The sequence below is a fragment of the Parus major genome, chromosome 3 (genome assembly GCF_001522545.3).
Source record: "Parus major isolate Abel chromosome 3, Parus_major1.1, whole genome shotgun sequence".
NCBI classification, from domain to species: domain Eukaryota; kingdom Metazoa; phylum Chordata; class Aves; order Passeriformes; family Paridae; genus Parus; species Parus major.
In genome coordinates this window covers 59,248,884-59,393,062 of record NC_031770.1, presented here as the reverse complement: position 1 = coordinate 59,393,062, position 144,179 = coordinate 59,248,884, and the positions used below count along the sequence as shown (strand labels likewise).

The 144,179-nt window shown below is 38.7% G+C and overlaps 3 protein-coding genes across 5 annotated transcripts in view; 2 read left to right on the top strand and 1 right to left on the bottom strand.

Moving 5' to 3' along the window:
* L3MBTL3 (L3MBTL histone methyl-lysine binding protein 3) overlaps positions 1-15,060 on the top strand; it is a 77,760-nt gene extending 62,700 nt beyond the window's left edge. For all 3 annotated transcript variants that reach the window (XM_019006157.2, XM_033512804.1, XM_015623018.2), the window contains 5 exons: positions 960-1,124; positions 5,347-5,438; positions 9,610-9,773; positions 10,587-10,649; positions 13,153-15,060. In XM_019006157.2, coding sequence (XP_018861702.1) covers positions 960-1,124; positions 5,347-5,438; positions 9,610-9,773; positions 10,587-10,649; positions 13,153-13,296 — 628 coding nt within the window. In that variant the 3' untranslated portion in view covers positions 13,297-15,060. The remainder of the gene's footprint in view (positions 1-959; positions 1,125-5,346; positions 5,439-9,609; positions 9,774-10,586; positions 10,650-13,152) is intronic.
* A 1,692-nt stretch (positions 15,061-16,752) lies between these two features.
* SAMD3 (sterile alpha motif domain containing 3) lies at positions 16,753-51,764 on the bottom strand. The gene is made up of 10 exons (XM_015620576.3): positions 51,668-51,764; positions 50,739-50,928; positions 46,926-47,036; positions 38,937-39,122; positions 38,545-38,629; positions 31,302-31,469; positions 19,794-19,997; positions 19,241-19,412; positions 17,511-17,593; positions 16,753-17,268 (listed from the first exon to the last, which is right to left on the bottom strand). The coding sequence occupies exons 1-10, from the start codon at positions 51,744-51,746 to the stop codon at positions 16,951-16,953; spliced, it is 1,596 nt and encodes a 531-aa protein (XP_015476062.1). The 5' UTR covers positions 51,747-51,764; the 3' UTR covers positions 16,753-16,950.
* A 32,932-nt stretch (positions 51,765-84,696) lies between these two features.
* Positions 84,697-139,872, top strand: TMEM200A (transmembrane protein 200A). The gene is made up of 2 exons (XM_015620287.3): positions 84,697-85,631; positions 136,302-139,872. The coding sequence occupies exon 2, from the start codon at positions 136,318-136,320 to the stop codon at positions 137,791-137,793; it is 1,476 nt and encodes a 491-aa protein (XP_015475773.1). The 5' UTR covers positions 84,697-85,631; positions 136,302-136,317; the 3' UTR covers positions 137,794-139,872.
* Positions 139,873-144,179: the final 4,307 nt, after the last annotated feature.

The following is a 144,179-nucleotide window of genomic DNA, read 5'->3' as shown; positions in this document are numbered from 1 at the left end:
TTTGCAAGAATAATGCTGAAGTCTGTAGCTGAAGCTTTTAAACAGGAGCACTGGGAAAAAGCAAAGGAGTGTGATACCAAGATGATTATTTTCAGATGATTATTTTAACTCAGAATTTGTGTGTACTGATTCCTGTGCTTATTTTGAACTATAGGGAAAAAATAGAGAACTTAAGTAGGAAAGGGAGGGAAGAGAGGCTTTCCCTTCTTTAGAAGGGTTACATTAATGTAAATGTGGAAGTTAAGGATGATGCAAAATGTTAAGATTTCCAGATCCCACTGTAATTGCCACATATTTTCAATAGATGGTATTTTAAATTGCCTTCTCAGAGGTGAAGTGTCAGCTTCATGCTTTAAAACCCAAAATGTTTCAGTGCCTAAGAGTTCTGCCTGATTTGATTGTCCTTATAAAGGTAGTGTTTTAGAAATCTGAAGTGACTTAATTACTCCCTGGCAGGTGGCCTGGGTTCCATTACAGTGAATCCAGTAGCACTTTGCTCAAAGTCCTCAGTGGCAGGGAGTGTGTCAAGTGCTACTTTTTTCATTGTCCCAATTAAGAGGCTGCATAGAACATTTTAAAGGCTGCACAATGACATGTTATGGGAGAGAAGGATTAGGAGGAAAATAATTCCTCGAAGTCTTCTTGTGTTGCAAATATTTGAAGTGTATAGCTTATTATCAAAAATAATATTAAACAAATTCTGTTTGTCTTGAACTGACTAATCATTTTATTATTGACTTAATGGAGAAGAGAGTTCTTTATTTTGATTTCTGAAAATGCCAGGTATACAATTTTGTTAGTGGCAAGTAAAAAACTTCTCTGTATCTCTTAAAAAAAAAAAAAAAAACAACAAACCACCTTGGATGTTTTCAGATGACTTTTTGTGCATAGAGAAAATAAATTAATCAACAGCTTAGCTTCTTCCACTTTTCAAAAGTTTGTTACTTTGTTTTAAACAGTGACAGAAAATGCCCCAGCCCTGGTCACGTAGGTATGAAATCTTCACCTCACAATCGACCATCTGGGAAAACTGTACCAGAAGCAACCAAGCTGGAAGATGCAGAAAATAAATCTCCTTGCAAGAAGCCCCTGTTATGCAATGTGAAGGAAAAGAAGGCACCTGGGTAACTCTAAGTTTCTTTCAAAGTATTGGGTGTTTGGAGTCAGTTTAAAATGCAACTTACCCGGCAAAGCAGTCCAGTGATTTGTCTGTGGAATTCTCAGAAGCAGTGGGGAAGGAGAGGGAAGCTCTTCAACTCTATTTATCTTAGAAATAGAGGGGAAGGGAATATCACAAGGTATATAAGAAATAAGAAATCCATGTCAGAGGAGAGGAAAAATACAATAAAATTATTGGAAACTGAGGTCCTTCTTCCTAGGTTTGTGTCCAAATTATTTTATATATACAAATATGTACAAACATGGAAAAATTAAAAGTATTTTTTTAACTTTCAGCATCTGGCATGCATTTTTGACAGAAAATGACATGAGAACTTTTTTATATCATAAACATAGTTTCCAAACTTGCACTGGAGAATAATCTTTGAAGCTAAAATATACAGTTCAGTGTTTTCATGGGGATATGTGAGGCTATAGGATTCCCTACATTTTTAATTAGTTATAGTATCACTACATTATTTCATTGACTATTCTCAAACAGAAATAGATGACACCCTGGAATAAGTTGTGTCATTTGTTATGAGCTGTATTGTTTTGTGTTCATAATATATGAACTGTGTTAGCAATAATAGTGTCTAGAGAGAGAGAGAGAGACAGGAGAGTTGGTAAATAGCCCACAGTAAAGCTGATGATCGAAATGGAATTTGTTAAGAATTGGACTTTGATGATCTTCATTGAGTCCCTTCCAACTCAGGATAATAAACAACATTTACGAGTCATACTCTAGTGGATTTAAATAGCAAAAAAATAATATGAGTTCAGTGTAATTTTGAAATAACACGTGTTAAAAAATAGTTGCAATTCATCATTTTAACCGCACTTACAGTAAATTCACATTCTTTTTAGAAATATACTTTGGCTTTACAGACTACCTCGTAAAATTAATTGAAGAAAAATGTGTCTTTTATTTTTATAGAGGGTATTACCTTTAGAAGACTTAAGATAACCAATACTTATGCTATCTGATCACAGTGTTGAGTCAGTTTCATTAAGAGAATAAGTCTTGTGCCAGCTTTAAACTACCCAGGGACTTTGCAGCTTGTATTTCAACTGTTTGAATACACTGATGACTGGCTACATTTTATCATCTAGCTTCCCTCATTCATTATGTATCCAGCAAAGTCATAGAGGACTTTCAGTTGAATAATCTCCCTTTGAAAAAGGCATGGAAAATAATGTTCACAACATTAGGTATATATGAACTGCTGGGGTTATAAAATATTGAGCATCTGCTTATTGCAATACCCAGTGGATCTCTTTAGATGTGTATTCAAAGTACACATGCATAATTGAAGACATAGATACACACACTTGTGTGCTCTTTAGCTGCTGAGCTCATAGTGTGGATTTAATTATGTTTGACTTCAGTTCAATTGTGTATACCTTCGTATTCAAATGTGATCATGTGTTTTGTAGAAGTCCTTCATTGAGGAACCAACCACAAATGATTCCAAACACTAGTTCTATTTTATTGTGATAAATCTAAGTGGTACTCAGCTAATCTCTGGTTCCACTTTTTTCTTTTTTCCCTCTTTTTTTTTTTTTTTTTTCTCTCTGTGCATCGAACAATTATATTAGAAAATTTTGTCTTGCAAAAATATAATTATGTACATAAATACTGCAGTGTGTCCCTCTGGAATGTTCCTGAGATTAAAAGTCATGATAAAAATTGCATGCTTATAGTATCTTTGGATTAGTAAAAGAATTTCACTGTAATAAAAATTCCATTCTGGAAATCTTTACAGTGAAGGAAGCTGAACACTCAGGCTTGGGAATCAAATTATACTAGCTCTTAAAAAAAATTCTGGTTTCTCTTCCAGCTCTTTCCCAAAACCTTCAATTCACGATACAGTCGTATTTAACTAATGAGGTGAAATTGCTGTATGTATGTTGCTGTGAAAATTGCCCTCAAGAAAATAGGGAGGTACTTGTTTCCTCACAGAATTTGGTGATCTCTCTTCCTTATGTTGAATTACAGCTTTCATTTCCTTTGCCTTTGAATTAATAGCAGTAGTTACTTTATCACGTTACTTTAGAAAGTTTTCTGTGTTCCGTGGAGTTTGGAAAACAAGTTTTAAGTGAATTAATCTTTCTGAGGATTATACTGTGGAGAAGTCCTTTGTGGCACAAGAAGTCATGCCTGTTTTAGCCATTCTACTGGTATTGGTTGTCATACCATTATTATTCTTTGTGTCCTGTCATAATAAAAAGGCTGGATTTCCTCATCTGTAGTGTCCATTTTGCACCATTAGTAGTGTGATAATTATATTTCTGTTGAAGTCAGTGAACTTGAAGCTTCTACTTGATTTAGTCACCCATGTTTTCTTGTATATAATATATAAATGGTATTTAACAGTATAAATGTAAGCAGTGGAATTAAACAGATCTGGTTCTGCTATGGATTTGTGTTTTGAAGTTAGCTAATCTTGATGCCTAACAAGGTGTTTGGTGTGCATCAGCTTTTTATCTGTGATTCTGACATTTTTTAAGATGTTCTTGTTGACTCCTGTGATAGGTAATAAAGCATCAGTTCATATAGTAGTGGGATTTCTTGTAGTCTTGACTCTAAAAATCATTCTGTCTGGTGCCTATTTTTAGAAAATGCTCATTATGTACTTGGTACCTCCGACTGCTCTGTATCTTGAGAGTTTAGTAAGAATTGCCCAAAGTGTTCTGAAATTCTTAAAAAGCAGAAGTAGGCACATAATGTCAGCAAATTCATATCACTTCACATCTGTAAGAAGCCAGAAAACAGACCTGGCGATACCTTCTGAAGGCAGAGTTTGAAAAGGAACTTCTCAGGGGCTGACTTTAAGATGGAAACATACACAGCCCACATACCCTCCCCAACTTGAGAAATTCTATTATTTCCACATGTTGTCTTGCCCAGTTTTTCTCAGTAGGGGGGAGGCATTCCCTCTCTGCAAGTTTTTGGGCTGGCAAAGCTTAGGGAGCAGCTGGATAAGAAGTAATGCAAAAGCAGATGCAAAGGAATACAAATATCTTTGGTGGGCTCATTAGCAGCTGCACAAGAGGGTGTCTGTAACTGTACTGATGAGGAGATAGATGAATGTTGGGCAGAGAAAAAGGAGTAGATGTTATTCCAGACAGCTCCTGAATATGGCCTGCACAACCAGCCAGGCTTTGTAGGACATGCAGATATATATGTGGGTTTCACACTTCCCATCTTCTGATGTGGACACATACACTGCCTCCATTTGTGTATTTTAGTTATTAAGTCAAGTGTGTTAGTATTGAATTAAGGGTCTAAATGAATCAAAGCGTTAAAAGAACTTAGAAGCTAAGAACATAGCTTGCAAGACAGAGGCAATATATTTTGGAGGGGTAGAAACTATGCAAAGGATTAATTATTAGTATTACTATTAGTAGATGGACCTAGTAGAGCTAAGGTAATGTATGATTTGCTTGACTTAGTTGCGTTTGTAGAAGGAGACAAGAAAGATGAGCCCTTGTGAGGATGAGGAAACCGTAACTGTACCTGGGCCTAGAAACCAACCAGATCCAGGATAGGGAGGCCTGGACTATGTCCAAGGGACTACAGAGCCTGCCAAGAAAACAAAGACAAAAAGTTTAACATGAGGAAGATGTCTCTGACCTCATCATAGGAGTCCACTGACCCATTTTGAAACCCACTCCATTTGAAGGAAGAAAATGCACAGGAGTGAAAGGATTTTGAACTCATTTTAATATGAAGCAGGGGTAGGCAGACTTAGGTAATGCCTATATATAGGCATAGTAAATAATTATATGAATATGTAAGACTTTTGTAGATTAAAGAAGACAAGAGCCTTGTGGACTTTTCATATGCCTGTGGGAGATTTCTCCTGGGTGTGCCCAACATCATCATAATAAACATAGCACCATCTAACTTTAATTAGTTAGAGAGTTTTTTATCCACGTATCAGTATGGTTTACATGATCCTAGTTTACACTGTTCTTGGGCCCTCTTTGCAAAATTCATGTTAGTAGTCATGCCATTCTGTGTAAGTCAGAAATAAGATCCTCTCTGTTTCTTTATTTTATAATGGTACAGCATCCTTTGTGTGGGAATCCTGGTATATTAATAGTTTTGCTAGCAAGAGATGTCATCATGCATAGTGATTTTTATGAGGTATTAATAAAAATTGAACATCTTATTTTCCTCAGTGGAGTTCTACAAACAAAGGATGCCATAAAGCACAAAGAATGTGAAGATGAGGAGACTGAAAATAAGCTGTTCATTTCAAATGAAATCAAAGGTAAGTTGGCAGTACTTCATTTGTTTCAAATTAAGATCTGCAGAAGGGAACAAGTGTGATGTCCCTTGAAATTCTCATGAAACTGTATTACAACTTATTTTCCACATTGACTGTGTCCAGAAATTTCTTGACAGCAATGCTTTTAGCACTATGTCCTTCCTGGTTTGGGACAAATTTGGAAGGGAAGTGAACTTCCAAAGGGATGTTCCCTGAAGGGCCAAATTCAGCGACCCTACCCCTCTAACTGTTTGGGAGATTATCTTGTAATCATCAAAGACTTTCCCAAGAATTTTATCTTCTTGCAAGGATGAGTGCAAAATGAATAGTAATATAAAAAAAATTCTCATTTTGATGATATTTTTTCACCAACTTTTAAAAAGGAGTTTATTAAACCAATCTGAATTGTAAAGGTAGAATATTTACTTATTGCCTTGAAAGTGTATTATTGAAAGTCAAAGCATTTACACTTTACAGAGATAATGCAAAATTAAGGTGACTTACTTAACCCAGCCTCAGTCTTGTTGAGATTGATGGACAGATTGTGGCTCCTCACTAGTGAGACAGGAAAGTTTTCATGTGGTCTCCAAAGATTTCTTCCAAGGTGGACTTTTCTTCTGTTCAGTGATTCTGTGTGGTTCTATGTACTGCTGTAGCAAAAATGTTGGCTGTTCATAGATCCAGTTGGACAGATTGAAGCAGCTGTTCATTAATAATTTTTATCCTCATTGTTTAGAAAGAACACAGCAGAAATCCAAAACATCAGAGTCTAATATTTGCTAATTTTTTCACGTGTGAAACTTAGAATATCAGCCTTGAAACTAGACAATCAGTGCAGCTGACTGATTGTTTCAGTGCAGCTTTTGCTGCAATCATTTTATCAACTGATACAAGGTCAATGCAAGTTAAGTGTCCTAATTTCCTAATCTTAATTCCTTGTATTTTTAGATTATTTTCTTCAGCAATCTTTTTGTGCAACAACAGTTTGTAAGGCTTTCATCAAAATTCATAGGACTTGAATAACTCTTTCTGTAATACCTACATGTCTTACCTTTTAAGTGAGCTCATCTCTGTAAAACCCAGGAATTTCTTTGAGGCTAACAAAGCTTGCATAAAGATAAAATAAAGGTATTGGTTTATTTTTAATTATTAACCTTTGATGCTTGTTTTTATCTTAAGACATCATTCATCTGCCAGTACTTTTCAGATAGATCTGAGGTACTCTGGTGAGTGTGTAAAATTTGAGAGATTACATCTATCGTAGGAACTGTGAAAGAGCTGTGTTAGTGTTCTGAAACATGGTGTAGTTCAGAATTCTAGAGAGAATGAAGCATGAAAAGAAGCAAGTCTCTAAAGCAAATAGAAGAGACTTTTTAGTAATTTTAAGTATTTTCTTTCAGTGGGAAGGAAAAATGCAGTTTTGATGCCAACCTTTGCATTATTTGACAAAAATAAACAAAAACATACAAATGGTTGGTAGCATTTTAAATTGTCTGGGATTGTCCTTTTAATTCTAAACTGGCCCATTTTGTGAAGTATTTTGAGTTTGACAGAATTGACTGTTTGGATAAAGTTTCACCAACAAGTTCTACTTACTAGGTTCTTGCATAGCTAGATTTAGGAAAATTGAACATTTTATTACATTATTGTCTGGAAAAGTTATCCTTTTTAAACACATAATATTGTGTTATTATTATGTGTTTGAGTAGGATGGCACATATAAGCTGTAAAATGAAAATGGATCATTAAGCTCTTTCTATCATAGTCATAGAAATCTCAAAATAATTGTGAATTTGTGAACTGTCAGTGTTGGTACCTGTGCTTGTTGCCCTGTTTTTTTGGCATGTTAGTTACCTTGTTATTCCTCAGCCTACTTTTGCCATACTCACTTGACCAGTTCCCTCCTGATAACTTCATAAAATGTGTACTGCTGTCTTCCCTTTGCTTGGGGGAAGATTATTTGGAGCTAAAGCACTGAAATGACTGCCCCTTCATAACTAGCTTTTTTTATGGACACAAATCTTGTGCTTAAAAACACTATATATGCTAAGAGCTAGACCTGTGCAGGAGGCAATGAGCAGTGTTAATAGTCTCTCATTAATGCTAGAAAGTATTTGCCGCTTGTCTTCTTTGAAATATAAGTTAATATTTTGTTCTTTGGTAACTCACTAAGAAGATAAAGATGAATTATCAGAGAGAAGGATAACAAGGTGGCATAAAGTAAGAAGAACAGTGTAAAGGCAGGTGGGCTGATGCTGAAGCAAAATGTCAGCAAAGAACACAATTTAGGTTTAAAAATGTGAACTTCGTGCATCTGGCTGCTATCTTGTGGATCTGGCAAGCAGATTTTGTTTCTTTACTTAAGTGGTGGAAGAAGCTGTTTGTGGCTCTGTGATGAAACTGGCTAACCTCTGGTGCACCTCAAGTTACTCTTCTCCTAAATGTCCCAACTGAGACATATCTTGGAATATATCTCATATTTTCTATGGCCCAGAAAGACAGATTGCCTCTCTATGGGAAGCAGGGCTTGCAGAGTGAGGAATTCTCCAGAGCTTGAGGGTAGGGGAAACTTTTAACTGTCTGGTATTAGAGACATTTGATTTGTAGCCAAAGTGGTGTGTTCTGGACTTCCTCTTACAAGGTTACCCGCACTAAATCTAAATTTGCCTTTTTTTGTTGTTGTGATTGTATCTGCTACATGGCTAAGGACTTCTAATTTTCTCCCTCTAGTTGAGTAAACTGGCACATAACGTGCTGCATTTGTGCTCTTTGCCTTACCTGTGAGGCCAAGGATGAATGGGAGTATAATGGTAGTAAAATATTAAGGAGTCTATTTTTAAAAAGATTAATGAGTGGGCAGACAGTGCTGACTAAATGGCTTAAGAATCAACTTCAGAATAATAAGCATTAATATGTAATGAGGAAAAATCTTGAAAGTAATAAAAAATTAGGCTAGAGGAGCAGAATAACACAAGCAAATGTAATAACATCATATGTTAGGTGTATTATAGGCCAGCTCCACTGTGCTGGCAAAAATCCTTAATGGGAATTTGTGCCCTAGTTGTTGGGCATAAATGTGTGAAAGCTAGAACAGTAAGGATTGGGAGAAGTTGTGGTTAATAGCAGCTTCTCAGAAATGAAAGTAAATGGAACTGCAACAGAAATGAGCAATCCAAACAAAAATAGCATAGGGATTTGTGAGTAACTTACATGAACCATGTCATTAGGCAATATCAGGCATTAAGACTGTACTTTGTTGGCTGTTCATTAAGTAGTGAATTTCAGAGGTTTTCCAGAATTTTAGTTGACAATTGGGAAGCACTCAGGCCCGAGTTCAGATGACAGGCATGTTACTTTTGCACTGCCAATGAATGCAAATGAACAGGGATGTCATATGCAGTTTGACATCATTTGAGGCATGACTCTTCACTCTTTCCTGCTGCACACATCTCCAACTGCTGCTCTTCTCCAGACAACAGCAGCATGTGTCTGAAGACACCCTCCCACCGGTACATTACCTCTGGGGGCAGTGGGATGGGAGATCATTCCTTCCATTATGGATGAATGAGATAAAAAGCAGCATGGAGGAGTTTAATGTTATTTTCCAAACAAAACATTCTATTAAAATGGAAGCCGAGAATTTGCAGACATTTGCGTTTTTTCCTCAGAAGAGCTGAAAAACATTTTGTTGTGGATGAGCCATAAATGTTGTGTGGGCTGGAACTGTATAACTGATTCACTTGGAATTTTGTAGCAGTGCAGTGCTGCTTTTGATTTTCTAACAGCTCAACCCCAAAATTAAGTTACTTCTTGTATTACTGTACTACTATTAAATGTGGGTGTGATTTATTGTACCAAAATATTTTTAATTGTTTGACCTATGGTATGTTATGCTAACAGCTCTGATGGCATGAAATTGTGTTGTGTTGAAAGAGACCTCTTCCATGTAAGAGTAGTTATATTTATAGAGAGTCTGTATAATGATAGTCATACTAGTGGAAGAACAGTCATGGCACTTCCAATTCTGGTATGGCATTCGCGGCATTTTACTGTTCAAGCAAAACTGTACAGCTTGTGTAGGGAGGCCCATGAATAGAAATGAATGTGCTTTTACTGTGACTGATCTCATCGACTGAGGGATTTATTTCTTGTTTCTTGCTTCCTGTTGCTGAAGATGTTGAAGAACCCAACACACAGAGGCTTCTCTCTCAACCAGTTATCGTGTCTTCTAAGTTGCAAATCCCTGGCCTACCCCTGCGCTGGGAACAGCAGAGCAAGCTCCTTCCAAGTGTAGCTGGGATCCCAGCCAGTAAAGTTTCTAAGTGGAGTACAGATGAGGTAGGTTCTCCTTTTGTCCTCTATCTTATTACCACTGTCCTTGAAGGTTGATTCAGAGCTTTAGGTTATCCCCATGGATTAAGAGTAATACATGAGTACTCAGAGGATTAGACTCAGCCAGACCTAATGTAACTGATCCCCAAAATGTTCATTCCACTGCCATCCAGCCCCAGAAGAAATACTAATTCATATGTGTATTGATACAGATAGATACATGTATATATAAAAATTTTTATATACATATAAAAATGTGGTTTTAATATGTATATATAAAAACCACATTCACTGGTGGTGTAAAGAGAAGTGCTAAATTTACAGCCCAGCATATCAAGTGCTCATGGTCTCCCTTACCAACATCTAGACCCCACACAAACATTCTGGAGGAATTGTGTAGGGATCTGCATGAGGCAAGAAGTCATTCCTGCTGCATAGTTTGGATGTGGCACACTGCTTTGGAGAGTGAGAATATAGTGCAGAGAGGAACTGTATGGATATGGTCAGGCCACAACACCTGATTTTAAGATTAGAGCCTCTGTTCAGGTATATTTGGATATAAGAATCCTTGGACAGACAGAATCTTGTCATTGCTTTATTTTCAGAAGTACCTGTGACTGTTCTCTGCACCTGAGGCAGCTGGATCTTTTTAATCAGAGAAAAAAAGAAGCATGACTATGCACTTACAGAAGAGGGCAGAACACCTAATAAGAAACTGTAAAAATAATAGCTAAAAAACTTTAACGATTGCTAGCCTTAAAGACCATTTTGAGAAAACATAACTCTTACTAAATCTTTTGTTGTATACTTTGGTGGCAGGTCTCTGAATTTATACGAAGTTTACCAGGATGTGAAGAACATGGCAAGGTGTTTAAAGATGAGGTGAGTGAATTTTATTTCAAAAGACAGAGACAACAAAGCGTGGTAGAAATACATATAAATTAGTAGGATGAAGTGTATGGAATAGAATCATCAGGGTTAGAAGAGATCTTTAAATTATTAGGTCTAACCCTCCAACCCAGCACTACCCCTGTAACCTCTAAACCTTATCAACCAGCACCAGCTCTAGATGCCTCTTAAACTCTTCCAGGGATGGTGACTCCACCAGCTCCCTGGGCAACCTAATTCAGTGCCACATTGTTTAAAGTCAGATGCAGAGGTATGGAAGATTAGGTTGGTTTTCAGGTCATGAAGTAGGAGGAAAGTAAAGCAAAACCTAGCCCAGTGTCAGCCAGCTGTTTTTCCAACTTTGTTCCTGCCAATTGAAATTACTTACAAACTTTGTAATTTATTACTGTTCTATCTTGATCTGGTTGGACAAAATTTATAAGCAAGTATGTTGCTTTAGTTCTCCAGGATGTTAATAAGTAAAACAAAGTGGAACAGTGCTTCAAGATAACCATCCCTTAAAACTTTTTGCATCTTGTCTGGTCACGTTTCGCTATTGATGCTCTTCCTTCTGATATAGCCGATTTATGAACGTGATTTTACTGAGCAGGGAGTGAGAAGATCTGAAGGTTCTGATGAAGTTCTAAGGAGCATATACTCACTTTGTGAGCATGCCAGGTGTGCATTTCTGTCATCTGAGAAGACTGGTTTTCCAAAGCTACCATTAGGAATGGATAGGGCTTTTAGATACATTAAGCCTTATAAACTAGGTTGTTTTAATTTTTTTCTTCTCAGAGGTTTGTTATTCCTTTAATGCTCAGCTTCAAGAAGGCAGTTTGATCACAGATGCCAGAGTGAATACTTCAGGTGCTTATCCCAGCCAGACGATCTGAATGGGCAGAGTCAGCCAGCCTTTCAAGTGAAGAATAATTGTGGTACTTAGACTTGAGAAGGCACCTCCTGAGGAAAATGCATACAGATGGCACTGCTAATATCCTGCAACAGAAGTTTCCAGGCTGTGCTGTGGAGTGTAATGACTATTACAGCTGCATATCAAAGGACTGACAGGCTGCATCTCTGTGCATTTGGCACTTGCTCAGATGCTGAGTATTTTACTATTCAAGCCTGGATTATCCCCTATGTTACTGAGAGTGTCTCATCAATGAATTTAGAAATAAAAGTTGGCTATTGCTAATCACGTCAGCAAACAGCAAGTGCCAAGGAGATGCTGAATCCTTAACACTTTCATTCTCAGAGGGGTGAGAAAATTTCCTTTCTCTAGGATTCAGCCTCTCAGGCTTTGTCTGTGACTAATAAATTAAACCTCCCCCAGTGAGGTCATTGAGGCATGGACTGGCTGATATCAGTAGGTAGAAGATGTTGGTTCAAACTTCTGCTATGGAAATGAACCCTCACCCTGCTTCTGCTAAGATGCTTCAGCTTTTTATTTGGGCAGCCTCAAGTTGACACACTACAAGTTCTGAGCCCCCCAAGTCTGGCTTTGTGTACAAAATGAGTAGAAAGTTATTGTGGGTTACCACATGATGGTGTTCTGACTGCAGTGTTCCTCGGCTTAGAGTGCTATAGGGTGTCCTTTGCAGCATGTCACATTCACAAAACTTGTTTCCAAGACCTACAGAAACTTAGACTGCTTTTATCTCAGATTAGTATCTTTAAAGCTGAGCAGTGCTCCTGATTTAACCACAGCTGAATTTTATGTATAGCTATCCAGCTTACGATATGCTGAAATTTTGCCTGTAGATACCCAAGTGATCCTAAGGTTACATAGGGAATGTTGGCCCCATTGAAGCCTCTGGAAGTTAAAACCCTGGGGGCTCTTTGTGTTGGGATTTAGTACTCCTGCTGAGAGTGATTTGCTTACAAATGCTTACAATTACAAATGTTAATTTGTAATGTTTAGTAAAATATCAACTCTACAAAGAAGAAATATTTTGTGTTTTGGAATGTTCTATTATGTATGTGTCACAGAGGCAGTTTTATTAGCCTGGTTCCTGTTTTCATCTGGGATCAAATTCATTTCATTTTGCTATTTAGTGAGCAGAGAAGTGGTGGCCTGAAGGGGATTCCAGCTCTGTAGCTGGGAGTGAAATCCAGAAGCTTTCCCTCTAGATGCCTGCATAAAAGGAATAACTAAGATGTTTTAAAACATTGCTGTGCTTTAGTATAGCTGAATTATACTTAATTTACCCACTTTAGTTTTCGATAGGTTTTATTATTGCCAGTATGAAAATAAGAACTGTTTAGCTAAAAAGTAGCCAGACAGTTGTTTTCAAGCAGGAATATCATCCTGTTCTCTTGGACTAGCTGATCTGTCTAAAGGTTGAAATCGAAGCTCTCCTGAAAGCATTTGAAAGTACTTGTATTCAGTCAGTCCTTAACTCTGTCTGAAGTTGCTGGGACTTTTCATGTTTTCTGAAACGTTTATACTGCTGCACTCTCAGACTTATTAATAGCTTTGTGTGTTTTTCTTTTAAAGCAAATTGATGGAGAAGCATTTCTGCTAATGACCCAATCAGACATTGTCAAAATAATGAGCATTAAACTGGGACCAGCTCTAAAAATCTTTAATTCCATTCTGATGTTCAAAGCTGCAGAGAAAAACTCACACAATGAGCTTTGAAGATAATGGAAAATGTGCAGGAACCAGCTTTCTCCACTGGAGCTCATGTTTTATTCAAAGCACAAAGACTCACTAGAAGTGTTGAGTAAGGACTCTCAGAAAGGAAGAAACTTAAGTTCAGCACTGGTGGACTATTTATATTCTCCTGGAGCCAGTACACATCTGAATCCTTCTGGGAAGTGTTGAAGCTTTTGAGAAGGTACTGAGCAACAACCGAGTCAGCTGGTCTTATTTACCAAACTAATGGCGCTAATTCTCCATGGATGGTTAGGATCCCTAACTCTCCCTGGACATCAAGGAAACCTTCATTAATTATTTATGCTGTATTATATAAGGGAACGTTAATATTTTCTAAGGATTCTTGAATTGTACTTCATGTACCCATTTTACTTTTCAGAAGCTTTTACTTCATTTTATCAAATAAAAACTGATCAGCCAAAAATTAGGCTACAGGTAGCCAGATGAGACTGTTATGGCTAATGTGTATTTGTGCCATAGTTTAAAAATGAAACACTTAATGTTACATATGTGACACTTTATTGCTACAGCATATTACTTTACAGATAATAAAACTGTCTGTTTGCTTGTAACAAAACAAACCTTGTTGGGGTTGAAATTATAATGCTTTTTTGATAACTGAATGTTTTTACTTTTGCACGATTACAAAAATGTTATTTGAGTTTTGCCACCAGCATCTTTAATGTATTTTATCAAAAGACCAGTATAGAGAAGGCTGCAACTGAAAAATAAAATTTGACTTCATAGAAGACTTTTTGTTTATGCTGCACAAGAGTCCCAGCCATTTACATGGAGTCTGCTACAGTCCTTCAGAACATGGAGGAAAATAAAGAGTATTTTGAGGCAAGGAGATTAGCAGAAAATAAATTACATTCAATGTAATTTCAAAGTCTCTGCATTTCCCAGTCTTCAGCGTAGTTACCACAACAATGGAGAAAAACTGCTCCAGCTAGGACTACTACCCTGGTTTCATATTCAGCGAGGTTTGTTTTCCCAGTGGTGGGAGAATTATCTTACCCACCATTTTCTAGCTGAAAACTCTGATTTGTAAATGAAGGCATAGGGGGAAAGGCTAATCACGAGGAAAAGGATACTTAAATGCTTGTGCTGCACTGCACATCTGAGGTGTAAAATACATGCAATTCACTACGTCATTAGCAGGCTGCAGATGTCACCAGCAGGTACTGAGGTGAGGCAACCTCCTTTCTTGGAGGATTATTCTAACGATTTGTCAGGGAAAGTTGTTGCACTCGGTATACACACACACACACACACACACAAGATGTAAACCAGATGCACTTTATATGGGAGAAAGCCTAGCTACCTCTATACTGAGGACTGCTCCAGAATGTTACTTTGCAAGAAGAGAGAGAGAGAAGAGTTGGATCAGGATTTTTGGCAGGCCTCTGTTTAGTGCTGCAGTGCTCAGCTGTAGAGCTGAGAACAGAGCATTTCCGTTTCACAGAGCTGGGAGAATTTTCCATCTTCCCACAGATTTTGCTAGGCTTTTCTTTGGCTGGAGTTCTTAAGTTTTCACCCTCTGTGTCCCTTCCAGATCGTGTAGGTGACTGGTATCTGCCATAATATGAGGTGAAACAGGGTCAGTATTAAGTTGCATTGCTCTGTTAATTTCCTTCCATAGCATTGCATAAATAATATTTTTACATTTTGTTCAATATGTGTACGTTCAAATTGCACTCTTATTGTACTACAATACGAATAAAACCTGAACTGGAGCCTCTGTTACCTTTGTGTGTGCCCAGGACTCTCGGATGAACCCAACTCCTCCTGATGGGTATGGTGTGCAGTAATCCTTCTCTGTAGCACAGGGTGGCCAGTAGTTTTAAAAGAGTAACTTAGCTACTTGCTGTGTGCCCTCTCCCTTAGCACTTACTCCCAAAGCTCACATCCCCCTGGCCATTGCAATCAGAATGCCATTTATAGCCCTGGACTTTGTCACCAGCAGCAGCTGAAGTTGCACAGGCAGATCAGTAAAAAGCCAAATTCTTCTGTTTTCTTTCATTCTCTCCTTCCATGTAGTTTATTTTCCTTTACCCTCTGTGTCTGTCCTGCAGTGATAGCCAACAAAGAGATTTGCAGCTCAATGGAGATTACTTGGGGATGTTAGCACCTCCCTGAATTTTTATATACAACTGCTTGCAAAGTACTGTGGTTTAAGAAATGGATTTGAATTAATACTGTTTACAAGATGTAGAATAAATCTCACTTGAGCCCAATTTTTTATTCATGCAGCTATCAGGTACAGTAATGAGAACATACATAATCCTTACTTTTGTTTCCCATGTGATGAGGTAGCTGAGCATAGCCACCTCTATTACAAAAACTACAGCCAACAAATCCACTTGGAAACAAAACCCCATCATCAGATCTAGTGGATCTCTGAACTGGCAGCTGGCATTGGTTTTTGTTTTGTATTGGTGGTAGCCCAGCCCTCACTCACACTGGTAAAGGTTGTACCCTGCATTCCATGGAACCATGTGAAAAATCCTAAGCCTATAGCAAGAGATTTTGGCCATTAAATGCAGCCATCTTCTCTCATCCTGAAGTGATCCCACTGTGATCACTGCCTTGGAGTCACCCCTGCACAGCCAAGCTTTAACAAAGCTGTGATCTTCCAAGCTGTGTGTTTGAGTGCTTAAAGAATCATTGTGACCACAAGTGCTGCTTTGCCTACACTGATATTTTTGAAACTGGGGGGAGATTGGTCTCTAATAGAAAGCAGTGTTTTAATAAAAAGCCAATTTGTATTTCTAATTAATGCAATGGATCCTGGCTCCTGTTCCTATCACCAGGCACTTGTCCAAAGCCTTGCACTGCCAAGACAGTATCCCATGGGATTTTCAGACAGGAGTTAAGAATAGAGTGTTGGGGGAAAGAGAAGGCTGTGGAAGAAGAGAGGGCTTCCACTCATGTGGGCAGACAGTCACCATGTGGAGAAAGCTGATTTGTTCCAGGGAACAAATTTGAAAAGAAAATGAGGTGTTCCCTCTGCAGCAGCAAAGCTGTGGTTACCAATGCACATGGCAGCATCCCAGCTAAGTCATTCTTCCTACTTTGAGAGCTTGTCTTGGAATCCCTATTTAGTAAATCCAGGATTAATATTAAAACAAAATGTTTCATGCAAGAAGAAAACAGTAAAAAGTCATCATCCTGCAAATTAAAAATCAGGCCCACCATTTTAAACCACAAAAATGATTACATTAGGCTCTAGGCAATCATAATATTATGAAGTAATGGTAATAAGTGTTTAATTAGTGCCATTTCAAAACTTAAACTGTATTACCACCTAAAGCAGTAAAGTGATCATGTTGGCATGCTTTTTTTTTTTAAATTCTTACAATCAAAATACCTGAATTTTTTCAAATGTTCCATATAGAAAAATAATACATAACACATGAAGTAATCAAGGAAATTTTATTATCTCCAGACTGCTCTAAAATCTACATTTAAAATAATGAAACTGCTTGAGCTTTAATGTTTGGTTTTTTTTAAAGTAGCCAGTACAATAAAAAAGGAGGGCATTTTAATAAAAAAGCAGGCACTAAACATAACTTTTAAATATACATACACTTTCACTAGAAAGAATGGCACAAAGAGATTTATTTTGACAAAATATCAAATGCTCCTGAGAGGAGCGCTGGGTGCACCATCAGATACTGGATGCTTGGGTGCCTCCAACCCTGTCTTTACTGGGGTGGGCAGGGATGCTGGCTTCCTCACCTCAAAGACCAGGGATTCCAGGAAGTTCAGGGTCCTGTGGATCCTCTTTGGGCATGGGATATCAAACACATGAAAGGCAGCCACCAGTGCCGCCACAGCCATGGTGCAATCATCGAGCTGGGCTAACTCTTCCCTTTCTATGTACAGGGCAAACTCACACGAATTCACGCTGAAGGGATTTTTCACTTCCAACACTGGTGTCACTGCCTTTACCTGAATTTTAAAAAAAGGTATTTCAAATGATGCCACAGCACTGCTACGATGAACAGGTCAGAGAATGAAGTAAGCCTGATAACACTGCTTTGAATTTAGGTAGTATTTCTATGAGTACTTCTACTCAAAAGGCAGGCTAAAATCACCTTTTCCCAGAACTAAGCTGAGGCAGGTGAACTAAAAGGCCAGGTGATGTGTGTATGCAGGTGATAAAAGGAAGAGAGACCAAGGCTGTCTCCTACCTCCTCGTTCACTGCAGCAAACAGACTGGAATCATCTCCAAAGACCTCTGGCAGGAGTAAACATGCAGCAGTCATTTTCATACCTGTCAAAGGCAAGGATTTCTACTGAATTACAAAGGAAAACATTCTGACACTGCATTATCATCTTGAAAAAACAGATTGCAGCCTGTGTAATAGCTAACAACTCAGTAGTGGAGCTGTTGTTCAGTCCACTTTGTAGAGGAGTTTGTAGCACAGTCAATATTTAGGCAACTCAGCTGGTAAAGGACATTAGTGTCCAAATGATTCATGGGACTCTGCTTCTTGGTATTACATTTCAATTTTCCTCACAAAAAGTAAGTTGGGCTTTGGGTTGCTTTTAGTCGAGTTTGTGAGCTGAGTAGTCTTCCTGCCCCCATGCCCTTCCCCAGACTCTTCTCTCCCCAGTAAAGTGGATGTCCAAGGAGTCCTGGCAACAGGAACTCTGCTTGGAAGGCTCTGGTACCAGCTGGTGCTGCAGAACCTCCTGGTACCTGGGACCTGCTATCCCTCAGCTCTTACTGACTATAACATCTCTTTTGCAGGTCAGGCTTCTGGTGTCATGTGCTTCACTGAACTTACCATGCCATGCATTTATTATCTAGGTGCCAGGTCAAGTTGTGAGAGAAAAATGAAAAAGCAAAGGCCTTGGAACTTTACTAAGGTATGAGTCAAAATCTCTGTGGACACACTGTATAAGAAAAGGGGAAATTGCTTACTATATCCATAGATTTCCTTGGCCAAGGCTATGAAAAGGAAGTCCATAAAGACTTTCTGGATTAGACTATTCCTTGAATAGTTTTAATCTATCATGAGTACTTCTGTTTTCAATCTTAGTGAAGGAAACCTCCAGAATTTTAACCTATGCTGCTTGCTTCTTTCAAAGGTGACCTGGCAATAAATGGAGTGACAGTGCTGTAGGACACACACGTGTTCATATTGTGTGACCTTGGGTGGACATCCTGGCATTATGCCTGTTTGACAGAAAGTGAGTCTAAGGAGGACTTTTCAGAGAGCTAAGCTTGGGCATAGGCAGGGGCAGCTGGGGAAGAATGGCAATTCTGAGTGGCTGCTTGAAAAGTTTTGTCCCTGCAGCATCACACTCCCCAGACTTCTCAGAATGAAGGAAGCTGAGTGTCAGCTGGTGTTTGCTCCCCACAGCCAGGGAGCCAAACATGCCGAGGTACATTGGAACTCACCAGAGGTACCAGTGCCCTGTTTCCTGCAGCGTGTCTCTGCAGAGATGAGGTGCCTGAAATGGTTAGTGGGAACTACTTCTTTAATTTTACTGGGATAAAGATTATAACCATAGAAACTTGCTCTGTAAAGGAAATTGTGTCTTTCTTTATGAGGCTATTTCTAAAGCAGAAAATTAGTTTTCTGCGGGTATTTTTAGAAAATAATAAGCACTCGTGTATCTAGAAATACGTACTTCTGCTCATCTAGCAATACTTATTTTATGGTAATTACGTACTTTATCAAACCTGCAGTCTTTTATTCAGTGAAAAGAAAGTTTTAATACTTGACTGACTTAATTTTCCTACTAATTTAGTAAGTTTTATTCTCGGTGCTTCACCATCACTATATATTTTCAAAGAAACCATAACATTTTTGAAATGTGTTTGCAGTACAATTGAAACTAGTTTAGTTATGTAAGAACAATTAGCTACAACAAAGCTCTGCTATTCAGACCATAGGAGATTTGTACTGACATTTCAGAACGTCTTCCTCTGTGTGCTGCTTCAGATTTTCTTGCAGCATAATGTTAATCGGATTATTCCTCACCACATACAAGGACAATATGTTTTCTGAATAAACCTCCAAAATCTCGACTGTTTTCTTATGAATGTCCGTGTGAGTGAGAAGCTGGAACTCCCTAAAAAGCTAAAAGAAAAACAAGTATTTGGTATTGCAAACCTCAAAACCAAAACTGTAAACAATGCATACACTTTGAAGACAGGATAAAACTAGCTCAGTTAAATAAGATTATAAACTCGAGAGGGTGATTTAATTTTTTAAAAAATTTTAAGCAGGGAAGGAATACATCAAGCAACACCAAACACTGACACTGGTAGTATGTGTGGCACCTTTAATGGAGAATTGAACTGATGAACTTTTAAAAATGAGATCAGCTGCAAAAATATGAGTTAAAGGGAACATTGCTGATGGATACTTCAGTGGAAATATCCTGTGAAATACATGCCTACAGATGTATCACATCTATAAGACAGAATTCAATGTCATTATTAAAAATAGCTCTATTACCTGGTAAGGGTATCTTAAGAAAGGAAATAGTTTAAGAATATCTTTTAGAGGTGCCTTATCACTGATCATCTTTCTCCGTATTTCTATTGTCACATTCATTCTGTTATCCACTTCTTCCCAGTTCCTCTGAGTTTTCATATATTCTTGATTAAGCCACTTTATATGTAAATCCATTGCACTGCCTTTAAGATGAGCAGGTTCTTCCTATGGAGAAATGAAGGACAGAATTGTAACAAACCCGAAAATCAGCCTTTTTATCTGATTGTTTAACTTTTTTAGCTCGTGTCATTTGATGTCACCTCTGTGATTTGAGCATGGTCAAGCTCAGCAGAAAGGGTAGTTTCAGTTCCAGCTCTCTGAATTCACCCTCATGTTTTAAGTTAGACTAAAGTCTGTTTTCATATAAAACTATACCAGTCAGCCCCAAGCTCAAATTGCATATTTGGGGCTATTCATGATATTCCTGTTCCAGTCTCTGGTTTGTCTCATTGTGGTTTATTGGAAATGAGTAGTCAGTTCTAATGATGACTCAGTATTTAGCAATATTAACTCTGTATTACCAAGAGAAATAGTATTTTCCTCTTATCCATACAGGTCCTAAAAGCAGGAAAACTTACTTTCACAGTTATGCAGGTAGAACTTTTACCCCCAAGGACTCCAGCTGAACTAAAAAAACTCTTATTGAAAACCATTATTTGAGCAGTTTGACTGTCAGTGTTTTCAAAAAGTACTTTTGTACTTGAGGATAGTTAAGAGCCTTCCTCAAAATTATTGTTATTGTCCCTGATGTAATTCCAAAGCCAGTAATTACTGACAGGAGGGGTGGCTGTCCAAAGCACTACACCAACAGGAGTAGCCTGAGTTTGTGTAGCTTATCCATGAGTGGACACACTGAATTTCCTCACTGAGTCAAGCTGAGGGACACAGCGATGCACAGTTGGTACAGTTACCATCCTCTGGCAGTACTGCCACTGGTTTTTCTTCTGCATTGTCACTGATGCAGCTGTGACTACACATATGGGTGGCCTGTGGGTCAGTGCCAGAGGGAGTTGAGACACTTTATAATGTTCCCCAGAACATTTCTGACACAGAGCTGTGAAACACGCAACATCCCAAACCACTTTGCAGTGCTCTGCATGTGCAATTAAACTTTCCATTTCAATTAACATCCTTCTCTAAAATCATGCATGTGATATTCCAAGAATGGTTGCACAAAGCACACAGTGAAAAACCTGTCTCTCTCCTAGTATATATCCATATAACCCGATAGCCCTTGGCATCACAGAAGAAAGCAAGATCTGCATGCAGGACAGATATCTAACATGACCTCTGCATGATTCTCTGGCCCTTGCTAGAGTTCTGTATTAGCACAGCCTGCACTCTTTCTAATAGAGGATTTCAGTCTTGTGTTAACATGAACGTAATGATTGTTTGTGACCAGCTTGTGTAGGCACTCCTGGCCTCTTCCTCAGTGCACAGGAGCAGAGGTGGGGGGGACAACTTGGTACCACACCCTCCCCTCCCTGCCTGGGAGGAGTGCTGGGAAGAAGTATAAATGATGAGTGTATGGTGCTACTTCCTGTGAGTTCTGTCAAAACTTCACTGCACTGGGGTTTGGGGACTCCCAAACTTTATATTTAATACCCTCAGTATTTATAGTTATATAGCCTTCAGTAGATTTTTTTTCTCCTTCAATTACTTCTCCCAGTCAATTTTCCAACTCTAATAAAATCATACCTTCCACAAAATCCTGCCTTAAATTTGGCAGTTTAACTATATGCTGTCAGAGGAAATGCATTTATTTGTTTTGCTCCTGCTACTTCTGCCTTCTAATTATCATACTGGATTCAAAACCTATTTACCATCTCCATGCCACTATAGTTTCATAGATATGTCATATTCTGCCCTCAGCCATCTCTCTTCCAGCCAAAACCATCCTAAGCTATTTAAGCATTCCACATATGAAAGCTTGCCTATACTTTCAATTATCCTTGTTACTGTCTCTGCATGTTTTCTAATTTCACTGTAGCCTTTATGAAATAGGTACAGTATAACTTACATTACTTGTTGAGATACTGGGACATCACAGGGGCATACAGTGGAATAATGCATTGCCTTTTGTTCCTTTCTTAAATAATTCTGTGTAATCAACTTTTTTTTTTTTTTTTTTGACTGCTGCTTAGCATTGTTCCAGATACTCTTTGACCTGGTATAAAAATAGCATTTTTGAATGGTATTAAGCTCAGAGCCCATCACTGTAAGTGTTGTTAGGACTGAGTTTTCTCCTTGTGCCTTATTTTCCTTGCCTTGTATTCTCCTTGTCTCCTTATTTTCCATCTATCAGAACTGAATTTTATTTGCTGGGTTTTTTTTCCCCCAGAATGGGTCCTTCTGCAATTCTTTGGTCTTTGTCTTTAGTATCCTTGGTAGCATCCCAAAATGTAATCTGCCAACTAGTCTACTTTTCCCATGTCATTTAGAAATATATTGAATATATTCATAATATTTTCTACTGTAAACCCCAACCATTTCTGCATAGCCTTGTTTGTTCTATCTTTTAACTGCTTATCCATTCAAGGACCTTCCTGTTTATCCCCTCAGATTATATCCTCTAAGAGCCTTTGAAAGGCATGTGCTAAAATCTCTTCTGAATTTAAAGTAAACTATATCAACTGGATTGCCTGTGTCCTCAGGGTTGTTGAATACTTCAAAGAACTAATGAATTTGTGAGGAATTATGTCTCTTTACCAAAACTTTGTTGATTCCTTCCTAATGTGTTCATCTCTTGGGTCTGCATTACGGTTCTTGCCAACTTGGCCAGTGAAGACAGAAGGTTTCTTAGTCCATATGTTCTCTAGCTCTCTCATCCTGACACTCTAGAAACTGACATCAAATTAGCTACCTCAAATTATCTAATATCTTGTTACATAAAAAAAAAATGTACATCACAATTAAAAATTACCTGTTTTATCCTTGGACACTGCTGAAAATTTTGCACAAGTAATTGATCCTGGAAATGCGTTACTGCTCATTTTAGTGAATTATTCTGTCCCCTTTACTGACATGCCAGTCTTGAGACAGATGCCCTGATGCTGCCCATGAAGAATGGTTGCAGTAGTGTGATCATTTGAACTGACCTACTGAGAATCATTGCAAAACCTATCTAGTTTTGCTGGTATGGCTTTATATTCTGCCAGCCATCCTGTACCTAGGGAGTGCACCTTGAGCACTCTGTCCCTAAGCACCACCAATTTCTTGCTTCTCACACGGGGTGAGAAAGCCTTTACAACCAGTGCAGAAAAGGCAGAAAGCCATGAGAAGATTTCTGTGTAAATCTCCATCAAGTCACTCAGAGTCATCAGAGTTTTGTTTTGCTGCTGGTGTGTCATCTCTGCAAGCTTCCTGCATCAGCCTGTGAGGGTTTCTGGTATGTAATTGATATTGGTTACTATTATGAATAGCATCCTAATATTCACATATTCCCAATGGGGCCATTCAGCTATTCCTTAACCTGCTAACTTGCCCTAAGATGGACAGGCTGTCCTTTGCTTTGCTGTGACCAGTGCACAGAACCAAGGTATGATCCATTCTTGCCAGTCTCAAGATACCCACGCTTTCTTACACACACAAACTTGGGCAGTTGTTGGGGCTTTTAAAATTACATTTATGGTTTTTTATGCTGTGCAAGAGCTAGTCTGAAGTCTCTGACTCCAAACAGCTCCTTCACTACTGGTTTCTCCTGTGGGTCTGTTTCAGGCCTCCGGCTCATAAAGCAGGAACTTCTTCAGCCAGCTGATGTGGAACGTGGTGGCCCATTCCCTGAGGGCCTGTCACCTTCAGTGTCTTACTTGCAGAGACAGGAAAGCAAAACAATTCAGCCCAGTGTGCTGTAACCAGACTGACCGCCTGGGTTGCTTAGAAACAAATGCCAAGAAGAAGTTGTGACCTTTATGCCAGCTTCTCTCCAGCCCCCTTGTCAAGGCAAACACTGCTTGATTTGATGGACTCTCCCTGTGGTCAGCCCTGTCCTTAAAAGCCAGTTTAGCTAATGACATTAATAATTAGCTAAAGGAAGCAATTTGACATTTTCATCAGTGGCAATGGCAAGCTACCAATAGAAATGTGGCAGTAGTATAAGGAAGAATTGCTGTCATACCTATTAATTAGGGGGGGGAAATAGCAATGGAAGGCCAGACTTGGTAGTGTAAATCATCTAGTACCAGGCAAAAGGATGTGGAAAGGAGGTTAATGAGGTAAGCAGAGGGTACCCAGTACCTGTCTGCCAGAGTAACCTAGCCCTAGACTGCAGGATGGTCCTGCCAAGGCTCCTACTTATTCTGTTGGATTCATGCTCAAAGGGTGGCAGCAGTAGGGAGCCCATCCCTTAGTGCCCATGCCTGCAAACACTTCTGACTTCTTGGCATTTCTTGGTATCTGTGACTGAAGACACCAAGTCTGGCAGCCACACTGGAAGTTGTAAGGCTCTTTGCCTACACTCCAGATGCCTTTTGACTGTGACTCCCCACCTGATATTCATGGTTCTTCTTGTAACCATATGCAAGTAGATGGTGCTAAAATGCTCACATTAAAGTGAGAAAACATACAAACAAAAAACTACTAGACTCCAAATTCCTAATTCCTCCCATCTCCTGAAGCAAGAGGATAGTCTTTTGATTGGAGGTGGATTTCTAAATAAAGACCTGATTCCTAAATGTCCTTTTGATGGATCCTTTTATCTTACCCAGGATATGGGATTGTATGAGCAACTTCTTGTAAAAAAGCCCCAGCTAGCAGGGCACTTTTATGAAACAATGTCACAGCCAAGACAGTGAAACTGCTACATCAGTTTGTGAGGAGGGAGGGAGCAACTCCTGTGCATGATGTGATCTGCAAGGTCTAATCTTGCAGTTACTTTTGAAATCATAAATTGTAAAGGACATGAATGTCAACACTAAAGTAACATGACTGCCTAATCAAAGAGTGATGAAAGAGCCTCTGGTGTGGACAGCAGACACCTCTTGCTCTTTACTTGGGTTTACACCAATTCCTGAATGGTAAATGCAGCCTAACTGTTGCTAAGGACAAATATAGAGGTCTCTTTTTTGAAAAATGCCAACAGGACCTACTGGTTCCTCAGTCTGAGAGAGTGAATTCAAATATGAGCAGTGTTGTTAAAGAGGTATAAATGAGGACACTACTGCATGCTGTCAATCTGCTCACTGCCAGCCAGTGATCCAGGTTCCTTACCTGGGATGTTCTGGGAATATTTGTTTGAGGAAATTCCTTCGGATGGAGACTAATCTGCTTGCTGGAAAGAAATGTAAAAAAACATGTGGTAGTAATGAGAACCATCTCCTGGAACAGCAGTGCTGTGCAGACAGGTTCAGTGGCATCAGCACTGAATAGAAGCTCCTTTAACACCATACCTTAGGACTGGGATGCTGATGGGTAGTAGTGTTGGTACAGCCTCCTTCATTATTATTATTGCTCTTGTAGTCATGTTCTTGCTAAGAGCATTGATGCTGCTAACACTTTTTTATTGTTGAGTCTACCTGCCTTAGTTAGCATCAGCACTCAAGGTACCTACATAAGAAAGCCTGACAGTAGTTAGGACTCTTGTTTGGAATAATCTTTTCCATTAATTGCCTTTTATAACTTTTTCAGGGTGAGAAACAGCATTCAGAGTTACTTAAGTGAGCATAATCTCTGTGTCTTGGCTTTTGAGTACTGAAAAGTGGGTCTTGCTATTTTGGAGCACATACAGACACAAGGCATCATAAAAGCACAGTGTATAGAACAATTTTTGCTACCACTATTGTAAGGGACAGCTCTTTTTTCTGTGGTGACATGACATGTACTGTGATGAATATTGGGGTGTTTTACATCAGGAGGAGTGATCAAAACAGGCAATGACAATTAGAAAGTGAAGATTTGCTCAAAAAAACCAAACAAACCCAGCCACTGGAGACTGATCTGGAACAAGTATGGATCTAAAAAGGCAAGGTGCAAACTGGACACTCCTCAAGGCCCATCTCCTCATCCTGGATGGTGGGAAAGAACTGAGGAGGCATCAAGACCGTGCCCCACCTTTCACATCCAACCACTGAACACAGAGAGGTGAAACAGCATGGACAGGCTGCTTTCGAGCAAAATGAATATGTAACCATCAGTAGGATCCACACTGACTTGTACTCCAAGGAGATGTTTCATTAAGGCAGGCTATGCTTATTTACACATAATTGCCCTTCTGAGCCAGGCAGGCAACTTCAGAGCTAGATTTACATGCCAATGGTAACTATAAACTTTTTAAGTCGGTCTATTTCTGACCACAACTGTTGATTTTATAAGCTGCATAAGCAAAATAAGATAAATCTGCTTTTCTCTACCAAGGGACAACCTGTGCTTCACAATTTAACTCACAGAACAATGAAGACACCGGCTGACACAAATAAGAAGATGAAGTGCAAGATGTATGCCAGGGATTTGTGTTTAAAGCTTTTGCTTTGACTTAAAAGCATCTTAAAATATTAACTAAGCAACTCTACACACTCAAAATTCGATGTATGCACATCAAAGTTTTAGTGGAAAAAATCACATTACAACAGTTTGGTACAGCTATTGAATGATCATTTATATATGCATGCTCACATTCTGGCTGTGCAAACATTCAAACACTTAATTTGGAGACCAATAATCTTAGTGGGAAAGGTGCCATCACCTCTGTTTCATTTGTGCATGGCATTCTCAGTATAGATGGCACCTAATGCTGTACCTTCCAATGGTGCCTTAAAATTGAGCCAAGAGAATTTCTGCATCTCCTACACAAGCTGTTCATCCTTTGAGAAATTTACAGGCAGTTAGCTCTCTTTTTCCCTTGCTCTTGCCTTATTTTTCTCACTTTCTCCCTTTTTCCTCCAACCACCATTTTCCAAATCCTATTCTTTCTAGAGTCCTTGAAATCTTGTTTTAAGATTCTCACTCTTTCAGTGGCATAAGATGATTGACAAACATGATGTCAGTTATCACCTCAAAGAAAGGCATATCCCTAGGAGTAACTTGGCCAATTTACCTAATCTGGGAGAAAAGAGACTCCATCTCACAGGGTGGACTTCACTCAGTCCTGAATCCTCTTTTCATCAGAAAAGACAATTTCCAGACAAAACCAACAGGGTAAATTTCACCATTCTTGTACTGCATGATACCACACCAAAGCAAGCACAAATGGTGTTCCTCCTGGATCAGGGGTCTTCTCTGCTTTTCATTTAGTCCTCTTGGCACTGAATTTGCAAATTCACCCATTTCAAAATTCCTGCTTATCTTCCTTGTATGGGAATATCAGTAGATGTCTGACTTTGTGAGTTAAAGTTTCTGCAGAATCCTTTTGCTTCTCCCAGTCAAAGCACTCATCAAAGTATTTTTTTGCCTCTGTCCCGCTGACACAGAAAGAAGATGGTGTGCTGGTGCCCCCTTTATAAATTGTTTTCATTTTTTTATTCCCACCTCTGCTGGGTGTGGCAAATACTCCCATTTATCTGCAAACATTTACAACTATCTTAGCTGTCATGTCAGAGCCTATTTTTCATTTTCACACCTAACTTCAAATTTATTTGTGTGACAGTTTCAGAGAAACCTTGATGACCTCACAAACAGGCTGTCATAGGATGTAAGGAATCAGAGGCTTTAGAAGAGGGACTGTACTCTCCATTTTTATTTAAGATCAAGAACTACTAGCAGTCTTCTAGCCTGTTATATTCCCTTACAGTTCAGGCAGCTTAAGATACCCTTCTGCAGTCCCTTTGCTATTTTCTTATTTAATCTCTGGGATGGATTGAAGTAGCTTAATCCACCTGCATAGATAAAGCTATTTAGTGGTATTTGAGATATCATAGGGGTATCCCAGAAACCTCTGGAAGTGGCAGAATATGGTGCAGGACCCATGGGAAACACATGCCTTTCTGAATCGGCAGGTGGAGCCATGCAGGACAGCTGTGGGCTTTTTCATTTCTGAATGAAATTTTTTTTCAACTGAATTGGCTGTGTACAGCACCGCTTGAGACTGGAAAGATTTCCAAACTTAAAGTTCTGAAAGGGACACTTTGCTGTTTGGTCACTACCCCTGGGCAGACTAAGTGTTTGAGTCATAAACTCTCAAGGTATGCAAGCCAATCATCAGCTCTAAGCCCATTTCCTTCTCCATCACCTTTTGTCTTCTGACATTCCTTTGGCCAAGGACCAGGAAGGCCCTATCTTTCTGTTCTTCTTCTTGGCTTCCCCAAGTCTAGGCCCCTTCCTATTACAACTGGCAGGACATGGTTCCTCTCAGAGCCTGAAAGACCATAAATCAAACAAGTCCTTAGGGCAGAGGAAGGGGGCTTGATGCTAAAAAAAGACTGAAAGAAAGATCAGAGAGAACAAGCCACTGAATGGTTTAGCAGTAATCCCACGCTTGCTGCAGAGGAGAGACTGGCTTGCTTTTCTTATGCATTTTCACAGTGTGATCACCCTTCTCATGGAAAGTACCTTCCATTTGCAGCAGATGAAGGTCATTATCATTACAAAACACTCTCCCCTGGATTACTGCAGCTCCAAGATATTCCCTGACTGTGGAAAATAACTGAGGAGGATTCTCACACCATAACCATAAAATTTGTTGTTTATGGAGGCTTTTCTGATAAAATTCTGAATATCCCTCAGACACAAAGGCTCCAATTAATCTCTGCCAAGCACAGTCCAAGCTTCTTTCCCTGGTGGTGCAACCTGATGGATATTTGTAGGGAGCATAATTTAAATAAAAATCTCCTTTACTGACAGACACCTCTAGCATGGGTTTATGTGCTTATTTACCACCAACCTTCTGCCCTGTGCTTGCTCAAGACCTTTCATGTAATGCTAGTCTCTAAAAAAAGAGTAGCTACTCTTCAATCTTGTTTGAATATAATGCTCTGTAACAAGGAACACATCAGCAGATGTTTTAAAGAAACTGTAGGAGAAGGACAGATGCTGCACCTGGAAGCAGTGCCCTGAGTGGGAGGCCAAGGTATGCTCGAGCTGCTTTTGAAGGAAGAATGCCTGCTTGGAAGGCAATGGGGCTTGGGCAGACCAAGGGGCAGACATCATCTGGCTCAAAACACCACAGGAAGCTTGTCCAGCAAGCAGCTGGGTTTTCACGCGAAAAGGTAAAAAGATTGGTTAAGGGTTTTATTAGTAGTAATAACTTTATTCTCATATAAAAATAAATGCCAGATATAACAGTGAGACATTTCCTATCAGTAAATACTCTTTTTATGTCATTAACAATCCGAGACTACGCTGACACAAATCACACATGACAGAGTGACAGCTTATGACTGCTCAGAAGCTAAAGCTTGGTGTCGATGCCAGCTGTGTGACTGGTAAGTAGGTCATCTGTTGGGAACAGATGTGCACTCTCATCTGCATAGCTCTACCAGCCGGCTTTGACCTGTAATGCCCCAAATGTCCTACTCTGCCTAGCTAAAGGAGAATGGGGTGGCCCAAAGGGACTAGGAATCCTTTACTAACTATTCTCCAAAGGTCTCCTTAACCTGGAATTAATTTCTCTCCATTTTACCTCAATTAATTTTGATGTGTTGGCTTCTAGCTCACATAAGGCTGATTCATTCTTCCAGTCTTGGAAAAGGGATAAAGACAAGGGGATTTGGCTAATGGTAATTTGAATATAATTTGGTTTGCTTGTAGTACTGGCTTCTAGATCAAATATTTATTTTTTGAGACTAAGACACTTAAACAGTTTATATTTTTCATAGAGTAATTAGTGCCAAGGATTGGCAGAAAAGTGCCTTTTATGTGTGTTCCTAAATATATAGAATGAAAACCCCTACTGCTTTTGTTAAAAATAATATTAAACATTTTGTTCAGCTTTGCACATACGTAGTGACATAATTTAGGATATCAGACATTGCTGTTTTCAATGTGGAAACACATTTAAAACTAAGGAAGTTATGATTCCCTCAAAATTACAGAATACATTCTTAATCCTTAGTAGGACCCACAAATGTTGATTTGTGCATTTTTATATATATATGTGTGTGTGTGTATATATGTATATATTCAGGATACAGGGAAAATGAGAGAAAGGAAAATTGTTGAGGGATCCTTGGTGTCCTCTCACTGCCTTTAACCCTTAATTTGCTTACAACATTCAGGCCAGCAAAAAAGGCCTAGACCATTAAAAGAGATGTAATATTTTTCTTTCATTTCTAAAGGAAAGAAGGGTGACCAGTGATGGCCTCGAGCAATGCAGATAAAGACAGTGGTGATTCCCGGTCTGCAGAAACACAGCACAGTGGAGAGTTACACCCTCTCTTCTGATAAATGAAGTTTAGTGTGCAGTTCCTACAGGATCACTGCAAAGCCCTTCTCAATGAGCTCATAAGACAGAAAAATCCACATATGCCCTTTCCAAGCTTTAGCAGATAAAGTATGGCTAACTCTTAATGTGCACACAAAACCAAGAGCTTGTAATTTCTTCTTTACTAGGTGTGAGACTGGTTATTGTTTTGCACCAAAGTCACAGGTTTCTTACTTCACACATGCTACAAACTCTTCAACAAAAGCAGGCAAGAAGGGAATTGTTTATTCCTGAACATATTAACCCAAAGGGAATAAATAGAAATTACCGAAATTTCTAAAAAACAACCCAAACACGTATTTGCATTTTGTATAGGAAACTAAAGCTACCTTCAGTCACAAGGGCAATATATGCAGAAATGCATCCAATAAACCACTCTTGGTCCCCTAAATACAGGATTTGGTAAACAGCAGGATGGACATGGATAAACTAAAGATAAATATCTATATATCTTCTTTTTCACATTAGTACAATTGTTCAAATTTTACCATGTTTTAATTGCAGCTCAAAGAGGTATGTGCAGCACTGTCAAAGCATAGCTGAAACCTTAAGGTACTTATAAAAGTGTATAAATTAACTAGTGTGCCTTTGACACTTACTGGACAGTGATAGCTCTCTGAATTCTCCAACTAAAGGAACACACAGCATGCACAGATTTGTAAACATCCCTATGTATAGCATACATCAACACAAGCAGATTTTATATAACAGAGAGCAATGTGACAGTAGGATTTTTGCTACCAGCTGAAATACCTCTTTGCATTCTTATTTGTACAGAGGCTTCAGCTAGTAGACATAATTCTCTAATGTTTCTTACTCTAATTGGAGGAATATAATCAAAAGCAGAATAGAAATACTGCATTTAAAAAAAACAGATAGTGTTTTCTGTCCAATTTGCAATTCTAAGTTACAACAAATATGCAAGGCATCTAGTATCAGGTTTAGCTCTGTTGTGGATGCCTAGTTTTTCAGAAATGGAAAGGGTCTGGCAATATGACAAGTTCTATACAAAATGAGTTTAAATGAGATGCAATCAGTTCTCCCCTTTAGTGGCTAGTGGCCTTATTGTCAGCAGAGAAGCCAAAAGACTGAACTCAGTTAAGCACCAAAAATCTTACCTCTACCTGCCCCTGGACATCATCAAGTTTATTTTCAGCAAGTGAAGATTTTCTGCTCTGTCCTCTCCTGTGGCCAAACTTGCATTTGTTCCTCAGGACTTGCTCATCATCTTCAATAGGTCTCCGCACATATTTGAAACGATCTTTAAGGGCCCGTTTCCACAGCAACTACATATGGGAAAAAAGAATAGCTGTCATTACAAGTATCTGTCAAGAATTTGCCCCAGCCTGAAGCAGGTCACTTTGTTTTACCTAACTGTACAAAAAAGTGTTTGCCATTAAGCAGAAAAAAGCTCACGGGGCAGCACCACCACTGGCTTCTGGAGGGAAGGAAACAAAACCAGCTGTGGTAAATGGCTCTGTGGCAACCAACAGCTGGGCTAATGGCACTGCTGTGGCTTGCTGAGGATAACAGTATTTGAATCAAAGGGTTAGAGTTATCCTAGGCTACCAGAGAAACTGCAATTTTGTCCCTTCCTCAGCTCTTGCTTTATGCTCCATTCATGACATTGGGTTGTGAAACTACATAGTGAAGCAGATCAGCTTGCAGATGCCACAGAAAATGTGCTTAGGGGTTTAGGGTTTGTTTTTGGTGATCTGGTTTTTTTGTTTTTGTTTTTTTTTTCATTTTAGTTTAGTTTAGTTTTTTTTTCCTTTGCCTCTGGCAGCATCTGACTGCTTGCACAGTTGTATGACTATTGTGTCTAACACTGGGGAATGGAAAAGACACAGTGTGGCTCTACTTTTTGGTTGGGAGCCTACACTTATACTGGATCAAGTATATTTTTAAATTGAACCCAAAACTGTTGAATTAGGAGAAGCATTTAAGTAGGTCCTAGTGTTTGTAAGACACTTCAAAGTATGTAAAGTACACCTTAAAGGCATTTCTGCACTGCAAGCAGATGCAGGTCCTGTTTAATGCAGCCATTTTTCACTCCTTGGCAGTCAAAGACAGAGCTTACATGGCCCCAGCACTTCTGTCACCCTCATGAATTTCTTTATTCAGTCATTGAAAAGTCACTGCTGAAAGTTATATGGACAGCAACTCCCTCATGCATCCTTGAGGACCAATGGCCATTTGCACGTGGACCAAAGCTGGATGTCCCATAGCAGGAACTAGCTATGCCATGCCATTGACACCCCAGGGTGCAATTTCTAAGCAAAGGCTGTTCAACACATTTGCTGGCACAACATTGCAGTTTTAAACAGTTCTGTTATTCCCCAAAATCATTTGCATATTCCAGTTATTGAAGAGTATTCAAGAGTCAGATGGGAAAAAATCAGTCTGTAAAAAAGTGACTGTAAATGAAAGGATGTGGAGAGATTCAAATATCTGTTTCTTCATTTTCTTAAACTGACTCCAATGTTATGCTCACTTAATACTATACTCAAGCCTGTTCCACTGACATGCTAAAACACAGTATAAACAGAAGAATGATTACCCTAAATTTCTTACCAAAAACCTGTCATTTCTTAGTCCAAGGTTACATGATTTGAAATGTTAACTTTTGGTGTAAACCAGAATTCAGTAGAAGTAGACTAAGTAGTACAATATCTCTCTTTGCAGTGAGTCTGACATGCCTTTCTCACTCCCAGGATACAGATGAGAGGGTTTCTTAAGAGATGGTGCTAAAGGCAGTGTGACCTTGTATTTCTTCTGTTGAGCTTATTGTTCCCACCTCCCTAGGTTCTAGCTGACCTAGAAAGAAAATCCTAAAAGAAAACCTCCATTAATGGTGCAAAATTACAGCAGAAGAGCTATGAGACTACAATAGAAGTATGACCCTGTGGTCTCTGCTTCAGCTCTTCTCAAGCAGCCCTGGGCCTACCAGGGCAGGAGAGCCCTTCCTAGGGGGACACTCTGTGCCACCCACCTATGTGCCCTTACCAAAGTATCTTTCCACAGCCTTTCACAGTTCAGCATCCAAGAACTGGAAAGAAAACAAGCCCATCTACATTTCTAGTATGCAAACTTCAGGCTTAGGGTTCTGCCAGAGGAGAAGTCACATCATCACCACTAAAGATAGACACTAAGAACAGAGTACAACTGCTCACCCAGTCTTCTCACAAGACATAGTCACAACCTCAAGATGAATATTACACCTCAGCACCATTTTCAGAAGCAGTAAGGTCACTACATGCCTTGAAAATCCCACTTGTTAACTTCAAGCATTAAGGTGCCTAAATACATTTATAGTTCTGGCCTTATGCATTTTGATGCAAATATCCCATCATTATATGCCTAACAGAATTTATGCCTAGCTTGCTATTTTAAGGCTGCTAAGAAAAGCAAACAAAAACCTTAGTTTAATGCTTCTCTGAAGTGTTTAACAGATGTTATAGTATTTTAAAACATGATCATCCCAGAATATATTAACAGCTGACAATTTAAGCATCTCTGTAGTTGAGCTTCACACAGTTTCTTTCTTTTGAAAATCTTTATTTGGCTAGAAGATATTTTTGCTTATTCTTTCACATGAAAGAATATGCTGACACCTATACAAGGCTTTAAATATTCCACAAAGTTCAAAACTTTCAGCTGTTTCATCCTCCAGTCCCCTCAATAAATCACGAATTTTAATTAAATCTATTTCTATAATAGGATTGCCATAAACTTAGGCAAGTCCCCTCTCACATACCTATTTCCAGAACGAGACTGCAAGAACAGACGTTTATGTGGTTTCCCTTGTGGGTAATGCATCCTCTAAAAATGATGCTTTTGTTACCATCTTTGAACCAACAACTTAATTTTCTTATTTTTCTGCTCTCCCCAGCTTCCCCCAAAAGCCACCCCAGGAAGTTTTAACTTCCTGTAAAGGGGTAGAAGGATTAGCCTGTGTCTATCTGACATAGGAGGTGAAAGGATTACACGCAGATTAAAAGCAGTCATTTACTAGCAAATAATCACTTTGTGTGCAGCAGTTACATAAATCAGGCATGTCAGCACCGGCATCCTGGGTTTCACAGGCACCACTCGGCAGCCACGAGCTCAAGGCAGCTGCTTATGCAAAGCCCACAGGCCAGTGGTGTGGAGGAGAGAGCCCTCTCTCTTCCTTCCTAGTGCGGTGATTTCTTGGAACCACACAATTTTCAAAAGGTTGGCTGAAATGAAACGGAACAAGGGAAAAGGTTCTTCCCAAATTGCTGGGATTAAGCCCTGCAAAGTGGAGAAACACAGATAGACAGAGTATCTTGCAAAACATCAAGAAACAGCGTCATGCCAATTTGCTTTTGGCTGCTGTTTTTATGACCTTCATTTTTTCTGTATAAGCTATTTGTCTGTAACTTACAAATGTTGTTCTGGTTACAATATACGTCACAAATCTAATGAACCATCCTATGATTAAATGAAGACTTTTATTTTTTCAAATGTCATATGTTAATTTAGGATAGTGTTGTTCTGTAAGTAGAAGGAAATACCTCAGGAAGATTTTCTTACATAGTCACTCTAAAGCACTCTAACCAAAAGTTAATCTTGGAATTTATTTCATTACAGATACCCTATAGACTTCTTAAATGAGTTTTACTATTAGTAGAAAATATTTTTAAAATCATTATTTAGAATTTTAGGTAATTCTTAATTACTTCTTCTAGATTGATGTCATAAGTAACATTCTTTTAAAATTCATAATATGTAAGTAGCTTTTTCATGGTTTTATTTTTAAATAAATTTATTTAGGGTCATAATCTTCGTCCTGACTCTCTAGACTTGGATATCCTTTGAAAAAAGTCTGATGGCACAGAAACATGGTTTTTTTTCCATATGCAAAATTAAATGGGAGAATTCTTAACAAACAGAATTGTGAATAATCTATTAATAAATCTTGAAACCACAAACATTTAATGACCTGTCACTGCAACAGTATGAGATTGAAAATATTAGACTATAGTTCTAAATACCACACACGTTGTTTAAATTATTTGTTTTTAATAATTTGGTGGTGTAATAAAAGTCCAGTATTTTGGAGACAAACACCCCAAACAAGCCAAAAAATGAAATGTTCAAAGTAATTTTTGCAAGTAACTATTTTTCCTGTCATGAAAATTCTGGTGGTAATTTAGGTGCTTTTATGTTTGTTTTTTGTTGTTGTTCTTCTATGTTTCTATCTTGTATGTTTGCATCTTACATGTTTCTATCTTCCCCTTTTCCAGTTGTTCATTTCACTTTCATTTCTTCAAAAATGTTGCAGTAGAAGTGCTGACATCTATGGCTCAAGTTTTCTCCACCTTTATACATCAATAACGTAAAGTTCTTGACATTCTGATTTTCTGTGCTTGGCCAGAAGAAAATGTTAATTCTGGAATCCCAAGATCTCTCATGAGATGAGTTTTCCCTTTTCTCATCCAGGAAGCCCGACTGCCTGTCCCTGCCCATGCACACTGGCCAGGGAGGAGCCCAGAACAGTTTCTGTTGCACCCTTCTGGTAGCCAACACACATCCATTTCTGTTGAAGGGCTTTTAGCTGCAAGACTCGTGAGTTAAAGTTAAAATCACACCCACCACTGGTAGACCTTCTCAGGACATCTCTTTAAGAATTACTGCATCCTTTTGCAGAGCCCAGCAAATGCTGTGGCTGCTCCTCCACCCCAAAGGATGAGAAACTGCTTTCCTTTCCAGCATAACTTTAGAGTTAAAATTAATCTAGGATCTGAGATATAGCACAACTATTTACAGCAGTTATTTATTTGCTGTAAATAACAAGCAGTAAATGAATATCATTAACAATACACTGGTATAGAACATTTTACATGGCAGAAGGGATAATATTCAATAGCAGAAGTTTGCTAGTCCCAGCACACCGTAGGGAATGCAAAAATCTTGGTACTCCTAACGGCACTCAGCCCTTTTGGTTTTTAAAATGCATGCAACAATTTATTTTTTTCTACAACTTTGAAAAGAAATTAAAAGTCCAATAATTGAAAGCAGACTTGTTGATATTCTAAATAGACCCCAATAACTTGATTGCACTAGCACTACTGGAAACCATTATTTCAGGAGCCAGCCCAGCTGAATTGCCATGTTTGGTGTGCCCCATTCTCCACGTTACAAAACATCAAAAAGAGGTGGTTATCTATCAAACACTGACATCTGTGCTCAGCTGACCACCTGAAACTCTTTTTGGAGCCCACAGAGAAATAAGAACTTACAGAGTGCTATTCCTCTCCTCCCAATGTAGACACCAAAACCACATTATATGAGCTGCCTTCCCCAGAAGTTTATATATAAATTCTATTTAACAAGCAATGAAACTAGCATTTTTGCTTAAAATACTACTTTCATGTAGTTTTCCTTTTCTACATTTACCTATCAGTCCCCTTTTCCTCTGAATTTTATTGATGGTTGATTTCTAAAATGCTTTCAATGTACTATCTTTAAAATTGTAATAATAACAACAACTGTTTGGTTACTATAGATAAAAAACTTTATTCAAAACCTCTCAGTAATAAATATTTTACATCTTATATTTTAATACTATTATTAGGAACAGCAAGAAACAGTTATAGTCCCTTAATAGCCAGAGTTTTAAAAGAAAAGCCTACAGAAATTTTACTTTTTTGACCTGCTGAAGGTCCTTCTAAGAAAAAAAAAAAAAAAGAATATTTTTTGTCAATTTTTTTTGCTGTTCACTTTTTTCTTAAAGGCATATTGAATCCAATTTTACTGCAAGTCTTGTGATAAGTAGGTATGCATATATTGTGGGGTTTGTTTTAAGCTGATACTGTTGTAACACACAACTGTCTCAGATCAAGTAAAAATTAGTATTTATAGTGTTTATGATAAGGAAGGAAGAACAAAATGTCTAACAGTAGGGCCAATAAAAAATACTAATTCATTCTCACATCTTCCTCCAAACTTAAGAATGAAGGCAATACACCTTTCGTGCAGTTTTTCTTGTCTCAACACAGTCAATGGAGAGGGGATGGACCAGAAAGCGGTAGAGTAGCAATATTGCAAACTGCTGATTCCAGCTTCCTTGTTTACTTACTGCAGTTATTGCCAGGCATACTTTCTAGTAGGAATGGGGGAAACATCAAAGGATAAAGAGCAGTCACTCTGAAATCTCTTCACATAACTTTTGCCAGCACCAATTCTGTGATCCATCTGGCAAGTAATGACCTTTTCTCAAATAAGAGTTATAAGTAGTTTCACTCAGCCTATTGTTCTTCTGCAATTAAAGCCCTTTGAAAACCTAGCTTAAAAACCTCTGCTTAAAAACAATTTTTAAAAGTTTAAGGCTGTAAAATTGTCTTTGGGACAAGCTGAATGTCATTCCAGCTCTTCATCATATAGGAAGCCAGATGAAGCCATAGCATTACTCAGGACCCTGCCCAAGGACAACCATTGGGGTATTCAGAGAGGTATCCTGATTAAAAATGAGGGTAGACTGCTTCTCTCTGGTCCTTTTGCTCCCACTCTTCTCTTTGAGATGTACTTGTTTTCTTTAGTCCCTTCCCTTCAACAATGCCTGGACTCAGGGGAGAACTAGAATTGTTACCCCTTAAGCCTCAATTTTTTTCATTCCCAAAATTATTTTGCTCTCTACAGTAATGGCATGTGAGATATATATTTATATGTGTTTAAAGTTAACAGTCCCCACTGAGGCTCACAAGCTTTTACAAGCTGCTATAAAAGTATCAAATGGAAAAGCAATGATGTGAAGTGAAAAGATGACCACTGTCCTGAGAGACCAGAGACAGATTTTCTGGATCACAAGTGAAAAAAACATAGCTCAAATTTAAATCATCTCCTTCCACTGCTTTCTGTTATTTCCAGGATATTCCAAGATTTGTTTTTAAATGTTTTTTTTTAAATTAGACTTAGATTCCTTAAACCATTAGTATGATGTGTTGTAGTTTCAAATCTAAGACACAGAAAATCACAATACATTTCAAAAGCATATGTTAGCACATGTTAGTACTCATACAGACTATTTTCTAAAGAGCTGGCTTCTTTGTTTTTAAAAATAGGAAAAAAAAAAATCAGATTTAATTTTATGTCTGGGTGGAAATCAGTCCAGAAAGAAAATGTACCCAACAAGCAATTTCATGATCTCATGGTAGCTTTGATGTACTGCTATACCTGGATTAATCTTTAATTGACATAATGAAATAAGAATGTGATTTGCCAAACACAACCAAGTGTGTGTGCTCTGAACAGAGCTGGCATATAAGAAATTGATATTGATTTCCTCTGAACTAGATTATTGTGATTGATTATGTGGGGAAAGCTCACAATACTTACAAAGCCATTCCCATCTTCATCAAGGAATGGGTATGCCTGGAGCAGAGCATTGACAACAATGTTATATTGCTGGCTGTTCGGATACCTGTGCAAACAAGATGGAGATGGAAAAAAAGTATTTGGTTTCCTAGAGAGTATTAAACACTGGAGTCTATACCAATCTACATTAAAGTATCTCTTGACTATTTCTCAGGATATCAATTGGCCTCCAAATAACAAAGGGCACAGCTTAAAGGCTTGCATGAAACCTTTCTATTGTTTCAGTAGGTTTCAGGCCCTTAGCTTCCTTTATTTAAGCAAATATATCAGGGAATAGCTTTGTATCCATTTGAAAATTTACCTCTGCAGACAACAGGTAATGCCCCCAAATAAATTTAATGGTGTTTACTTACAGTGATCCTTCTAGGTATTTTGTCATGTCTGCTTGTAAAAGTTCAATAATCCTTATTCTCATACTGTGATCAGGACATTTTTTTTCTGTTAATATGCATTTGACATCATAAGGAAAGTCTGGCAAAGAATAAGAGCTTGTCCACTGCAACGTCCTATGTCTTGCAAAAAATGATTTCAGGTTTTTTCTGTAAAAGAAAAGATTGTATCATCACCATCACATCTTTCTGCTGTGGAAATACAGGCAGGAGAGAACAAAAAATATATGAAAAAACACAAGAGGGAAAATTATTGCTATAGAAATTCAAGGCCTGCTGTCTTTGTTTCTGCATTGAGAATACCTACAAAAGCAGCCATCAATACATACAGAGTCCAAAACTATATGTCAAATGTGGAATGTTATAACCAGCAGACAGTAGGAGGTGGTTCCTAAATGAAAGTAGAAAGTAGAGCAGAAGTCAGTGGGGGCTTGCTACTGTTGCAAAACACCTTTATCTGTCTTCATTTATAATATATTTCCTCTCTAGTAAGACAAACAATTGAATAAAATACTGTTTGTGGCATTAGTTAAAGCTGTCCTCCCACAGGGGAAGGCAAGGAAGGGATGAAGGTGGTTATCATCAGCTCGTGTCTGGAAACAAAGCAAACACAGCCCAGCAGCTCCGGTCACAAGAGCACCATGACCACTATTGACATAAGTCACACTCCAGCTGGGGTGAGCTCGAGGCAGGTTATCAGCACTGGCTGCCCAAACCCTAATTCTGAAAGAACACAGGGAAAAGTGGGTCCCAACAGCAAGTTATACTCTCAATACCTTCTTGAGTAGGTTGGCTTATAACTCTCAACCTTTCTGACCTGGTTATGCTGCCACACCACCTTGGCACCTTTTAATACATCTTGTGGGCTATCAAAAACTCTACATCCCTGATACAACTGCACCAACCCCAGCCCTACCACAAATGGCAGTACAGTGCTGAGGAAAAAAAAAAAAAAATTGTTTCAGTATTGTGCTCCCAAGACCAGTAGAAGTACTCACAGCACTGCCTTTCCCCCACTCAACACAGGCACAAAGCGGTCAGGGCTGCTGTCTTTCCAAACTCACCAGATTTCGTGGAGCACAGATGGTTACCAGTGGATGCAAATTGCAGTGAAGTTCTGTTACTACTTTGCAGTCTCAAAAGAAGGCAAAGTTTTGCAGGAAGTGACAACATATCCTCATAGACATATTCATGTCATTTTTTGTGATAAATTAATATACAAATATTAATTTGTATATGAATATAATTTATATATTCATATACAAATAGGAAAATAAAACCCAACTTAGATTCTGGAATCACTTAGAAATCTCTCCCACACAAACAAAGTGCAGATGTTCAGTGTAGCATCAGTGAGCAGCTATTCAGCCCTTAAGTTTGTATCCTGCACCCTCACCAGCTTTACTGATGGAGGTGATGTAGCACAAAGGCTGCAAGTTATTACATAATTTTTTCAACATGCTACCACTTAAAATAATAAAATAACTCAATAAAATAATAAAATAGCTCAAAAGTGGACAGAAGTTTAAAATTTACAGTTCTTTTAATCTAAGGAACACTGAAATTCCTTTTGTTGGTAATACACTGAAGCTGAAAAACCATTTCAAGGAGTGGCAGGGTTTATAGCAGGTTCCATATAGACACACTGGACTATATTCAGTCACCCGAGAAAATAAAATTTTCTTGCAGGTGGGATAGCTAATAATCAGGGAATCATGGCATCCCATTCACCAGTCCCTTCACAGTGTCCATAGCAATAAAAATACCCCAAATTTCATTTATATTCATTTACCTTACCTAGCACAAAATAATTCCTTGCTCTCCAAAAGAGATAAAAAAATTCCTCTGGTCTCCACAGTGTATGAGATTAAATATTTTACTAGTTTTAGCTGGACTCATCGTTGTTGGGAAGTCATGTTAAACATGTGCTGTAATATTTCACAATGAAATACAAGCTTGTTTGAAAAGAGACACAATTCCACATAAACTTTATCCTCAGCAAAGCTCACATGCCAACTTGTTTAACTAAAAGAACAGTTCCATTCAGCTGTAATGCTCTTCTCCACAATCAAAGAAGGTCTTGGCTCTACACATGAATCCCAGTGCATGTACACTTTTGAGATTTAGGTACAAATACATGTAGCCTGTTTCTAGCCATGCCTCTCCTAGGCAACCTGAGGCAGAAATCAGATCAAAATCTTGGAAAAAAAAAAAATCTCAAAAAAAAAAAAATCAAGTTACATCTTTTCTTGTCTCTCAGTTCTTGAGACTTTTGATTCTACAGCTAAATAAATCCAATGGCTAGCTCAGGCAAAATTTCTGTGTCTCTCTTTCTCCGCTGTCACATGTCTGGCTTAATTACAAGCCTTCCTTACTGGTACTAGGAATCCTGCAGCAAATTAGAAGGAGTTACAGTGGCAAAGTTGTTAGTCATTCTTTTAATTTCGTTTTCTCACAGCTTAAGTCCCCAAAATGGCTTCTCATGAAGTGAAACAAGTACCAATTCAGATGAAGCAAGCTGGTCTCTCTATGATTAGGACTGCCTCCTAAGAAGCACCTCCTCAGCAAGGAGACAACTATTTACAGAGTTTTACCACTCAGCTTTTGTAGATTGCCACTTTAATGTGTTCAGTCACAGTCCTGTCTCACACAGCTATTTCCATCTCTGTCTCCAATGTAAGGTTACTCTGCTCAAGCACAGCATGTTTACTGAGACATGACGCTATAAAATAGCATTATTTTGGGAGGAGCCATTTGTCTACTTCAGATGGAAAAATAACTCACAACAAACCAACCTACCAACCAACGAAAAAAACAAACACCAGAAAGTCTCACAAAGAACCCCCAAGGACCCATCTATTTGAATTATGAACCCTGGCATCCCAGGGAATACTTTGTTTCACTGCTAAAAAGACAGAGTTACACATTTGCAGTGTCACCCAGACCATTCAGGGTTGGTTTTAGATTACATTGGAGAGAAGAGTGGGGAATAAACACAGCATCATCTCTCCAAGTTCATATTTCCCCATGCAACATCACACAGACACACAGAGCTTCCTGATTTAGCTGGAACAAGTCAGTAAAAATAATCTTGGTATCAATACAGACAACTCAATCAAGACAGTTATATAAAGTGCAATGGAGACATAGAAATAAGACCAAATACTAGATCATAATAAGACTGTTGTTTTTAAGTTTCCTGAGCATACTGATAAGAAGGATCAGTTTCCTGCATTTGTTTAGTTCATTTTGGGGAAAATGTGATGTAAAGGTAAACTGAGCACACACATAAATGGGCTGTGTGCCACAAGGTTTTCTTATTGTCTGCTGAAGTCCATGAGTCGGGCACCCATTGCTATATCTTGTTTCAGCTCAAATCTCATTCAGTCAGAAGACATGACAGTTAAGAAGAAATTTGCTGACCTCAATGTGTTGCTCTCCTTTTTGGTATATCCACATAAAACTCAGCACATGGGCGAAGTCTCAACAGATTACCATTATTCACAAATGAGGGTCTAACCTCTCACATGTTTACATGACACATCAGCAAGAGACTCTGGTCTGAAGGTTTGAAGTCTGGAAGAAAGCCCATGTCAACAAATCCAAGGAAGAAACAGAGGAGAAAACAAGGAATTTGCAGATGTGAAAGAAAGGAAAAGTCTTCACCTGTAAAAAAATGTTCCATTTCCCTAACACATGTATAATATGCTTTCAACTCTATGACAACATTCAAGGTTGCAAAGTCTATTTCCATCAAAGGAAGAAATTATGACAGAAGATGGAAACATCAAATAAAACTTTTCTTCCTCTCAATAGTCAGATAAAAAAGAGCTCTTTTCTATTCACAATTCTGATATCTGTGCCTGAAAGACCCTCATGCCATTCTCTTTTAGTGCTTCATTGTAATTTCCAACTTTTGAGTGCAAATACAAGGTTTCCCCGTTATTCCCTAAAGCCAGGGATTTGCATTCTATCTAGTGCTTGATGATGTCTGATATTTTTTAGTTCCCACTAAACATAAGGGCAAGTGTCCTTTAGAGTGAAGAAGAAGGTACCCACAGCAGTGTTGACTTCAGCAAGGCTGGGATGTGGGAGCTGTGAGCTGTGCCAAAGCTGCCCATTTCCCAGAGCAGCTCCCACTTCAGCTTACCCTGAAGTACCCTTTCTATAGAAACCATAGTGTTCAGTATGAGCACAAAGTCACAGACAAAATTAATCTGCTTCCAAAAAAGTTTGTAAGATGCAGACACAACCTTCTTCTAGAAAGAGTCCAGATTTTTTGACGGTCTGAGGAACTGCATCACACAAAGGAAGGCTTTGCACTTTCACTTCACGCAAGGGCAGCAGCTGTGGGTTACAGATAGGGGAAAAAAAAATTCTCCCTTGGGAATCTGACTGAAAAAATTGCCAGCTAAATCAGGCCATTTAAAAGAAACAGTTTATTTGTATTCACCTCTGTAAGATATGTTATACAGTACCCAAATAATTTTATGTTTTTGAAATTTTTGTTGTGTTGCTGTTATGACTTTGCTAGACCTTAATAAGGCAATGCAATTAGTGTCCTCTGCAAGTCATTTATCAGGCTTGCTCATTTCTGGTGTGGAAAAGACATAGCAATTTATTTCTTTTTTTTCTGCAAACTTCTGTGGAAGACTCACAGCACCATGTCAATGAATTCAGCCCCAATGACCTGATGCCTCAAAATCATGAGTGCAGTTGCCTTGACTTTCAGAACACCAAGGAAACAAGCACAGACAATAGGTATTATTATGAGACTTTGAGGTCTTTTAGGTTAGTATCCTTAAGTATCCTGCTGCAATGACAGAGACATGAAATGCTGACTTAAAAGTAGCAGAAATTCTTGCATCCACATAAATTAAAAAACTAAATTTAAAACATCTCCCTCAAGCCCTGAACAAACCAAATCAAAACTCTCAGTCATGTTTCATGAAGATGCAATAACAATTGAAATTAAATTATCATAAATCATAAAAATGAAAATGTTTTTCATTTTGGTATGTTATGCCAAAGGTATAATCAAACAAAGCATCTGACATCTTTACTTCTGAACAAGGCAGTACTTCTCTCCTACTATTGACCACTGTCAATAACTTAACATGATTTTTTGAGTCTGCTTTTCATGTCCTTATGGGCTAACTGAAAGAAAGATCATCACATACACCAGAAATAATTCTGATGATATCAAGAACAAGGTCTTTGCTTAAAAACTAAGAAACTCTTCAGCTATACATTAAAAAGCACAGTCCTGTCAAGTTTTCACTGTAGGATTTTAGCTACACTTGTGTGTGTATATATGTATATGAAAGTAATATTTGCCCTCTTTTTTAAATGGAGCAAAATAATTTGAAGTAATTGACTAAGTGACAATTTTCCAGGCTAGCTGCTCTTTTTCTCTTTTCCTTTTAAAATTTTCTTTTCTTTTTTTTTGAAGCACAAGCATAATTGTATTTCTGATAAATAGACGAAACAGACCAACAATTCTGATGTATAGATTATAGAGGAGGCAAAGGAAGGGGTTCTATAAAGATCATTAGCAGAATGACATATCATAATTAAAGACACTTCAGATGCAGCTACCCAGCAGTCAGGGCAGCTGCTGTAGCCTGACCAAGATAGATGTAGGACTGGCCTAGTTACAGACATTTCCTTCTGTCCTGGTTTAGGAATCAACCCAGGACACCTCCCCTGAAGAAATGAATGACCCATGCAGGCCATCATGGCCATTTTTGAGATGGATGCCAGATTTGTAAAGGTAAATGTAAATCTCCCAGTTCAATTGTCCTTGCTATCAGCTCAAATTTATGCAGGCATGAGCACCAATATTCTGTCAATGCTGGCAATAGCTTTATTGGTATATGAGCACTTAGGAGGCCCAGGTTTAGCTGAGCACTGGCCACATCTCCCAAACCCACAGCAAATAGGGAAGTTCAAACCTGCTGAGGCTGGCTGGAAGATCTGTTATCCTGCTTGTGATCTGAGCAAATTACTCCAAGGCGTTCAGACAGTAAATCTGGTACGCAGCACTCAAGAGCTACAGAACATGTTTTTATAGAAAAAAATAAATGCACAAATAAACATCTGCCAGGACATCACTCTTGAGGGAAAACAGCTGGACTGCCATAGTGGAAACAGTGGAAAAGGGATACATTAGCAATGTCATTTTGCTAAGCAAATATGTTGAGGAAAGGCAGACAGAACATATAAACCAACCAATAAAAGGTTGGTTTTCCACAGCAGTATCAGGTATTTACAAATAATAAAAGCCTCTGTCTTAGCAACAAGATAAACCCCAGGCTGTCAGGAGCCATAAAACTACTAGTACTCCAGTACAGAAAAGCAGGGATATGGGAAATGTATTTATTGAATGTCCACCTTGTTGTTTTCACAGACAAGCACTGCTTCAAGATTAATGTTCTTCGGAGATTAACAAAAAACTTGGCTGTTTTTACTTCTGTCATTGCTAGAAAAGCATTACTCCATTTAGGTAGCCTGCAAGCCTCATGTGGTTTTATGTATGCTTAGTTTCAATACAAGAATAAAAATTATACAATTGCTTCATCCACTTATTCTTTATTTTTGTGTTTAAACAATCTTCTTTGATAATTTGGTAATATTTGGTAATATAGAAGAGTGCATTTAACACAGTTGTTAGGACTACCTACACAGGAAACACAAAGAAACATGGAGCTAATTCACTAGCATTAATAATCCATAAAAGCATGCACTAATTCACTCTCAGAAAAATCACAGTTATTGAAGCTGTGGGTCCATGAATCTTCTGGGAAAACAAAACCAAAGCCAAAAACAAACCACAAAAACCCAACACTATACACAAATTAAAATGAACAAACACAAAAACAAACAGAAAAACCCAAAACCAAACCAAAAAATCGACTTACAAATGTTATGCTTTTAGTTTTCAGATTGGATAAAATGAATGAGGAGACAGAGGCTATAAATATAATCCTGGCCAAATACTGATAATTTAAACTGTACATTGTGTAGTGGTTACTCTCATTCACACAACACATTTAAAACTCCTTAAACAGCACAAGGCAAATTAATTAAAAATAAGCATCCTTTAAAAGCAAAGGATAAATATTGCAAGATCATATTAGTGGTTTATTACAAGGGTTCAAATTATTTGGGTTTGTTTCATCGACAACAATGCTGACAGGATCTTTAGAGTTTTTGGGATGTTCTTTTAAAAACAGAAGTATCAGGACTTTTAAAAAATGGCTATCATAAATCATACCTACGGGGGAGAATGGCAGGGGGAGAACTTGTGGCAGGTGGAAATAAAGGGGGATAATGATAAGCAGACAAAATTTTGCAAACAAGAAAATAACTACCTTGAAAGAAGAACAGGACTCTCAACATTGACTGCCCATCTCAAAGAAGAAAATCATGGGTAGGAGGGGAAAAAAAAAATAACCAAAAAAAAATCACATTGTCTTGCCTCCAGTTTCTAGGTAGGCTTATTTTGATAACCAAGGAAAATGAGTGTGCAAATGGAATCAGTATGCCTACCTTCCCAAGTGCTATATTTAAGATGCCTCAAGCACACAAATCATTGAATAGCCATATTCCACTCTGTAATGGCTAATTTGTCAGATTGCTGTTGAAAACACAACTGTAAAATACAATTTTTAAAAGTAAGATAAATAAAGACAAATCTGTATCTTGCCCTCTGCATGAGGTAATACAAAACAGTGAACAAGGACTGAGGATGGAATCACACATCAGGCTATTTCATTCTGTCAAATCCTAGTAAATTTCTGTTCTTGTTGTTTTCTAAATATGCCTGGATATACCTGAACCTGACCTCCAGTAATTAAGATCACTTTTTGTAAAGTATAAATGAAGCAAGAAGAGGTGTTTATGTAATTTTCAAAAGGTAAGGAAAATCTAAGAAATATATTATAAACTCACTTTTGCTTTAGTACTCTGTGATCAATTAATCCTTTTTCTTTTCCAGCTGAACACAGATATTTCTTCTGCTCCACAGGACCAGAAGAATTTAACATCTGTCTGTCAGTAGCCCTGAAAGAAAAAAGAACAAAAATCACTCTTGGGTCTTGTGCCGCTTATAGCGAAGAGGAAATTTAGGGCTCTAAAATACCAGTGTCAGGAACAGAAAAGGAGAAAAATTGATCTATCTAATGATAGAGGATTTCAAATCATAGGTAAAATCTAATGATTTTAGCCTCTTAATCAATCTCTCAATTCAATTACCATACTCTGAAAAATTAAAAGGAAAAATGTAGAAAGTTCAGCCTGTTTATAGTCAAATTACTACACAGTTACAAATCCCAAGAAAATCAGCCTCAGTTGCAGAGTAAATTCCATCTCCATAATCTGGCATCTTCTAATTTCTGGGGAAAACTAACCATTACAGCATGCAAGGGGTGGGCTGAAAGAGCTAATTACACAGCATTTCAATACATTTCTATTTAACTAGAATCTTATAAAGTTGTTTTTTCCAGAAGTTAAGTCAAAAGCTTCAAGTCAGCTTTGCAGTACTCCAGCCACTCTAGAAGATCTCCAAATGCTGGTATTACAGCCCACTGTTCCTATCTGCTCTAGCTCATCACTAGCAACAAAAACTCTAGATAATCCACTTTACTAATCACTGCTTTTCATTTAACCTTTGTGTCCACTTCTCTCCCTCTTATATTCCTGTTATCTTATCCTTGTTTTGTTGTTGGAAGCCAACATCAGCAGTTTTTATCCCGTAGTGGGGGAAAGGCAGAGCTAAGAAAGGGGACACTGTTATGCTGCCAAGAATTCATGGCAATCATAAAACACTTACTTTTCCCTAAAGCTCATCTCTTCAGAACATCTGAACTCTAAAGATGCTCTAGAAACTGTTCCAGCCTCAGTTGCACTCAACACACAAAAGGTTGTTATTAGAAATTACATTAAAGTTTGCCACATTTATAAGGGGAGTTCTCCCTTTCCATGAAACAATATATTTCAGCCATGTAGTTAAATGAAACAAAAAACCACCTTAATATATTCTCTGTGTGGCTCTTAGAAACAATTGATAGTGAAAGTGGAAGGCATCTTAATATTTACCTGGTAATGTAAATATTGTGTGAGCTCCTTATACACACAGAAGCGCAGTTTCTACTGTGTGACTGAGAACACTTCCACTGAACCAGTGACAGACACAAGGTCTAATCCAAATTGCTGGAGATATAAGCCACATTCAGTGTCCTTTCACAAATCTATCACTTCCACAGTGAACACAGAAAGTGTTCACCTCTCACACTCTAAATTTCATATCCAGCCAAGGACTTTGTTTCTGTTTCTGTCTGGGAGGGGAGGTCAGCACAATTCACATACAGAGGATGAGCCAAGGACACCAGAATAAAGAGGTGGCAGCCAGGAATGCACCAAAAAACACTGGGGGTAGCATTTATATGAGAAATACAGCAGGGAAATACTGCTGACAGCTCTTGGAATTTCCACAGTGGCTTCAGCTGACCCAGAAAGAGACTGTGATGATGATGCTTTCTTCCCTGCCCTGAGCAATGCCCTCTCCACCCTGTCACTGGTCCTGGCAGGGTCAGCAATCTCTGGGAACTGGCCTGACTGAGAAGTAATTCTGAAAAAAAGATAGTTGCATGGTAGGGGCTTAGGAGTGTGCCCACTCAGTTTTCATAGTTGTTCCCTGGCACCACAGGGGAACCACACACCCATGGATGATACTAACTGCAAACCTTGTCATGGTTTCCCTACTCACTGCCATTCAGCCTAGTATCACTGCGCAACGGAGGAAATGTGAGCTCACATACACTGTGAACTATCACAACTTGAATTTTACACATCACTAAGAAAAGTACTGCAGTGTTAAGAGACACAGCTGTCTGCATATAAGGACACAACTTCTAGCTTTGTAACAAAATACTCTTTTCACAATAAGTTCTTTTCCATAATTTTATACCCCAAAATGCACAGAATATACTGACTTTTTACTCATCCTAAAATCCATGACTGAATGCATCTTAAATTTACTTGGATTTTATTCTGTTCTCGCTGACACAAAATATATTTCAGGAACAGCAGCTCATTTACTCAACTTCCCTGTAAACAGAAGGATACCAACACTTCATTTTCCAGGAAAGAGACTAGGTAGGGAAAGATTTTAATGTAAATGATATTCACTAACATTTGATATTTAAAGCATTTAATTTTTTTTTTTTCTTTAGAGTCTGCAGAACTTCACAGCAAAGCAGTTGAACTCATGCTACTGCAACTGCATGCTCTTTGTGGGACAGCATGGCTTGACCTGCAAGAGCTGAGAAGCACATAGGAAACAGTCACATCTGAGACACAGTCTATCCAAACACCCCTGACAAAGGCAGGGATGAAAACTCAAAACCCAAAGCAACATTCTAACTGCCCTAAGCAAAAGGACATGTTTTCTTCTGAATTCCCTGCTGAAATCATGGTATATCCAGCACACTTTGGATGAAGTACAGGACCTATACACAGTATTCTTCACAGCAGACACCTCTACCCCTAAAGAAGGAGCCTGTTATAAATCAAGTAGGCAGGACCTTGGTGCAGATAACTGGGACTGGCTGTGATTGTGTACTTCAGGCCTGTGATGAATCTTACAGGCAGTGACTTGGTCTTCTTCCTGCAATCCCCTTTTCTCCAATGGTGCAGGAGCATTTACCTAAGGAGTGTCACAAATACTTCCACAAGGACAAGAGGATTTATCTACATGTGCAGTTTAGTTCTCATGAGCTCAAGTTGTTTGGAAGTAATTCAGTTATCACTGTTTATCACGCTTGTGTTTGGGCTGTTCATCACTTCAGAGTGCACTACCTGGACTCCTTTTGGATGAAGGCAAGTGCTCCGCAGTTCTAATCCTCTTGGATTAATCCTACTGTGACTAATGCAGCCTCAGTGATAGAGTCCTCCCCTCTGAAAAAAATGTATTTTGCATCCATGGCAAGCTGTTCTCTATGGCCAGGATTCCTGGGTTTAAAAGAGACCACTTAGAGGTCAGGATTTCTCTCCTCAGCCAAGACATTCAGTAAAGCATAACCCTCCAAGACTTAGAGATCAGAATGGAGGGAAAAAAATGGGAGAATCAACAAACCCCCCCACCCAAATACCCCACAAACTCTGCCCCCTCCTCCCTCCCCTAAGAAACCCCAAACAAAGAAAGAAGACCTGCTCAACCAAGAGCCAGAACACAGTCATTGAGGACCATCTCCCTAGAACCTGTTTTCTAAAACTCTACCTAGTTTCACAATGAATTTCAATAATCCTATTGGGGATTATTAAATGCTTACATATGGACCAAGAGTTTCCTTTAATAAGCTGACTTTCAATACACCTGTGACACAAATACTGTCTCTGGCTAAATTGTTATTTTACTCCAAGGCTTGCAAGCATTTAAAAGTAAGCTCTTCAAAAGCTTAATATTGTAAATAGAGAAAATCTTAGCTAAAGTGGAAGTTTGACAGGGCTTCATCCAAATGAAAACTAGGTCCTAGAACTGGCTATAAGGAAATTTAGATTAATTAATGGCATGGTTCAGGAATGTTGATGCCCTATTTAAAACCACAAGGTAAGAGTCTAATTTTACTTTTCACATTTGTTACAGATACTCAAAATATAAAAACCAGGTACAGCTGAAGAGCTAGTAAATGCCAGTTTTAAAATGCCATGAAAAGAACACAACTGTACCCAGACTAATATTTGTTCTGCCATGAACAAACTCACCCACTGATTACTTCTGGAAATTGTTGAGAAGCTGTTTCACAACAGTATGTAAGGGATTCCAGCCCACTCTTCTGTTGCTGGTATTTTTTAATCAGGTCCATCAGCACTGCCTGGTGCCCAATCTTCTTCACCAGCTGCTGCACCATACGATCATTAAGAGCCAGAAGAGCTGCTCCACTTACTTCTTCTTCTGCAGATTGAAAGAGATAAAATAATTACTGTAAAATAGCTTTATAGTTACAGTTACTTTTTGTGTGCCTAAAAGCATGATGATGGAAGATGAGTCCAAGGAAAGGATGCTTTGTACTGCTGACAGTCATCTTCAGCTACCACCATCCTTTTCCAAGCACTGCCAGGAGTCCTAATCACTGGCCAGATATCTTCCCCTGACAAAAAGCCAAGTCCAAAATGCACAGAAGCAGTGAGTGACTATTTTAATGCTTCAAATCAGGCCTTGCTTGAACCACAGGAGACTATTGCTTGCTGATGAAGGAAATCAAGCTTTTTAACAAGAGTACACAAGAAATAGGCTGTTCACATAACAATTTCTTGTGCACTCTTCTGTAGAGTGTTTATATACTCAGACATAAAACATTTACACACTACATTTGCATTATTTCAAAAGATTTATGCAACATAAAATAGGCCCTGTCAGGACTTTTAAACTGCCAGCTCTGATTTGAGCTATCTCTATTTATATACAGGCTTAATCTCATCCCCCAGGATATCTCAGACTTTGTAACAAATCTGTGCACTTATGTTGATTTATCAGATCTATGTCAGTTCTCACCCTAATACATTTCTATAGAAGTCTGAGGTTAGCATTTACACACATGCCCCAAAACAAGGTAGGCAGTGCCAATTAAATGCATAGCAAGAAATACTAAACAAACACCACCACCACCCCCATAAACAACAAAGATGCTTACCACGGAATTTAGGAACTAGTTCTCCTAAATTTCTCTGTTTCAGCCAGTTGCAGACTTGCTCAACAGACCAACTTTCCATCTTCAGTTGTTGCAATGTTAAATTTCCCACTGAAATGAAAAGAGGGGATTATTTTCGTGCTGAACTCCAAGCCAAATTCAAACATTTCATAGCAAAAAAATGCACTTAGCAAATGATACATCTACATGCTCTGAATAAAAATAGTGCAAAATAATCCAGCTAATGCCTGTTGTAAGTGGCAGTTTCCTTGGATCCCTTTCCTCACCTCCTCTCCAGTCCCAGGTTTCCCTCCGCTCTGAGGCAGCCTCATTCCTTATAAAACAGACCTGCTCCAGTACCATTAACACCCAGGTTTCCACACAGAGAAGAAAAAAGGTGTGAAATTCACCACCACCATCAGGCTCATCAGGAAATGGCTGACATTTTACAGAAGGGAAAAAAAAACAAACCACCCCACCATCAGATAGGAGTCTGTCACATCCATGCTTCCAGTCAGTCAAGCACCTTAACCCTCTCTGCACCACCTGGCAGAGCAGGTACCCAGCAAATACTTAACCCTGAATTATCAGCAGCTAGAGACAATACAGGTGAAAGGGAGGACGCTGCTTCTCCTGTTATTTGCTGGTTCCTTTCTGCCGGCTCCAGTGGTACCTGGGAGGATGCAGTGGGTGCCCTGGGAAGGCAGAGTCTCTGGGGCAGCCGGGACGAATCCCTGCACACTCTGGATGAATCCTGCACACACCGTGTGCCCCCTGCCTGAAAGATTTACTTGGGTGATGAGGGGGTGCAACACATCCCAAAATCAACAGCGACCTCCCCAGAGGAAGATAACTTATAAAGACACAGCTTGTTCCACACTGCAAACTTCTCAGCAGCAGAAAGCTCTTTCTGAGGTGAATTTCCTTATTGACGTGTTTTAGCTCTACTACCAAAAGGAGCACCAAGTGCTCCATGACCATGCTTGCAACCCACAGTAAAACAACAAAACCACAACAAAACAACATTACTGGAGTCAGTTTTCCAGACAAGTATAGGAGTGTCTGGCATTGCTGGTCAAACACTTCCTTCCATACTCTGAGCCCGCAGCAAACTCCAGGCTAACCTGAGGACTCATCCTAACAAACCTCATCAGCATCCGTGCTCAAAAGAAAAGGAAAAAAAAGAAGAAAAAAATTTCCTTAAATAAAAACATTTCCATTTTCATCCTTCTTCACCAGAGACCCTCCAAAAGACACACACTTCAGCCTACACTCTCATGCCTGTCGACTTCAGCAAGTTAGAAGGGTTAAGTTCAAGAGGAATGCCTTTCTGAATTACATGAGTGGATTTAATTTGATATGACAACAGTAGCCATACAACTCCTCCCCCAGGCTAAGCAACAAGAGCAGGGTGTGAAAAGTCATTATTTGTTGAGAACTCTGGTGTAAATTAAAAATCACACCTTTCTGTCGCACTTCTTACTTCCTTGCAAAGAGTAGGGCAGAAAAAAATCTCCAAAAATATGAAAGATAAAACCGAGTGCAAAGCAGAAAGATACTCCCCTTATCAACTAAGCACTGTAAAAGGAGAGGGATACATGAAAATGTCGGAAAGGTCAGTTCTTCATCCTATAAGAAGACTAACACACTAGAACTATTCTTCTACAGTAGACAGGCAGATACCAACACTACAAAAAGTGTCAAGCAGACTCTAGCCATGCACAACAATATGCACATTTAGCCCTGGGTGGCTAATTCTCCAGCAAAATGGCCACTTGCACAGGAAATGTAGGCTGAACACCTTATTGAGGGAAGTGGTGATAGTTGAGAGGCTGTTTTTAAAAAAACCCTCAGATTATATGCATTAAGGGTCATGAATCACGTATATACTTTGAAATGCTTTTCAAAAGTGATTTCAGTTGCTTGAATTTGCTATAGATAAAGCAACCACAAAAAGAGCACACCAGTCTTCTAGCAGCATTATGGAGACAACAAGGACTGAGCACTGTGCTGATATTTGTCTCCATTAATGATCCTATTTATTGTAGTAGCATCAAAAGACTATCCAACAAAGGGTTGCCTGTGTTTAGTGTGGTGAAACCTGTGAATATTTATATCCCTCAATCAAGTCTTATAAGTCAGAACAACAAAAACCCAGTAACAGTAACATTTTAGAGACGGTAATTTACAGCTTAACTTCAAGTCAAATTCAGAACAGTTCTAAGTGTGAGTGATCTCAGTTTGTTAGTAATACAACCAATGACTGGGACCCATTTCTTCATACACCTGGGGTCAGTAACATAATTATGATTTAACTAGCCCTGGTTAATGAAATTAAGTAATGAAATTAAAAAAAATTACTTTTCCCTAAAATGTGACAGGACAGCACTTATATTTACTATAAAATTCTTCCAAACTGAAGGATAAAAATCTGAGGTTTTCATCAGATCAGGCTAAAGACCTATCAATGGCACAGATTTCAGCTCACGTAGATGGTTAAACAACAGCAAGAGATGGGGTTCCTGACCAGCGTGCCTGTGCTGGCAGATGCGCACTGCATGTGCACCAAATTACCCCACAGCTTGTCCACAGCTGCCATAATCTTGAAGTGACACTTCTAAAATGATGCTTGAAGTGATACTTCTAAATGAACAAACCAATATATCAAAACACTTGAAACACAACAAGTGAGTTATTATATTTACCTCCCTTGTTGACCTATGAGAGAGCCTATGGCACCACATACTACAAATAGCACAACTTCTGACAGGCCTCTATGAGGTTTTCACTGAGGTCAGAGTTATTTAATTTTAGCACATTTTAGTACTAAAGGAATGTGTAAGGCATGTGATGTGTGCACATCTATATATCACAGCTGTGTGGCACATTTTGTACAGGGCCAGGTCTCAAAGTTACAAGTGTGATGAGTAGGAGCTGGTGCACACCAAAGACAAAACCAAAGTATCCAATGTCCAATTTTATGCTCTCCTAATTCAGCTTCATCTTCAAATGCATTACAGAGACTTTATTGTTTTCTTTCCATTTGCTACCAGCCTACTTTAAAAAAAATAAATTAAAAATACCTTCAAACAAAAGTGTTGAAGACAGAACATGTAATCTCAGATCCTGTGCTGAATTATCATGAAAAGAACATCAGTTGTCAGTTGTCCACAAACCTTTTCAATAACATATAAGGAAAGACTCTGAGGCAGCACTTTTGTCACCTCCTCCATCCCTCAAAGAAAAATGCCAGCAACATACTGCTGTCATTTATCATGTGTTTATGCTAGCATAAAAAACAGTGCAGAGATACCTGAAAGAAAGAGAAAAAAAAATCCAATATCAGTGAAGGAGCAAATCTTAAAGTCAACATACCAGTTCTTGTTCCTATGCTACTGGAGAGGAAAACACATGCAGCTGCAAGACAAGGAGAGATGCAAACATGCAGCAGATGCAAGAGAAACTCTGTATCACCTAGGAGAAAGGCTTTATAAGAATACCTATGAAGAAAACATGTACATCCATTAGTCAGCTGTAGATAAAGAAAACAAGCCAAACCTTTTAAAATTTGATCAGAGCTAAGGGAAGTTCCAAGGATTCTGAACATGCCCATCCATTTAGCTTATCAAGTAGACAAATCCCTCCACTGCAAGAATTAACTCTGAAGAATATTATAAAAATTCATCTCTTTCCTTAATACATGTGCTTCTGATTAAATATACCATTTCTAATATTCAAGCTTTTGTTATATGAACTTTAAAAATATTTTCATCTGTACTAGCTGCAGTAGTACTGGAAAAATGAGTTGTCCCACTTCAACAGCAAGATTCAACACAAGAACCGAGTTCTCTCTATTACAGGTGTGCAAGTTATTTGGCAATTTGAAAGGAAGAAAGTTAATTTGACTGTGATTTAATAGTAATGTAAATGAGACTCCACTCTTGCTATCACTGCAACAGCGCACATGGGATGAAATAATACACTTAGCTGTAAATGTCTGGGTTTTTTTGGTTTTTTTTAAAGAAAACCTTCTGGAAGTGAAGGCCATGTAAAATCAAAGCTTTTGATATTATCCTTTTGTCATGGTGCCCAATGCCAGGCACCCACAAGAGTTGCTCTCTCACCCTCTGCTGCCTCAGCTGGGCAGAGGAGAGGAAAAATAGTTAATGAAGGCTTCATGAGTTGAGATAAGGACCAGGAAAGAAAAAACCTTCAAGGCAAAACAGGCTCAATTTAAGGTTGCAAAATGAATTTATTATTAACAGAATCAGAGGAGGATAATGGGAAGCAAAATAAGTCCTTAAAACACCTTTCTCCACCCAGCTGCTTCCTCCTTCCCACCAACAGCGCAGGGAGACAGGCACAGGGGTTTTGGTCAGCTCCTCACTGAGATTTTCTTCTGCTGCTCTGGGAGAGGAGTCCTTTCTCTGTGAGAGTGTGGGGTCCCTCCCATGGGAGACAGTTCTCCGTGGACTTCTCCTGTGGGTCCACTTCTTGTGAATAACAGCCAAACCACAGCTGGTAAACCATGAACTCCTCTCCATGGGCACACCGTCCTCCCAAAACTGCTCCGGTGTGGGTCTCTCCATGGGGTGCAGCCCTCCAAGGACAGGCTGCTCCAGCCTGGAAGCACCAGGTCTTCCACTGGATCACAGCCTCCTCTAGGCATCCACCTGCTCTCCCACAGGCTGTGGCTGGATTTCTGCATCCCCCGTGGATCCCCATGGGCTGCAGGGCACAGCGGCTTCACCATGGCCTCGCCATGGCCTGCAAAGGAACCTCAGCTCCAGCATCCCCCTCCTTCTCCAGCCTTGGTGTTGTCATGTTGTTTCCCTCACACAGTCTCACCTCCTCCTCTTCCCTGACTAGCAGAAATACCTGTGACTTTGTTTTGATTTTCTTCTTAAATATGTCATCACAGAGGCACTACCACTATCTCTAATTGGCCCAGCTTTGGCCAGCGGCACATCCATCTCCAGAGCCATCAGGGGCTGGCCCTGCTGGACATGGTGGAAGCTTCCCACAGGAGCTATCTTTGTGGCCCCCCTGCTACCAAAAACCAGACTGTGCAAAACCAAACCTGATACACCTTTAAGAAAATTATATCAAATAAAAATACAATGTTACTGGACAGTGAGAACAAGAAAAATATCAAGTAAAGGTTAAAAATTTATGAATCACAAAAATGAAATTTCATGTACCGAAAAGAAAGCAATCAGACTGAAGATGTTCGGTATGACATGGACACTGCTCTGGAAGACTAAAGCAAAAATAATTTCATCTTGCATCACGCTGACTTTTCTCCCCAAAGTACAAATTTCTCACCAGGGCCATGAGTACTGTGTTGATCACGTCACTGCTTGCTGGCTTACCAGAGGACTTGAGCTGTTCTCACTGGGCAGTACAGAGACCTCAGGCACTGTAGCCCTGCACTACAATTCCCCTCCTAGCCTAAACTTGGCAGTCATAATCCAGCCCTCTCCTCTGCAGCCATTCATGTGCTCATGCAATCAGCTGTGCAGGCTAAACTGAAAATATCAAGTTTTGGTGGGTTTTGGATGGATCAGTGTCTTTAACCAACTCCCTGGCCAATTGTGTGAAAATAGATAGCGGAATCATATCTGTAGATTTATCATGGTGTACATTGATCCTTGTTTCAGTGCATTGGAACAGTGAAGATTTCTATCTTAATGGAGCACTGGTTTGTAAATTTAGGCCAGAAACACAAACTGTGAGTAGTAACTAGCCCACCTCCAAAAAAAAATTGAGACATGCACCTATCTCCTTTCCCTCAAATAGTTTTGATTGAATTTTACCAGTTCTGCTTCTTGAAAGGTTACTCTTCAAGTTTTTCTAGTAAATAAGACTACTAAGATGTGGACTACTCAGAAAACCAAGGCTGATCCACTAATTGCTGAGAAGGATGGATACAAGGTTCTATTATTTGCTTGCTCTGCTCTTGATTTAGAGCCATAAACCAGTTCAGAGAGCTGAAGTCTGTTGTAGTGACCTTACAAAAAATGTTTAATGCTAACTGAAAATAACAACTTACCAAGTCTATTCTGATGGAAAATTCTTGGTGACATTTTATAAGTGGTTCAGCTGGCAGATCCTCAAAGGTGCTAATGTTTGACAAAGCTGCTTTCTGTTGCTCCTGTGGGATGGATACAGAAACCTTTCTGGCCTGGCAACATCTAGAAAGTGATGCATAACCTTAACTGAGTCTGTATAGTTGTGCTATGATATAAGTTGGGGTTCCCATATGGATTTGTGGCATTTACATATTTTTTCCCCATGAGTGATCTACAAAGCTCTTACACCTTCAGTACACAAAAGGTGTTATACAATATTACTTGAATTTTGTTCACATATTTTAATTGCTCTTATTATATATTACAACTTGTACTCAAAATAAGATTTTTCAGCCATGTATATTGATGTAGGATTTTGTCAAGCAGTGACTCAATCATACCCAAAGTCAGGACAGTAACCCTTGCTGAGAAGGGTCTTGGCCAGTCTCTGTGAAATATTCCATCATCAGGTACAGCCACATGTCTGAGACAGGCCAACCTCAAAAAGAGCTACAAGCCAGAGATGTTTATCGGGCAGCAAAGAAGCAAGAACCTCAACAAAATTTTTGAATTCTCCTGCCATTGAAACAGTATGATGAATTAGCAGGATGAATCAGCTAGATAGAGGAGTGAGAGTTACTGGGAAGACATACAAGCAAATGCTGAAATGAGCAAAGCACCGTTGCTGGTAAACACAGGTGCCTGTGTACAATCAGTTTTGGCCCAGAGGCCACTTCTCAGATGGTCACAGTGAGACTGGGAACCCTGGAGCTTGCTGTACCCTGTGAATAGTCAGTAGACTGCTGGCTCATCAGCATTTTGAAAAAGTAAAGTAAGAGAATGTGTTTGAAGCGTGGGAATGAGGTCTGACCTGCTCAAACAAAGACACCTTTGGGTTCTGTTTGGCTTGTGCAGGAGACAAACAATTGTGGGCTGACTGAGGGCAAGGCCTGAGCAGGACAAGTCATGCACCTCCCAGTAAGAAATAATATATCCCTTCAAGAATCACTGAGCTGAAGAGCAGAGCACCACTGCTAAGCAGTGCCTGCTGTCATCCAGCACTTCTGAATTGCTGTTTTAGCAGATTGAGAATTGCTGAATCATATGTTACTAACCACTGACAGTACTCCTCCAGTGTATTCATCACATAAACATGAATATGATGATGAATAATTAAGTTTTAACACATTTCACAATTCACATTTTTTGGTTTGTACTATTCATTAAATAATGACAGCTCCAGTCAGTCAGAGATTTTTGTGTTAAGGAATTATGTTGGCGTATGAAGCCAGGTGAGGTGGGTGTAATTGAGCTAGATGGTAAAACCAAAACAGGCTGTCTCGTAGGCCTATTTTATACACTAGATGCAATGGTTTAACTAATTTGGCATCCATTGGTTCAGACTCTTTTGAGAGTCACTCAGAGTGTTCAGAGGGATGAACTAGGCAATGTAGTATTAATTAAAAAAATACGTCCCCACATGGTAAATGCATTTATGTAGTTTATTGATATTTAGGGCATGCACGGACCCTTTCTTACAACATTACCACACTAAACCAGTCAATTCTGCCCACTGCCTGAGTGCTGCTGTCTCCTCATCACATCCAGATGAAGAAGTCGTGTAACCGCTCCACATCTGATACAGAATGTTAGTTGAAACCATGAGTGGAAAGATAATCAATAATGTCTGCCTACACAATGGAGATAGGAGACTGGAAAGTTTGAATATCTGTAAACTCCTCTTTTGTTGGGATAACATATAATCATGACATAAGTAAAAGGACTCACAGGCCCACTTCAGAGCACTACTTCCTCCTGCTTTTTGCCTCATTCCAGCTATGCAAATTTATGATGCCATGAGGAAAACCCCACTCCAAAGGTCCTGTATGTGTATAAACATTTGTTCAAGTGACAAGGGTGTAAGTTTTCTGGTCTAAGGATCTAGCAAGATTGTATCCTTAGATAGTGTACCAATTAGTGGGCTTACCTTTTTGTTGACAGGTGTTATTTGTTCTTTTCAGAGCTTCTGGATCATTTATGGGAAGAGGACTCTCCCAGTTTCACTGTGGATCACCTCAGAACCTCTTGGTTAGCACACAGAACACGTTAAACGGCTTTTAAATCCCTGCTTCATATTAGGCAGAGCAGGGATTTGGGGCTATGCCTTAAACCCTCAGCCTGCCACCTATTACAAAATGGGGTGGGATTGTTGTTTGGAGGGGAGGACATGTCAATAGTGATATATCAGAAAAGGAGCTCAGCTTAAACATCTTCTCCAGGAGAGGGGCCAGAGTGAGGATCTCAAGGGCAAGTAAACATCTTTGTACAGCTTGAAGATACTGTGTATCAAAACAGCCACATCACGGTTGTGCTGCACTTCTAATAGTGCATTAATTTCCAAAAGTACTAGAAGAAATCAGCTTTGTGATTCAGTCTAAGCAATAGAATATTATAGTTACAATATATGTGGGAAAATGTATGAGTTTGCTAATTTAGCTTTGTTTCACTCATTCTGTGGCTCCTAAGCCTACGCATTTTATAAATAAATCTTTTCTGACTGTAGGTCTTGTTTACATTGCAGGCAGTCAGCCTGAAGCAATACAACACCAAAAGAGGTGAGAAATCCTTCTGCATGTGTCTGAGATAGAGTGCTGTTATTTCACTGTTAAAAGACCAATAATTTTAAGCAAATGCATGCCCCAAACAGCCATATACATTGTATGTTATTTGTATTTACTCATACAGTGGCTGAACATGGAAACATACCTTGGTATACATGGTTCATCAGTCAGGGTGTGGCAGAGTTGTAGAGACAAGTCTCAATGAAGAGTGAGAAGTATGACCCTGATTATGTGGAAGATTATAATAAGATTTATTGCTCCTACAGTAGCTAAATATTGCCAACACAGTGCACATAATACATGCAGGTATAAAGTGTTATAAAAGAAATATGTTCAGCTGGAAACACACAGGGTTACAGGCTTTGGCCTTACAGAATGCACAACTACAAAGCATCCAAATACCTGTGGAGCTACTTCAGGATTTTATCTCTGCACATGACTTAGTGCTTTTAATCACTTGGTAAGAGTTTGGCTTAAAATAGCTATTGAGCTAGTGACCAACTCAAATGAGGATGTAGACAAACAGCCATTTTAGAAATAGCTGTCCTGATTTTGAAGCATGATTTCCAGGTACTTATTGTTTCTCTGCTGGACAGCTGTCAAGCCTCAGCTGTTTGGGTACTCCTGTAGACCAGTTTAGCTACACAGGACGCAATCACAGGCACTGAAGGCAGGATACCTTCAATCTCCCTGGTTGTTTTTCACAATGAGCCTGACTGACACTTAGATGCTGAGTGAGAGAGTCTTTGTCATTGCTAGAATGCATTAATCTCTGTATTTGCAGCAGTTCTTACAAATCATATTGCCTAGTAATGTCTGGTAAGGGCTGAATGAGGGAAAGTAGGTTTTCCTGCAGGTTAGACTTGCCTCTGGAATTCTCCAGATATTTCATTTCACTCATGTCTTATTGATCCCAGAGTCCTGGACAGTGGGTAATACTGTGGTTTCTCTGTTCTTCTGAGGGTGATATTGCTCCTGCTGCTGCTGTTCACTCATGCTCAGTCCTCTGAAAACGGGGTGTTCATCAAATCCAAATTAAGTCAGAACAGATTAAGTCTACAGGCTTGGCATGAGTCTCATGGGGCTCCATTTACATGTTTGCAGTGGAAATGTCTGGGGCAGTCACTTAGGCAGTCAGTGCTTCAGCCACATCTTACTGCTGCTTGGCAACTTGTTACTCCCTTGCCTCAAACAGTCAGTGGAAGATAATGTATTCATGGCCACTTCAATATAAAGTCAGGGCTGAAATCCTCCTACAGCATTTGCCTTAAGTTGTCAGACTCCAGTGAGCAGACAGGTTTCCTTACCATTTTGATGTGGATGAGATAGTCTTTAGTAAAAGGTAAGGGGGAAATCAGCATTACTAGGCAAATTGAATTATTTCAGTCTCTGATATTTGGAATTTCTTACACTACGCTTGCAAATCTTGTCTTCCTTATAAGTACAGCCAAGATCTTACAAAAAAGATCTTTCTTTTTCACATCTTCTTGCCTAAGTGTAGTTGGGAGTTTAGAATCCCTAATAGCACCCTCAAAATCTCTAGTCATCCTCCTGTCACAGCATGAGGTCTGGGCTACTGCAGTGCTGGATCTCAGATGTCCCATTAGAGATTGTACCAGTCCAGTACCATGCAAAGCTGTTTCTAGAGCACAGCACATGACAAATGTAGGGTTTTTCCCACTGAAAAATCTGACCACCTCAGGATTGCTTTGTCCTTCATGTTACCCTGTCCTACATCACCTTAGGGTTGTTTGTGATCTTAATTGCCAGAGATACACAGATATCAGGATTAGATGGCTGACTGTATCTTTAGTCTTAAAGCTTATGAAGTATCTCAAACTCAGCTGTATCTTAAAAGGCTAAAAATAATCAGTGTGGACTGTTATTACATGTATAATTAAAATTTTAATCAAGGCAGTCAAAGGATAGCATAGTGATTACTAAATGAAGTTTCAAATGTTACCATACAACAATACTTCTATCACTCTTATTCTATCATTTTAGGAAACGTTTGTAGAAATACATATTATCACATCACATCACATTATATATTATTGTCAATTTTGTTTCAAAGTTGTCTGCAAATCTAATTTTACTGAGAGGAAATGATGAGCTGTATTTCCAGTTTTGACTCAGGATCTCTTGACAATAAAGTCTTGTCACCAAATTGTTCCAAAGAGATCACCAGTTTTACACCAGTACCTCAATAACACGTCCCTGCTAGGATAGTGAATTAGGAAAGAAGCCACAGCTAATTCTGCATTACTTTAAAATACTGAGCTTTTAACTAGGTTAGTTTAAGACCTGTTTCACAACCACCTCATCCTTCTTTGTGGTACAGACAGCAAATTTCAAAAAACAGACTCCTGAATATACCTCCAGCTTTTGTGTGCAATGCTGTTATATAATCTTACTTGCAGTAGGAGTTTTTGGAAATAACTGGCTGTTGTTCACCACTTGGAAGGATAAAGGAAAAATAATTGTATTGCTGGTTTTGATTAAATCAAAGAGTGACAAAACTTTATAGAATTTTGGCAGAGTTAAAAGTATCATAGAGCACTGTTGGAGCTAACAGCCTTATTCAACATAAACAAGTGGCAACAAAACTGGGATTTTACTGCAGTTTTTATTGACAATGAATTCTTCCTAGTTATTTTCCTCCAGTTCTGATATTGTATGAAGGATGCCCTTTTGTCTTTTGAAAGAGTCAACAATAATAAACTGTTGGGTTTCATGGACTTCCAGGCAGAAAAATAAACTATGTTCTTGTGCTTGTCTGGAGTATCCTTTCCTGCAGAAAACCAGGCCTTATTTTATAAATATTGTTCAAAATACAATGTGTAATTGTTCTGCTGACATTTCCCATGTCACTGACAATTAGCAAAACTATTTAATGTTCAGCTCTTGTTGAAGCAAGGGAGCAAAGACCTGGAAGCACTTTGCTAGCCACTGTACTACATGTAATTGATAGTTTGTACTTAATGACATGCTGCAGTCAGAAGCTACTTTGGATTACACCTGAGGCTTTGAACTCTGGTGTGACAACACTGAAGTAACCCTCTGTAGTCTCTGTGGCACAGATAAAAACTTTGTCCATGTTGCTGTGTTCAGCAAATCCCTGTGACTGACAGTTCAGTGTGTAACACCTTCAAGAGGTGGTGAATTGATTTACCTTGCCAAAAAATCATGACAGTTGATAACAGCATTTCAGTGGGAATATATATTCTCCCTTACTTTTATTGAAAACTTCAACCCACGCTAAAATAATCTGCATCAGAATGAAACAAATATTTCAGTGGCATAAACAGTGTTTGGTGCCCTGATAATTACAGTACTGGTAAAGTAAAGAAAGAGAGATCAAACTTCACAAGAAAATACTAATATTTAAATATTTAAATATTCCCAGAGCAGATCTTTCTTTTAAGTTGTGTTTCTCCATTAAAAAGAACATGAGCTGTTGCTTGAAAGAATGGAGATAAGTTCTATAGTTTCATCAGCAGTGATAACTAAAGCTATCGTTTTACTTGTTTTACTTACACTCATTCTTAGCATAGATGGGGGTCATGGAAACTGGTCCAGAAGACCAGTAGAAGTAAATGTTAACTAAGCCATGTGTTAACTGCTAAAGCTCTGATGTAGGACACTTACCAGGCATCCCTTCAATGACTGGCATTTTCCTACTTTCACACAAAGTGATGCATTAATTTGTTTTGCTATAATCTCAGTGGGCTCTCTTATTAATTAATTTATTTATATGCATACTAAGACATCAACTGCAGTCAAAACAATTTATTATTAGCACAGACTTCCTAATGCTCCTGGGGTTTTGAAGCCTCAAGTTACTAGTTTTAGAAGAAAACATGATTCACCTCTAGTCCAAGGATGTCATATATAATTAACTTTGCACAAAACTTTTCCAGTAATTCTATGTCTGAAAAAAATGTACACATATGATGTCTACCCCTAAATATTCTGTATGTTAAAGTCAGCTGTGAGATTATGTTTATTTCAGGTTAAAAAGAAAAAAAAAAACAACCCAAATTTTGCAAAATCCTGGAGTTCATTTCAGAAAATAGACTTGGATCATAGTCACAGAGCATTCTGGGTTGGAAGGGACACACAAGGGTCAAAGGGTCATCAAGTCCAAATATTGACTCCAAACAGAGTAACCTAAATGTTAAACCAGTGCTGTACAAACAGTTTTGGAGACCAAAAGCTTGAGGCCAAAATAATCTCCCTAGAGGCTTGTTTTAGTGCTTACAAAGAAGACATTAAAATAAGATGATCTGAAATTTGACACGATGGTAGTCTTGGTATTTAAGACCAACCTTTTCTATCTCAATAATAAAATGTTTTAAATTTATGAACTGCCTAAACTGCTTCTTAAAAAAATATTAATTTAGAATTAATTACTACATTTAAAGGAAAAATAATCAGATAATAAGTTGTTTTAAGCCTTGACATTTCACTTTGTATGTAGTGTACTCTTTCAATCCAAACCCAGCTGATATTTACCTACTTCAAGGGTAGGTAAATGAAAAGCATCTACCTTCTTTCCTTTATCTTTGTAAAACACTTTATTTTGCCAGTGGCAACCATGCCTAGGTCACTTTTACATCACTTGATTCCAAAGAGGTTTCTGAATTTACCTCTAGTCTTCTAAGCTTTATGGTCAGGTTTTGCTGTCTGCATTTATTATAAAACTCTTGTTCAAATTCTCAAAAATTATTACAAAAAAGCATCCAGTCTTGTATCATGGAAGCAATTTCTGCTGTTTAACATTATTGGTTTACTACCTATTTTGGAAAAATAGATAAGGAAAGGTCATTAGAGTCTAAGGATTTATTTTTCTTTTTTAAAACTAGTTGTCATGGTTTACATGTGTTTTAACCCACAGAGTTAAATTGGCAGAGCAGAAGTCAGTGATATGTACTTTTGATCTCATTGTGAACAATCAAATTTACCACTGGATACGTCAAGATGCTAACCCTGATGCAGGGGAGGGAGGACCATGACAGTCTGGGATTAGATCAGTTTAAATGGATCTGGAAATCTCCTTGCTTGCACCGAGCACTGTTTCTGCTGCTGTGTATGACCTACTTCTGATCACCTGGCAAGAAAGTACGGACCTTGGTGAGCTTTGTCTGAGGGAATGCAGATTCCACAGCCCATTAAGTTCAGACACACTCATGTTCCTTTGCAGTGCCCGCTGTTTTGGTGGGCTGGCACACTGACATGACTGGCTGGGTGGTTCACTCATGTGGCCTCTACACTGCTGGGCCCAGCTAGATACCATCCCCCAATGAAAACCTTTCTCTGCAGTTGAAAGCACTCTAAATTTAATAGAAACATAAAATCATAGAATGATTTGGGTTGAAAGAGGCCTTAAAGTTTATCTAGCTTCAAGTCCCTGACATTTGCAGGGACACCTTCCAGCAGGCCAGGCTACTCACCCTCAAAATGTGTTTAACACAGAGCAGTAACCCACTTGCATCCTTGTCTTTTGGGAAGAGGTGAGGGTTTTTCTTTTTGAAAAATCTTCTTAGCAATGGTCTTTACAAAGCTCTCAAAACAGTGTTTGCAGTCACGTCTGCCCTGCAATGTGGGACTATTGGAAAAAATTCAGCACAGTGTCCCAAGAGCAAAGAGATAAAAAGTAGCACCTAGGTCTTTGTTTATTATTATTACATAGGGCTGGAAAAGGATTTATTTGTGTGACATTCCTGCCTGTGGTTTGGAAAAGGGTACTGAAATACTGCAGTATGGAGATGATCCCAGCATCAGAATGGAGACTGGTAACACCCACCTAAAAATCAGTCCCCTTGTCATAAAAAAACTCTCTACGAATACAAAAAAGATTTCATCTGTCAGATTTCTGGATGATACTCCTGTTTTGAGATGGGAATTTGGTCAGATTTGGGTTTTGTTATAAATATTTTTTTTAACTTTCTCAGTAGACACTGAGTCTTTTTCAATCTTATCTAGAATATTGCTTATGTCATGGAGGGATCATTCATGCCCATGCATTTGAAGATTTTCTGTACTTAACCAGACACTAGACAGAATCCATTTCCTTCTTCTTCTGCACTAAGTCTTGCTTGTGGGGAGCTGGATGTATGCCTGCTCTGCATTCACAAGAGTGGCCTGTTTTTCCTGTCTGCCCTGTGTACAGTGCAGACTTTAAATTATGATCATTATTATATTTAGAAAAATATAAAAACTTGATCCATATTCTTTTAAAAGTGCATAGAAAATTATAGAGTATTTTGTAGTACAGTGAGGGGTCTTTTGGGTTTCTAGCACAAAAGCTTTGTGTTTCAGCAGGACAACGGGATGGCTTTCTGTCTGTGTGTGTGTGGAGGGGGGTGTCTCTCATACAAAACCCAGCCATTCCAGCTGGTGTTCTGCTTATTGAATGCCTAAGCATGCACAAGTAACAAGGCACTGAAAAGGTGACAGGCTTAGGTCACCACACCTTCTAATTTAAAAAGTTGTTGTAACTCTGTTCATGTCGATGTAAATTTTGTGCATGCCTGCAGGGGGTACAAAATGCAACTTTTATGCGTGAAAGCACTCTGTTACAGTTCCAGCATCAGAATCACTGTTTTTCATTTCAGAATCGGTAGTTCTGGCCTTTCAAAAACGCGAAGAATGTAAAATGGGAGCATTTTAGTGAATGATGTCAGTGTGTACCTTGCTGTGCTACATTTAGAACTTTCGAAAGAGGGATTTGTTCATCAGTGATATCTCTTCTCACAAAAGCTATAAAACTGTGGCTGCCAAATCCTTCTCCCTCCCACCTTACTGCCTGTCTTTTGTGATGATAACAACTCTTACCGGGCATCTGGCAAATAACAGGAGTAGAGTGTGAAAAGAGGAATACTTAGTGACCTACTGAAAGACTACATAGCACTGAAGTATCTGTGGATTCTCAGGTTTGAGAAGAGCATCAGGACCATGTTGCTGGCAGTCCACAATGTTCAAGGAGACTGGACAGGAAAGTTCACAGCTAAGGAATGAAGAAATATGATGTTGTGGAAAGTGTGAATAGTCTGAGAACATCCTGGAAAGCATATAATCCTCTTCCTCTGAAAATGCTTCCCTGCCTTATGTGGCTTCATCTAATGTGGCACTGAACATCTCTTACACATGTAAGTTTTGGTAACCACAGATCCTCCTACCCAGAATTTTCACTTATATAAGTGAAACATTATGCCACATTCTGAGCTGCTGCACCAACACTGATTCCTGCCATGGCTTTCCACCTCTCAAGTGTAATCAGGAGAAAATTTGCAGTAACACCTTCCTGAGCAGTATGGCACAAAGATCTCCATATTTTCCTCTCAGAATAGTAGCACCAGGCAGTCAGGGCAAAAGCAGTTTTAGGGACCCTGGCAGAACTACTAGTAATATTAATATGGTTTGGATTCAGATTACATGCTTTCACTAGCAAAGCAGTAGCCTTCTTTCTGCCTCAGTTTACCTGATCTTCAGTGTCTTCTGTGCATTTTTAGTGTAGAAATGACTTTGTGAGGTCTGCTTGGTTCTGTGGTCTCACATGATTGGCTATCCTATCTTTCAATTTCTTTAGAGGAAATCTGCAGAAATATCACCTGAATTAAACCATTTGGTAATTACAGCACTGGCATCTTCAGGGTGACAAGCACATCACTGTATCCATCCAATCCTCACTGAAACTTTACCACAGCCAATCCAAACATCTCACCCAGGAAAGACTCCCACTGAGACAACAATCACCTGCTCCTGCTATTGGCCTGAGAAATGTTGCCTAAATGTTGTTGTTGATTCTGGAAGTGCTCTTGATCCTATCTTTGGAAGGCTAGAAATGAAACCTGCTGTATGCAGTGTGGCTGGATGCTGTTAGAATGAAATCAGTGTCAATAATACTGTATTTCAAGGAAACTAATAATGTTGCTGAGTGCACACTATCCTCAGGAGATAAGCACCTGCAGAACTGCCACTCAGGGGTAATATCTGTGTAAGACATTACTGTTAATAACATTACCATGGATGCATTATGAAGTAAATAAAAGTCAACTGAGATATTGGTGAATGTTGTGTATCTTGCTTGGCTACTGCCCCTAATTAGTAGCTTTTCAAAGTGAAAAAAAAAAAAAAAAGCTACAAAGTCTCTCTCTAAAGTGAGAAATGAATGTCAGCTGATGACATTTTTCACTGAGCTTCACAACTGCTAAGATAAGCTCACAGCCAGGCTGACCATTTAGGTTAATTCCTGCAATGACTGCTGGCAGCCAAATATTCCAGAAACTTCAACATTCAAATAGTTTGCTTCCCTAAATCTGACCCTAGAGAAAGTTTTAAACACTCAGAGTTGGATCCATCATGGCTACCTGCACATACTGCAGCCCTAAGACTAAACAAATTTCTCTGGCTGTATAGAAGCATGTACATTAGTATGAAGATAACTTACTCAGGAAATAAAGCAAGAGTTGAAAAGTATGGGTGCAGCTTCTCTCAATCTAAATTTCACATGAACTCGAATCTTACTCAAGTTCAGATTGTTAAATCTCATGCTGGCTTGCAGTCCCTGGTTCCTAAATGCTAATTTGCTGTAGACATGTTTAAAATCAGCCTTAAAATACTTATAGATGATACATTTATCTCCAATATGGAATGGCTTTATTGTGAGCCACAGATATGTCTGCACTGATGTGCACTTTAATGAAACTTGGTCTGGGGAGCTACAGAAGTATTTTATATATATATATATATATATATCCCCCATAGAGTAAAGGATTAATCGAAATGAATTGATGATATCTGAATTTGGATTGACCTCTTATAATTCTAAAATGTTAAAACTCCTGGCATTCTAAATCTGCTCAGTGTATTCCATAGTTATTGTGATTGTCCTTTATGGAATGAAAACCACAGCCTGACAGTGCATAATGACTCATCTAGGAAAGAGATTGCGTGGATTTAGAATATCTTTAACCTGGAGGTGGTGGTACCCTCACATCAAGCAGAACATGTGAGACTCCTTCAGGACACATCACCTCCAGCTTCAGCAGCTAGAGCAGACTCCCCTTTGAAAAAGGAGAACAAAATTTTTTGGAAACAAAGAACAAACAAGAGGCAATCCTAACTGCAGGCTGCAAACAGGAAAATTTACCCTGAAAGAAATATATATCTTATGCTATGTGCTATGTGCTATGATCAATTGCCTTTATTTTTCTAGTTTTATTTTTATATATTGTAGGGATAATAAGTGTATAAGATGAGCATTTTCAGGATATATTTCTAGGATTTGAATAGAGCATTGAGACTTTACAGATGTTATAGAATCATTCACTTAAATGAAAATATTCTAAATGTTAGATGACAAAGTTTATGTCATAGTTGTTCTTATGGGATGCTAACTACTGTTAGAATGAATTGATTTAATTGTGGATGATCTATTGTTGTTCCCCAGAAATAATAATTTTACTCAACATTTTCCTGCACAACAGAAAAAAAAATAATAAAAAATTCAAGCCCACTAAGTTTATGATTTTCTTATATGAAATCCAAGCAGTCTTTCTTCCTTAAAAGTGTTTGCAAACAGATATGCCTTTTGGGCAGGTGATTTTTGGATAAAAGAGCTTGGAAAACATAGATTCAGTCTTGCAACTACAGCAGAACCCATGTTGATTAAGGAAAATGCCAAGTGCCTTGATTTTATTTGAGAGGGAACAAACCCAGCATGGCTGATAAAATGGTAATGTTTTAACCATTAGAGAGAACACAAAGATTAGAAACAGATACATACATGTAGAGTTGCCTTATGATTATGATTTTTTTTCATTTCTGTAGGACAATCCTACAGAAAAAAGATATTTAATGATTAACTACAGTGCCCAAGTTCAGTGCACTAACATTTTACAATAGTTGTATCTGGCTATTTTAAACCAAATTTTAAACAAAATTGTAATGCATTTTAAACATTTATAGCCTGTTATTTTATTGAAAAATTTATTTAAAAAAAGATTTTTCTGCTTTCAAGAAACAGGAGCTATATCTCTTCATGAACAACAGTATCAGAGATGGTACAGATTCACTAGGTGGCAGCATAGCTATCAATTTTCTGAGAAGCCTATCTCATACTTCATGTATGTTTTAGATGTTTTTTGGCCAAGCTGGATATAAAATCAGACAGAAAAATATCCTATTAGACAACCAATATTAATAAAATTAACTTATTATAATAAGTCATTATTTCAGAACATGTATTAATTCAGGGCTATGCTGTGTATCTGATAAATGACATGCATATATTATGGTATGGTAAAAATCTAGAATAAAACACAAAAAAAATAAATATCTATAAAAAGGTTCAACCATACCTTTCAGTCAAGTCTATATAACTATGAATTTCAGCTTCAGAATGCTAGGAAAAAAAAAAAAAAAGGCAATATGCACCTGTTAGAAGGTATTAGCAAGGGAGAAATTTAGTAAAGAACTGCAGAGGTACAACCACAGTATAAGCACTGCCTGTATTCTTTGGAACCAATAGGTATAGGGCAGTGTGGTGCCAAATGGGAGAGCAAAGTAAGCAGAGGAAGAACATTACCTCCGTGTCTGGCCATTTTCCAAGCTCTAAGGATGCTGTGGACTCATAACCAAAGTCTCCTGGTTTTGTATGAGACTGAAAATGGATCTTCACCAGTTTGCAAGATTCTCTCTGATTTCATGGTTAGATTTTAAATGACAGTTTTCCCTTCTCTTTAGAGGAAAAAATGGCTTAAAACATTCTCATCAGGGAAAATGGCTATGAAAACACATTTTTAATTGGACTGAAATAATTCAGTCTTCTCAACTTCGAGGATTCAGATGAACCAATTGATCCTTCTCACCTCTGTACACACCTTACAATCAACATTCATAAAATCAGAATGGATAACGATGACTTATTAAAATATTCTGTATGGAAGCTCATTTCTGATACAGATCAACATAATTATCCAATGATCTTGGTTCTGCAATGCTGCTCTCAGCCACTTATGCTTAACATATAACTGTGGTTCCTCTGCTGCTGTGTGTTCATGGGCAAGCCAGCCATGCAGTACTTAGGAAAACTTTTCTTTTCTAATTTCCCCTCATTAATGACTGTGAGATTGGTTACTTTATGCCCCAATCTCTAGGACTAATCCCTGCCCTGCTAAGCCAAGCATCTTTTCTTACCAGCTTCTCCAAAGCACCTTTGCAGTGTAGTTTGAAGCTGTTTCTTGTGCCTTTGACAATTTACTTTCTTCTAGGGAAGGAACAAGACAGGTGGATGACATAGTGACACAGTCCTGGGCTAAATCCCAATTCTGGTATTTAATCAAAAGGATTGGCTGCCATTCACAAACTGCTTGAGCTGTGCACTTGGGGTTTAGAATCCCAGCATCATCCCCTGATGAAATTACAGTTGTGCTCAACCTGGACTGAAGCATGCTTTTAGACTGGCAAGCACAAGACCTGTATCTCTGAAATTACATATTATATATGTTGGAGATATGTTGGAGATGTTGCTGTTCATGATTAAATGGAACAGATTTTGAATTTTTAAAATTCTTGCATATATATTAGAGAAAAGGAATAACAGCAAAAAGTGTATTTAGCAAAACTCTGTAACTTTCATTCAAATTAAGCATAGCAGAGCCAGCTAACAAAGATAATTATTTCTGAAGACCAGAAGAACAAAGATAAAATAAAACACTTATATATGTATATCTAATTTTAGAAACTGTACATTTTGGTGTGTAAAATATAAACCTGTTTATTTGTTCAAATCCATTTTCTCAAGGAAAATGGATACTATCTTCAACCGTTCTTTTCCTGAGTATGGGTTAGAGGACTAGCTGTCAAAACTTCAAGCCTTGATAATAATCTCACTGAAGAGCATGAAAATCTTTCTGCTGCTGCTGCTGCTGCTGCTGAACTAGAATGAAGTTTCTCCAGTTTCGTTGAGTTTCTTTGAAGTCATCAGGACTTAGACAGGGCCTTGCCTTCTGCAACTCACAAGCCATTGGCTGTATCTTTGGCTTTGGGGAAGGGAGAGGCAAGGAAACATGATTCCTCTATCAGCTGTTGTGAAAGCAGATATACCCCACCTCACAAAAGGCTTGAAAAAGGAATAGCTCTAAAGCTGTATAAACAATTTGGATTAAGCAACATTAAACACCTTCTCTCATGTTCTGAATCTGTAGCTCTGAAAAATGTCATCCATTTGAATAAAAGCAGTTTTTTTTCTTTCCGTAAACATCTGCTTGGGAATGATAAACTTATTTTTGTACTTTTGACTTTCCCATTGCCGTTACCCATTTATCACTCTGTTACTTGAAATATACATCATTGATTACCACTGGAAAACAGCCACAAATAATATTAAGTTATTCCCTTCTTTGCCCTCTCTATTTGGCTTATAAGCTTAAGGTTTTTTAAATAATTCTGCATACAATCACTGAGCTTTAAGATACAAACAAACAGGAAATCAGGAACAATCTGCTTCCAAGTATTGAAAGTCTGAAAATATATTATTCTCTTTTATTGTTAAATGCATGAAACTTTGAATTCCATTGGAAAGCAGACAACCTCAAAATGTGAATGGCAGACAAATCCTTGTTTAAATTACTTACATAATTTAGACACCAATGAAAAACAATCACTGAACAAGAGGTTTGAAGTGAGATTTGATTTTATAGGATATTCAATTACAGGCAAAGGATTGCAGGTTCAATTTGAATCCGTCTGTAATTTAAAAGTCCTGAAGATTAGGAAAAACAGAGTAATGAATTCAGACATTCAGATGAGAAAACTATCAGGTGAATCCCTAAGAAAACAATGAACAGGGTAGAAAATCAATGAGCCATTTAACAGTATAAACACCTGTTAATATTTGATGTGCACTTCAAACAAAGCATTGTGATCCTGTCAACATGTCCCAATTCCAGTAATATTTCTGAAATCAAGGGAATTGCCTACATAAAAAAGGGTCCTTGATCGTGTGTAAGGTTCTCTATTGTTATATGCAAAGCCATTGGGATTTTGTGCTGCATTTAAATCTTTGAAAGGTATATTTAAAGGAATGTAGAATTTTCCTGAAGAAGTTTCTACAAAATCACCAGTGGTGTGGAAAGCATTGAACAGTATTCCAGTAAGCTTGGCTACCACACAGTGATACCACCATAGTGACAGTGGTGTATGGATTTTGAAAGAACCTGAGTAAACAATAAGGGCAGAGATAATGGGGGTATGATACTTAAGTTTACAACCCAATGGAAAGGCAAATGGGTGTATTAATAAGGTGGCTGTATGGTTGTAATTGCATTGTATATTGATATATACAATATATTGATAAATACAATATATTGATAAATTTCACTTAGGGAACGTGTGGATCCATGCTGAGCAGTTGCAATTAACTTCAACTGGTACAAAAATGTATGCTCAAGAACAGATCAAGATTAAATTCAATTTACCACCACTGTTTTTTTTGTAGCTATTGCAAAGGATAAACCCTGGCTTGCTAACTTGAGATGAAAGGTGTTAGTTAATATCTAAGAGAAGAAAAGTGTCAGACTTATTATGTAATGTGGACAAAATTAAATTCTATCATCCCTCATCTGATAAATCTACCTGGAACGGGTAAACTTAAATTTTCTAGAAGTCATAGCTGTAGAGTCACAGAATAGCTGAGGCTTGAAGTGACCTCCAGAGATCACTTGATCCTTGCTCAGGTAAGGCTACCTGAAGCCATTTGCCAAATGCTTTTGAGCTTCTTCAAGGATGGAGACTCCATGACCTCCCCAAACAACCTGTGCCAGTACTCACAGTAAAAGAGTGTTTTCTAATGTCCAGAGGCACTCTACTGGGTTTCACTTTGTGCCCTTTGCCTCCTGTCCTGTCACTGAGCACCGCTGACTGAGACCAATATATGGCACACTGTCAATAAGTGATCGAATCAGTAAGGGACACTGCAATCAATATATATTTTACAGTAGCTCTACATGTTGACACACTCCAATGAAGTCAGAATATCCCTTAGAGGACCTAAATTCAAATGAATTCAAATGAATTATCTATGTGGAGACTATGAAAAACAGCAAATGAACTTTATGTCCTACCTTGCCTCACAACAGCTTTTCTACACATATATGTCCTGAGACTGAATTTTCAGTGACTTACTTTATGTTATGGAGATGAGATTCCAGATTTCTCCACAGGTCAACAAACCAGAGCCATTTGAATGGAGTCCAGTGTTTTAAAAGTATTTCTGAATGTTTTTCATGGCAAGGCTTTCCTATTTCCAGAATGCACATATCTGTAGACTTCATAGGCACCATCACAAGAATAAAAGTAGTCTTTGCCAGTATTTCTAACATCCCCTTTTGATTCATCATGACCTCAAAAAGTCATCTGTAAAGAATACTTTCGTCATTTTCTCTATTTTTTTTTTTTGTCAGAAACATGCTATAAGAGCAGGGTCAAAATCAGAATGGCACAGATGTTAAAGGCTGAGGGTTGTGGCACTTCAAACTTCTGTTGCCTGTGACATTCATTATTTTTATTCCAGAAAGCTATTTTTCAGCCCAAACCCCTCTAATTATTAGTATGTGTGAAGAATTTACACTTGGACTAACAAACTCCCACTCTTTGATAATGAAAGTTCATTACTCCACATGGTCCTGAGCCAGCATTCTTGAACCTTTCTTCTGTCATGAGTCTGTTTATGCTAAGGTATGGAAACAAAGACAATAAACATGAAAACATGCTCATGGAATCATACTCTATCATGTTCTTCTATCCTTGATGATCCCTGACTCCTGAGGGAAAAACACTGTAGTAGGAAAAAATATGAGACCTGCTGGTCAGCATGCCTGGTATTAATCTCAGCTTGTCAAGTGCTTTTAAAGGCATCAACATCTCAGATAAATCACAGAATTATAGCTGAATTAAACTGGCTAGCGGCAAAGTTCAAATAAAATATACTTTGAAATGTATTGCAAATCAGAAGCATTTTTCCCCCTGAAGATATGGATTTAATATTCCCTCTATGGGAATATTAAGATGCTTCAGGTCCCATGGTAAATAAACAGTAGAGTTGAAACACAGCTGATGACTAAATGAAAAATGGAAGTTCTTATGTTTCAGTCAGCCAGTGTACAGACATGCTATCTAATAGCTCTGGTGAGAACAGGAGTGCTGTGGCAATTGGAAATTGTAGAGGGAAATTGACTTAAAATTAAAAAAATAAAAAAAAAAGTTAAATATTCACATTGGAATATAACTGGGAGACCAAGATTAACATCATTACCATTACCATCTACATGATGGCTTTCATTAACAGATAAAATGGTAGTAAGGATTAGGCAGTACCTTCCTCTGCCATATCCAGGTCACTAATTTCACATTAAAGCCAATGACATTTTGAGAGCAGATGGGTACATAACAAACTGTCTGCTTATGTATAAATAACTGTAACAGAACTGCTCTCCTGAGAAAGACGTTATCCAGCTTTGGTCAAGCTGTGAAGAAAAAAGATATTTTCAGAAGAGAAACTAAGATAAACAAACTAGACTCTGACAAAATTCCATGTGCTTCATTTCAACACAAAGAATGAATTTATAATTTGAAAAACTTCATTAACAAAGGCTCCAGCCAGCCTGCTATGTGCTCATCAGCAGATGTGCTGAAACAATCAGCAATATGCTCAGGTAGCCAAGTAGAGCTTTTTGTTCCAGAGTACCTCCTTTAATTTAAATACAGTTGGAAAATTGCTTAAAAATATCTTAAAAACAAAGTTCTTCTGTTATCAGGTTAATATGTTTCAGTGACGGTATCACTATTTCTCTGAAGAGAATAGTGTTGTACTTAGGATTTTGATATCATAAATCCTGGGAGATGTATGGAAATAATGAATAACAGACTTCCCTTTCTCAAACTCCTATGTTAATTACCATTTAAACAGATCTAATTTTCACAAATAACTATTCAGTTATAACCCATTCATAAATGAGATATGAGACAGTATTGTGATAAAACAGGCTGAATGGTAGATTGATATGATTGTCATAGAATTATTAGCAATGGAAATTTAACACATTAATGAATGGCTCCTCTGTTAATTTTCTTGCTCTCTTAAGCATTTTATGTCAACGATTTTCTGGAAATTGGCAGCAGATTACATGTTCATATCTAAATCATCCATTATAGTCATTTAGAATCCTTTAAGCAGTACACAGAACATTAAAAACATAAATAAAACCTTCAATGGTATCTTTGTATAGAGGTTTTCCCTATCCCACAATTTTAGTTTTAACACTTTAATGTAGTAACTACCTTCACAGCCTATTCTAAGAAAATTTCCTGACATAAACTATGCTGAGAATCTGCTATATTCTGGGTTACTTGCTTCATAAATGAAAATGTTGTTTACAGGTTTCTAACTCATGTCTACATAAATGACAGACAGCAGAATGCCCCTTTAAACTGGGCTAAAAATGTCAAGGATTTCTTTCCAGTTTTTTCAGGTTTTGTAGCTGGGACGTATCTTTCAGTTTGATTGCTTTAGCATACAATCCTCTAAAAGCAATGCCCCTTCCAGAATGTCTTGCTCGATTCTTGTGGGAACACTTTAATCTCTATGCAATGCAATATTTCTGAGGAAGGAGGGAAATACGTATTTTTCAAGCAGTAATTGTAATATTTTTTTATATGTATGCATATATGTATGTATTAAAAACCCACTATTTATAAACACAAGTTCCATTGCAGAAAAAAACACCCAAAATGTCTTCTAAGTTGATAGGAAAAAATGTAAGTTATTGCAACATATTATCATATGTTGCAATCATATGCATATGTTGATGGGGCATATGACTACAGAAATAGCACTCATACAGACCCAAATCAAAAAGGCATGAAAGACCACTCTGTCTTCTTTCCTTCAGGGCTTAGAACATTCCTCCACTGTTTCAGAACACCTCTTGAGCAGGACAAACAGAGTATCTGAAGACCTCACTGCTAGGCTTAAGTGAAGTCTGCAAACTACAAAATAGTAAGTTTTATAGAATATTTTAGAAAAACTCTAATAAGGATTAAGACTCCAATCTTATTTTTATAGCACAAAGACCCGAAGTCATCACTGAGTCAGTTTAGTAGAATGCTCAGAATTCTGGCCAAACCCAAGGGGTTTCCAGTTGTTTAAACATGCTTATTCATGTTTAAAGTTAAGTATGTCTTGAAATGTTTATTTTATGGTGTCTGCATCTTGAGGAGGCTCAAGCCACACTTCATCAAGAGAAATATTTTGGGTACTGAATTTAAAGCAAGTCATGTCAACAAAAATTGGATACTTCCCATAATTCTACTGTATTTACTCTTAAATTTACTCAGTTTAAGTTTATTCCCTCAGTTTAAGTCAGACAACACTGCTCCCTGCATCCACACATCCACACTCTAGCTTCTAACACCACTGAAATGTAAAAACCAAAACCAGAGGAATCCTTCCCCAAAGATCTTCCTCAGGATTTAAGCAGTAAACTTCAGTCCCTCCTTAAATTTTCACTAGACTTAAACAAAAAACGAAAAAACAACCAGCCAACCAACCAAAAAAACCCCCAAAACAAACAAACAAAAAACCTAAACAAAAGTCAAACAACAAGAGTGGGGGCTAAAGCCAGATGCTGAGAGGACTGAGTGAGAAAAAATTTATAGGGACTGATCTTTTACACAGGGTAAAGCCCTTGAAATACCAAGTAACAGACTACTGATTTGTGTTTTGTTAGAACCAAAATGTTGGACTGGGCATAAACACCATTTTCATAATTATCCTCACGGGAAACGCTAATTTCCTGTTGTCATTAAATAGTCTGCTTTAATTGCCATATTTAGTTTTCTTTGTTACAGACTTATTCAGCATTTGTCTTTTAGAAATAAGCATAAAAAGTAATAGAACAACAAACTACAATCTCTTTTTCATAAAGCTTGGAAGTGATGACTGCTATTTTATGGTACATTTCCAAGAAGACCTTAGTAGACCTTTCCAAGAAGATGCTTAGGTTTTGTGCACCTTCTCAAACTTTTAAAATAAAAGCCAACTTCTGCCTAGACTCTAAATTGGATTAATTTTTTCAGGAGACTTGCATAATTGTGTCACATGGGAAGATCCTCACAACAGAAAGCTTTTAACACCCTTGTGTTTTCTTAACAAATCAAGCTATTGTTCAGTTCCAGTTTCTATTTTGTCTGGAAACAATAATATTTAGGAACCACACTGGCAACAGTTGTAGGTAGTTATTTATACATTTTATAAATAAGACTGTAAATAAGACTGTGTAATAAGACTGAATTTATTACACAGATATGGCTTTTTCTCTATGGAAATACGTGACAGAGGAATAATTGATACTTCCCTTAATGACGCATTTTGGTAGGGATACATGTTTTCAAATGAGAGTCTTCTATTCACTTCTCCTAGTGCTTCATAGTTTTCTCCACCCCAACAATAGTGAGGAAAATTTGGGATGGCATGGAATGGCATGAAGACTAAACTCACTATCAGCACAACTGAAATGACCACAAATAATTACTCTATTACATATAAAATACTTCAGGGACATCATTCAAAATTGTGAAGCAATTATACTTTCTCTGTTATTTAGATTTTCATTCAGAGGAGCAACAATACTCTTCTCAAAGATGGTCCTGCTTCACTTGCTTCTAACTTTCTCTAAGATCCCAGTGGAATTTTATCTGGAGATAGTATGACTGATGCTTGCATGGGAAGTTTCTTATGAAATTAGTAAGTTAAGCTGTACAGTATGTTGCTTTTTGTTATCTTCCCAGAAATAAATGACGAAAAGATGGCAATCCTGTAAGCCATCTTCTATTTTGCTGGCACTATTTCTGGCATTTCAAATGCAGAGAAAATCCTTATGCCAACAAAGGAATACTCCACCGGCTGTCCCAGCATCCCACCTTCTCGCCTTGACTTGAAAGCTCAAAAAGAAGAGCTGTTTTTTGATTCAGTATCAGGAAACCTTACATGGAGAGAAGAAAATGTGTCTACTTCACGTAGTTCAGTAATCTGAGAAAAGACTACATTTTCTCTATGTTTTTTTAAAAAAAAACAACATTCCACTAGTACTTTATTTATCAAGTGCTTCTGGTATGATGGACATAAAATCTGTATGTTACTTTCCAACTTTCTTTCAAGATGGAGCTGCTGTTTAAGGATGCTATCTAAAGAAAGTCTCTCAGACACAGGCCAAAGTTCTTAAGCTGCATGGACTTTAGTAATAAACTCAAGAGAAAGAAACATCTTTTGGGATTTTTTTTTTTCCTCATTATCCTATGCATTAGAGTTCTACTTCACAGGTATTTTACTTCCTTTATTCTGTGTATTGTTCAGAGCCTGTTCACCTACATGTGCATAATAAATAATGGTTCTATTTCCGTGATTTTTATTAGACACCAACATTGTACATTCCAACATATCCAGGTATTCATCATATATAATAATGCCTTCTTCAGATGAACATTTCAAATGAAGCCAAATTAAATTTTTGTTATGTCAGTGGAATATGTTTAAGAAAATCTGATTTCTTAAACCACTTCAAGTCAGATTACAACCCACTGAATTCAAACACTTGCTTCATATTTCAACTGTTAATAAGAGGATATTCCAGAAAATTATTTTTTATATACAGAAAGCCATATATAATCTCAATGCTAGCAGAGAGAAAATCTTGAGTTTTTACTTAAAGAAATTACCAACATGATTTCCAAAGCTTTATTTTATATAGATATAGACTTTCTTCATACTTGGAGTGCTGAGTTTCTATCCTTCTTAAAAAAGTTAGACTGTAGGAAAGTATGAAAGGATTAAGTTAAATCAGCATTTTAAGTGCTGTTGACAGCTCACAAATCATTTGGAAGCAGACATTTCTGTCTGTATTCTCACTAGTTTCAGAAACTGGTTGAGGTAAAGCTCAAGCCAATAAATGGCAAATTACATAGTATTGCATGCTGTGTAACTATTGTTAAGATAAACAGTGACAAATGCCAAGATTCTCTGTGTGATTCTGACATTTTCTTGGCCCTGTGTTTCTTGGCTTTCTTTGCTGTTACCAAATATCTGCACCATACTTCTGCTAAACAGGATCTCACTGACTTGCCTTGGTGGCATACAGCTGCAAACAGAGGAGATGCTATATGCTATGAAAAACTTCCAGAGGAGTAAAGACAGTGTGTAACAGACAAGCACCAGGAATTGAACTAGTCAGCTTGAGAATCAGTGGTGTCAAGTTGTTTGCAAGATTCTTCTGGGCAATATCGAGATGAGTTTCACACTGGTGTTACACGGATACCAGCAAAGTAGCTCTGCTAGTATTCATGATGAGCTCCTGGAGAAGAGAAAGAAGATAAAATAAAAGAAAATAAAAAATAAATTAATTACCTGTTAACCATCTTGTTGTTGCTTGGTAATAGATACTAGCTTAAGGGGCAAGGAGCTAACCTATCAGTATAGCATGCATAAACCAGTATATAACATGTATATGGCCAGTATAGCATAGGATAAGAAAAAGCAGTAAGGACACCTATTCTAGCTTTCTCATGGTGAGGAAAGGTGGGTTTTGTTTGAAGAGAGGCAGTGGGATTATTCAGATCATTTATGACTGGATTTTGGTTACTAGTTTATATGTCCCGAGTACATGGAACAGGCTTGATATTTAATAGATGCTATTTCAGTCCTTGATTGCTTAAGCATTTTCTCATGCACAGATTAAGGACTTAGATTTTGTACTTTCAGAGGCAGAAATCAGTCATTAAGGCAGAGCTGTGTTTGCAATTATGTCTTTATTATTTATTGACTAACAAATAATTCATTATCACCATGAAATTGTTGACACTCATTCACTGCTTATAAAGACCATATTCTTGCCAATTACACTGTAAAAATATTGAGTATTAACAAATCCATTAAAACAAATGATGGTTTAAAGATTTCTTTTATGTCTTAATCAGAATTAAAGGGATAACAGATGTAGACTATTTTTATATATATAATCAGGAAAGTAAGGTATGTAAGATAACAGTATCACAGTACAAGTCACAGTAAGTCTTAGCAAAAATAAAAACTTATGGTGTCATTTATTCTCACTGTAATGGTCTGGACCTGATTACAGCTCTTTACCTCTAGTGGGGATCCTTCCAATCTTCAATTTCATTCATGTTCCCAAATCAGGATATTTCACATTTACTACATTATTACACAGGACAGTCAAGTGTCACAAATTTTAGTGAAGTTTGTAGTAGAAACGGATCTGGATCTTAAAAAAATATCCTGTCCAAAGCTAAAAGAATGCCAGCTTTCTCTTTAATTGGATTAAATTTATGGAAGACACACAATTTAATCCACCCACTGCCTTGCTTATTACAGTAAATGAATGGCTTTTCATAGCATGAACTGAAAGGTGTAGGTTGGAAGGGAAACTAGTAGAATACTGTTGACATTCCAACTTTCAAATAAAAATATTCCATGCCTTTCAAAGGGAGAATCTCACCCATAATGCTAAAATTACTGATTCTTGCTATAATCTCAGAAGTAACCACTTCAATAATTAATGTACTAAAATTTTTGTTTTACTGAGTGTTAGCAATATCAGTGTTGACATTTAATGCCTGAAATATTGGTCTTAATGTTGTTTGACTCTCCAGAGATGTGCAGATGACTGAGATCTGAAGAGCCTTGGGGCCTTATCCTCTTCTTTCCTTTCTATTGCAGATCAGGAACAAATTCCTTAAATCAATGACTTTAAGGTCAGTATAAAACTATTGTATTTAGGAGAAGGAGTGGACACTAGCCATCTGTAAGAATGCAATGTTAGAATTTTAGAAGGCTCCAGGCAACACAGGCAAGAAGCAAAACTGAGCTTCATCTGCTTGCAAAACACCTCTTCCAAATGTCTGTCACTTAGGTGGGAAGCTCTTGTACTATAATCCACAGAAATCTCCCACAAAATGTGCTGCCCACATTAATATAAATGATCACATTTTTCTACATATAACTTATGGATCATGTAAAAAAACAACAATTATGTGGTTCACTGTCAGTAGGTTTTTGCACATACAGCAAATGCAAGGGGAAATTACTCTAGAGATGCTTCTCACCTAGTAACAGTACTGAAATTAGTCCCTCAACCTATTCACTCTGTCTCTGAAAACACACTGGTTCTTTCTGTCACTTGCCCAGGACATTTTTTAGGATGGGCACTGTTTGAGAACATAAATATCTGTGGAGTTATGAGGATGGCTTCTTCATAGCAGCTAGTATGGGCTAGTATGGGGCTAGCTGTCAGAAATTGTGCTATTGATAAAATTAATTACTGCCAAGCAGTGCTTATCTAAGAGCCAAGGCCTTTTCCACTTCTCATTCCAATCCACCAGTGGAGAGGTTGTGGGTGCACAAGTTGCTGGGAGGGGGCTGGATAGCTGACCCCAACTTACCAAAAGGATATTCCATAGTGTATGTATCATGCTCAGCAAACAGAGCTGGAGGAAGGAGGAAGAGAGGCATGTTCAGAGTGATGGGATTTATCTTCCCACATCACTGCTATATGCGATGGAGCCCTGCTCTCCTGGAGGTGGCTGAACACCTGCCTGCCCATGGGAAGTGGTGAATGAATTCCTTGTTTTGCTTTGCTTGCACACATGGCTTTTGCTTTACCTATTAAATATCTTCATCTCAGCCCATGAGTTTTCTCACTTTTGCTCTGCTTATTCTCTCTGCCATCCCACAAGGGGAGAGAGAGTGGCTGTGTTGTGTTCAGTTGCCGGCTGGGGTTAATCCACAAGAAAAAAGGTACAGTGATACTCTATACCAAGTCCACTGTTGGAGGGAAAAGAAAGGTCAGTAGCAAGAACCCAACAATTTTTTTGCCTTTTAGATTTAAAATCCCCAGCCCTTCCAGAGACAGTACAAGAGCAGTGGCGAAACCAGCAGTGGTTCATGTCACATGCCTGGTCAACATTTCATCATCTACTGACAGCACAAGAGTGTGAAGTTTCCTTATCTCTTCCACATCAATATTTTCCATAAATTCTAAAGAAAATATCTGGTTTCTCACTAGTAGGGATATTACATTTACTTGGGATTTGGTGGGTATACATCACCCTTTCATCCATTGCCTCTGTGATACACAGCTGAGCCTTTCAAAATTTGACATCTTTGAAGTACACAACTGCCGGCAGACCTGTCCTCTCACTAGCTGACATGAAATACATGTTACATCACACACAAACCAAATTACAGATCCAGCAATAGCTGAATGAACAGACAGAAATCTGACACTTGAAAGTGATTCTTCACTCCTTGAAACAAAACATGCCAAACAGCTGGAAACGCAGTATTTCAAACTTCTGCGGAATAGTACGTGTCACTGCAGCCACCAGGATTACAATCTTTATAAAGCATATACTGAGAGCTCACAACACACTGTACAACCACGAAGCAATTGTAGGCATTTATGATTGGAAGTACTGCTGCAGGATGGATGGTGGCTGCTAAGCCACTGTCTTGAGGAAAGTACTTTCCCAGAAAAAATTAGATATATTTACACCAAGTTCAGTAATTTTCTTTTTCTTTTATTTTTGGAGATGCATAGGTAGAATTGTGGTGAATTGAAAAAAAAAAAAAGGAAACAGCTACACTTAAGTCCAATCAACTTTAAAAAATGAAATAAAACCTGCTATCAATGCAAACCAAGTGCAGAGTAGTTTTTATTTACCCCCCAGAAGATATGTTTGACTTATAAATGTGGAGGGCTCCTATGCAGGCTGGAATCATCCCCTCTCCTAAGCACATCTGCTGGATTACCTCGCCCGACTGGGAAGGTGCGAGCACAAGGAAGATCACCTTTGCCGTCCCTGGCAGGACACGAGGGGTGGGCGGGCGGCCTCATAAGAAACCCTCCAAAATAAGAGTGAATAAAATAAAAATGAAAAGCTGAATCATAAAACATAATTGCATCCGAGGTAAAGAGCCCCCACATTGCGGTGAATCACTCTGCGCTCCCACGGTTTCCGTCCGGCTCTCACACGGGGTCAGGGAGGGCGGGCACGCGGTCCCGCACCCGGAGGTCCTGCACCGTCAGGAAAGACCGACCCCCACCGGGAAAGGCCTATTCCCACCGGAAAACCCCTCACCACCGTGACCGGCACCCCCTCGCTCCGCTCCCGCGCCGCCGCCCCCGGCCGCCCGCCGGTGACTCCTCCCTCGCGGCCGCGGCCCCTGCGCCCGGCGGGGCGGAACCGGGCGCGATACAAACCCGCCGCTCCGCCGGGGCTGCCGGCACAGCAGCGCGGGGAGGTCCCGCAGCGGAGGCGCCACGGCCGGCTGGTCCCGGCGGGAGCGGGGAGCCGGCAAACTTCCCCCGGGGCGGGAGGTAGAGAAGGAGCGGCGTCCCGGTCCCGCGGCTCAGCCTGCCCCTTTCCCCGGCTGCCGTCCCGTCCCGGGCGCTGCCTGCGGCCAGACCTGCCTAGCGGCCGCTGGGCTGGTCCCGGCTGCCTCCCGTCGTCGCGCCCGGAGAGGGGGCTGCCCGCCTCCGCCTCGTCCCGTGGGGAGCGCAGGGAAACCAGGGGGTCGTTTCCATGGAGATGGGGCCGCAGCCGCGAGGTTTCGGAGTGAAACTTTGCTGCGGGCGGGCGGCGAGGGCCGAGCCCAGGCGGCGCTGAGCGGAGCGGAGCGGTGGGGCCGGCTGTGAGAGCGGGGTCCGTGCCCTTCCACCTCCCCCGCAGCGCCGCCGGGGGCGAGCGCCGCCCGGGCACCCTGCAGCGGAGCCGGGAAAGTTTTGCGCCGCGGAGCCGCCGCCCGCCCACGCCCCCCTGGGCGGCTGCTCGGCGGCCCTTCCCGCGGCGGCTCCCGCGGAGCGCTGCTATGGCACCCGCCCGTCGCCGCGGGGCGAGCAGGGGGAGGCCGCCTCCGGCTGGCCCTGCGCTGGCGGCGGGGGGGCGCGCAGCCCCCGGGCGGCGGGCGTCCTCCTCCGGCCGGCAGTGACCGCCCCGGCCCCGCTCCTGCCTGCTCGCCATGCCTGCCCCCGCCCGCCTCTCGCCGAGCACGGTGCCGGGGAAGGGCGAGGGGAGCCGCCGCCCTGTCACTCCCTGAGCCAGCCGCCGCCTCACCGGAGAAGCCCCGTGTCTGACGGGCACGGCGCACCTCCGCAGCTCGCTGCGCCGGGAGGGCTGCGGGCACCGCGCACCTCCCCACAGGTAAGCGGCGAGGCGAGTGGGGGTGAGTCCGGTCGGGGTCTGCCCCTCGCCCCCGAACTTGAACCCGCCCGCAGCCGTCACCTCTCCTCGGGAGTGGAGGGGCTGCGCCCTGCGCGCTCCTGCCGGCGCTGGCCGGGGACACGGGGGGACGCGCCCCTGCCCTCGGCGGCGATGGGCAGGGAGGGAGCGGCACGGGTGGGTGGGTTTTTCCCTGCTAGAAATGGACTTTTCTGCCTCCCGAACGGAGCGGGCTGGCGTGCCGGCGGCTGCCGCGCTCCGCGCAGCTGCTACACACCCTCTTTTGTCTGCTCTTGGTCCGAAATACTTTAGTGCTGCCGTCGCCTGCCCCGCCGGTCGGGATCCCGGCTCAGCCCTGCCCCGCCGGGGGCTGCCCCCGGGCTGAGCCCCCCGTGCCGCTCCCGACCCCGCGAGTTGCCCCATCGCTTTTATTTTCACAGGAGCTGGGCTTTCTTTAACCTTTGTTTGCGGGGAAAATGGTGGTGTGCTGGTTATCTGGAAGGATGAGAGACAGATGGGGACGGCAAGGGGTTTGCCCTATTCCCTTGCGTGCGAACGTAACTCATGGCTAAATAAATCGCTCACCGGGTAGACATAAGCAGGCAGACTTTGAAACAAAAGTACTGCGAACAGCTCGGGTGCATGGCAGATACTCCTGATATTCTACTAAGACAAACATTGTTAGTGTTTACGCTTGAATTCAATACGTGTGCAGCTGTTGTGCCGACCTGGAATTGCAGTAGCTGTATCTACTTGACACTTAATAATAGTCTTTTGTATGCACTAGTTATGAAAAATAAAACGGGTTTTGTTGTTCAAAGACAAAAGTATCCAGACAAAAGTATTCCTTTAGTGTAGCGTTCTGTGTAACATGAACTACAAAATAACCTGTAGCGATGTAGTGGACTTTCACTTCATAATGCTCTTGGGACATGAGGACTATATTGCTCAATAAAATTCTGTCAGCAAAGGTTTCTCTGGCTTACCTTGATGCTAGATCAATACACGAGCAACAATTCTCTTATTTTTTCTCTAAGTAGATGGTGCATGCAATCCATGTGATGGAAACCAAGTGTCCCAATAGGAAGAAGCAGTGGGGCTTTTTATTTTTCTTCCTTTTAATAGTTTTGGTGCTGTTTTGTAGAAAGTGTGACTAAAACCCCAGCATTTAAACCAGAAAATTATATTTCCATTGTATGTAACTGAAGTTCCCTAATGATGAAGCTAAAGGGTCAGTCAAGTTTGGAATGGTTTAGTGTACTTTTGTTGCCAGGAAATGTACTTCTAGCTAAATACTTGTTAGATGATAATTGTAAGATAATTTTTTAGTAATTCAAAACATGAGCTACAATTAGATGTTTTGTCCTGAAAATAGAAAAACACTCTCGTGGATAAAGATATAAAGTACTTAACTAGTAATTTGGGAAATAAAATCATATGTATAATTTATATTTTGTTGGCATAGAAACATTTTATTTGTTATTCCTTGTTTGGATTGCAATAATGATCCAAATGCAAGTTGGGCTACTGAGACAATCATTCAGTGCACTAGAATTATTTTATTCTATGCACAGAAATGGTTTTGCCCAATATAAACTCACTGGAATTAATTTTTATTGAAGCTCTGTTATCTGAGCAATTAAAAAGTGAGCTGTTTGAATCTAATTCTGTGAAGTATGGGCTAAGCAAGTCCTGCTCTGACAAAGGACTGAAAAGTTTGCTCACTCTCAAGCAAGTATGCAGTTCCAACTTCCATCCCTGATGGTCATCACCTGAGATCATTCTCATTCTTTGCACATGGCAGTAGGTCCTGGTAACTTCAGTGAAACCCTTCATTGACCTCACTGCACTAATGGACCATCCCTGGAGCAACCCCTCTCTCAGTGTGTTCTGCCTCTATTTCCCTGAATGCTGGGCCTAGACACAAAATACCTGTGCTGTGTGCAGGTGCTCACCTCAGTCACATCTCATGGGTTGTATATTCTCTGTTGGATCTCACCTCTTAGGGGTGAAAGGGGGAAATGCAAAGTAAAATTTGGTTAAGGAGTAAAGTACATCAATGCAACAGCAGGAGGAGACTGATACTTACTGTGTTTTGCTCAGTATATTTTAGGAGCCAGAAATCTGAAATGCTGAAAATCTGTGAAAACTCCCACTAAAATTACTGAAACCAGACCAAGTTATGGTATAAAATATATGAAACCTGTTGTCATGAAGAGTTTCCCATTTTTATTTTATTTTTTTTTTAATTAACAGTAAAATCCTGTCAGTCTTGTCTGTAATACTGGTAGAGAATGTAGTAGAAGGGGAACTTTGTGTCCTAGCTGGTGATGATGATTTGGTGCCATTGTGCTTTATAAACAGATCACTGCCTTGTAATCTACATTTTTGATCTCATGATGCTGGAACAAAGAGGCAGTTGCAAATAATCTTCTAGTGTGTGAGATAAGAGAGTAATGTAGGAAGACATTTGTAACATAAAGGCATAGGTGTCTCATGCCAGTTTAGACATCTTAATGTGTTTCAGACCTCTGTATGAGGCTGGTAAACAGTCTAAGGAGAATACATCTGGAAAGGCAGCTGAAAACCAGGTAGAATGCTGTTTGTATTACAGTTCTATGTCAAAGCCTTTAAGAAGACCATTGTATTCACTGAAACCTCGTTAAAAATTCTGATGCTGCCTTATGATGAATATGGGAAGAAATCATGTCAGGATTTGGGGAGGACCATTCTCCGTGCCCATTTATCAATGGAATCTTTGTATTGCTTCCTGTGCTGCTAATTACCTTTGAATAACTCAAAGGTACTAATAAATAGTTGAGGATTTAAAAATCTTTTTAGAGAAGTTGCACACATACTCTGCAAGCCTACTAGAAGTAAATGGAAATTGCAAGCACTGCTTGAGTTAGTGCTCTAGTTTTAGTTAGCATGTTAGTTGTACAATAAAAATACTATAAGGAAAAGTTTGTAGTTTTCTTCTTTACTGGGTAGAACATAAGAACCTATTTACCCAGAGATTGTGTGGGTTAAGTGGACTGTTGATTGCATGGAAGGGTGAAATGCTGACAACATAATTGAATTAAACGACTGAGCAGATGTTTTACACTGCTGTTGCTCTGCCCACTAGTTTTACTGGCTCCTCAGTGTCCACCATTTGTGGAGTGTGTGAGAATAAGCACTGTTCTAAACTTTCATGCTGAGGCTTCAGTCTAGCTCTAAAGCAAGACGTTGTTACTCTGTTCCATCATTAACTATTTCCACATCAGACAATTCAGTACCAGGTTCATGTGTATACGTAACTGCTCTTCAAATAGGTGAATCTTGCCACCCAATGACCTGATGACAGAACTTAGTACTGAAGTATTGAGCTCTTAGTGTAAATGAAATGACATTTTCTTTCCTGAACTTTCTTATATGATCAGTGATTTTAAAGTATGTGATTTGTAGATGCCTTTTAAAAATCAGGTTTTTCTTTTTTTTTGCACAGCTAGCCAAATGGGATGGATAACCTGTAGTACAGACCTACTTGAAGCCTTTTATCTGCAGCAGTAGCAAAACTTGTTTGTGGTGATTTTAAAAGTCTTCTATGTCCAGAAGACCTGAGAAAGAAGGATGTTTATCCTCAGCCATTTCCTTTATCCATCAGTGTTTCTAGTTGGGGGAAGTTATCGTTCCTTTTTCTGCATGTTTTAGTACCTAAAAAAGTATGACACAGTGGTGCAAAGCCACCTAACCAAAACTAGGCATCTCAGGAGCATTGCAAATGAGATGTAATGATACAGCAGAGATTTTCTGCTGTATTTCTGGAAAAGAAAGCAATCAACTACCTTTTTGTGTATAAAGATTCTGAAAAGTCTTACGTGAAATGCAAATGGTTTTCACTTTACTCTCTTGTGCCTGTCTATATCAACATCTTGTTATCAGTTATATACCACTGGAATTGTTCCTTTTGTTAGAAGTGTGACCATTTCCCCCCAGTTGAAATAAGTAGAAATAAAAGAGATATTTCTCTAAATTGTCTTTTAAGTTTTCCTCACTAAGCTGAGTGATGAAGCTCTTCTGAATCAGAAAAAAAGGACTTTAATGAAGAATGCTTTAGATACATTCAATAATAAATTAGATTTTAAAAATCTCAAGAGATGCAAAATATAGCATAGGTTACTGTTCATAGGAACTAGTTGAAAGACAAAGAAGTAGAAGGAAACAGGAAACAACCCTTTTTATGAGTTTGTTTTTTCTAGTTACCGTTTCACAGATATGGTTGGGTTGATCATCCCAGTGTTGTGGTTTTAAAACCAGTTGATTAAAAAGTGTGGAAATTTGAGTCAGTTGAAACCACATTCCTGCTGGCTGCAAAATGGGAAGGACATTTTTGACAAAGCATTGATACAGTTGAGTGCTAATAGCTTATCAGTTCTGACAATTGGTTGGTTTCACTAAATTCTTTAAGTAGTAGAGGTTTGTGCTTCGATACCTATAAATCTGTAGCATTAGCTCAGAGAGTGAATGTGATATCAAACCAATTTTTAAGGAGCTTTTCAATAGTAGTCATACTTATTTTTCTAATAAAAGGGAAAAGTAATTTTTATTTCTGTCAATTTAAACCACCATAAAAGCACATTAATTAGAAGCCTGTTATAAGTGTCACTTCTTATGTTGAAATTGGTGTCAGTGGTAACAGTAATACAGGGTTTTTTTTCACATTCTTCATCTGAATATGTCTGAATAAATCACTCTGTTTATCTGTAATCAGTTGCACATTGTTGAAGAATGAGTTTGTATCTAGTTAATTTCATCACTTCCATTTCACTATGTATTAAATGAGAAGAAGTGCTATTATTTGTCCATCCATCTGGAGTAAAATTGTTGCGCAGAATCCTGGAGTTTTCTCTTTCCTTTGGGTAATTCAAAGTAACAAAGGCATATCTCATATGTGATGTGCATGTAAGATGTACAACTTTATTCCTTCATAAAGAGGGATGAAAGCAGCCTTGTGTGTTAGGGCAGCATTTTACTTCAGCAAACAAGCTTTTCCAAGGGCGGTTCCTTGAAGCACACAGGGTGTAGATAACAGCTGCTCTAGCTGATGTCTTTTGTATGATCTTGTGCTAGACAAACTTGGTGCAAAAGGTGTGGGGCATCCCTCTGCTTGGCAAAAAGGACGAGCTCTGCAAGAGTGCTTTCTAGAGATGGATGTCATGGTGGGGTCAGCTGAATAAATCTGATACAGTTTGAGGTTTGGCAGAGGTCTGCTTCTTGCTATAAATTATTGTGTATTTAACAGTTGGCTTGTTTCACCTGAGGTGTGACTATTATTTTTGTAGGAAGAAGTTAGATGACAGAAAACAGACAAAAAAAAAAAAAAAGCAAAAACAAAACCAAGGGAGAAAGGAAAGGGGAACAAAGAGCAAAGCACAAATTGGAAGTATTGAAGACAGAAAAAATATGAAGGTAGAAAAAGGATGAAATATAGTAAGTTGCATTTCTAAAGAAAAATTATGCTACATCCAGAGTTATGAATGGAAAGAAACTCAAATAATGGAGATAAGAATAAGAATAAAAGTAAGAATAAAAGATGTGGTGGTATTTCTTTTTTGAAGCGTCTCATGGAAAATCAGACTGGAAAATGAAGAGATTAATTGTTGTCTCACTGAGATGCATTTTGAATGAACTGTTTTTGTTGTGTTGTAAGTAAAATGTTCTGCAAAAATGATGTTAAACACTTCTTCCAGAAGATACACTGTCAGTAAATCAGTTTAGACAGACATAAGAAAGGAAAGGGAGCTATGAAGGATAGTTTGCTTACAAAGATAGAAACCTCATTTTGAGTGCTTGAAAGTTAGGTGAACTGTTGCTTTCATTTTCAAGCAGACTAATACTCTAAACCCAAAAGTTACCACCATATTGATCTATGTAATTTGTCATTGTCTCCCAGAAGACCAGTGAGCAGAATAAGCACAATGAGAACATCATTCAAACACTGGATAATTAACTAGTATTTATTGTGAATACTTAGCTACCCTACTTGTGCAGATTTTTCTTTCTGATATGTTTTTTCTGTATCTGTGTAAAGGAACTAATGAAGCCAAGACATGTTTTCTGGCCATGAGGTCAGCCAGAGTGGTCTGGCTCTGTGTGGCTGTTAAACCATCTTTCAGACAGTCATATCCAAACTGACTATTTAGAAAGAGTTTCTGGACTGAGCCAACTAAGTTCCTGCGAGGCTGCTAGCTGACCTTGACCACAAATGTCCCTGGCATTCTTGTGGTAGTGTGAAAGAGACATGGTGGGTCCCACCACCTGGGCCTGTGCCTAGGGACACCAGGCATACTGAGTATGAGATCCACGACTTGTTAGAATGTCTTTCTATCTCAGCCGAAACTACTATCTTACTACAATGATCCTAATATACACAGATTTTAAATAGAAGTAGTGTGTTAAAAGCTATATTTGGAAGACATTGTCTGCTCTAATTATGTTAAAAGAAATCTGATGTCAGCTTGCTATCACACTAGTAACTTCAGTAATATGGAAAATGGAATTTGGAACATTGTTTGAATACACAAAATTTGTGGACTTGGTGGAATGACATACTGGGACACCAAGAGAGTAGCCACCTTGTGGCATCCTGGGATGCATTATGAAGAGCATTGCCAGCAGGACAAGGGAGGTGATCCTGCCCCTCTGCTCAGCCCTAGTGAGGCCTAGTGGGGAGTGCTGTGTCCAGTTCTGGGCTCCTCAGTACAAGAGACAGGTGGAGCCTCTGGAGCAGGTCCAGGGGAGGGCTGTGAGGATGACTGGGGGTCTGGAGCATCTCTCTTATGAGGAAAGGCTGAGGGGGCTGGGCCTGTTCAGCCTTGAGAGGAGATGACTGGGAGAGGACTAAATCAATGTGTATAAATATCTAAAGGGTGGTGCCAAGAGAATGGAACCAGGCTCTGCTTGGTGGTGCAAACCACTGGGAGGAAAGGCCACGGACAGAAACTGATGCACAGGAAGTACCACCTGAATACAAGGAAGAATTTCTTTACTGTGCAGTGACTGTGCAGTGGAATGATCGCCCAGAGAGGCTGTGGAGTCTCTCTCACTGGAGATATTGAAGAACTGTCTAGACACAATCCCATGCCATGTTTTCCTGCTTGAGCAAGGAGGTTGGACCAGATGATCTACTGTGGTCACTTCCAACTTGACTGATACAGTGACCATACTCCCAAGTGGATTACAAGAGATTTGCCAAACAAGCATAAAATTTACAAAGTAAACGTCTAGCTGACAGTTTCTTAATGTCACATTTGTTTGCCTGGTAATAATAGCTTGTACAAAAATGGCTAGCAGATATTAATAATAAACATCCAGAGGCCTAACAGACTCTTCTTGGGAAGTCCTGTCTTGCCTATTAATACATTTTATAGACTTTAGAGCAGTAGAATCGCTTTGCATTAATTCAGTGCCAAAGTGCTTTCCCCAAACTGTTCCTATGACCCCTACAAAGTATTTGCTTTTTTCTTTGCCAGGAAGACATTTCTTCTCAAATTACTTTGCAGACGCCTATTCTGAATTTATTGCCATTCTTTTGCTAATTCAATATTATTCTCCTAGGACGTGGCCTCATTAACTGGTGCCCCTGGTGGAATATCTGCATACATTGCTGGAACATAGTTCAATAGATTATATTATATTAGAAAGACATGGGTCCAATCCAAGTCTGCTACCAGTATGCATACCAATTGAATTACACACAGAAGTGTTTACTGATTAAGGACAAGCAATGCTGTGTTTTGCAGAATGCAAGTTTGTAATTTTTTTATTGTCCTATTGGCTGTACAGGTGAAACGGTAATGAAAAGAGGTTATAGCTGAAACTGTAGTTCTTTTTTATTTAAGTTCTTAATCTTGCAAACTTTTAAATTCAGTTAGATTGATGTTTGGGTGGTTGGATTTTCCCTGTGAAATTTGGAGATTATGACTAGATGGTATTACATATATAATTCATGTAAAAAATGTAAGATTGTCATAGGATTAGATTTAGACTAAGAGAGGCTAGGTCCAGATGAAGTAGTATAGCTTTCTGTTAATGTTTTGTTGTGCAGCTTTTATAGCATGCAAGTGTGTGATTATAGGGTAGGAAAAAATTCTCTACTAAAAGGGTTGTCAAGCATTGTAACAGGCTGCCAAGGGAAGTGATTGAGTCACCATCCCTGGAGGTACTTAAAAAGTGTGTTGATGTGGCATGTAGAGACATGGTGTAGTGGTGGACTTGGAAGTCAGTACTAAGGTAACGGTTGGATTCATGGGGTCTTTTCCAATCTAAAGTATTCTATGACTTCTTGATGTGTGACTGTCATGGTTTTTCCAACTTTCTCCAAAGAATTTTGGGAGTACCTAATCTTTGCTTTTACAACCATTTTTATTGGTGTGCATGTTACCAAGTATTTACTCTATGTTAAGGAAGGCGAACTCCAAAGGAAGAAAGTGGAGCTGAAAGTAGTCTGTGTGAGCCGTAGTCTCTGCGGTCCTTCCTTCCGGAGTTTAGACCTAGACTCAGGGAAGACTCTATCTCTTTTATAGAATATTTTAATTTTTACTAGGCAAAGTTTGATTCTGAGTAAGGTTTGTCATAGTTTCCAGGTTTGTGCTTAGGAGGTAATTTTCGGCTGAGAATATTGAGTGCTTGGGGAAATGGGCCTAAGACATTGCTTAAAATTCCTTAAAAAGCCAAGATCAGCATCACCCTGTGATGGTTAAATACAGCTTAGTTAAACCTTGTGACTGAAGAGACAGGCTTCAGAATTCAGTTTGGAGCTTTTTTCCTTAATCTAGCTATTCTCACAGTTGAAGAAACATTTACTGGGGAAATGGGGAGGGAAAAAAAAGGAGAATATGAAAGGTCTGCTACAGCAGACTATTAGCAGAATTTGGATGGGGAAAGTGAGAGAGTGTAGAGAAACCAGTCTGAAATTGAGAAGGCCCTTGGAGAGGGTGATGATGTTATGGAAATTTGGATTGGAAGACTTTTCTGATGAGTCATGTGCTCTGAAATTAGTTGAGAATGTTGCCCTTCCAACAGTAAGACTGTGCTTGGGAATACCCGTATTTCCAAAAGTATGTGGCTGAAACTTTTCCAGGACTTGTGGCTTCTCAGGTCAGACATGAAGCTCGGAGGTCTGGGTAGTGTTTATTATGTGGGTTCCTTGATTGCTTTATATTAGTAGTCTCGTTGTGCTTAATCACCTACATTTGATTCAGTTTCAGGCATTCAGTAGCTGGATGCTGTAGCAGAAAACTCACACAAATTGACACAGTTTATTATACTTTGGTAAAAAATTGTAGGTAAACAGCTGTAGGTGAATTCTCATTGCTTGACAATTGCAGGACTGTGAATATAATGATATTATGAAGGCAGAATGTAGATAAATGGACAAGTCAGTAGTAAAGCAACAACCACAAACATCAATTATTTTATAGCAACAAGACTATAATTTTTGCAAATAATATCTTAGGTAGTAAGGATGCTCTTATCTGAATGACTGGAAGAAGTGGGTCTTTTTTAGCATGGCTAGAAGTATGTGTGGCAATAATATCAAAACACTGCTTTCCTTCATGTCTTCTAGTACATCCACAAGGAATGATGAGGCCAAATGTTTGCATTTGCCAAGGTTAGCAATTTAGAAGAGAAAAAAACATGGTAGGAATAAAACTCAGGTCTTCAGCAGTGACAGCAGAGGCTTTGACAGAGCAGGTAAAGAGCCGTAGAATGGGGTCTGATCTGTTGTGCATGCTGTTCTCCAGAGGTTTATAACTTTAGAAATCTTCGCAAACACTCAACTCAAAAACTTCTCTTCAACAACTGCATTGCTTTGAAAGATTATCCTTAGCACGGTCATATGTGTGTTTGTACTGCTTCTTGCCTTCCTTTTCACCATGTCTCTGCCTTTTAGACTGTGATGTATGTGGCTGATGTGCTGTGGTAGTGTATCCTGGGGAGGTGTTCCAGCCACGCTCCAGCCCACATACACTGATTCACAATATGGAAGGCAGACAGAAGGTCTGCAGGAACGAACATTCACAGAGGTTGCTAAGATAAGCATGAGGTTCATGTTTTCAAGACTTTTTATCTAGATCTCGAGGCAGTTTGTTTTTTCAAAAGCTGGGATTTTGAGCATGTAATCACATGGAACTTAAAGTTAAGGAACTGGGCAGGTTTCTAAATTTCCGTGCCTAAAATCTCATCTTGATAGGAAATTACCTTCTTAGACAGCAACATCAATGAGAGGATGAGACAGAAAATGTCTACAGATCCTACTTTATACATTTCTTTCTGTTTTAGGTGCAGTGAGGATTTCCTTAAAAATAGAATTTGAGATTTGGTCAAAACAATAGAAATGGTTTAAAAAGCCTTTAAAATCACTTTCACGTATGTCACATGTAAAACCATACGGCTGTGATTAAGCAAGCTCATTGTGTGCAAAAGCTAGGGGATGACTGTTGCTGAGCATAACTTGCTTTAAACAGGTTTTTCAGAAGGATTATCAGTCATCATGATGAGACTGTGAAAACAGAAAATATGAGCCGCAGCAGGGATCTGAAAAACAGACAGAGAAATGGTCCTGGATTCCATCAATGTGCAAAAGATTACACAACTTCATGTTACAGCTTTGGGAGAATGATAAAATTGAAGCTGATGAATAGCTTCTGTTAATAATTTTATATTTGGCCTGTGTTTTAGTTTTTGGGATACTTTATTGTAAAACTTTTTTATTGCTCATTCTTGATATGGATTTTGTTTGTTTTTACAGAGACAGACTGCATATTTATAGTGCAGCAACCCTCCACATTCTGTCTGGATAGCTCTTGAAGAAGGAGCATGGAAAAAGCATGGCTATGTAGACAAGCTTGTATTGCATTATTTGAATGTTCATCTGAATCTAATGTGGCTCTTCAGGCTGATATGACCATAATGTCTGTTTTTCTCAAGCAAACCTGCCTTTTCCATGTATGGGTGTGTGTATATATATATATATCTTGGTACAAGGCTGGGGAATTTGTGTAACTATTGCTCCTCTCTTTGTTAAAAAAATAAAATCAGGTGGTGGATTTGCTTCATATGGAGGCTTGCAGGCCCTACTTTTTTGTTTATGAGAATAGCTGCAGGAGCACCTTAATGCTGTAGCCCTACTGAAGTGAACCCAAGCCACTCCTGTTTGTATAGATGTAGACAAGATATTGGAGAGTAGTAAAACATATAAAAATCTCATGGACATGGTGTTAAATGTAAGGTGTGATAATTGCTGGTCTACTCTGTTCCTCTGTCAAATAGTCCTTTAAATCCTTCAGGATTTTTGTGTCCATGTAATGCTGTCTCCTCTCTTTGTAGTGTAGGAGATCCATCCTGTCCTCCTTTGCTTCACATCTGTTTTTCTTTTTCCTACATCAGAGTAGCAAATGCTTCAGGAATCAAATGGTAATTCAGCTGCTTGTATCTAGGATGCAAAGACCTAGGAGTTGCATACTGGACCACCGAATGACTTCTTCAAAGCTAATTTTTAGAGTTGTATAAATTAAAAAGGTCAGCAAAGACGTAAGAATTTGGATTCTCAGCTACTGTTATATTTTGCATCAATATAAATCCTCGATTTTAATGAAAGTTTTAATATATGTCACAAAACTGGTGGAGGATTAGATATTTCAGGTTGAGTACCAAATGATGACAGTCAAAAATTGTCTTTTCCTGCTGTGAGCTCAAGAACACTGTAAAAATATTGAATTATTCTTGTTTGGTTACTGTTGCTCTGGTAGTGTCTTGAGATCCTGACTCTATGAAGTCACAGGCATATTTCTTATATATTTCAACAAGGTTAGGATGTCATTCAGTATGTTAGGTAGTCGTGGGCCTAGTGCATGGCCCAAAAATGTCAAAAATGTTTTCTGTGAATTATGTCTTTATTACACAAGCGAGCCAAAACAGCTCTTAGCAGCTAGAAGTGTTGCTGTTAAAAGACATGACAATCAGTTTCTGCTAATAAGCTGCCATCCTGGGAAACCCCCAAAGCCTTCAGAATGTGCTTTCTGCAAAGATGACACTCTAGTTTATCTAAGCCATGTTAAGGTGGTGTTTTTTTGTTATTATTGTCTTAATGTCCCTGAACATATGCTTTTATCAGCTGGATTTTAAAATGTCTGTGTTCTAAATTTCTAAATGATACGAGTAACATGCCTGAAGTAGAATGAACATTCAGATTTACAAGGAGAGATTTTTTTTCCATCTAATTTCTTTTATTATAATAGAATATTATGAACCATATGATAGCTTAATTAAGTTAATCAAGATATTAAGAAGATGTGTAGTTTTTTGGTTTTTTTTAGTGATATTCAAACTCTTAATGGAAATATAATGGGGAAGATGTCTCTACTAGTTCAGGAGAAACACATTTTAGAGAACTTTTAGAACTGCCTTAACACAGGAACTGAATGCTTTCTGTGGCCACTAAATTTCAGGAGGTGACAAGTTGATTCTGGAAAAAAACCAAAACAACAAACCATTAATGAAAGCCCATATACCTCATTTCAAAAATAGTAGTGAAATTTCAGTGACCTTTATTTTACTATGTGTGTTTACAGTAACCTTCCCTGTGTGCTTGAGCAGTTAAGATTAGAGTTATAGGAAGGGTTATATAGATGTGAGAACTTGCTTTCTTCCTTAGGGTTCTGCAGCCCCATTTCCTGGTGTTGGAAATGCTAATTTTCTGTGATCTGACCTCCTGCTTTGTATGACATAAGGCTGTGAGAGTAAGAGGTCTATGCCCAATAAAGCTCCTCTCAGGATACACTCTGATAGCTATTGGATGCATTTTGGAGAAAACCTATTAAGTTCTTTCATCTACTCAGCAGTATTCATTGATCCAGAAAAAACCTTCCTCCCAGGTTCAGATGTGAAAAGAAGCGACTGAGTGTGCACGCTTCCATTGACACACGGTCACTGGGGACTGAACTGCCACCATGAGGTCTTCATTTTCTCTGCCACAGGTCAGAGTTTCAGCAGCTGCCAAGGCAAATTTGGGCTTGCTGTGAATATTGGTGTTTGTGATTCATCAGGCTTAAAGTGTCTTGTATGAAAAGGGGCAAGAGCAGCCAGTTGCTAAAGTGGTGTAAAAGCTGTTGCATTCCTGTGCTGGACAGTTTGTACTGTAATTGAAATATAAGTATTAAATCTGTAGTTTATTTCTGAATTGTTTCAAACGCAGAGTTGTACACCTGAAATTTATACAACAGTATCTATGAATAATATATTCAGATTGCAGTTGTCTTGTGGAATCACAGGCATCATAAGAATCTTGTCAATGAGGAGCTTGTTCCTTGCCAGAGTTGGCCTGTGACTTTGGACAGCTTGTCTGATCCTGCCTTCCCAGAAGTGCATAGAAACCTTGTTCCCATGTTCTTTTCATCCCTTTAGAGAATATGATCTTTAGTGTCTTTTCCTTCAGTTTGCTTGGCTGCAAAATGGGTATATTTCTGTAGGAAGTTTGCCATTCTTACACACCCATGAGGATTTTTTGAGACATCTGAATGATGGGTGCTATGTAAAATCCAATCAGTATTATATAGCATGAGTGGAAAAAGCCCTGTGAATGTTGGTAACGGAGCAGAGTCATTAATCCTAGAAGACATCATGCACCAAAATGTATTGGAAATCAAAATATTGAAATTGCAAATAAAATAACAATTGAAATTGGAAACATTTCTAACAGTGAAAAGAATGAATTTAAGTATCTTCTAAGAGCCAAGTTGTCTCTATTAAAATCAAAACTATCATTCTGAAATAAGTAATTCATGGAGGAGTTACAGACTTGATACAGAAATCAGAACTGAATTTCCTTGCTTATGTATGCAGAAGAAAATTTTCTCCTCTGGCCTAAAATATCCATGCATATACATACTTTTTTTGGCTGAACAGTCAGTTGTAAGTTTGTGGCTAAATAGTGCTTTTCTCTTGAGGGATTTAAATTCCATCAAACATATTATTTTGAGCTGTTTAATGTAAGCTTGTTATGTAGACAAACATAATGGCCCAGCTGTTTACTTTAGGCAGCTCTCTCCAACTGTATGGGTAAACACATGTAGGAGATACTGCGGTTCTCCAGCATGCACCTCCTTGGATAACATTTATATTGCACATGCTCAATGTAGTGAATGAAACAAATGTGTCTAAGTAGAAGCAAAATTCTGCAGACACTTCATGCCTCTAATGCGTTGTTTGTGTTTGGCAGAAGTAGGATTGTTGTTGGTAAGCCTGTCAGACAAAATTCAGTACCTTTGGTGATGCCTGAGCTAATATGGCACAGGACATGATGTCTATTGGATATGTGCTTCAGGTACTTCGATGTAGGATGGGGTTATTGACACAAACCCTGTAAGTACAGGGGCAGCTGTCATGCCATGAGATCTAAGGAACAAGGTTTATTGTACAAGGTGGCATGCAAGCAGTTTGGTAATATTCTTCATCATTTCAACAAAGACTTGAATCATGTGTCTTACATGACACACACGGATAAATAATTTCAGCATTTTCAGAACTGCTTCTCAGTTGAAATAGCAGTCTTTCTTTTGTCTTCCTTTGCTCAGAAAATCAATGTGAATTGCATATGTGATCTAACTTTGGAGCTAGTGGTGGAGGTTTTGTCAGCCTACATTATTCCATAGTTCTGTGATTCAAGAATATGTGATTTTGGTTTATGTGCATGTAAGAATGAGTCTGAACTCTTTGAGGCCAGGTAGTTGGACAGAGATATCTATAGATATATCTAGATAGATAGATAGATAGATAGATAGATACAGAGTTTGAGCCATTCTAGATGTGAAGCAGTCTGTAGACACCTTTACTGACTGTGGAGCTGAAGTTCACTGTCTGTCTAACATTTCTGAAGGTTGTGACTTCTGCCTTGTTGAATTCCCTGCCTGAATTCCTGTTTGTGCATTGGCTCAGCAGGTCATCAGGAAAGCCTGAGGGTTACTTCTGGGAGTGAAGGAAAGACAACTGAAAGTTTGACATTCCTTTTTTTTTTTTTTTTTTTTAGCTTTAAAATATCTTGTTTGTGGAATATAATTTTTTTCATTACCAGTGTTGCCTAATATTGCAAGAAGTTCATCAGGGCTATCTTTCCAATAGATTTTTGACAGATGGAGCATCATGTGTGACCTTGGTATTAATTCTGTGTCCTGCCTTGACTTCTGACTATCTGGAGACATCTGCCAGTAAGGGGCAATCATTAATTGCTTGTGTTGTTTAGAAAACAGTACTGGTCAGAAGAACAGTTGGTTGCTAGTGCTGGAGCCATTGCATGACTAATTGCCAGGCTGACTTTGAATTTAATAAATCTGTGATTAAATATCTAAGGATATATTTTATCATCACGGTATTTAGTGACAGAGCTTTTGGGTGGCAAGGTCCTGTGTTTCCAGGAGATTTTGGGGACAGGAGAAACCCTCTCTACTATGGGGCTAAATGAGAAGTTTGCCCTGGAGGGGAGGGTGGTGCATGCAGGACAGTCAACAAGTTATCCCATGTCAACAAGGATGCTCTTTCTTTCCCTGGAAAAATAGCCCTTTTTTGCCAGCTAGCACCTGTGATATCTCTGTTCCTGGAAGGACACCCAAAAGGAAGAAGTGTCACTGTAAAACTGCCTTTTCTCTTTCTTACAGGCAGCTCCTGTTGGGTGAGTCTCAGTTACTCTTGTCCACTGTTAAGCCTCAAGTGTGGGATTTGGAGATTCTCTCCAAGGAACTGGTGAGGACAGATCATTAGGACATTATGACATTTGTGTTGGACTGCCCCACTGGTAGAGAGAAGGAAGCTTAGACATGCCATGTTCTCCCAAACAGAACAGAAATAAAATAGAAAACAATGTGGTCTGGCTAACTATGAATGAAATATGATTTTTAAACATACTTAATCCCTCTAGTATCTTGTGCAAATGCTGTCTCAAATAAACAGTGTAAGGAGGAATCCATATTTCATAAGCAAAATAATACTTTGGCTGTTTAAAAAAAGAAGGTAAAAAATCACCAAACACACTGGTGCTGAAGAAATTGGTTTGACTTGTTTATGGGATAACTAACAAGTTCAAAAAGTTTGCACTAGCACTTACTGAGAATACTGTGGAGAATTACTGTGTTGCTTGTGTGTTTGCAAGGTTGGACTAAAATGTAGGTAAGATTTCTCACTTTGTTCATATGTCAAAGCAACCCGTGGTGTGGTGGTCTCAAAGAATCACTGAGAGTTTGACTGTTAATTTCAGTGGAACCAGGATTTTGTATGCATCATTTAATAATGTAAATATCTTGTTTGTTCTAAAATCTCATTTGCTACTCAAAACTCTTGTACTTCAACAAATACTTTGTATTTGCAGAGTCTAGGACTGGGCTCAAAGTCTGATTTTCATTATTTAATATGAGTAGGCTTTCTTATTGCCCAGATTCATAACTTGATATGATTGTGCAGTCCTTTCTGACTTACTCTTTTTTACAAGAAAAATCATTTATATGAGAAAGATTCACAGAATATTATGTGAAACATTCAGAATTATTCCCATTCTTAAATATTGTAACTTGGTTAATAATGGAGAACTGAAGTGTTAATCTGCAAAATCTGTTGTATATTAAAAAAAGGTTTTGTGATACATTTTTCTTTCAGTGGTATTTTACAATTGTGATCATTATTCTTTGTGTGTGTGTATCCTGTTCTTTCATGTTACTGTAGAGCCTGAACAGATCACAGAACTCATGTCCCAGTTATACCAACAATCAGCCTAGAATTTATATGTATATAAGAACTTCCAGATTTTCAAATAAGCAGTTAAAAATATGAATGTCACTGTTGCTATATATTTTCCCCCAGTCTCATTTAGCAGTCAAGCAACCAGTTTTTGGTGAAATTTTCACAAAAACGTCAGATGGAGTTTCATAAAAGGCCTAAGCTATTAAATTCTGGCAAAATTGCAAAGAAGAATTTAGAAAAAAATAACCAAGTAACTGGTTAACTTGGCATTTAAATGGACTTTGGAAAAGGAAACTATTTCCTTGCAATGATACAGAATACGATGTACCACAGGAAAGAAGAGAGGTAGGGCCATTTAGAATAGTAATTTTATAAGTTCTTGTGGTAGGTGACAGGATCAGCTGGAATTGCTGAACCAGGTTCTGTCAAGCCGTCATGATTGATTCTTGTATGCAGTTTTATGCATTATAAATTGCAGACTCAGATCATCTTTTAAAGCAAAATATTTGGAAATAATTTAGATCTACAGCTATCTAGTTCTACATTTCTTCTTTCCTGCAAACCACAGATGTCAGTGCAGAGTGAGGTACAAGAAAAATACTGAAGAAGCTCAGTATCTTTGGTGGATAATCTTGAAAATTCTCAGTAGGGAAAATACAAGAATTACCAAAGAATGACAGATTTTCGTAACCATTTCTTCATTATAATGCTTAGGGAAAGAGAGGTGAGTCATACTCTGGATACATTTAATTTTTCAGTGAACTATGGGAGGTTTCATTAGGCTCAGTTCATCTTTAACTGCAAAAGCCCTTCAGGAGTATATCTGACTGTAGTGATTATTAGCAATGATTATATTTTAAATTTGGATGCTGATGGCAGAGGAAGTGGGAGATTTTACAGAAAGGACATAGAGCAGCCTTCATATGCAGACATACATGTTTTTCATAGTGATTAAAAATATACATTAATGGTCTACTTTTATGTAGGTTTCCTGAAAATCTAAGAATTTATATTATAGCACTTAATTTAAATATTTTGACAGTTGTGTACTCCAGTCCATCATTTGTCTGTTAGTGAATGACAAGTCTTAGCAGTCAGAAATATTTTGACTCAATACACTTCCCCAAAATCTAATGGAAATTATTTGTTGTCAAATCTTTACAAAATAGTAAGTGATCTGCAGTGTACCTTTCATAAAGATCTTCCCCTATGCATCTCATGTTCCAATTAATCATACGTTTTTATTAAAAATTGGGCTCTGTGAGCCACACATATGGAGTTATGCTAAAAGATGACTCTGTTAAAAGAGAGATGAAGAAGCACTGGCTTTCAAAATGTGAGGACAAAAATGAGGACTAATTTTCTCTTGTGCTTTCCCTAGGATGTAGCTTCCTCAGACGAACAGCAGTCCTTGGTACCGGTGCCTCAAGGGCAGGGCTATTCGTTTTCATGAGAGCCCTTCAGCTAATAACGAGCTGTTCAACACAAAGTTGATTGTATCTGCACATTGCAGTGTCAGAGATTTTGTTACCTCTTTAACCAGCACCATGCCATCTGGGGAAAACAGCACCTCTACAAAAAGAAATAGAAAAGTGATGTTGCAGCCAAGGCAGCAGGATGTGCTTTCTCTGCTTTCACAGCCAAAGCAAGCACCATTGCACGGTTGCTTTGTTTTGGATTTTATTGTCTGTAGCTCAGAGTTCAGTTTACTGCACTTGTTTGCATGGTGTTAGTATGCTCAGTGGCTGCAGTTCTGGCTGATCATAAAAGGGGAAGAGACTTTTTATGGTTTGCACTAAAGATCCTGAGTGTCTGTTCAAAGGCTGGACAACAGACAATATCCAATGATTGTTGTAAAAGTGGTGTTAATGTTGTAAGAGCAAATACTTCATAATGCTGGGTTTATCTGTAAACCCCCTTGTTTTATCTGAGAGCAGTAATTTAGTCACTTTTTATTTGCTGAAAGCTCTGCATGCACTGATTAGTACATCTGTACTAATATCCAGGTACACTATCCATTAGTACATGTATACTGAACAAAAAATACATTTTATTTCTTTCTACTTCTGTAAAACCTATACACTATGCACTTACACCATACATTAATGAACTTAACAAGAAGTTCAGCCTCTTGATGATTTAAGGTTGCTAATTATTATGATTTATCATTACCAAAAATCTGTCCAGTGCTGTGCTGAGTAAAACTCTTAAGATCTTTGAACGAATGAGTTTATGAAATAAAAAATTAAGAGAAGTATAGAGAGCTAAGGAAATCAGTGACAATCTAAAGCGAGTTAGTATTTTCATACAATCCTTATTTTCTCTGTAATGTAGTCTCATTTTACTTGGTTGCATTTTTTTTTTCATGCGGTGTACTTTATACTGAACGCACATAGTGGACTTCAGTCCTTGCTTTGTCATAAGGTGCTTTGGATAAAGCCTTTATTGTCACTCTGAAGCAGTTTTTGAAGGAACATGAAGGAAGGTATGCATTATCTATAAATGTCAGGAGATCATTCTTTTAGTCAACAAGTGACTTTGATAAAACATGGATTTTCCTGGTTCCTCCAGAAGGGAGGAAGTAACCAACCCTGTTTCATGGATGTGTACACGTATGGTAACATACTGACAAGTCATCTACCACAGAGAGACCGGACTTTGTTTCAAGAGAACACTGTGAGCAAGCCAAAATAAGGCTTTTAGAGTACAGAAGCATATGACAGGCCTAGATTAAAAAGATATTCAAAGAAAATATTTTTCTCCATGGTCATACCATACTTAACTGCAGTCAGCTTCCTGAGCATAAAAATACACTGCTGAATGCACCTTTCAATTAATTTTAATATGAACAACTCTTTAGGATAATTGATGCACCGTAATGGAAAATTAAAATCTAGGAGAAGTTCAGGGGAGTGAAGGTAATAATACATTTGCTGGAAGCATATACACAGATGTGCCTGCAGGAAAGAAGAGGCTTGTTCTCTACAGTCATCAGTTAGGTGAGGCAAAAGCAATTATTTTATTGAACTTACTAGGAAAATAAGAAGTATACACAGGCAAGGAAAATTAGTACACTGAAAGTGTAAAAGGGGATGTACTGATCGCTTCTCTCTGGTGCCCAATGGCAGGACCTGAGGGAGTGGCCTGAAGCTGTGTCAGAGGACGTTTAGGTTGGATATCAGGAAAAGTTTCTTCACCCAGAGGATGTTTTGGGATGTAACAGGCTGCCCAGGGCAGTGGTCACAGCACCAAGCTGGGCAGAGTTCAAGAAGTGTTTGGACAGTGCTGTCAGGCACAGGATGTGACTCTTGAGTTGGACTCAATGATCCTCATGGGTCCTTTCCAACTCAGAGTATTCTATGATTCTTTTGAGATGTGGTCTACTGTGTTTTATTTTTATAGTAAGTGATGCTGGAAGGAGCTCATAGGTGCTGTTTTTACTGTGTATGTTACCGCTGCTAAAACCTTAAGAGCTGAGCTATTTTCATCAACTAAAAGTGGAAGGAATTTTACACAGCAGGATCACTTAGAAAAATATTTTTTCCACTTTTTGGCCACATGTCTCCTATTAATTCCTTATGGTTAGTCAACATGTCAATCCTACAAATAAACTAAAATACAGGTTTAGATAATCATACACCTTATGCATTTCTTTGATAATCAAAACTATATGAAATTACACATATGATTAGATCTGCCAGTTTCTGTGGAATGACAATTTTTCCCTAACTGCCAAGCAGAAAAAAAGCTGTGGTACTCTGGCCTCAGCTCTGCAAATTTTTGTCAGTTTTAGCAGCCCTTTGTCACATGAAAAATCACACTGATTTTAATGAAGGGAATTCCAGGATCTATGTGCATTAAAGGCATTTTATTTCTGAACAAATTCTTCATCCAGCTTGTAAGATTATAGTGTTATTTTGCATACAAAATGCAATAACTCTGATGAATTTGCTGTAAATTTGTTGTGATTCTAAAATTAAGAAGAAAGTGCAGATAAGCAGATGTTTACAAATTAGGCTGTCTGTAGAAGTTTATGCTAAATTTATAAACATAAAGCATACTTCTGTCACTATAGAAATAACAATTTAAGTTCCCATAATTCCTGTGGGCAAATGAAAATGAATCTTTCATTTTTTAAGGTAATAAAAAGATCATTGTTTTCAAGTTCCACAAAAATGATAATCATATTGTTTAATAAGCCAATTTAATGCTGAGGCATGGATGTTTAAGAATGAAAAACAAGATCTGATCTCTTAAGATTTAAGAATACCTCCAAAGCATGTAAATAATAAACCATAGCAGCAATCATCTTGAAAAGCTGCAAGGCACACATCAAGAATAATTGAGAATAAAAAAAATAAAAGTAAATAAAATAAAAAAATAAAATAAATAGTTCTGAATTCCATATAACATTCTGATCCCATTTAAACTGATGGCAACCTCCTGTTGCTTGAACTTAAGATTTAACCTTTTGTCTTGTTATGTGCTTTCAAAGCACATATAGGCATTCAGATGTCTAATTGATAAGACAACTTGAAAATTATGCAGAACATGGGGAAATGAAGGTGAAGCACAGGCAGAAAACCTGGAGAAGAAAGATAGAATCTGATGGCTTCCATACCTCTTCCTTTCCAACCTTTTTACTCAACTAAAGATTAGTTCATGTAACACTCCTATGACTAGATAACTAAACAAAGTATAGGCTTATCTTTATTTTTATGGCATGCTTTTACTTACCACTCTTTTTCTGCTGTGAGGGATAACATAGATTGCTTTTGTATTTTATTCCAAAATGCTCAGCAGTCTTCCAGGAGCAGTGAGCTAAGACTGTGAATGTGAATTATTTTTTTTTTCTTAATGGGAAGCTGGTAGTATGGGTCATGTAAAGAAGGGCTGTTACTTAGGAAATGTTCATTTGACTGTAGTATTACAGGCCATCTATACATCAGCTTTAAGCAAACAGTTACAGGATGTTAGGAGCAGCTGTTCCATCCAGCAGCTCCAGAGCCTGACAGTTTTTGTTGGCTGAGGTGCCCTAAAACCTAGAGGTCTCCTGCTCAGATGAAGGACAGAGCAGCTGCTTTCCTATTTAGAGGTCTGGCCAGTAGCAAGGCTAAACAGGTACCCCAGACACACACACACAGGATGTGGCTACTCAGGCTGCCAGAGGGAGTGGACTGTCTTCAACAGCATCCACATGCAACACTTTCAGGAGTGATGTTCAGCCAGGTTCTCTTCCTCCTCTGTGACTGGTAAGGATTGCCATTCAATAGTGAAAGTACAGGCACGTTAGTGGATCCCCAAGCATTGGTGTGGCCCCCTCTGCCTGGATCCCCTTACCCACCCCATGGTTCTCTACTCAGCAGCTGGTCCAGCTAGTTGCTTGTTGCAAACAGTCCCACAGGTACTCCACACTTGTGCATCCCCAAAAATACCATCATGAGCTCTACTCACCTCATATCCCTGCAAGGTCCCTCACTGGCTAGTTCAGCTTGAGAATTGTGAGTGAATGCACAGGCATACCTCATGCGCACCGCTCAGTTTCTTAAAGGCCCATCAGTTAGCATCTGGAGGTTTTTGGCATTGTCTCTGTTTATCCCTTGTCTAACAGTCTCTATCCCAGTGCTTTTGTTTATCACTTCCCCTCTCAGACTGCTATCCCCTTGAAGAGGTCCTTGATTGGATAAAGATAATCAAGCTGATGCTTTCCACATGCCCTACACAAACAGGCTGTGGTGTTGGTGACAGTGACAGTTTGAGCTCTGTAATCTGTTCTCAACCTACCCAAAGGCTGGGCAGGCATCTGGCTAGTTAGACAGTGTTCCTGGCCTCTGACCCCAGTTCAGGGGCAGGTTTTTGCAGTGGTGGTGTAAGATGTTAGTCCTGCAGCTGTCTGTCCCCGTGCTTGCCAAAGGCTCCCCTCCATTTCGGAACAGCAGGTGTGAACACATGACAACTCCTTGGTTGCTACAGGTCATATTTTAGCATATAAGCATAAATCACTAATGCAGATTAACAAAGTGTTTGTATGTTCCATTGCAACTTGCAGTAACTGTCCCTGGCACATCTGATTCTGCTGTTCCAGAAGGGCACTGCAAGAGTGAACTGAGAAGTTTTGGAGTTGGATGCAGCAGGGCAAAGCGCACTTCCTTTGGTGGCAACACTGAAGCCTGCTCAGCTGGAGCTGGAACATCTTAATTGATAATAATCCATAATTGATAAGAGCTCCAGTCACTGTTTTAATAGCTGTGTAAACATAGTTTATCTGTATGTTTCTTAATCTTCATTAACATTGTATCTTGCTAAATTTTGGTGTGTTTTTAAAATGTTTTTTTTTCTGTTTCCCAGATTTTCAGTTGCCTACTGTACAGACTTCAGTGTGAGAAGCATTGAACTAGATTGAAGAGCTGGTTGGTGCCAGCTCCTAAAATTTTTGGCATAACAGATCTCTATCTAAGATCTTACAATCCTTCCAGTAGAACTGAAATCCAGAATTGTTTCCTAAATAGGAAAAAAAGTGAGAAAGATTGAGGAAAGTTTATGAAGAAAGCATGTAGTGCAGATATGATGCAGAAGAGCTAGAGGCACAAAAACCCAAGTGCAGAGAGAGTTAGTGGCACTTCAGTAGTGTATGACTTGTTCTCAAGCCTCCTCAAGGATTTTATAATCTGCAGTGTACTATGTGTTAGAAATTGTGTGTTTTTAAAGAGATGCTAAGACCCAACTCTTTCATGTGTACCAACAGTAAATAAAATCTTACTCAAATGAGTAGCTCCAGTCTGTTCCACTTGAACTGTTTGTAACAGAAGTAATGCATCTTGGCATCTGTAAGTGCCCCAGAACAATTTCTGTGAGCTACTGTAATACTCCTACATTGAGCAGGCTGTAGTTCACAGCAGGATTTCTCCTGCAGCATGGTGATATCCCAGATGAGTCACAACAACAGCATCTAGTCCAGCAGCAAAGAACTGATTATGGCAAGAATAGCTGTGCCCTGTGTTCAAGAACATGGCTGCATTTCAGCTCGAGGTTTATGACATATCTCTCTTAATTCCTTTATTACAGGGGAAGATTTTTCAGCCTATCTTCCTTTGTTGGGCTGGGGTTCTTTTTCCCCACCTCAGCAGATATCTCTTAGAGAGAATGTAGACCACAGGTCTGTAATGCAGCTGTGAATTTTTATGACAGCACGGCTGCAGATGTTCGGTATTTGAACTCATTTTCAGATGCTACTATTTTGATAAACAGCATTCAGGGACTTCTTACTTTGCTGCCTAAGCTTTTCCCAATTTGGTGTTATGGAGTGGAATGTTGAATTCTGAGACTAGAGAAAATGGTAGGTGATGATGACTTTATCACCAAGACAAATGAATAAGTGAACAATATGAACATTTGTGCAAAAGGAACTGTATATTTCAAAAATTCAATGAGCACCAGGAAAACAAATATTTTCAGAGACAGACCTCTTGTTAATTTCTAGGTTTTAGGGCTAAGCCAAGGTTATTGTATGGATGCTTTCTTCTGATGAGTAAAAGCTTCATACTGAGCTTTTTGTTTCTTCTGATTTCTTCTAATTTCTTATTTTATTGTTTTTCTGATCAGGTATAGTTATTGTTACTCCACAGAGATCTTACTTAATTTCTCATAGCACTTCCCACAGTTACATGTGAATGAAACAGGTTCTGGGTGAAGGAAACCAGCTATCTTGAGAACTGCCAAAGGTTCCGTGCAGGGAGTGCAGGGAGTGCAGGATTCAGTCAACGTCAGCATGGAGGACCTGGACCCATTTGTAGAAAATCTGCTTCATAGCTCAAGTGTGCCTGTTTAAAACATCTGTCTGTTAAAATAACAGGTAGACATGGAGATTTAAGGAGTTACTTGATGGAGACATAATGGTGATGAGGGAGAGATTTGATCACTCCCAGTTCTGTCTTCTGGAGCTGACATGGAACTTGCCACTGACTTTCAGTAGCAGTCCTGTACGGCCACAGGAGGTTTGGAGATCTGACCCCACTGTGGGATCAGGGCAGTTGGTTAAGAAGTTTGCTACAATGTCTGGACACCTCTATGAACTCATTCTGAAATGCAGTAAAGAAATTTCAAGTATATATTTTTATATATTTTTGTTTCTTTCCCTGACCGCGCCTTAATTTTTCCTCACAAATTTGTCTTCAAAAAGTAATTTTCAGCTTTAAAAGATGGTTCATTTGGCTGCTCAATTTCTCATTGTGGCTTTCGGCATGTGATCTTTGGAATTCCTGAAAGCTAATGGGTCTGTGTCTGTGAACAACTAAGATAGTTATGAAAGATGAGGGAAAAATGTTGGTATAAATTCTACAGGAGGTTGCACTGAAAATTTTTAGGTATCTACAAACATCAGGAGTTTGAAAATCCCTGATGGAGGATATGAATATTTGATTAGGTGAACTATGGCTGCTAAGGCTTGCCCTCTTCTTTGCTTTTAGTCTTTTCTAGGCATTTTGACTGGAAACTGGAATTTGGTATTTGCCTTTTGTCAGGTGGCATCTTGCAGTAATCATGAAATCTTTTCCCAGGAGACATAAACATTTTATTTTTCATTGTTATTTTTAAGGCTGGCTGTTAGGGCAGTGCAGGTAGTTCTGAAGTGCTTTTAACTTCAATATGTATTATTTGTGTATTAAAGAGTAGTAAGGGAGACAGTGTACAGTAGAAGTCAGTGCCTAATGTGTGTTTCAAATGCTAGGCTTCTGAGCATTCCTGAATATATTAACACATTTATCTCTATTTTCTATATTGCTGTATAATAAACCTCTTACAAATAACAGTCTAAAATGACCACATTAAAAAGAGAACCTACTGTACAAAAATATTGGCAGATACACAAAGCTAAGAAAAAATAAAACGTGTTCTTTTCCTAGTTGTTCTCAGTTACTGCAACAAGTAAAACAAGACTAGAAAATACTTGAAAGTTTGGTTTTATTTTAATTAGCTATGTTCAAATTCTAAACATGGATTCAAAGCTTCATCAAGGTTTTGGCCTTGCTGTGAGTTGGAAGATCCATGTGTAGGCCTGAGGATGCAGGGTAACCAACTTCCTCTCCTGATGATGTATTTGTAACAATATGTGAGGTGGCGGGGCTGAGGGAAACATGGGAGCTGTGGGGTCGTGAGTTTAGCCATGGCCTTTCACCTGTGATGAGCAATGGCATCTGTTGCCACCGTCTGTTCTGTTTCTCTGCTTATCTTCCCATGTGTGATACCAGGCAGGGAGCCCTAAAGGGACAAAGGGGTCACTTCAATGAAAGTAAAATGAATGCTGCTCACAAGTCCCCAGGCAGCAGTTGGAAGGATGTGTGTGGTCTTTTGCCTGGCAGAGAGGAAGATGCAACAGGATACTAAAAATGTGATTAATATCCTGACTGAGCTTCTATCCAGGATAAGTGCTATGTTGTCTGACAAAATGCTGTAGTGAAAATAAAGTTCAGAAATTCCATCACCCTTAGAGAATATCCATTTGGTAGAGCTTCCTGATTTAAAGTAGCTTTGCAGCTACTGTTTAAAAATCCGTTCTTCATAAAACCCAGCAAGAAGGAATATGTAAAAGTTTTGGCAATAAAGAGTACATTTCAGTGAGAGAACAATGGGATACATTAAGGGAAAATAACTGGTCACTGCAATAAACATCTTCAGCTTTTCTAAGAAATCTACTCTATTTGGGCAGCAGCTTTTTAGCTCTTGGCAAGCTTGCAGGATGTTCTGTAGCAAAGACAAGAATTTGGAAAACCTCAGGGGGCAAGCCTGGCTGAAGTTTGTGACAGCTGGAAATGTACGAATCTAAAAATGGTGTGAGTATTGTTTAAAAGTTTCTTACAAGCAGCATAATTTGTGGAGCTCCAAATCACATTTTATAAACAGATATTTTTTTAATCAGATGAATTTCAGTTCTATATGAAGCATGTCTTTTGACAGAAGTTGTGTGATTTATGACTCATTCTGTATCTGAAATATTTTGGTTAAAGAAATCACTTTTACGTGTGAAGCATTTCATTCCAACTCTCATTATTGACAATAATATGAAAGAAGAGTTGCTGTAAAGTTTCTTTTCATCACATTTTATTTAATCATTGTTGGAAATTTGAAATTGGATGGAGCTAAAATTGAGGATATACTACATGCATATCAGAACAGCAGTCTTGCTAATTAAATATGTTTGCAGAAGATGCAGTAGGGATTAAAAAACTCATGATCCCTGTATGGCCATCCATACCACATTCAGCAGATGGGTTTGGCTAAAGTAAAAAAAAATGAAAACAAAAATTGAAAGAAAAAAAATGTTCTGGAGTGTTTGGAAAGTGAAACTTTTTTTTTCCCTCCCCTCACAAAAGGATGTATTTAGTCAAAATTTGCTCTGAAAAGTAACTTTCCAAACTAGTAATGACACACAGAAAAAAATGTTGTTTGACCCAGAACTAGTTTTGCTTGCTTCAGATGTTGCTAAGAAAGACAAAAGCTATTTATATTCACATCTAAACAATTTTCCATATTGTTCCATTTTTGCAATCACTTCTGGGGTACCAGGCTTGGGCAACTAAAAATTCAGAATGCTGAGTTGGTGCATAGGTTGCTGGATGTGCTCTAGAAATAATAATATTTGATTTTGGAAAGCTAGCACTGTTAGAAAAAATTTATTCTTGCATGCTACATTTTCTCATTTTCTATGTGTTGTTCCTCACATTTGTGTAGCTTCCAAAATATGGTAGTGTGCGTGAAAGGAGCATGTCAGAATATCCACACAAAGATCTTCTAATTGACAAGTGAAGGCCTGTCCTTGTATAAGTCAGTGCAAATTTTGCAATTCATGTCAGTAATTAGGATTTCATGCAGTGGTGTCACAGCCACCTTGGTTTTTGTGACTCAGCCATCATACCTGATTTATTATTTTTCAGTCATGTATCAGAATTTGAGATAGCGTTCCATAATTGTGGAATGGAAAAATGCTTTGGCAATGGTGTGAGAAGTCTTGAAAAGCTGGAACAATTAGCAATTGAATGAAAAGACCTACTTGTGCACCGTACTGAGAGGACACATCTGTAAATTTGTGTTCTCAAAATTTGAGATCTCCTCACCAGTGTAGTTATTTGGTATTCATAGTACTGTTTCTTGTGAGAGGAGCAACTTAATATCAGGTTCACAAATTCACAGAATATTCTAAGTTTGAAGTGACCCACAAGGATCATCGAGTCAAACTCTTAAGTAAATGGCCCATATCCTTTAATATAATTTTGTATTCCTTGTACATCTAAAACTTCCATGAAGTCAATCTTAGTGTTATATGCAGTTTAAAAAAGTAGGACCAGACCTATAAATTTAGGTGATTTTAATTTTTTTTTTCTAATTTAATTTAAATAAATTACACTAAATGTAATCCCAACAGACATTTCCAGAACGAATTTTACTTGCCTTACAAATGCAAAGATTTTTGTTGAGAATTGGGCACCAATAAGAGTAGCATTTGCTTAGCCATAAATCTTTGAAAAATCTTCTGATACACAGCAGGTAATTTCACAGATAAGGAAAAGAGAAAAGGAGAGAGAAAAATCGTATCCATTTCTCTGCCTTCTATTTGGAGATAATTAAGTTCAGAGGTTCTGAAGGAACATTGACTGTGTTCCAGGATGGCCTCCACACCAGAAAATGAAATTAATCAGTCATTGCCGTATTAAGTGAAAATGAATTAGTTGCAGACAAAACACTGTACTTTCATTAGTCATGTCAGGATGCAAATGTGAAGATATATATCTTTGCATAAATGTTCACAGATAAACAATATAATTAAATTCACTATTGAAACAAACTAATTAAATTCACTGCTGTTATGCAACAGATATTCTCTTAAGTATATGATATTTGGTTTACAAGAGTAAGCAGTAGGTTCTTTATCTGTGTTTTGTCTATGATGATAGGAGAATTTAATTTTTGTTAATCCGAGGTGCCTGGATTCAGGCAGTGACTCAGGAAGACATCTGTGTTTATGCTGAGCACAAACAGTCCATCTAAATCTCACTGGCTGCAAGTTTTTCTTTTGTTTTAATAATGTTCCCCTGAGGAGTACAGCATGCAATCTCATCTCACAGCTTTGGAACTGTCCCTCAAGATGGTTCCAATAAGACCACTTTTATCCAAAGACTAGAACTGTAACAAAAGTTTTGCTTTATGTATTTTCAAGAAATTTTACTAAAATTAGTTTCAAAGGGACCTTCACTGAGCATTTACTTTAATTTCTGAAATTTATCTTGTAACAGAAAACATTTAAAAATCACCTGTTAACTAAAAATTATTCAGAATTGAGGATAATTGAATTGAGGGAATGTGAAGTAGGTGAGTGGTAGTGATGTATGCAACCTACAATGTGTTGGGCAGGAGTTGTTAGCACAGCTTGGAAAAGAACAATGGCTTGCAGTCAGCCTGTCTGCCCCACAGAGAGCACAGTCTAACATATACACCTTCAGATACCCTTCAGCCATAGAATTGTTTGGGCTGGAAAAGACCTTTAAGATCATCTGACCAAGAGTCCAGCTATTAACTAAGTCTGCCAAGTCCACCCCTAAATCATCTCCCCAAGTGCCACATCTTCACATCTTTTAAATACCACCAGAGTGGGTGACTCAGCCACTTCCCTGAATAGTCTTGTTCCTATGTCTGACAACCCTCTTGGTGAAGAAGGTTTTCTAATATCCCATGTAAACCTTTCCTGGTGGAACTTGAGGCCTTTTCCTCTCATTCTGCCACTTGTTCCATGGGAGAAGAGGCTGACCCCCAGCACACTACACCCTCCTTTCAGATAGTTGTAGAGAGTGATGAGGTCACCCCTGAGCCTCTTTTTCTCTAGGCTAAAATCCCCAGCTCCCTAAGCTGCTCCACATAAGACTGACTTGTGCTCTTCTGAACTCCAGGACTTCAGGACTCCAGGATTCCAGGACTTGACAGCAGCTGGGAGTCTCTGAGAAACAGGATTTAGATGTCATAAGAGAATTCCATAAGAATGGGATTAATTCCTAGATTTTAGATTGGCTTTAAGACCAGCATTGAAGAGAGAATATTTTAAAAATAATCAAAGAAACATTTTCACTCAAATGGGGAAGCCTTATGAGGAAGGGCTGAGGTCACTGTGTGTGTTCAGTCTGGAGCAGTGGAGACTGATGGGAGACCTCATTGTAGACTTCAACATCCTCATATGAGGAGAAGAAGAGGGTCAGGCACCAATCTCTTCACTCTCATGACCAGTGACAGGACCCAAGGGAATGACCTGAAGCTGTGCCAGAGGAGGGTTAGGTTGTGTATTAGGAAAAGATTCTTCACCCAGAGGGTGGCTGGGCACTGGAACAGGCTCCCCAGGGCAGTGGTGACAGCACCAAGCCTGACAGAGTTCAAGAAGTGTTTGGACAATGCTCTCAGGCACATGGTGTGACTCCTGGGGTGTCCTGTGCAGGGCCAGGAGTTGGACTCGGTGATTTTTGTCAATTATTCTTGGGTCTCTTCCAACTCAGGATGTGCTATGATTATCTATTCGTAGAAGTTATTCTGAATGTTAACATGATACAAAGCACAGGTTTATTTTAAGTTTTGCATAGAGAAAGAACAAAATGTTTTCTGAGCAGTTTAATATTAAATGTAATACGTGATGTGATTCCTATGAAGAAGAGACTGTGTCGAGGGGCCAGCTTCAGTGTTTCAGCAAGGCAGAATGTTTAGGGAAAAAAATCTTATATAATTTGTTTACGCTATTAATATGTTTATTTTCTGTTTGTATAACCAAATCAGTCTTGAATGCATGATATATTCAGTAATGTAGCACTTGTGTGATCATGTGATGATCATTTGATGCCATGTCCACAAATTACATACACTGCTGACAAGAGAGTGGTTTTGAATAAAATATTTTTGCTGCCTATATATGATAGCAATATTTTATACTAAATGTTGCTTTCTGTGTAGATTTATGATACATTATTCTTTTTCCCTGTCCACTGTCATTTTCTACAGGAAGGCTCTTCAGAAGTTCACAGGTGGGCTGTGAACTACAAGGAAGCATTTTTTCAAAGAGCAAAATTGAAAGCCTTTATAATTAGATCCTTTCAGCTAAAGACTGGTAAATCTTTGATAGTAATTTTGCTAACACCTTCTGTATTAGTAGGCTTGTTTGTTATACACACAAACATACCTCCTTGCTATATAAAGCCTACTGTAATTTAAAGGAGGAACTACTGAATTTATGCGTCATTTAACATATTTTAAATCTGCTTTTTATGTACAACTCAATCCCCAAGCAGACTGGACTGCTAAAATAAAGAATGAAAAATGAAAAGATTTTGTCAAAAAATAATGACAGGGCAATTCCTGTAAGTACATTAAGGAAGTGAACAGTATGACCTCTGTATTCTTCTTTGATATGTTTTTTCTTCTTTTTGCATTGACAAAGACTGTTAGGCAGTAAAGCCCTATAGATCTACAGATAGCAAAGGTGGAATTCATCAGTTAAAAGCTTGCCTGAAAATCTAAAATCCAGTTCTTTATAACACTGACATATGGGGAGAATAAGGCATAAACTAAGAAGGAACAGCTGCCTTAGGGAAACAGTTATAACAATTTCTTGGTGATTAGTAAATAGGAATTTTAAGACTGTGTTGTAGGGTCAGAGAAAAAAAGCCATGGCCCAGTTAACAGATGGAATCTGGGAAGATCGAATGCTCAGATGCTTAAAGAAGAACCTTTTTGTAATTGTAGGTTCAAACCCTAAGGGCAAAACTCTCAAAAACTCGTAAGTAATTTGGGAACTCAGTTTCTATTTTGAATGAAGATTCACAGGTAATTTCTGAAAACAGTTCTGAATAGCTTTTCAAGATTTTGCTCTCAGCTTTTATGCATTAATTGTTTCATAAAGAGGAAATGGATATTCAACATTAAGAAGTGGTTAAATTCCTTCTACTGGTGATAATCTTCTGATGATGTCATTTTTATAGCTATATTCCTGAACACGATTTCATTGTGATACTGACTAAGAGTAGGTTTTGGTGTGGTGGGATCGGGTTATGATTTTACAGTAAGAAGCACGAGTCAGTACTTTTTAGCTCAGAATAGCATCTCTTTCTTGCGTCTTCCATGAGCCAGTAGAGTTGGTGCTGGATGGATTTAATCTACTTTATCCATGAAATAAAGGTTCTTAACAACTGAGCTCTATTGCAGCCACATGTGCTGTCAAGAGAAAAGGATAAAAATAAAGATGTTGTGAGGAATAGATGGCTTTTGCAGCCTATTCAAATCTAAATCTGTAAATCCTTCCTCAAAACACAGGTTGAGTTCCTGTCTGCCCTCCCTTTGCCTTGTTCTTACTGCCCCTGTTCCTTCTACAGCAACAGGGTTCTGTGATAACAGCTTCAGTGAAGTACACAAAGCTGATGTGGGGCATATGGTTAATCAGTGGTAAATCAGGGATGCAAATTGTGAACAGCACTCATTGTGAAGGAATGGGAATGGATAAACATATCCTGCACTGCAGAAAATCAGAACAGGATTGGATTAATCAGCACAGCATGTATTAGGAGGAGGCCAGGGCAAGCCCTATTCATTTGAATTTCAGCATGTCACAGCTCTCCAAGCCAGAGTGTCTGTAATTAAATCAAAAAATCAATGTTAATGCTCAGCTGGGTCACACAGCTCAAATCAGAAGATAATCAGGGAGTGCTGGAAAATTGAAGGTTTCATACAAATATTCTGTGGGCTGTACTGCACTTCATCAATGTTCTTCAATACTGTTTTTTCAGAACAAGTGTTACATGGTGGTGTGATGCAATTAGAGGTGTTTGATACTCACAGGTTTCACTATGCTTATTTATGAGTGTAACAACAGAATGGAATGGAATAGGATAGAATAGAATAGAATAGAATAGAATAGAATAGAATAGAATAGAATAGAATAGAATAGAATAGAATAGAATAGGAGAAGGAGTATGGTGCTGTAGCATGCATGAATTGTTGCATCATGCATAGATTGCACATTTTCAAGCTAGAAAAAGATGGTATATTGATCTCAGTTTCTGGCCAGCTCTCAGAGTCTTGAAGGACTTGTGGCTTTTAGAGTGGCATGGATCTCCTATCAACTCTGAAAGCAGTTTATGTGACACCATGTTCCTGCTTCAAGAGTTGCATGACCTATGTCATACCTCAGATGACAAGAAAATTAGAATCTTCTTACAAATACTGATCCTCTGTGAGCAGGATCACATGGGGTATTTATAGCACCAGGGGATGATGATGATGATGATGATGTCATTAACATCTGTTAATGATTAATGACCTGTTGGAATGAGTCCAGAGGAGGCTGCAAAGATGGTAAGAGGGTTGGAACACCTTTCCAATGTATGCAGGCTGAGAGAAGAGAAGGCTTTGGGGAGACCCTATAGCACCTTCAGTACCTAAACAGGGCCTACAGAAGAGCAGAAGAGGTACTTTTTACAAGGGCATGTAAAATAGTGATAGGGCAAGGGGAAATAACTTTGAAAGAGGATGGGTTTAGATTAGCTATAAGGAAGAAATTATTTACTATGAGGATGGTGAGGCTCTGGAACTGGTTTTTCAGAGAAGCTGTAGATTCACTGTCCCTGGAAGTGTTCAAAGCTGGGTTGGATGGGGCTTTGAGCACCCTAATCTACTGGAAGGCGTGCCTGTCCACAGCAGGGTGCTTGGAACTAGAAGATCTTTAAAGTCACTTCAACCTGAGCTGTTCTGTGAATCTTTCATGATAACAAAAATGCTCTTTACATTTCTTTAATGATTTCAATATAAGTGAGACTATTTTATCAAGGAAGGTTCTTCATGCAAAGGAATCTTTGGGAAAACCTATGAGCTGGAGAAGCAGTAATTTCTTCCAGGCTAGTTTAGAGATCTGTCTCACTAGTCCCAAGGAAGGCAGATGCATGTGGGTTTGTCTTCTAAGGTCCTGGCTCTGTATAATGTGTGCACAGAAACTTCCTGCAGAATGGGTACATTGTTTTGCTGCTCAGATGGGGATTTTTCAGGCTAGGTTTCTGGATCTACATGTTGATTATGAACTGAAAAGTTAGGAAGCTGGGTTTGTGTTTGGACATTTAAGTCCACTTAAATAAAGCAGTTCCTAGTATTGTCTCCCTCCTTTCAGCATGTGTGGCAGTGATGAGCTGAATGTTGTGCTCCTGTTACAGCAAAGGCATGTAGTAACAGCCCTTGGGAAACCATCAGGGTCAATATTGTCACTGACTGTTCCTAGGATGGGGAAGGCTCCTGTCTGAGTGGCACAAGGCTGCCACATGTTATCAGTAAGCGTGTAATAGAGGTCATCTTTCCTTAGCTTGGAAAATGTCACTTGGAACTATATGGATGTGGACTGTCCACATGAAAAATCTAGACACAGCTTTTTAGCCAGTTTGAAGTGCTCAGGGTGTTCATAGTTGCAGTTTGCAGCAGGATCCTTCAAAGATCCTGAATAAAATATTGCAGCAAATAGGCATTTGCCAATATTAACAACAAAAATACCAAATGGTCTATCCTGTTTTCTGACAGTACAGAAATTATATTTCAAATTATGTAGTAGGCAATTTCTGAATTTAGCTTTCAGTGGCTACAGCAGAAATGTTGTGAGTGCCCTCTGTTCTGACCCATTCTTTCACCCACTCATCAGCTCAGCTGTGAAAGATTGCCAAAGGCTTGTGTTGAACCCTTTCTCGATCACAGTTATTTCAAAGGCAGAAGCATCAGAGTTGGCAGGAACCTGGAATGCTTTCATTTGGGATGTACCTCTCTTAGAACCACACCCTGGGATGTCAAGGCAGCCTGAGAAGCCACATGCATGTGTTTCAGGGTAACCTGGTGGTGTAAGTGTCTGAGGCTGGGGGGCTTATGACCCACTTTGTCTGATGGTGGATGTGCTCGTTGGCTATACTGAACAAGCATAGAGCAGTCCATGACTTCTGAGAGGACTCCAGCAAGCTTTCTTGCTTCTTGCTGGTGTCTTACTGATGCCCTAGGATAAGGAAAATGAAAGACTAAATGAGAAGCCTAAATGAGAAGTCTAAATAAAGCACCTGTGAAGTGATTATTTTGGCCTCTGGGCAGGTGATGATAGATCCTTTCTATAGAGGAAGAACAGTGATGTGATGTGAAGGGAAAAGGAGAATCTTGTTCTGTAAAATCTTGTCCTCCAGCTGAACCTGGAGGATGTGATCAGCTCCCAAATCTGCCAGAAGCTGCAAGTGTATCTGACTAGTCAACTCCCACAGACCTTACATATTTCCTACAAATCAAACAGTTCTCACAACCAGATGCTTTTTTTACTTTCCCTTTTGATTTTATTATCATCTGTCATGTTTTTTCATTGCTTGCATAGGTATCTTTGTTGGTTTGATTTTTTCTTCGCTTTCTAGCATGTTTGCATTTGTTATCTTAATTTTTTTGGCATTTGCCTTGGTTAAACTACATTCTGTCTCTGACGTTCCAGGCTGTTTGCGCATAATTGCATGATCTGGTTCATCTTTCTGCATGCTCCTCTACCTCTTTATTCACTTTGTGTGGTCCTCAATGTTTGCAGCTCTATCAGCCACTATTTCAAATGTCAAGCTCAGTTCATGAGCTCAGTTGTACAGAACTTCTTCCTTTTGATATTTGCTCTGCTAATTCTTGGGCACAGTTTTAGAATAAAAACAGTTGTCCTTTTACTTTATCAGGTATCTGGCTTCCTGTACTGTCACTGCTCTTCTTTCGCTGCTGTTAAAGTAGTTATGACTTTATTCACATTTTAGTAACATAATGGACTTGAACTCTTGTATAAATACATACATATGCAAACTAATCTAGCTGTGTAACCATTTACTTTACCCATGGTTTTCTAGGAACTGCCTTTTCTGCAGAATCAAAGCCCTTGAGGTTTTCATAGGGAAGTAAAAGAGATCAGCACCTGCATTCAGGATTGGCACATTATTACAGTATCTCACAAAACTGGAGACTGGTTACACTTCAGGCTTGCTCTGGCTGGACTAATCTGGGCAGTCCCAGCTGTTCCATAATTTCTGTTATATTTTAAAGCTGCCTCTTACTCCATACTTACATTAGAATTGCCACTAGGCAATTTTCTCTAGGAGGAACATACGTTGAATTGTGACCTTTGAACACAACTGTGAGAAAAGAGGGATCATAAATAAAGATTTGTTAAAAAGTGTTCTGTATATTTTCTGTGAAATTCAGTGAATGCCTTCAATGCATAGATAATTTTAGTGTTGCTTTTACTTGTTTCTTTAACTGCGTAAATAAATCTATTTGAAGTAATTTGGCAACATGTTAGTAGCCCTCTACTGAAAACATAATTATCTGGTGTCATTGTATTTCACTCTTTCCCCTACACTCTGAACTGCAAACTTTATAGTGAGCTGCTGACAGATTCCTGTAGCTACACTTTCAGCTTAATCTCCCTCTCCTCATTTCTTCATCTCGTTTTTTTTGTTTTTTTTTTTTTTATTTTTTAACAGAGAGTTGGCAGTTTTGCAGTAGTTTCTTAAAAGAAAAAAGAGTCACCCATACTGTATCTGTTGTCATTCACTAGTGTGCTAAGTTTTACTGACCTTGACTTGCTTTTCTCATCAGCAATATGCTCAGAAATTTGGCTAAATGTTTAGACATACCAGACTGACTGATAGCTACAAGTGCTCTGTGATTATCTGAGAAGATTCTAAAGCCAGAAATGTAAATTTTACTCTAACTGGAAGAACTTGACTATATTTTCTGTCTTTTGGACTCGTAACTTCTTGTTAGAATAATCTCTTAATTGTTTATGCTGTTTATATTTGTAACACAGATCAACAGTTTTTAACAAGGTGCCTCAAATAATCGTGGTTAGGCATTAATTTTCATTTAAATGTGCCTAATTTTCTAAGTGCTTGATTCTGAACATTATAGTTACTTTGTGTAAGTCAGGAGAATATTCATTAAAGTAAACTGATATTTATCTCTTTAACTAACAATGACTATCCAGGCTAAAGCAAAGCAAGTAAAATATTAGTGGCTTGAGGTGGCATAACAATAAAATAAATGAGGACTTCAAGGAGTGAAAAAATTACTGCAAGTCTTTGTGAAGAAATTGCAACCTATAATAAACACTAATAATAGTTTGCATCTCTTCCTAAATTAAAATTTTATGTTGCATCAGTCAGTTTTGACATCTGTCATGATCACATGAGTCAGCTGAGATCATGTTTTAAATTACATGGGTAATTACAGGGTAGGTCAAATATGTTAAAACACAGAAATACAGGCTTTACAAATGGAGGGCACTGAAAATGCATAGCACACCAGATAAGCCAGCATGCTATCAGCAATGCATCCATTAATAGGTTTTTAACTAGGGCACCATGCCTTAGCTGGCACTACTGTTTATCATTCCTCATGTGCTAGAAATATTCTAATTTTCCTAAGGCCTGGCAGTCTTCTGTTCTACAAACTCTTTATTAGGAACTCAGTCTAACTGGAACAACTGGAGGGAGGTGTTTTTCTTCAAAATAGCAGGACATGCATATGCTGATTTGTAGAGGTAAAATGAAGTAGGAGCAATTTAGCCATATTTCAGAGGGCTCAGTCCCATGGACAAGCTGTGTATGTTTAAAATGTAGGGCAGCAATATGGAGTGTAGGTGTCTGAGGTGAAGGAGGCAGACCTTTAAAGGGACACAGTTTATGTGCTGTATGTGAAGGCCCCTGTATGTACAACACTTGGACATTCTGGAAGCAAGTAGAAGTGAGGAGGTAGCAGCTGTTCTGCTCTGTTTAGCTGGCCTTTCTTCATGTAGTACCAAGGAATTGTTTGGCTTTAACCCACAATAATCACAGATTTTTGATGGTAAAAGGAAGAAGGGAGTTTCCATGCAAGTCATTTATCCTGTATAAATGGATTCTGCTACTAAAGCTTCAGTTCCATAAATTTGGCCCACACTGTTTCAGCATGTCTTTCTCTTAGTGTATCACTGCTCATAGGTTACTTTACTCCCAGTGGGTTCCTCCTGTTCATGGTACCCTTAATTTTGGGTACTACAGAGAGAGTGGTTATTTCAATGCAAGTGATAATGGAGCTGATTACAATTACAGAATAAATTGTTTGTGATGGATAATTTGCATAACAGAAGTGGCTTTGTATTTACATTTCTGTTGTTTTACATGTGTAAAATGTTAATCTGTGTCTTGAAACTGCTACTCTTGTGTGTACTTTGTAACTTGTGTTTACCCATCAAAAGGATGAGTAGCAGTGTGGATGCTTACAGGTTCTGCTGATGCCCCCATGTGGATGTCTAGCAGGATCATTTTAGTCTGCAGTTGAAGACAAAATTGAGGTTTACTGTTAATTTAATAATAATTTATTTCTCTGTCATCCATAAATGGACAAAAAAGTTTGGCTATGTGGTATACCCAGAAGTATTTTTGAACTACACTTTCCATTCTCTATGAAATAATGCTTGGCTATCCCTTTTTTGTATCTAGCATTTGAAACTGTTGTTGACATAGTGGAAATAGCATCATACTAAACAGTTTGCATATTTTTCTGGGATTCTTGAGACCCAAGAAAATTTTCACTCCCTTATTAATATCCTAATAATAGCTGTGATGTAATGCCAGCCTAATTGATTTCCTGACATAGAATAACCTAAACCTCATACACTGATTTTTCTGCCCCTGTGAACTAATATAATGGTATTGTAATTGAGAGTCCACCTGTACCTCTGCATCACCAAAAATTAGTGTTAAGATGCTGGAACTGTCTTTAAATGTGACAGCTCAGGCACTGTGACATTGCTAACTATAACAACAGAGACCTTAGGAGGGGCTGATTTGTGTTGCTACTTGGCAGAGTAGATTAACTTGCATGAAGGCCTTCAGTGTAAAAGACATCCTAACGCTGACCCATGTTTTCAGAAGAGATTTCAGAAGGAAATGACAGACAAAGTGAGTGTAATGATAGCTTAGGGCCATAGTTGTGCCATGGCAAATGTTCCTCTTGGCCATATAAACACTTGCACCTTGTGGCTGGGGTGCTCAGGGACCTCAAATTCCAGTTCTCCTTCTAAAGACCCCTTGCATGGACTTCAGTAATGACACGGAAAAAAGTCTCCTGCTGGTGGATGGGCCTGGCACTCAGGATACTTCAATTACCAGTCATCTTGGCCACTAATTTAAAATTACATTACCAGGTTTAATGGACAAGTAGCAGGGCTAGGTCTGTGGCTTTCACAGTTACTTTTTGGTCCTAGGTTCTTAAGTTCTGTTGAGCACATAAAGTAATTTTTGTACCTCTATCATGCACTGAGATTTTATAATACAGCTACACAGTATAGGTAGCTAAGTACTCTTCAGAGTTAGACTCTTGCATTATTTATGTTATTTATGTAAACACAGTATGCTAACTCCTGCTCCTTTGAGTTTGCATGTTTTATAGAACAGGAAGTATTTTCTAGGTCAGGGTGAAAGTATTGCTCAGACATCTAAGTTGTGGAGCAAATAGATTAGATTTCATTATTAGATTTCTAATATGGGTATTGCTTAAGCCTTCCGTGAAATACCTTCTCCATTTTGTTCCTGGTACTATTTGATCTTACAGTCATTGGACTTGTATGCAGTGGGAAATTGCAGCTGTTAGAACCTGCAAATTAACTTGATTAACTGAGCATGTAATGGAGATAAGGGCATTTGCTTGGTGTTTGGTCTTGAGGGCTGCTTGCTTCCTGCATTAGGTGTGCATCCAGGCTGGAGATTCTGCCTTTGGTTAAATCAAGTAATGTATTGCTAGTTAAGCTGGATGATATGAGTGTAAAATGGTAGCCAGAGCACCCCAGTGTTGCTGTGCTTTTACCTCCACACCATATGTCAGTCACTGTCATATTCAAAATATTCTGTGTAAGAGCTGAAGAACCAGCAATCCTAGTGCTTGAAAGTTAATCTATTTCCTAACATTTCCAATCTTGTTTCATGCTTGTTTTTTATTAGGAAACTGAGTTTATCTGGCATGCTGAACCCTGGAGTGTTTAGTCATGCTTTTCCTTTGCAGTAGACAACAGAGAACACACTTTTTACTCTGCTTTTACACATTCAGTGTTTCAGAAACATCTGGAAACCTTTATAAAATTCATTTCATGACTTGTGCTTGATAACTGGTCTCTGATCTGCATTGTGTGAACTTGCCTCAGAATTTAGATTAGTTCTGTGCATTTAGAATTTCAGCTTCAGGGTTGATAGGCTGTAGTATTACCTCAAAATTTTCATTTTCTTCTAAAATAAGTTCCTTTTTCTTCTTGGTGATGTGTAGAAGATAAAAACTAAAAAAAACCCCACAAATTAAAACAAATGCATAAATGTCCACATGCTTCTTTTACACATTTTAAATTAGATTGTGCTTATAAAGTGATTATTTTCGATAAAATGCCTTACTTTCTGTTGACACTGAAAGCAACAGATTGTAAGGCATAAAAGGTTTAAAATAGTCCACTCTCAACAGTAGACATATATAAACCAGGATTTCTATTTACTGAATATGAACATTATTAATCTGACTGGACAAAAGTATCTAAAATAATTAAGAATATTTGGCTAAATAGCCAATATCTGCTTCCATTTGTAGTACCGATTTTCACTAGAAAATGAGTTTACACAAACTAAAGTGCTAAAATAGTTTGGAAACAGATTTTGTCACTTCAGTCATTAAGGGCAGTTATCACCTTGCTCAGTTTAGGCTAAAAAAATCCTGGCTGATTTTTAGTGGAAAAGCTCTGACAAACTGGATAATGAAAGCAAGTAAAAAGCAACAGTAAAACCTTTATCCAGTTTTTATTTTTCTGTGTGCATATTCTGAGGGTTCTTTTTTTCTTCTGAGAAGAAAATGAAAAAAAAAAAAAAATTAATCAATTGCATTTTAAACAACTTTTCTTAAAATCTTATAAAGCTACTTGCCATTTTTGTTTCCCCATTCTTTTTTTAGCATCTTGCTTTTTGCTGTAGCTCTGTAATAGATTTTGGAACAAGATGTGATGTACCTGTGCATAGGAAGCAGAAATTTTTATGCATAAATAAAGAACTTAAAGGTGCAAACTTCTGAAAACAAGTTACAGCTCTGAATTTACTGATAATTTAATACAGTGGATACAGAGGTTATGTAAGCATTCCACAAAAAAGTACATCCAGTGCCTGAGATTCTGTGTTTCGTTAGTTCATCATCTAGGGTTTTAATGGTACAGCTAGAGAGAGACGGACAGCTGGGTAATTCAGAACATCACACGCGACAGTGGTGGGACAGGTGGGTTTACGCTGTGTGAGACAGGTGTTTTGTGACCTGAGAACATGTTTGGTTCACTGTATAATGACTGGGAAGCTGTTCTAGACATAGGAGACCTGGCAGCAGCCTTCATGTTTTGTGAGTTTTACCTTGGTAAAATCCATGGATTCTCTAGACTCACACCTGATCTGTTGCAGTGTGTCAGTAGACATAGTTGTGGGTAGAACAAGTTTAAAAGTGAGTTCAAATGGGCCAGGCAAAACCTGGCAGAACAAATCTAGGCCAAGTCATAGAGCAGCATCTTGAAAACAAAATATAGAAACTCAGGTTCCTTATTTCCCTCTTTGATGTGTGTTCTGTGCTTTTGTGAGTAGCTAACGAGCTCTGTGTAATGCTGCCAATACTGAGTGTTGCTGATTTTGCACAGAATTACAATATATGACCCACTGAAAGGATCAGGCTGAAGGAGAAATAATAGCAAAGAGGGTAAGCAGCTCAGGCATTCATCTTTATGCAGTTCAACTTACATTTGACCTTGGCATAATAGCTGGAATAATTAATGTATATGGCAGATACAGTAAGTGATGAAGTAATTCAAAAGGAATTTTTTTTGCTGTGATTTAAAGTATGGAGTCACAGCACTCCTCAAATCTGAATAGATTTGAGGCACTCTCACTTGCCCTACAATTATATTTATCAGTATTTCTAATTTTGCAATTCTTAGTTCAAATTCCCTGGTTATTGCTTTATTATTTCATGTTAGTTTAGAGCCAAATAAAAGCCCAGGTGGTTTCTAAAAAAGGAGTTTCACATTTTTAAAGTGTGAAGAAGGGGCCTCAGAAAGGCCAGGACCTGAAGCTGTCATCAGAGAACAGGCTGAGCTGAGAGGGGGTGGATTCAGCCCTGGAGAAGAGGCGGCTCTGGGAGGGCAAAGCAACAACCCCCAGTACCTACAGAGGGGTGGTCAAGAAGTCAGAACGAAGCAGATGGTTATAGGACATGAGACAATGACACACAGAAGAGGTGCAAACTGGATAAAGGAAGGAACTTTCTCCACCTGAAGCAGAGAAAAATATTTCTAAAGGAAAGAGGGGGTTATATGACTGCCAACAGAAACTGAATCCTTCTGAAGATTTGGGAATTGACCAGGTGCATCTCTGTAAGAAAGGTCTGGTCCCTGTCCAGTTGAGAGAGTTACTTAATAGTAATTAATTATACCTTTATTATACTAGTTTGGTGGTTTGGTATGGGTTTCATTCGCCACCTCCAAATAGTAGTGAGGAGTCAAGTCAATTATTACAATTGCAGTGGTTTGGGGTAATTTTGTAACCTTTCCACTGAGTTGTTACGCAGACACTTAGTGTAAGAGCTTGAGAAAAGCTAGGTTAGGAAGTTAGGTTACTCACCCTCATACTTGTACTTTCCTTGCTGTACAAGGCAATGGACTGTCATAATCACTGTGGTTGGGAGTGCTGTGGTCCAGGTTTACTAATGAAATAGGGTGAATTTGAGTACATATAAATATTTTTTATATCCGTTGTGGATTCAGTGTCTCCATCAAATACCTGCCACAAATGAAATTTGCATCCAAGTCACTGTGGTAGAAAGAAACTGTGACCCTTTGTACAATGCAAAGGTACCTCTTTGTGTTTGCTTCAAAATGACACAGTATACTTATAAAAATATGTATCAAAATGAGATCTTGTAACTCTCATTAAAGCTTGGACTTGTTTTTTAAAAACTCATTTTCCCTTCTTAGTTTGTTTGAGTTCTCAAATTTGTACAGTCGGACAATGAAAAAGTTCAGACGTGCTGTGCCCATTTGTCTTTCACAGATTCTGCAGAGGTAACTGCTGGTCTTGCTTCAACCAGTACAGTGCAGATTTGAAAACCACTGGCAGATCTAGATTTTTAAAATAACTGGATCACTGTCAGACTTCAGATTTTCCAACAGATGTGTACTTAATAGCAAGCTTTAATTTTTCAGTGAAGATTGCAAGATTTGACTGTTTAACATGGTACTATTGTAAAGCAAATACAGACTGTTTGACACAGCTGCAGGGTCTACCAGCATCTAGGGAGCCTCATCTTTTAATGTCTGCAGTGGACTTTCTGCTTACTGCTGGCACTTGGACACCCTGGTGCTCTTGCCTTGTCTGACCTGTGGGCAGCTTGCCTTTGTTTTTTTTGTGCTGTGAAACTGCTTGCACAATTTGGTCTGTTTCCACAAGCTGATTGGCAACCAGGAGGTTAAAAGGGCATGATTAGTCCCTAAGCTTATCCCTTTACAGCTTAGAAGAGACACCATTAAAGGGAATTTAAGACCAAATGGGTTGGATTCACCTGGAAATTTCAAACCTTTAATGTTTTAAATGTCACATCCTTGGCTTTTGCTAGCGTGACTTTGAAACAGAAGACTTTTAGTATCACATTCCACATGCTTTCTTCTCACCTATTATCAATTGAAGTGCACTTAAAATACCCTGTAATCATGAATGCAAAAGGTGGTTTTTGCTCTCTTACTTTGTTTTTAAATTTGTTCAGCTAGGTCATGTTTTGATGAATGGATAGGGGAAGGGAGATGCATGGTAAGGAGGTCCTATTGGTGTGCTGGGCTGTTGGAGGAGGCTGCTTGTTAAACTCTGCTAAATAAAAAACTGCTGCTAAATAAAATTGTAATTTGAGATGGTTTTCTCTGCTTCTTGTGGAACTATTCTCTGTTTGGCTATTGCTGTATTATCTCTACCAGAATGATTAATCCCTTTGGGCCTATGGAGTTGGATATTTTTACCCTTGGAACAGAACAGATTGTACCAGATGACAGCTTCTATGCACAGATAGCATATTTATATGTATACATTGTTCATCAAGAGAAAGTATAGATGTGTTAAATACACCTTAATATTAATTTGTTTACTCAGTTATGCCTTAATTTCTCTTAAGATTTTTTTTCATTTGCATTCTTGATTATGATAAACATTTTATGAGGAAACAGTCTGTCACCTCCTTAATTTCTGGTACTCTAGGTTAATCAAATGTGAATGAAGCTTTCCCTGATAATTTTTTTTTTTTCTTGTTAAAATTCAAAATTTAGTAACTTAAATGATAACAAATCAAATAATGTTGGGAAATAAATTTCCTAATAAGCTTAAATAGTCAGATAGGAAATGCTGCAGTAATAGAAATCAGATTCTGTCACACACTACTTCTCACTGCAGTAGTGTTTAATTTTTTTGCTGATACATAAGAACTGAACTTTTCTGAAAGCTTTACATCAAGTTAAACTACAGGGAAATTGTGTGTAAAGTTCTGATAATTTCACATAGTTTTCAGACATTTTTCAAAGAATAAATGAGAGAGAAATACTTTTGCAAGCAAGATTCTCATGCAAAGATTTTAAATAATAAGGGACACTGAAATGTATCTGGAATAAAACATATCATTAAAGAAAAAAGATACTGATAATCTTTAGTTTGCTTACTGTTTTTGCTGGGAAGAATATAAAATTAAGTGTAAGATCTCTGTATAATTCAAATTATTATGCATGTATTCAAAAGACTAAGTTGTAGGTAGAAGTAATAACTTATATAGTACCAAAATAGTTGAGCAAATTAAATAAGGCATTAGATTTCAGGAATTTAAAGTAGAAGCCTCTAGCTTTAAAGCTTACAGCAAGTTGAGAGTTGATAATAGTTGCTGAGAGATTAATTAGATTTTTAATAGTTAGGCCATATCTGAAAAAAAAGTTACTTGGCAGCAGTACAGTTATGGTGAAGCTAGTCATTAGGCAGGAAAGATGGGTATTAAGGTGGTGGTCTCTTAGGTCAAAGAGAGAAATAAATAGTAGTGGAACGAGAAGTTAGTTGCAGCTACTAAAACATGCTGTGAAATCTATTCCTTCCACCTGCTCTGCAGCTACTCTAGCAAGTCCTCAGGCCACTTCTTCTCTCGTCCTTTATCTAGGCTGGCAAGTATGTCTGTGTGTCAGTCATATGTCTGTCAAGTCAAGTGAGATCTGAGTAATGGTGATGGCATAAATACAGCCTATTTCTGTCTGATCATCAAGGATAGCCTGATGCACTGGTAAAAGGGAAGGATTCTTGTCCACCTGTGCTAAACTACTATTTTTCTATTATAATTTACCTGTGCTTTACCTTTGTGTCAGAGGGTGAATCTACCCAACCTTTGTTGATTGAGTTGTTTGACCTTCTGACTTCTTTAGGAAAATATATTTAGCTTGGCAAATGCAAGACTCATGGTTACTCACAGCATACTATGAGCTGTTTTTACCTTCTTTCTTAAGTTTCCTTTCCTTGAGCATCTGAACAGCCTTTCCCAATATGGAAAGGTGATAAAGGAGAATCCCTTCCAGCCTCTCTGGCAGCCTCAGCCTTTATAGCCAGTGTAATATTAGGAAAAAGCCAGTGCAACTCCAGATCCCAGCGTGACTTTTGTTATACCATTACCCATTTTGTGTCATGTCCGCAAACTTCCTGCATGAATTTGTGTCTCTGGCTCTGCTATTCTCTGCTTAGGTAAGCAGCAGTCCCTCTCATTGCTCCTTACCAACACATACTTCTGCAGATGTTACTGTATGGGGTCTGTGTGGCAAATATTGGCAGTGGGGGGGCTACAGGGGAGGTTTCTGTGGGAAACCTCTGAAAGCTTCCCCTTTGTCCAGTAGACACATCAGTCAGCTCCAAGATGAACACGCCACTGGCCAGTGTTGAGGCCATCAGCAACAGAGGTAGTGCCTCTGGGATGACAGATTGAGGAAGTGGAAAAAAAAGGCAACTGCAACCAGAGGACTGAGACTATGTGAGAGGAACAACCCTGCAGACCCCGAGGTCAGTGAAGAAGGAGGGGGAGGAGGTGCCTCAGGTGCCAGAGCAAAGATTCCTCTGCATGCTGTGAAGACCACAGTGAGGCAGGATGTTCCCCTGCAGCACATGGAGGTCCACAGAGGAGCAGAGATCCGCCTGAAGCAGGTGGATGCCCAAAGGAGGCTGTGACCTTGTGGGAAGCCCATGCTGGAGAAGGCTCCTGGCAGGATCTGTGGTGAGAGGAGCCCCTCCTGGAGTTTTGCTGTGACTTGTGACTCCTTGCTGGTCCCATGCTGGAGCAGTCTGTACCTGAAGGAATATATTCCCTGGGAATACACCATACACATTCCCACCATATGCTGGAACAGAGCAAGAGTGCGAGGAGTCCTCCCCCTGAGGAGGAAGCAGCAGTAGCAGAGATGATATGTGTTGAAGTGACTGCAGCCTCCATCCCCTGCCCCCCTGCACTGCTGTGGGGAGGAGGTGGAGTATACAGGGAGGGAAGCTGAGCTCAAGAAGAGGGGAGAAGGGTGGGAGGGAAGGTATTTTTAAGATTTTTTTTTTATTATTAATCATCCTGCACAGATTTGATTGGTATAATTCAAGCTAATTTCCCCAAGTTGAGTCTGTTTTGCCCATGACAGCAGTGGGTGACTGAACTCCCCTGATCTCAATCCACAGCCCTTTTCTTATATTTTCTCTCCCCCAACCAGTTCAGGAGGGCAGTGACAGAGCACCTTTGTGGGGGACCTGGCATCCCCACCACATTTATCCAGGTCTTTCTCTTTGTCTCCATTTGGCATGGCTCATTATCAGTAGTTTCTGCTGAAGGGTCCATCCTTTCTTCATACTAAAGGGGCATGTAGCAACCTGTTGCTCTGTCTGCTGCTGGATTTTTTAAGGCATTTCCAGATGCAGAGGACTGTGTTTAGCCTGTGTACTGGATGAAAGGTCAGGTACATCTTGCTAGTGGTCACTGAAGAGGTTACAAGTGAATTGTCAAGAGCCTGAATCATTCTTTGTGCAAATAATGCCGAGAGAGTGAGAGTGGTCAGGAGCTGCTTCACAGGATCTCTGCCAAGATGGGCTTTTCCTGGATGGTGTTTGAGTGGCTGACAAGGTCTAGTGTCAGAGCTGTTCTGTAACAACATCATAAAATGCCTTGATGCTCCTCTTTTCAATCTCATCACTGCCAGCCTGGAGTATCGGCAGTGGGTAATAATCAGAGGGCCAATTCAGGCCAAGAAGTCTCAGTGATATCCCCTACCCAAGCCCCAGGAGGCAGCAGACCTCCCTGTGGGATGGGTCTAGTTGACATACGGAGCCTTCTGTTCCCCTCAGAAGGGAGTAACCCACTTCAACTACCCTTATTTTCTTTTTGATGTCAGAGGTGGTGATCCGTCCTACAGATGAAGGGTAATTGGGAGATTACTCACTGGGCAGATAATTTTCTTCTACATCATCTGGCTGACCCTCTAGATCCAGAGCCTCCTACCTGTTCTGAAGTGGCACCTGGGTGGGTGATGGGGGTTGGGAGGAATTTTTATTACATCCCCAGGTGGGAACCCATTTCCACTCCCCTTCATCCACCAGGTGTCCTATTGCCTGACAGTGGGAGGCGTGGGAGTCCTGGGACTCCTGGTGGGCCTCCCTCAAGGATGGAAGGGCAGAACTCCAGCAATCTATTTCTATTTTAAGCAGCATTTAATGAGCAGCACTCATATTATGCCTAGTATGTGACAAAACAGCTTAGCAGAATAAATCATATGTATCTATAACATCTATTATAAATACAATATTTTCTAAAATATGGTTTTCATCTTAATATGCACTTCATTGAAATTGGTTTGCTAAAGCTGTCAGCATGAACAGAAGCCATCTCATACCATGATGTATTTTAACAGTATTGATTTTATTAGATGCAGAAGAGATCAAAATTGGCTTATTACAAATTGTTATTTACAAATTTGATTGTGATTTTTTTTTGTGAAAGAAAGTACAATATTGATGTGAACTCAAGAAATAGGAAAGAGATTATTCCTATGTATAAAATCAGCTTGTAACTTTTGGCAGACAGACTTTTTTCTCCCCTGAGCCCAATTTCTGATGCAGTTAGAAGGAGAGAGGAATGTGTTCCCCTGAAATCAGAGAATCACAGAATGGTTTGGAACCCAGCTGTGTGCCTTGAGAGATCTTGCTTTCTCTCTCATTTTCAGAAATCTCAATTTCTGTCCTTCAAGTGATAGGTAATAATGAAACTGAGATACGGTCTCCCAGTTTCTGTAAAATTTGCAATTGGGAACTTTATGCAGAAAGATGCCCCAAGATCTTAATTCTTAAGCATGTTTTATTTGCTTTACTTTTTGGAGTTAGAGGGGAGGTCTTGCTAGATGTATGTTTGAAATATTTAGCAAGTAGATGTAAGCTTATTCTGTTCACCCTTTGGTGCAATTCAGGTAGTTGTGATAAGCACAGAACATACACAAAATAGCAAATCCTGCCAACAGGCACAGTGTGAATTTAGTGCTAAACCGCTGTACCTGTGCACTTCTTTGGCAGCCCTGAGAAGGAACAGAGTGGGTTCGTGTATGCCTAAAATACCGCATGAATATGGAAACTCCGTGTTCACCACAAAGGTCTGGCAATTGTAAAAGATTAATGGAACAAACTAGATTAAAGTTAATGATTTTACATTTCCGTAAAGATGTGCTGTAATTATCTTAATTTATTTCACAGAGAAAACTAATTACATTTAATTGAATAACGAAAAAATACAACACCTTTTATAATTACTAACTCCTGTTTATTTCTGTCCAGACACTCAAAACATTGTTTTACAGAATAATGAACTTTTGTTTTGGCAGAAATCCATGTAAGCACATGAGAAAGTTTGAAAGACTGTCAATGTCAAACAGCTTTCTTTGGGGTATTTAAAAATAGTTATCTTAAAAAAAAAGCCACATCTTTTTATGTAGAATCAAAAAGGAAATTAATTACAAAGTCTGAGAATTCCCAAAGAGATTATGAACATGAAACCTGAGAGTACAAGTGACATTTCTGAGATTTTGGAATGATGTCATGATTTCTCTTGCAAAAATTCAGAAAATGCAGTATACTTAGCAGCCTAGACCTTTTCAGGTCTTTCCTTTGTAAAGGAAAGCTTTCCCAGAAAGAGAGGAAGCCCTCTGTCCTTCGATAGTGAGGATGCAAGGAGGGAGTTCAGATTGTTAGTCTTTCTGTCTGTCATCTGAATTTCCAATCTGTCATTCCAATTTCCTTCCACTTGGCCATCTATTTCAAGTGCCTTATTAATTTCATAATCCAGCTCATATTTGGTGGGTTGGGCGGATTGCTGTTTGTAAATGTGCTTATGTGACACCTGCTTGTAATGTTGGAAATCTGTGATAGTGCTGTATCATAACAGAGTCTGTCTGTTTCTCCTAATACAAGAGAGCTAATTTATTTATTTTTTCCCAGAGGTGCACTGCTAAAATTTAAAACAAAATGACAAGCTAGAAGGACCTGATGGAAATCACTGCCTGTAGATTGCAAGTAGTCACCCATTTGCTTTAGCTCTGCTTTTCAGCACCTCTCTTTTTTCACTCACTTTTTTCCCCACTTTGGTTTTGCTTCTTAAACTGCCCCCAGCTTTGACACAGAGCCTTTTCCTCTGCAACAGGCTGACAGCCTTTCTTTATCTCTGAGCATAACAGTACCAAAGAGGACATAATTTTTTCATACCTAACTTACAGTATCTTAATTTTACTCTGTAATATCATCTCTCATTAATTCTAATACTAGTTAATTAAGCACAGAAACTATTTTTGAGTCAAAAATGCCTTGTAAAATAGAATTATCCTGAATTGTGCTGTTTCATTTGTTACTTTCGCTCATAAAAATCTATCAAATATGACTTTCTCTTTTAAACCTTTGCTGGTTAATGTTTCTCATGTAATAGGCAATCAGGTACCAAAGTAAATCTAAAATGAAATAAAATTTCCTCATAAAACTAAGAGAATTTGAAATTACTAATTTTTAATTTATAAAAATTTCTTGTCTGATAAAACTTCATGGATATTTTTGACTTATAGTCTAAGAGGAACAAACAAGACAGCAAAAATTTCTAGGCATGCGAGGAATGTGTTAGTAAGAAAGGCAAAAATGATTCTCTAGCTGAGATTTAGGAACTCTGAATAGACTTAATAAAAGCTTATTTAAATACTGCAATAAATATGTATGAATATATGCTGAAATATACCAGGAAATATCTCTTGAAGGGGAAATGTAGAATGAATTGTATTCACAGTCATTGTGTGTCAGAAATTATAAAAAGAACTAGTAGCTAAAGTGCTAAAATTATCAACAAGGTAATAATATATTATTGACTTTGCTTCAGACCTGTCCAGAGATAAATTGTCTGTTAAGACTTCTGGATATTTTATCTTTAGTCCTGATATATCACCACTAAGAGCACAAGCTTTACTGTCTGTATCGCTGATGGAAGCTTTATTATCTATATTTACAGTGAAAAAGGACTTCTGGAAAATCATTTTTTTAGGATACCATGTGAATCACAAAACTGCTATTATGTCACAACTGGGGTTATGGTAGTAGCTTTTTTATCATCAGGAGTGTTTTAATTACCAAGAAATATTAGCATATTAACAAAAAGCTATTTATATTTGTAGAGACAGCCTTTGCTTGCCTCATCATTTCTGCTTTTTTTTTTTCTTTTTTCCTCCAGGGCACAATACAGAACTATGATAGCAACAGGAGGAGTCATAACAGGACTGGCTGCCTTAAAAAGGCAAGACTCTGCCAGATCTCAGCAACATGTAAATCTTGCTGGAGTACCAGTTCCTGAGGAGAAGAAACCAGTTAGACGCCGGCCCAGGACAGATGTAGTAATTGTCAGGGGCAAAATCCGTCTCTATTCTCCATCGGGATTCTTTCTTGTTTTGGGAGTGCTTATTGCATTCTTTGGAATTGCAATGGCCATCCTTGGCTACTGGCCCCAGAAGGAACAGCTGTTAGCATCTGAAGACAATCCATCTGTAAATGAAACCCGGACCTCGAGAAGCCAAGGGAGCATTTTACTTCGCTTCTTTGAACAGCACATGCACTCAGATAAGATGAAAATGCTGGGCCCTTTCACTATGGGCATTGGGATCTTCATTTTTATTTGTGCAAATGCCATTCTGCATGAAAACCGTGACAAAGAAACAAAAATAATACACATGAGAGACATATACTCCACTGTAATAGACATCCACACCCTGAAGGTCAGGGAACAAAAGCAGCTGAGCGGTGCCTACACTGGCTTGTTGGGGGAAGGAGAGCTCCGGCACAGTGGGAGCTCCTGTGCGTCACGGCTGGCTGCGAACACGGTTGCGCCTTTCTCTGGCTTCAAGAGTAATCTTAGAATGGATAGTTCTGCTGAAGAAGATGAGATTACCCTAAATGAAGATAGGACCACTAGTAGCCTCCTGCCACCTCTGCTGGCTGAGCAGTCTGGTTCAGTCTTTGGACTTTACCCTCACCCCAGCAAGGCTTCAGATGACAAAAGCACTAACTCTATAAAGTGTGAAACAAAATCCATTGTATCTTCTTCCATTAGTGCTTTCACACTTCCAGTAATTAAACTGAATAACTGTGTTATTGATGAACCCAGTATAGACAACATAACTGAGGACTCAGAAATCACCAGGGGTCAGTCTAGAAATCTGTCAATGGATTCTCTGGCCATTCCACTAACTGATACCAATGAATCCTACAGACCGGCCGCCTCCATGCTGCCACGACACAATTCGTTTGTGGACACTCCGTCCGATCCCTTCAAATCTTCCATGGCTCTCGGACCAAGCACAGGGAAGCTTTTATCTCCTGGTGCTGCCAGGAAGCAGTTTGGTTCCAACACATCTTTGCATCTTCTGTCTTCACATTCTAAGTCCCTGGACTTGGACAGGGGTCCGTCTACGCTCACTGTCCAAGCTGAACAAAGGAAACACCCCAGCTGGCCCAGACTGGATCGGAGCAACAGTAAAGGCTATATGAAACTAGAAAACAAGGAGGACCCAATGGATAGGTTACTTGTGCCACAAGCAGCAGTCAAGAAAGACTTTACTAATAAGGAAAAGCTTCTTATGATATCAAGATCTCATAATAATTTGAGTTTTGAACATGATGAGTTTTTGAGTAACAACCTGAAGCGAGGAACTTCTGAAACAAGATTTTAGTATTTAAATTGCAATTTAGAAGATGTAATATGGTATTTTTTAAAAAAAGCATTTTGACAAGTGTTTCCTTTTCAGTGAGACTGTATGAGCCTGTTCTTAACCAAATGCTTAATAACTCATTAAAATTGGCTTGTGCAAACAGAGGTATTCATCTTTGTAATACCAAGTTTCTTGTCTAACAATTGGCTGCAATACTGTACATTATCATTGCTTGGACAGTTTTGTTATGACTTATTCCAATTATTTCCAAGTCACTATTTCTTTTGCTCTATATACACATGTTACTTTTCACCTTTTTCAATTTGACTCAAGGAGACTGCATTAGGGAAAAAAAAGCTCAATTTACCTGTAATTTCTCTTGAGTTAAAGACTGCAAGAGACTGAAAGCAGTGGTCTTGTGGTCTAGAATGGGAAGTGAGCAGGAGCACATACTGGAATTGTCAAATCCAGGCCTTTATTCTTAGGTGTTGTCTTTCACATGCAGTACATCTCAGTAACTGCAGTCTTGCCATTGTCATCGTGAGAAACATGTTTACTTGTTTACATACTGGGGTGGGTGGATAGAAAAGAGTGGATATAATTAAACCATTTTTGTGAATTCACTGTAATTGATCAAGCTGAATACCAGTGTTGTGAATTATTAACTATGCTTTGTACAGTAATCTTTCTACATCCATTGTAATTTAATCCTGTAATTCTGGAAGAGCATATATAAAGTAAGAAATGTGAAATTTTTTTCTGGGATTAAGTCTCTAAACTACTTTGATTGGCAACAATTTTAAAATCAAAATAGAAAGATTCAATTAAAATCTTAGGAAGATTATGAATGCCAACAGGATTTTAGAAATATGGTGTATAATAAGATGATACTGTTAACTTGCATCTGAAGACAATAATTGAGAATGAATATATTGCCTCTCATTACAATAACAAGATGCTAAATAACTAGATCTCTATGTTCAAAATACTGATACAAAGCATACAGTTCAATATACTAACATAGTATGAAAGCCCCTTGCCTAAATTTTGATTTATATATTTCACATAATAATTGGTATGATGGTTTACCGAAGACTTAGCTGTGTCAATTTGCATTACAAGATTTTGCAAAAGGAGCTGACTTTTAAAACAATGTTTTTCTCAGCAAAACAAGCTTCACAGTTGACAGTTGTAGGCTATTGCTAAAGAAAAGGAGAATTGGGATGTGCGTATCAGAAGGTTTTAATGTATGTCTTTGCTGTTTAGGCCATGATCCTGCCATTACAGCCACGCTAGAGAATGTCCCTTCAAAGCTGCAAGGCTCACCCAACAGGACGTTGGTCGTAATTGGTTGGATTTGATATATTCACTTACTCTGAATACTCAGGAATTATTTTTAATGGCTTTTCCCAAAAAGAATCAAGCTTGTTAAAATGTTGAAATTTCTCAATTACTTAGATTATGAAAGATGGAGGATAAAATACAGTCTCTTTTTTTCTTTTTTTTTTTTTTAATTTAATATTTGGCTCCGTATTTCAACTGCGCAATGTTTATGTACCAGGAGCGTTACTTGCTCAGTGATTTGAGGCATAGTGTTAACTGTTAGAACCTCAAGACTATATATTGTAACAGAGTTGGCTAAATATTTTGCTATGAAGCTTTTAATAACTCACTGGTTTGTGTTCTTAAGACATTTGCTATTTTTTGCAATAAAATGTCTCTCTACACATATCCATTGTAAGAACTGTTTTTTTCCTCTATGAACTCCAGTCTTACATACCAAAGTATAATTGTGTATCATAACACTGCACACAACATTGTGCCTAAATACTTAGCCCACCACAAGATATTTCTTCGTGACTAATTGATTTCAGTGACATGTCTACACTTGGAAAGGCTGAATACTTTTTTTACCCGTTAAATGTGAAATGTATTCAAAGTGGTTTTGCTACAAGAAACTTGGTATAAAAAAGAACGTCCTGGTCTTTTTATTTGGCAGTAAGTATTATTATAAAAATGGAAAACACTATTAAAGACATGAGTGATGTAAGCTTTTTATTTCCTTAATAGCTACATTAAATCACAGCTTAAATGACTTCACATACCATCATATGTATATGGTAATTGGAATGGTAGTTTCTTTGTAAGTATAGCAGGGGATGAGCTTTTAATTTTAACTTAGATAATAAATACTGAAAAACATACTCACTTGGGAAAAATTTACCAAGATAAAGCTATCAAAATAGCAGCATATAAAGTTACTTCATGGTTGACAGACCTACTACAAAAATATTCCCATATTAACATAAAATGAAGTATTTCATTCAGGTAATCACTGGACTGTTGAGTTTGAAAGGGACCTGTGGAGGTCATCTTGTCCACCCCACTTCCTGCTCAAGCAGAGCTGTCTCACAGTGTAGACCTGGTTGACCAGGACTGTGCCAAGATGGTTTTGCATAACCCCAAGGAGAGATACCTCACAACGTCCCTTTGTGACCTGAGCCAGTGCTTGGTCACCCTCACAGGAAAAGAGGCTATCTAATGATCAGAGGCTCCCTCCAGTGTTTCACTTTGTGCCCATTGTTCCTTGTCCTGACTCTTTTCAGAGCCTGGCTCCTTTTCTGTACCTCCTATTTATATGCAGTGACAAGATCCTCCTGAGCCCTCTCTAGGCTAGACAGTCCCAGCTGGTTCAGCCATTCCTCATAGGTCCCTCCATCGTCTTTGTGGCCCTTCACACAACCAGCTCCGCTATGTCCATGCCTTTCTTCTTCTGAGGGGACCAGAACTGGACCCAACATTCCGGATGTGGCCTCAGCAATGCTGTGTAGAGGGGAAGGATCACCTCCCTTCAAGGTTCATGTAGGACATTGCATAGTTTCATATTCCTTAGGTAGTTCCAACTTGAGCTCAGGTTGAGAAAACTTGTGGATGTTCAAGAGGCCTGAACATAGACAGAACTCAGAAACTGCAGGAGGGCAGAGATGTCTGGACTCTTTGCAATACACAGGGGTATACAGGAACCTTACAGGGGCCAAAGTGGGAGCCATGTTCTATTGGCAAGGAACTGATAAAGACATGTCTTTATCTTAAATTTATCTTAAAATTTATGTCTTAAATTTTATCTTTAGGCTATAATTATCTTATTCAGTTTCTGATACAGTTCACAGACCTTTTTATAATTTGATTTCCATTATTGATGTGCAGCCCCACAATGAGTTTCTCAGATACATTGCAGGGTGAAAAAGAAGCCAAAGTCAGGACAGTTTTGTCATCAGAGGAAGCAGTTGTGGAGCTACACCACAAACTTTTTCCTATCATAAGCAGCTAAACCTTATATCTATTCAGAGGACATGTTATGGTTCTGCATCCTTTATATGTAGTAACTCCAAAAAATAAAAAATCATTTAGATCATACAAACCATGAGTTTTCTCCTTTCTCTACCTAAGACTATTTAAAAAATGTAATTTCTGCTCCTTCTTAATAACTGCCTATGGATCAGACTGATGGTTAGGTCTGTCCCTCCTAAAAAAGCACACATTTTTGGGCAAGTTTATCAGGAAATAAAGAGCAGCTATCTACAATGATAGGGGTACAATGCTGGGTTACAACCTCTTCCAGAACTGCTTCTGTATTTTACATGAAATGGTTGCTGGATAAAACCCTTGAAACTGGTCTTGAGTTCATGACAGGTTGATACTTTAACTACTCCCTGGTGATTCCAGATTACTCTGCTTGGGAGGCAAGGTACAAAAGCCTTCCTTGCAGAGCAGTACCCAGTTCAGCAGGAGGGACTGACAAATGCTTTCAGCTGCTCAATTGTACATGGCTTAATGGATGGGAAGACATGAGTTTTCTTAGCAGCAGAAGGCTTTTGGCACAGTGTTACTCATCCTGATGGCTGTCCTAGGGCTGGACCTGTGTAAAGGATGGAAAGGTGAGCTGGCACCATCAGTATAATTTTGGAAGAAAGTGGAATTTTATCTTACTAATGCAGCAGGATTTTTGAGGTTGCCAGGTTTGGAGGTAGACATCTACAACTGTCCTGCCTCACATTACCCAAACAAAATTTTTTTTGCAACTATATCATAATGCCTTTCTCAGAATGTAGGTTTGATTTTGCTCATTCTTAAAATGCAGCATAGCTGGTCCTTTCTACAGAGAGAAATTTGGGAAATAAGATCAACCAGCAGCAGCAGCTTCTCTCTGAAAAGAGTTTCATGCTGCTTGTTCCTGGCTCACTTTAGTCTTGTAGTTTTAAATTATTTCTTTATATGAGCTTTTTTCTAATCATTTCCAGGAAATTTCACCTTCATCTTCCCAGCACTCTTTTTTTTTTTTTTTTTTTAATTTTCCTACCAAATATGGTGCTGTGATGAGCAAGTATAAATCTTTTAGCAAGACTATGCATGTGCATATGAGAGTGCACATGGAATAAATAGTCTATTGCAATGTAGGAGTGCTTCAATTAGTATGATTTAGCTACTCAAGGGCAAGTTCATGTCCTTTGTCTAAATCTCTTCAAATTAAACTCGGGAGCAAATTGATTGCAGTTATCAGAGTTGTTCTGTTTAACTTTCAAGTGACACTTATTAATTCCTCCATCCATATTCTATGTATGGCCATATTGGTTTGTATTTCAGGATTCAGTATCTGAAATAAACCTCAAGTATTTTACACATTCAGTAAAGCCCATTTATTAATAGTATTACTTACCTATCTGAGTAACAGTTGGCAGAATTACAGCCCTAAGTCTCATTAGGAATGGAAACAGGATAGTTAGAATAATTTTATTTTAGAGTAGTGTGGCCAGCAGGGCAAGGGAGGGGATTCTGACCCTTTGCTCTGCTCTGGTGAGACCCCACCTGCAGTGCTGTATCCAGCTCTGGAGTCCCAGTACAGGAAGGATGTTGACCTCTTAGAGAGAGTTCAGAGGAGGCCACCAAGTTGATCAAAGGGCTAGAGCATCTTTGCTATGAGGAAAGGCTGAGAGAATTGGGATTGTTCAGCCTGAAAAAGAGAAGGCTTCAGGGTGACCTAATTGTGGATTTCTAGTACCTGAAGGGAGCCTACAAGAAAGATGGGGCAAGACTATTTACAAGAGCACATAGTGACAGGAGAAGGGGACACATGTTCAAATTGAAAGTGAGTAGGCTTGAATTGGATATTAGGAAAAAATGTTTACTGTGAGGGTGGTGAGGCACTGGAGTGGGTTGCCAGGAGAAGTTATGGATGCCTTATTACTGGAGATGTTCAAGGTCTGGTTGGATGGGGCTCTGAGAAACGTGGCGAGTTGAAGATGTCCCTGCCCATGGCAGAGGGTTTGGAACTAGATGATCTTCAAGGTCCCCCTCCAAAAAAAAAACAAAAACAACAAAAAACCAACAAAAACAAACAAACAAAAATCTCACTATATTGAATAAACAATCTGTATGTCTAATCTGTTGTGTTGGTTCTAATTCAGGTAGATAATGCTTTAGAGGGGAGTAGTTTACAAGCACTGTGAATTGTCCATATGAAGAAACATAAAGCCATTGTTTCCCCTTACCAGTTTTTATTCCAGCTAGTGTAATTATTCAGGATAGCATCCACAGAAACATCTAATCCATTTATGAATTCCACTAAGCTTTTCAGTTCACTGATATAATTTTGTAAACTACTGCAGATTAATTATGAATTGCCAGTAAATATATTTCCCTTATCATTTGGCAACTCTTACCATCACTCTTATTTCATTGTAACAGCCAATGGCTTCACTATTAAAAGATACAGTTCCAGGAATAATCTCATATCCTGTGTAAATATATTGACATTTCTGGGGGTTTGTTTTTCATATTTCTAAAGAAATTAATCACTTAATTGTTTAGAGGTATCCTGTGATTCACCATACAACTGGTTTAGCACTAGGATCTTCTTTTTCTCAGAATAGGTTCCTACTTTGTAGGCAACACTGTATGGTTTTGGCAAAACAAATGGTGTTGGCGTCTGAATTACATGATTTTTTCACTTTTATTATTATATTCCATTTCCTTCCAGCCTGTTGGACAATTCAGTTTTCCCTCTGCTCTCTTTTATATTGATGATGCTTACCTACTCAGTCAGTGCAGCCCGACAGGAGTAGATCTGTGCTGGTTGGGCTCACTGTCCCTCCTGGTTGTATTTTAGAGACTTTGCTTGACTAACTCACACTTGGGCTGGTTGGACTGAACATCCTTTGATGACTGGAATATGTTATGGGCTTCTGGAGGACAGCTCCTCATTTATTTGCCTCTGGAGGGAGTCCAGTGTGTGCTGTGAGATTGCTGTTTGGGGTGAATTGAAGAGTGAATCTCCAAGGCCAGCTTGGAGATTTATTCCAAAGGAACACTACCAACCTGGAAGAAACATTTTGCTCAGCCACACCCTC

What these genes read in the sequence shown, in the direction of transcription:
- SAMD3 (XM_015620576.3), bottom strand. Translation starts at nt 51,746, where the DNA reads ATGGAAAGTTGGTCTGTTGAGCAAGTCTGCAACTGGCTGAAACAGAGA. An exon ending in CACAGAGTACTAAAGCAAAA is followed by an intron (nt 39,123 to 46,925) that starts GTGAGTTTATAA and finishes TTTCTTTTACAG; the next exon opens with AAAAAACCTGAAATCATTTT. An exon ending in ATGTCCAGGGGCAGGTAGAG is followed by an intron (nt 19,998 to 31,301) that starts GTAAGATTTTTG and finishes ATTTCTCCATAG; the next exon opens with GAAGAACCTGCTCATCTTAA.
- TMEM200A (XM_015620287.3), top strand. Translation starts at nt 136,318, where the DNA reads ATGATAGCAACAGGAGGAGTCATAACAGGACTGGCTGCCTTAAAAAGG.